The 138,586-nt window shown below is 32.5% G+C and overlaps 4 protein-coding genes and 1 long non-coding RNA gene across 7 annotated transcripts; 4 read left to right on the top strand and 1 right to left on the bottom strand.

The window, feature by feature from the left end:
• The first annotated feature begins 20,211 nt into the window (after positions 1 to 20,211).
• On the top strand, positions 20,212 to 26,719 carry LOC127713018 (uncharacterized). The gene is made up of 2 exons (XM_052219617.1): positions 20,212 to 20,259; positions 24,602 to 26,719. Exon 2 carries the CDS (start codon positions 25,280 to 25,282, stop codon positions 26,279 to 26,281), a length of 1,002 nt encoding a protein of 333 aa, XP_052075577.1. The 5' UTR covers positions 20,212 to 20,259; positions 24,602 to 25,279; the 3' UTR covers positions 26,282 to 26,719.
• A 5,265-nt stretch (positions 26,720 to 31,984) lies between these two features.
• LOC127713019 (uncharacterized) lies at positions 31,985 to 36,056 on the top strand. The gene is made up of 2 exons (XR_007987363.1): positions 31,985 to 32,025; positions 34,337 to 36,056. It is a non-coding gene; the product is annotated as an uncharacterized LOC127713019 (long non-coding RNA).
• Positions 36,057 to 40,018: 3,962 nt separating this feature from the next.
• On the top strand, positions 40,019 to 44,758 carry LOC127713016 (uncharacterized). Its single transcript, XM_052219615.1, has 2 exons — positions 40,019 to 40,079; positions 43,013 to 44,758. The coding sequence occupies exon 2, from the start codon at positions 43,016 to 43,018 to the stop codon at positions 44,669 to 44,671; it is 1,656 nt and encodes a 551-aa protein (XP_052075575.1). The 5' UTR covers positions 40,019 to 40,079; positions 43,013 to 43,015; the 3' UTR covers positions 44,672 to 44,758.
• Positions 44,759 to 51,704: 6,946 nt separating this feature from the next.
• On the top strand, positions 51,705 to 72,780 carry LOC127713017 (3 beta-hydroxysteroid dehydrogenase/Delta 5-->4-isomerase type 3-like). Its single transcript, XM_052219616.1, has 5 exons — positions 51,705 to 51,742; positions 58,938 to 59,116; positions 67,805 to 67,969; positions 68,698 to 68,913; positions 70,548 to 72,780. The coding sequence occupies exons 2-5, from the start codon at positions 58,981 to 58,983 to the stop codon at positions 71,084 to 71,086; spliced, it is 1,056 nt and encodes a 351-aa protein (XP_052075576.1). The 5' UTR covers positions 51,705 to 51,742; positions 58,938 to 58,980; the 3' UTR covers positions 71,087 to 72,780.
• Positions 72,781 to 81,400: 8,620 nt separating this feature from the next.
• LOC127710986 (protein unc-13 homolog D-like) lies at positions 81,401 to 121,541 on the bottom strand. Of its 3 annotated transcripts, none has more exons than XM_052216932.1 (27): positions 121,281 to 121,541; positions 100,832 to 100,939; positions 100,068 to 100,127; positions 98,813 to 98,882; positions 97,624 to 97,810; positions 95,682 to 95,798; positions 95,178 to 95,259; positions 93,538 to 93,645; positions 92,722 to 92,811; positions 92,069 to 92,172; positions 91,669 to 91,828; positions 91,294 to 91,415; positions 90,398 to 90,488; positions 89,789 to 89,998; positions 88,962 to 89,122; positions 88,399 to 88,525; positions 87,627 to 87,695; positions 87,254 to 87,328; positions 86,674 to 86,778; positions 85,899 to 86,180; positions 85,450 to 85,590; positions 84,847 to 84,879; positions 83,919 to 84,077; positions 83,579 to 83,666; positions 83,199 to 83,361; positions 82,728 to 82,944; positions 81,401 to 81,929 (listed from the first exon to the last, which is right to left on the bottom strand). In XM_052216932.1, exons 1-27 carry the CDS (start codon positions 121,518 to 121,520, stop codon positions 81,783 to 81,785), a joined length of 3,516 nt encoding a protein of 1,171 aa, XP_052072892.1. In that variant the 5' UTR covers positions 121,521 to 121,541; the 3' UTR covers positions 81,401 to 81,782. The 3 variants fall into 3 exon arrangements, with proteins under 3 accessions (XP_052072892.1, XP_052072891.1, XP_052072893.1); XM_052216931.1 differs by lacking the exon at positions 121,281 to 121,541 and adding an exon at positions 106,511 to 106,924; XM_052216933.1 differs by lacking the exon at positions 121,281 to 121,541 and adding an exon at positions 103,851 to 103,957.
• Positions 121,542 to 138,586: the final 17,045 nt, after the last annotated feature.

Below are 138,586 nucleotides of genomic sequence, written 5' to 3'. Positions count from 1 at the left end.
TCTATACCCCTAGTCATCTCTAGCTAGTTATAGCTTATATCGTTGCATTTAAATAAAGTCGATAAAAAAGTGTTTAATGATCTTCCGAATCGTCTTCTTTCTCCCATTACACATTTACTTTTACTGAGTTTAAACTGATGTCCGTTTGCAAGGGTAAATAGCATACACAAAAAAATATATTTGATATGAGTTTCTGTAGAAACTAATTTGCTGTGTGTCTGAATATCTCATATAGTGTTTCAACTAAAGTTTTATGGATTTTGAAATCCTCCCATAATATCCCCTTGTTTCCTCTTATAGTTGATGTGTTTCCCTCAGTTTTGGTTTCTGACCCGAATTTGTTTCAGACTTTATTTTCTAAAAATCATTGATTTTTGACGTATTCTCTCATATGTGGCAATATATGCAGGCTTCCGTTTAATGTTAATGATACTTTAAATAGTGCGACTGCTCTGTTTTTTGAAAAATGTCTTATTTCGTACATTGTGTCTGTTTTGATTCGACTCAACAAACTGGTCCAGAGTAACACATTCAATTTGTAAAGTTGTGAACAAAATTTACATCTATTAGAGCTGAAATAACCTTTCAAGATTAAGAATGCAATAATATGTATTCATAATGTAATAATTATCCTAACTGACATACTCGCTTTTTGACACACGTGAAGACACCTATAACTTGATCAGGGTCAAAGATATTTCAGACCTTCTTTTAAAAATGTTTTAATTTAGTCTTCATGCGTTATTGACCTCATGATTTTATCTGAACCAGTTTTTCACAATAAATTGCACATGAGTGTTCATATTGCTTGTTGCAATCGTGCTTAATAATACGTGTCATTTCATTATAAGAGATAAGGTCATGCTGAAACACACACAAGTCTTCATCAAGAGAAATGAAACTGAATTGTTTCTTCCGAACGGACAAAATACCATAGTTTTGCATTAATGTCATTTGAACTATTGGAGAAATGTTCCATAGTATTCTTTATATCTGTTGATAACTGACTGCTTATGAGATTCAAACGACCCTATATTGACAATTGATACATGAATGTCACTAATTTTATCCTTTCTTTTAAGCCTACTTGTTTAACCACTGTACTTTCTGGTGAAAACATGTCCTTTGTCGTAGAACTTTTTTTAAAGTAGCATACATCAAAATATAAAAAAGCTCTTATCATTATTGAATACAATGGAGTGGTCTTATTTTCATTTATTTATATCCATACTTTTACTCTTACTTTCTATTTTATACCACAAACGTTTTTTTTTAGTGTGACACGATAACCACTGTAGTTCCAACACAAACGCCTACTACGACAGATCTCTCTGCCTATATACGTAACCTGGAAGAATCGACTAGCACTCATCATACTCACATTTTCGACCCAGATATAACAAATAAGAACAATGGCTATCATCCATATTCAGAAGCGTTCATTATTCCAGTATTAAGCGAGGTTTATGTTTTCACATTAAGCATACGAGTGGATGGTCATAGTAACGATGCATACGAAATTGTTAAAAAATCTAAAGTAGTCGGCGTTGTTAATACTTGGCTGCATTTAGTATGTATCGGGTACGATCGTTATAACTGTCATTATAGCGGACGATGCCCATGTTACAACACATTCAACTACAGCGTACAAGAAAAGTTGTCAGCAATGCAAATGGAAATAAACTTTACTGGATGGATGATTTCATCGTAAAATAGGAAAAGTTTGGTTTACTGTTATAAAGATTGCCTGATTTCTTTCTCCCAAGCGATTACTAGTGGATGTAATGCTGCACAAAGCAGTATTTGTGTTAAGCTATACACAAATTCAGATATTAAAGTACATGTAACATAAAACAAATGGGAGTATCGAAATGGTATAGCTATTGATGAAAATATCAACAACCGAACTTATAATTTCATGCATATTTTTACAAATTTGAAAAACAATATATATATCGATAACTTCAACAACAAAAACGACAATCAAAACTATCTTAGATGTGTAGCGGAAACAATGTACACATCTTTATCCACTTAAACAGTACTGTTCACCTTTCAAGAGGGACAAAGTTCAAATTGAACTGACAAATATTAATTGAAACTGAATGAATACATCGACCGCAAGAATTCGAAATAGCCACAATACTTGAAGTAAAAGGTGAAATTGTTTCGTATATAGCCCTGATGAAAGAAATTAAAATAAGATAAAACGCTTAGAAAAGAATTCGAAATAAAAAGCGAGTAAGGTACCTGGCCAGTGGTTGTTTTACCAAAAATCTGAATGTTTTAGGCTTTTTTTTGGATTGTGCTTCGTTTTTCTTTTTCTTTTTTTTTTTTGTTATCATAAACTTTGATGTCAATTGAAGATATTTTCTGCTCAATTTAATCCAAAATTTCCTACGTCACACAACGACCTTGAGCTATACATTGAAGACTTCTTTCTGAAGCGTTTTTCTTGATAAACATACATGAGGTACACTCAAACCTAAACATTTGAAAGCTGGGATGTACAAATGTGTAGAAATGTTATGACCTATATGACAACACAAATGACAGAAAAGCATAATCAACTTCATCTAACGTCAACTTTGCCCGAGTGATTTGGACCTTATCTTCTTTTATAATTGCTTAATCTATCAACGGGGAATTAAAACAAAATGAACGTTATATATAATGTCAGTACAGAAAGCTGTTGATAATCTCGGGAACTATTAGTATCCACTTCGTGCTAGGATATGATATTTACACTTTATTAATTCCATGCGTCTGACACTTTTTTCTGAATTTACTTCATCGGGGAACGCTCAAACCAGATCATCTGAAAGCCAGGGATGTATAAATGCGTAGGAGCTATATGTCCAATATGACCTAAAAAGCATAAAAATCCATCAACATTGCACAAGAGAGTTCTCGGTCTCTAGGTGTCATTTTGGTAATTTTTGTAAGTGGGATGCTATCTCATTGACTTATGCTCCATCTGCAGATTTTATTTTCACAATGGTGTTGTTGACATAAACAGAAAGACAGAAAGTATAACGCTGTTTAGCCAATCAAACTTTCATGCAATGTTTAGCATCTATGACAATAGGCAAAAAAGATTGTCATTGTCAAAGCCTTAACCTACACTTAATAGACGTAATTATGTTCATTTGCATCACCACAAGCCAAATTCCACACGAAGACAGAGGTAAGGACGATAATGAAAACATATACAAGAAATGGTAAATGAGTAAATAATTTTCGAGACATATTCGTTTGAAAATGTTCTAAGAGTGCTGCACGAATTTGTATACATGTATTGCTGTTTGTTTAATTTAACAAATTCAACTATGAATTATTTTTACTTTAATGTATAGGAAATCAAATACATCTGAGCATGAAATAGCACTCGTTACGTCCAAACCAGATTTATTTATTGTTATAGAAAGATAATTGACAAAACAGTTCACTAGCGAATGCTATAAATAACTGATATTATAAAACAACCTTCTTTTCGGAAACGCCGGTTAACTCTTTTCCCGATTTACATTTTTCATTTGTTTACTATCTGCCCATACTAAATAAAGATAACTATAAGTATGTCGACATTTTCATTTGAGGGGAAGTTCATGACATATCTATCTATAAGCTTATCTTTCGCACTGTGACAAATTAAACTAACGAAGAATTTAAATATGACCGTTCCGATTCGTCTTAAATGTATTTTAGTATCTCTGTCGGGGATGCTTTTGTTTTCTAGCGCAACTTCACACATGCCAGTCACCAAAGAAAAGGAGTATTCTAGAATTGATAGAATTGAGGAATTGTTAACAAATCAAAATGAACGTATTCGGACTTTGGAGAACATTGTAATTAGCCAGAAAACAGAAATACAACATTTGCGAGATGAAGTGTCAAATCTGAAAAGCAATGATCGAGTTCATGAGCGAAAACTATTACGTCTTGTTGACATTTTGGCAAAATCTATCCCTAAAATGGCGGATACTACTGTTGAAACCAGTACGTCTATGAATGATTTGAAAATGTCGAAAATACTGAAGAAAGATATGTCATTCGACAAAGGTACGTGTAGTCGTATTTTTTTTACTTTAGTACACAAGGAAGCACATGCACAGAAATGCGGGACTATACGCCTCAAAAACAGCTACCAAAAGGAAAATGATATGTTGAGATCAACATTTAGGTTCTGAAAAAGTAAATAAACTCATCATAGATACCAGGATTGAACTTTTGTATTGCGCCAGACGCGCGTTTCGTCTACAAAAGACTCACCAGTGACGCTCGAATCAAAAAAGTTAAAAAGGCCAAATAAAGTACGAAGTTGAAGAGCATTGAGGACCAAACATTCCTAAAAGTTTTGCCAAATACAGCTAAGGTAATGTAGCCCTGAGGTAGAAAAGCCTTAGTATTTCAAAAATTCAAAGTTTTGTAAACAGTTAATTTATAATTATAACTATATCAATGATAATTCATGTCAACACAGAAGTGCTGCCTACTGGGCTGGTGATACCCTTGGGGAATAAAAACTCCACCAGCAGTGGCATCGACCCAGTGGTTGTAAATAAACTCATCATAGATACCAGGGTTGAAATTTTGTATTTGCGCCAGACGCGCGTTTCGTCTATAAAAGACTCATCAATGTCTATACATTATGGCAAGCTTTAAATCTTCCCGAGTTTAGGAAAATGAATTGTAACAGAGACTACTTTGGTTTTCTCAATTGAAATGTTTTACATTTGCATGGTTCTAAGGTCAGCTTTACATTTTCATGGTAAGGTATGTTTCTTAAATACTACAATAAAAGTAACTTCATGCGAATGATTTTATGGTGTACATGTCTGTGATACAGGGTTCATGTGAGTCTGACCTAATTTGCAAGGTCCATTGGTTGAAGTTATGTTTTTTTGGTTAGTTAAGGTCTGTTTCTCAGACACTATAAGCAATAGGTTAAATCTGTTAGGTGTACAAAATGAATATTATAAGTACCTGTCTGTCTGACAGTGTTCATCTAACCTTGACCTCATTTAGATGGATAATTGATAATGTAAATGGTATGTAACATTTGTAGCATACACTTTTTTTAAAGACTTTCAACGTTCAAGGCAGGCCATACATTTCAGCGTGTGCACTCTTGTTCAACGTTTTAGAATACAATGCATTCTGGGTAATAGTTTCAAAAGTGACAACACACTGTGACTGGGTAAAATATTTCTAAATTATTGATTCATTCAAATATGGCTTAAATCTATTTTCGTTTTCAAAGTACGAATGATGAAACTACCCACAATCCCTTAGATTGTGAAACGGCGAATTGACTTTCTTAGGAGAAACAATAATATACTTAGATATCTTGAAAGGCTAACTATATGAAAAATAGAAGGGGATAAGTAAAACGCATCCAAAAACCATAATTCGAAGAAAGACAGGCATCACTATGACTTAAGGAAATAAAGACGAACAGAATAACAACAGTACAGCAAACACTATATAATCAGCATTTTGAATAATTCGAATTTTATGCATGCATAAATTGTTGATCAATTTCGAATTGATTTTTTAAGGGAAGCGACTACTTGAAGGTACATTTTGTGTTATATAGTTCCCACTCCGGTTCCAACATAGAAATCTGTAACGGCTTTTTACGCTTATTTGAGCAAACATGAAGACAATCCTGGGACCCATCATACTCTTATCTTTGACACCGTGATAACAAACGAGAACAATGGATATCATCCATTTACGGGAACTTTTATAGCACCTGAAAATGGTATTTATGTCTTTACCTTCAGCATACATTTATCATGTCATAGTTATGGACCATACCAAATAGTGAAAAATACCGAAGTAGTAGGAGTGGTTTATTCGGACCTACGTGAAGTTTGCATCCAAGATCATATCACAGGAACCATTGTTATAACTGCAAATCAAGAAGACGAAATTTATGTCAGGACATATGCTTCCGTTCAGCACATTGGAAGTATTTACAGTGACGGCGGCGGAAGATCATCCTTCACCGGATGGCTGATTTCATACTAGAATAAAAAAAAATGTATATAAATGAATAAATATCGAATTTACAGTTTCATCTTATGCAAAATATTCTCCAATAATATAAAGCTTTCAGTTCTATTGAATAGCTCTAAGTAGGCAAATATTAGCACAACGATTAACATATGCGTGAATTAAGGCGAAGAATAAGACGATAACAAATAAACCATCCAATATAAGGGCCCCGAAGGGGTTTACAAAACAAGTATGATAGGATGTTTAAAAATAACATTAAAGTTTAAACGGAAAAATAAAGAATAAGTAAAAAATGGAAATTAAGGAATAAAGACCTCCCCCTTCCAAAATCTCAAATATCACTAATCGGGGATTTATAGATCATGTTCATGGTTAAACGGAATGAGAACAAACAACAGTCCGCAACCATTTAACAGAAACAAATAATTTAGCAACAGCAACCGTTATCCTGAGAAAATAAATTTAATCAAATGTGCACACAACGTCTTTTAATTGCATTAAACTATTCAGTGTTAAATTATGATCGAGGAAAGCAGAGCAAAATTGTGACAACTACTAATGAAACATAACCCCGTCTGTGAATTTTCCTAATCTAAACCAAATGTTGAGCATGAGAAAAACCTACAGTACTTCCAGGTTGCAAATCTAAACCAAATGTTGAGCATGCGAAAAACCAACAGTACTTCCAGGTTGCAATCATCCAGTATTGTTAGTATGAAAAAAGAAAGATGGGGTTGTTAATCTGAAACATAGGATTTTTAATTCCTGATTAAAAAAAGAAAAAACAAAAGTGTCTCGCAATAACAATTTTCGTCGGAGTTTTCGATATCTATTGCTCTTCAAATTCGTATCTGATTCGTTTTCCAATTGTTTTGATTTGAGCGCTACTCTCGAGGGTCTTATGGAGATGTTTCGTCCCCGAGGGTATCACCAGCCTAAGAAGTCAGCACTTTTGTGTTGGCATGAAATGTTATGATTTGTTAATTTTCTGTATATTTACTGTTTGTGAATTATTGAATTGTTTATATCCCTAGGTGGCAAATAATATCGAGATGTATTTAGCACAACTTTTGGGAATTTTCCGTCTTAAATGCTCTTTAAACTTGTATTTGCTTTTGCCTTCCAATCGTTTTGGTTTAAACGCCACTGATGAGTTTCGTGTTGACAAACTGAAAAATACCTGGTATCTTTGAACAAATTTAACATGTGGTGTGTTTTCCCGTAAAATACATTGATATATCCAACAATTGACTGGTAACAGTGTGAAGGTTCAAACTATGAAGATTCTTTAATACTTTAGTGTCGACGTACGATTGTCAGGACTAACAATTTGTTTGACACTACCACCACTCTGTTTCAACACCATTCGATAATTGAAAACAGAACCTGAAATTTAAAAGGACAACGATTGGTGGTGGGTGTTTGTCTTTCCACTATACTTTGTGCAAATGTTATAGAGAAACAGTTGTAAGACGCATTAAATGTATACGTGTTGTTTTCATTTTGTTTTGTAAGTCAACAACACAACTCAACAGATGTCTGAGAAGTATTCTTTTCTTAAAAAAAATATATGAATGTCACAGAAGAACGGAAACGAATTAAGATGTAAGGATGCATGACGTGTCATTAATAATCACTGACACCGTAATGAAAATTAATTAAAAAGTAAGTTTGATTTGCTCTTTTTTCGATTTATTTTTATTCTATTTCTATACTGAAACTACATCTTTTCTACCTACAATTAATGTGTTACACTTTAAAGTTCCGAACATGATACTTCCATTGACATTTAACGTTACGTTTGAGTGTAGATAAACAAGAAGGTATTAACATTTTGTTGAAGGGGTTTGGCTGTAAAAGGAGGGGATTTAATAAAAGCCAGTATTTGATCCTAGACATTTCAAAAATTATGAAATTACTCAAGTCTTTCAAATTAATGTTAATTTTATTGATAGAAGAACTGGTTAATATATTCTGGACATTTTGGTGCTGTAAAATAACTTGTGAGGTCACTGTGATTTCATAAACATATTGGAATTGACATGTTAGACCTAAAATGACCATTTTACATGTAGATTTTGGACAAAATAGTAATAAGCAGCAGCCTAATTCCAAAAGATATTTTACACACATTAACATCTTTGTTAAAACATCTTGTGTAAAGATGTTGCTGATTTCTAACTATAGATGACATATCTCAAATTGGGCCTATTATGGCAGTTTATGCAGTTTTCCACTAAGTTTGTAAAGGAACAGCACTTTTAATGCTGTATTTCACTTGGGTAACTGTTGGAAATAGGAAGGGCGGAATAACATAAATAAGAGTTATGCGCTATTTGATTGTACATGTTAGAGCTGAATTTTAAGTTGTCGCCATAAACCTACATTTTTACAAACATCCTTCTTTTATTGAAAAGTAATTCATCACTTTTGTTGTGCATTTTTTTTTATGTTGGTGCATTGGTTTTGGTTCAAATTTACTATGTTTTGTAGATATACATTGTCTTTCTTTTACTTCATATATATTATGTTTTGATCCAAGGGTTAGAGACATATTGCAAAACGTATCAAGTAATACATCCTGCATAATATTTTCGAAGGGACCTTCTGCGTTTTCATCAATATTACTGTCTGTCTTTCTTCAACTGTATGGTTTAAAATTGCCACTCTTGTGTATTCATTTCAGTTTTTTATTAATTTTTTTAGATAACAAACGACTGCTAGAAGGTGGCCTTTTAACCACACCAGTTCCAACAATAAAACCTACTACGACAGCGTTCTATGCCTACAAGAGTCAACATGAATTAACCCCTAGTGCTCATCATACTCTCATATTCGACACAGTAGTAACAAATGAAAACAATGGCTATCATCCTTTTTCGGGAATATTTATTGTTCCGGTAAACGGAATATATGTATTCACTTTTAGTATAGGGTGGATTGTCATAGTAACGGCCCGTATGAAATTGTTAAAAATGCTGATGTAGTGGGAGTGGTCAATTCTGACCTACAGCAGGTGTGCATTCAAGATCATCTAGCAGGAACTGTCGTTATAACTGCCAAAAAAGGGGACGATGTCTTTGTTAGAACGCATATAGGAACACGTCATGGAATGATTGTTAGTGATGCAAATGGAAGATCGTCCTTCGCAGGATGGATGATTTCATCTTAAAAGGAAGAACAGTTCAAATCATAATAAATGTTCTAAAGATTTGAATAACTTTATAGAATTGATTTGAAAGGTTTCCTTCCGTCATGTTGTGCAAACTACAATTACCTTTAAAAAATATTGGAATTGAACAATGTTATGTATTATGCTTGGTTTACATAATACATAAACATTATACTGGGAATTACCAACAAATATTGAAGAGTTAGCCAGACCACTCCTATACTCGACTTTTTATAAAGAATAAACGCAAAAAAACAACAATAAACAACATATGGTACAGGCACAACATGAGGAGAAATTAACCATTTTTACCATGTTTACATGTGCACGAAAAGAGCATGATATAATATAAGATTGTTGGATACATTTTTATCTTTTTTGAATATGTTATCCACCACATTACAGATTCTTTGCTTAGTAGAAATTAAATCAAATCATACAAAAATAATATTATTTCAATCAAAGTACCACATGTACAGGTGTCATTTACAAGTAAAAAATACAATTTATTACGTATACACAATACAAAAAAGACACAATGCGGATACAATGAGAGGTCAATGTAAAGAAAATGTCAACTTTTTGTACGAGGACTAGAAACTTGGTCAGGGCGAGGCTTTACACTGCAGTTAAAATTGGCTACAATAATAGTTGTTCAAATGTAAACGCAAAAAAAATCCCACCTTATTACCCATCCGTTCAGGAGCCTTAAATTATGAAACTATATTTGGTAAATAAAAACAACATTAAGTGTTCTACCTGCAGTTAAAATGCATTTACAGTTCAGGAAAACACAAAAATTATTGTATCATATTGCATACAGTTCAATAAATGAAAATGTATATCCATCCATCGATGCAACACATATGCTCAAATAACAGCATGATCATCATGACCCACTGTGATGAAAGGTGACTAAATACATGTGATAAAGCTTTCAACTGTATCACAAAACTTTGCAACTGCAATAGACAAAATCGTTGTGTAAAGTTATCCCTATGCACTTCACAGAAAACCGACTCGTTATTCTGTCGTTGGTTAAACCTTTGGCCGGGTCAAACGAAGACTTTAAGGTAAAGATTGGTATTTTCTGCTTTTCCGGTATGCACGGTGCAATAAAAAGTAAGAGCAAAGAATCGGCAGCTCCCAGTCAGAATAATGTGATAAGGTAGGGTGACATGTCTTCTTGTGGACCGTTACCTTTTGAACTGGTACGTTGGAAATCAGACTCAGCGTGTCGGTCTTGTACAAATCATGGTTTATATTCATATTGCAAACATGTTTTCGGCCTGAACACGACTAATTTGCCGCTAGACGATGGATAGTCATCCATCATCATCCTACCCAAAACATAATATTCAAAAAGCTTGATCGTGGAGTAAATATAAAGAGCTTCATGAAAAATTAAAGATTATTCAGTCAGTTTTCATGTTACGTAAAAGCTGCGAATAAATGTTTCCCTTCTAAGGAAATGTCAGTCATTCTTTTTCTTGATTTATCTTCTTCATTTGTTGCCTGTCTCTCGATACCAAATAACGATAATGAAATGTCAGTCGATATTTTTCCTTCGGTACAAATTGATGGCATAATTATAAGCTTATTATTCGTCTTTTGACATATTTTAAAAACAAACAAAGATTTGAAATATAGCCATTATGATTCGTTTTAAATGTTCTTTAGTGTGTCTGTCAACGATCTTTTTGTTTTCACGTTTAGCATTAGATCTGTCAATCACCAAAGAGATGGTGAATTCTAGATTGATGTAATGGGGTTATTGTCAACAAATCGAAATGAAGGTATTCTGACTTACAAGAAATTGTTACTAACCAGAAAACAGAAATACATAATTTACGTGGTAAGGTATTAAATTTAAAAGAACACATCGAATTCGCGTGGAAACTTTTACGTCTAAGAAAGCTCAAGACAAACAATGGCGTACACTAAGGATATAGCCGGTGATTGAACTAATGGTTTGAAATACAGAATGAAGTTATATCATTGGATAAAGGAAAGCGAAGTAAGACGTGTCATACTTAAGTTACGAAAAGATGTAAATAGGAAATGTATAGAAAATGCGCCATATAGACAACCTAACAGCAAAAAAAAAAAAAAAAAAAAAAAAAAAAATCAAAACAAGCGCCATCGGTAAGATATTTAGATTCTTCAAAAACTAATTTAGTGTACAATATTATGATACACTGGACTAAGGCATAATTTTCTACTTTGGTTTTGGAAATCATGTAAAAATAAATTAAAATCATAACAGATGCCCTAATAATAATTGAAGCCAAATTTGTTGGTGTAGTTCATAGATCATATTTCTCGTTTTGTAAATAGATTAGACCATTGGTTTTTCTGTTTGAATTTGTTTTACAAAGGCCATTTTGGGGCCATTTATAGCTTGCTGTTCGGTGTGAGCTAAGGCTACATGTTGAACACTTGGTCAGCACCTCATTAGGAAAATTCATGCCGTGTTTGGTTTCATTCCATTCAATGGTTCTCTAAATGAAAACATTTGTATGTATGTATTCCCCATAGGGACCTATGTTAAACTAAGTCCCCGCTGGCGGCCATCTTGGATGATGGATCGCCTAAAAAGTTACAACACTTGGTCAGCTTCTCATAAGGAACATTCATGTCATTTTTTATTTCATTCCATATAGTGGTTCTCTAAAAGAAGACATTTGTATATTTTTCCAATAGGGTCCCATGTTAAACTAAGTCCCTCTCTGGCGGCCATCTTAGATGATGGATCGGCTTCGAAGTAACAACACTTGGTCAGCACCTCATAGGAAACATTCATGGTTGGTTTCATCCCATTCAGTGGTTCTCTAAAAGAAGACATTTGTATGTTCTGTCCATAGGGTCCTATGTTAAACGAAGTGTTCCGCTGGCGGCCATCATGGATGATGGATCAGCTACAAAGTAACAACACTTGGTCAGCACCTCATAAGGAATATTCATGCAATGTTTAGTTTCATTCCATTCAGTAGTTCTCTGAAAGAAGACATTTGTATGTATTGTCCATAGGGTCCTATGTTAAACGAAGTCGCCCGCTGGCGGCTATCTTGGATTATTGATCGCCTACAAAGATACAACGCATGGTCAGCACCTAATATGGAACATTCATGTCATGTTTTATTTCATTCCTTTCAGTGGTTCTTTCAAAGAAGACATTTGTATGCATTTCCCATAGGGTCCTATGAAGAAGTTCAAAATATAAAAAGTTAACGGCGACGACGGACGACGACAACGACGGACGACGGACGCCAAGTGATGAGAAAAGCTCACTTGGCCTTCTAGGCCATGTGAGCTAAGAACCCAATTACTTTTTTTTTTGCATAAATCATAAAGTTGACTGCAAGATCGGAAATCAGTGGAAAGGCCGTTTAAATCACGTCCTTGACACTATACAGCCATTTTTTTTTCTCTCTGATTTTTTCGTTTCAAGAGATAAAAGCAGTATTAAGAGAATAGAAAACCTTGTAAGTTTTAAACAGGTGTCTCATTCATTGTCATTTGTACTTGTTTTGGCAATAAAAAATGTTTCCAGTTGTGTTATGCTGTTAGCATTTGCAACAGAAAATACTCAGCATACATTAGCTTACTGTAGATTCATTGTTATTCCTTGGAGTAAAGGTGAACCACAAATTTAAATGATCGGGGAAGTTAAATTTTCTATAGGCTTGTATGAAGACTTTTGTAAATCAACAAAATCAAATATCCATGAAAATTGGTACCCACAAAAAAAAATGAATCCACAGTAAATGAAGGTAGAATAAATTCCTGTATGATGATTTTTATACCTGGCCTAGAGTGAGTCTTTAAATGATTCAAATATAAGTTCCAAAAATCTTCTTTATTTAGTCCTTGGGCATGGGTAGCTATCAATTTCTGTACTGGTTCCCACAAGTATTTAAAGTTTAAGAAAAGGCAGTCTAGAAGACATCTAAGAGGAACCTGAAAGCAGTATGCAAAGATAAAATTACTTGCATTTGTATTTTGTTTTAATGATTCCATTATGTTTTCAAAATCATTAATAGTTTTTTAAGGCTAAAACAATTATCCAGTATTCAACTTTATCAACTTAATACAGTTCTAAAATGGCTGAAAATTTAAATCATCTATGTGAGACTGAACAATATGCAATCCATTTCAGTACATTAAAACTAGAATATCTTATATATCTGTGGATGTGGATGGGGTTTATAGAATAGAGAATATTGGGCAAAAAAATAAAGAGAAAAATGGGCAGAAAAAATTGAGAATAATGGGGTGCTAAAATATTAGAATAACTGCAACAAGAGGCTCCCAAGAGCCTGTGTCGCTCACCTGATTCTACTTTGGTTTTGGAAATCATGTAAAAATAGATTAAAATCATAACAGATTCCCTTATAATGATTGAGGCCAAATTTGGTTTAATATTGACCCCGTAATATTGTCCATAGGGTCTTATGTTAAACGAAGTCGCCCGCTGGCAGCTATCTTGGATGATTGATCGCCTACAAAGTTACAACTCATGGTCAGCACCTAATAAGGAACATTCATGCCATGTTTTATTTCATTCCATTCAGTGGTTCTCTAAAAGAATACATTTGTATGCATTTCCCATAGGGTCCTATGTTAAACTAAGTCCTCCTCTGGCGGCCACCTTGGATGATGGATCGGCTGCAAAGTAACAACACTTGGTCAGCACTTCATAAGGAACATTCATGCCATGTTTGGTTTTATACCATTTAGTAGTTCTTTAAAAGAAGACATTTGTATGTATTGTCCATAGGGTCCTATGTTAAACGAAGTCCCTCGCTGGCGGCCATCTTGGATGATGGATCAGCTACAAAGTAACAACACTAAGTCAGCACCTTATAAGGAACAGTCATGCCGTGTTTGGTTCATTCCATTCAGTGATTCTCTAGAAGAAGTTCAAAATGTAAAAAGTTAACGACGACGACGACGGACGCCAAGTGATGAGAAAAGCTCACTTGGCGCTTTTGGCCAGGTGAGCTAAAAAATACATCAATAATAGCAATACCATAACAACTGCATGGTACTGTTATCAGTCTTCCTTTTTCCTTTGTAACTATATCTACTGTCTGAACGAACTCTTTATATGGTAGCTGTTTTGTTGTCTACTTCTATAGCTATTCCCACTGTGCGCCGTCCATTTGAACATTTGCCAATGTTTTGCCTTTGTCTAATATAACAAATAAACCTAAACCATTCTTATTACCAAGGAACCATTTATTGTCTCATGTCACACCTATACCGACAAGGTGTGTATCAGGTACTTTGAATTTAACATCTAGCTGGAATTTTGTTGGAAGCGGTCTCTGTTGTTGCTTGAATTGTGCTTGCTGAATCTTAAACGGTTTGTATTTCATATCAAGGGAAGACTTTTTGCTTTCAATTGTACCAAATGTTTTCACCATAGATAACAAATTGGACTCTTTAAACGAAAGCGATACATCTATTTGGGACAACTAAAGTTTTTGAAAATCATTCGCATGACAGTTCAGTTCTTCTTCGATATTATTTATCATCATAAATATTTGACTCTCAGATCCATGTTTCGATACAGTTTCAAACTGTTCAGAAAGATCATGTAAGTTTCTTCGTCGATCACATACCTTTTCAATGTTGTCGTTTGCTTAATTTGAGAGGTCTGTATGAATTTTGTCTATTTTATACATTAAAGCTGCTTCAATTTCCTCAATACGTTTTTCCAATCATGTTTTTTACGTCCTGCTTAACTGCAAGCTGACTATCTTTTAGATTGGTCATAACCATTCTCGTTTGAACTTCCAGCTCGTTTACTGCTGAATTTAGTGTAGTGACATCTTTGACAATTTCTTCATACATGGTTGAACTTTTCACCCCCTTTGCTGATAATTCAATGGGAAGTAACTTGTCAAATGAGCGATGTGCGCTAACCATACAAGACTGACAGCACACTGTATCATGATCGGAGCAAAAATATTCTAAAACCATATCTGGATGAACTTTGCAAGATTTATTTACAACAAATGGTTTACCTTCAATGACTTTGACATCTATTATATTATGGGTATCAAAGTTTTAAAACTTCCATGAAAATATAAGCAGTCTGTTCATAGCCCTGTTAAACTGTTAAACCAATTGAATCAAAACATCAGTCATCATCATTGATATATCTTTAATTATATAAATTTATACCAAAATTAGAAGAAATATAAAATTTGACAGTCGTCTTTACAATTCAATATATTTACAATCTTTACATTCAATTACTCTTCAAATATATTGATTGTAGAGATAAGGTTTTTAGATGTCTTGTGTTATATAAATGTCAGAGTAGTACGGAAATCATTGGATTCATGTCATGAAATCACTTAATACAAAAAATGCAGTGAAAAATTAATAAACAACGCAACACTTTTGTAAAGTTGAGGGCGAAGATTAATAGTTTGTTATTGGAATCCTTTCTCCCATTGCAGTATCAGTGAATACGAATTATCGCCGAATTTATTTCTAATGAGCAACATGACAGTCAAAACCAGTGTAGCAGGATATATTCACCTTCTAAGTGAATCTGCGATAATCCCCCGTCTTTAGACTTATTCATGTTGCTCTAAATTTTGTTTTCTGTGTATTGTTTTGTTTGTCTTATCGTCGTTTCATATAGCAAAGAATGGTCGGCTCTGGGTCAGGATAATGTGTCCGGGTAGGGGGATGTCTTTTGTTGGCCTTGATGGTCGAGTAGTCTATGACGTTCATATATTGTACATATGAGTTCGACCCGGCACGTGGCAGGGGATAAAATGACGTCGAAAGAGAGGCGAAAGATACCAAAGGGACATTCAAACTCATAAGTCGAAAACGATTTAAACTGACATTGTAATAGCAAAAACAAAACGACCAGAGAACAAATAACAGTATGCAATATACATCATAGAAAACTAAAGTCTGACAAACACGAACCAAACTAAATACCGAAGGTTGAACTATAGGACACTTTATGGTTTCAACAATGATCAAAATTCATATCGCATAGCAGGCATAAGGGCTCCAAAATGACAATAAAACATTTCAAATGAGAAAACTAACGGCGTAATTTATGTACAAAACAATAAAAAAAATATGATACACATCAACAATTGACAACCCCTGAATTAGATGATCCGGACATGGAACGGGCACATACAGAATGTGTCGGGGTTAAACATGTTTGTTGGTGCCCAACCATCTTCCAGTCCTGAGACAGTGGCGTTACAGCACAACATAAGAAAAAACAATCAAAAGCAGTTGGAAAGAGTCATGCAAATCTGATCGTTTCCATTTCCAGGAATGACCCTCTCTCACAGGCAAATCGCATATTCAATTTCAAATACTAGCTTTCATGAGCGAAAATATACTTTTCAACATGTGGCAGATATTACTGTTGTTTGATTGTTTCTGTTAAATTTATTCACACATTTTATAGACTAGGAACTATATTCATATAATTATATCTATAATGTGTTTGTTATATTTTGTCATTGTGTTGCTGTTTCATTGCCATAGACCCTACATATCCTTTTATTCATATATAAATTCAAGCACGAATATAAATCACACGAACAAAAATAAAAAATGACAACAACACGTTATAAATTTAATGCGTCCGGAGCGCTTCTCTAGATTTACCTTCATCAGAATAGCTCAATTCCAAATACTTGAAAGCCAATTAAACAGACTCGCATGTGTTTGTTTCTAAATATAGCCATAAAAGCATAATATTTTACACATTCGGTAAGCATTGTGAAAATAAAAATGTAGCAACGTTTTTATTCCTATCAAAATATATGAATTTTATCATTTTAGAAGACTATAAAAGGCTCCGACATAAAAAAAAGTACAAGACATTGTGTGTTACAGCAATTGAAGCTTGGTGTTTTAGGCTTACATTACAAAACAATATCAAGTTGATTTCGCCATTTAATTTTGATACAAATTCCGTTTTAATACAATATGGACTACTGAAATATGCAAAGAAAAATATACCTTCTTGAATTACTTGTCGTTATATAATTGAATACAATTTGATTTTTGTCTATTCAAGGTTAACATTTCAATTATTTGTTGAAAACAAATAAAATTACTTCCACTACTTTAAGTTTCAGATATTATATTTTCATGCTGATAACGCATTTATCTAATATTTGATATAGATAAAATGAATAAGCGTTGATTCTTGTAAAAGAAACTATGATCCCGGCGAGCGAATGGTTTATTTTTCATGAATCAACGCTTATTCATTGTATCTATAACTTAAACTATTGTGGTAAAATCTCATCAAAATTAAAGCCTTTTCTTAATTATATGGTATTGTAAGTGAATTTAAATAACCATATTATCATGTTCAACGATGCATTAATGAATCTATGTTCACAATCAATTGTTTAGAGAAATACAAATATAACATAACACGTCTGTCTATACATTATCAGGCATCTGAATATCATCCGTAATTTACAAAATAAGACAAATTCGAACTTATTTCTAAGTACATATAATAAGTATGTTACTAAAAATTCTATCATAAAGCCTTATTCCAGACACATCACGATTTACCAGTATTTGTAAAGATATGTAGTAAAACAGATGAAAGTAAACTATTTTTATAAAACAAAAATGGACAAATTGAATGTAATCATTTTCTTTTCAATTATGTAAAATGGCCAATAATAATACAAAAATAAAGGGGAAAAGACGCTATTATTACCAAAATATCCATAGTAACATACGAAATAAGAAAAACTGAAAAACAAAGAGAATACAGGGATTCGAACCTATAACGACAAGGCTCTACCTTTAGCTTGATCGTTTAAATCATTCGTATTAACCATGTTTACCTCGCGGCTACCAGCTTATACTGTACGATGGTCTATTATATATACATAAGTACAAGCCCTGTGTGTCCGTTGTATGGATTTGTAACATATGTTCATTTAAATATATCAACTAGACATTTAAATTGCAACCCATTGGTAGACGAGAGGTTTCGTCGATGTGTTGATGTCAGTCACACATTGCAGATTTCAAGGAGGGGTTTTATTCCCAGTGAAGGTATATAACAACTACAAAAAATAAAGGTAAGTTTTTAAATTAATTCCATTAGTGAACTGAAATCAGTAAAATTCGCCAATTCAAACTTAATAAAATTAGTCACCCAAAGGAAACAATTGAATGTAATTTGGTGTGTCCATTTAAGCGACAGATTTAGGAAGCGTTGATTCTAGAAAGAATCCACGATAAATGAATAGGCTGACGTGACGACAATGGTTTAAGTTAAATCCCATCCTTTTTTCTATCAGGGGTGATCTCAGACGGATCATCCCTGCCAGATCACCCAAACTTGAGTTTCTTTGTTTTGCATGCTTTCTGTTGTTTTGAAACATTTTGGCGGGAATGCCTAATCCACAATAAAACTAAGAATTATTTATTGAGAAAAGACACACTTTCGAAATTTATGTAGAAAAAATCCATTGTCTATGCTGGGATTCGAACCCAAAACCTTTAGCAAATCAACCCTACACCAGGACGACTGGATACAAACTCTCGGTAATTTAACATATTTAAAGGAAGCAAGATATTTTCATAAGTAGGGCGAATTAGTAGACCTTTATTCAGTGGGATTTCAACCCTTTTCATAAATAAGGCGAGTTGTCAGACTGATTGTTCAATGAGGCTTAACCCTTTTTCATAAGTGGGTCGAGTTGGTAAACAAGAGTAGGGCGATTTTTTTAGAAAATGGCGATTAAGTGTGGGCCGATTGGCCAGTGGGGCGAGTTGAAATGGTTTAAACATCGTGTTCGGGGGTCATAAAGGGTATATATTATATAGTAATATATAAAGTATATTATAATGGCTGTGTGACGTTCTAAACTAGATTTTATGAATTGTAAATGGTTTTTCGTCTAATCTAAAACAAAGGCCATCGGGGTGATCTTACACTGACCACTGTGTCCTCGTGGGATAACTATTACAGAAGGCTCTACTGTCATTTAAACATACTTTGAATGAGATAATATCACCATCCTAAATTCATTATTCTAACATTTATTTCACAACAAAAAATCTTATAGATGACTCAATATTAGATCTGGTTTTGGAACAGAACTATACAAATCAGCAATGTATATTAATGAAGACCAAGCGTAAACCTCATTATGCCTTTGGTTTTATTTTATGTCGTTAGGGCTTGGAATAGTGTGTCCTTGAAGAAACTCCTAGCTGCACTTTTAGTCAAAACATTTTCAATAAAGTCTTATATGTTTGACACGCTGCTACATAATCCCTTATATTATAACATAATAGTGTGAACCGCAAGGCTCTAGTGTAGTTCGAATTTGACAGTATAACAAAATTAAAAATATGCATAAAGTATCTCTGAAATTCATGACATCCATGTCGGAAAAAAGTAGGCAGATTAATTGCCCTAAGTTTGATAGGTCATACAAAAGAATGGATATGGTTCGTAAATTTATGACAAAACAATCACTACAAGCTCTTTAAACAAATCAGTTACGGAAAGAAGTTGTTTATATCCCAAAGTAGCAATAATACCTCTGTTACGGAGCTAATATTCACCAACTGCAAGATCAATTATAAATTATATTTTTTTTTCACAAAAGATCTTTTGACTGAAAATTATCATAATTTAAAACTGAAATGTTAATGACTTATGAGGGTTTTTTACCAAAAGTTTTTTTTCCCTAAATTAATCCTTGTAATCGATTTAAGTAAGTGCATTATAACAAATATTATGCTTCTACGATTTAAAAATATTATAAAACATGGATGTGGACTTGAAGGCGATTTTCTTCCAATGTTATGACCGAATCATGTTGATTTGATTAGTCTGAATGTCTTATTACTGATTATAACAGCTATAAATAGACCAAAACACATGTATCTATGCGAATCTACACAAAGATACATAAAGTTAAGGTGAAGGTAGTAAATATTTACTAGTTATCTACCCTTTTCTCGCTCGACTGAATTCATGGTCGTACTGTAATGATATTGATAACGAAACTTATAAGGTAAGTTATATGTATATAACTAACTATTGAATTGTGAAATTGCAGTCTAGTAGTAGTTAAAGAAAACACGTAAATAATTCGAGGATATACTTCCTTGTACAATAATTTGAAGAAAAGGGCGGTTCAGTAGAAAGTTTTGGGGTATGTGTTTTAATTTGATTATTCTACAAACTACATATACTTACATGAAGCTTTATTAAAAGTCATCATGAATAAAGCAATTGAAAACATAATCTCTTGAGACCTTTTATTATCAACTAAACGAATGCAATTCAAACAATAAATACATAACAACACATGCAAGTTTGAATGGGGTTCCTTCATGTCTATATTCTTGACATTTGTCGGTCAGTTTTTTATAATCTATATTTTAGCCCAGTATTCTCTATTCTTTATATTTGAGCACCCCTTTATTTTGTTTTCTCTATTCTTTATATTTTCAACCCTTTATTCTGCACTGTTTGCCCATTATTCTCTATTCTGCAAACCTCATCCAGATCCTCATCCATGCGCAGATACGATTGAACATAGAAAGCCAGAGTTAATAATTTGCATGCATAGCTTAAACGTTTATTTTGAAGAATGCATTTGTGTGGGGAAAACAATTTAAAAGCAAAAGTAAAAGGGTTTGCAACATAAACAAACAGATAGACATTACATTAAATATCTGAGATAAGCAAACAGTAGCACGATAAGCTAACATAGAGTTGCCAGAATGAAAACAAAGCATAAAACAAAGAACATGACAGGATAAAAAGGAAATGCTGATTCTCTACTCAGCACTCCATGAGTCGACTCTGATAATGTGACCAAGTAGGATTGCAGACTGTTTATCTTTTTGCGAACTACGACATTCTGATCCAGGGCATCGTACTAGAAAGACAGAAATATTAATTATTTTATTATAAGTGAATTATTTCTCGTCCTGAATACAAATCAATTCATCGCTTTAAGTTTAACAGTGATAGAACAGTCGATGTTCCTTTGCTTTTTGTGTGTTTTCTTTTGTTTTTGCAATGCATGTATTGATTTTTGTCATGGATGGATATCCAATATCGTTGTTTTTCTATTATAGAAACATAGCTTTGGCAGTTAGATTTGTATATATACATTTATTTTATTAAGAGCAATTGATCATTTGTTGACTAAACAAACATTTCAAAATTGTACAAACCGAAGGATACACTTGGGTGTAGAAATATGGTCATCACTAGACATCTCCCATCAGATAATACATGCCATTCATTGGTCAAGATGGTCTTTCGTTTATTTGTATGGGATATATAAATACTCAGCCGCAACCGGTTGTAATGGACACGTTAATTAAATTGAAAACTTTGTAGATAGAAACTGTAAACAGCAACAATCGTTTTTCATTACAAGATCTACGAAAGTGCAATGCAATACGAATGCAACCATAAATTGATCAGTGTAGCATTTCTGTCTCTCACCTCTGAAACAGGTGAGCAATTCAAATCAGTAGCTACAAATGAAAACCCGTTAAAAGTCACACATTACCCAAAAAAAAGGTTATTCCCCTAGTGTTTTTTATTTGTGACTTTCAAAAAACACGTTTCTTCCAAGTACGCTCAAGCATTTTACATGAGTCACATAATATTCAATACGAACAAACAAATAAACAAACAAATATTAAATTTGCCAATCACGGCGACCAGAAAAAGCAAAATAATAACCAGCATAATTTTTAAACATAATATTTTAATAAAGAAAAAATGGATTTAACAAACAGTATGTCATGATTAGTTTTTACATGCACTATTAAAGTAAATGAAATAAATACATTTAGTTGGTAATATTAAAATATAGATGATATCACCAAACATGACACGGGTTATGTTCTTCTCATATATTTTATGACGGTATAATACTAAACCCCTAACAGGAGGGATTGTGCCTGATATTCATATGACGAAGACATAATCTTTCAATCAGTTTAATTGAGATCTGGACCTGGCATGTCAGTAACTGCTAGTAGTCTGTTGCTATTTATGTATTATTGTCATTTTGTTTATTTTTTTTTTGTTTCCTTTTCTGACATCGGACTCTGACTTCTCGTATACTGAGTTTTACTGTGCGTACTGTTGTGCGTCTGTTTTTTCTACCTTGGCTAGAGGTATAGGAGGAGGGTTGAGATCTCAAAAAACATGTTTAACCCCGCCGCATTTTTGCGCCTGTCCCAAGTCAGGAGCCTCTGGCCTTTGTTAGTCTTGTATCATTTTTAATTTTAGTTTCCTGTGTATAATTTGGAGTTACGTATGACGTCCATTATCATATACATATTTGTTTAGGGGCCAGCTGAAGGACGCCTCCGGGTGCGGGAGTTTCTCGCTGCACTGAAGACCTATATGTGGCCTTCAGCTGTTGTCACCTCTTTGGTCGGGTTGTTGTCTCTTTGACACATTCCCCATTTCCATTCTCAATTTTATTTGTTACTGTATACCTTTTACTAAGGATCACCTGAGATCACCCCCAGTTTTTGGTGGGGTTCGTGTTGCTTAGTCTTTTGTTTTCTATGTTGTGTCATCTGTACTATTATTTGTCTGTTTGTCTTTTTATTTTTGGCCATGGCGTTGTCAGTTTGTTTTCGATCTATGAGTTTGACTGTCCCTCTGGTATCTTTTTTCCCTCTTTTACTAGACATAAACAAAACTACTGGACAGCATACCTTTTTTATTATTAGTATTATAAATGTAAATGCAGTATATGCCTAACGTAGTAGAGATGAAACCTATGTGACATTTGAATAACACAGAGTGTAAATGATGTAGATTATATATTTGGTATTTAGTTCAATAACTGGAATCAAATCTCTAAACGATGTCCTCACTCACTCATCAGAAAGACAAACTACATATCAAGTTTAATAGTTTTATGTTTAATCAATACAGACTAAAATCAGCAAAGACCCATCGAAACAATATCTGATACAAAAATTTAATATCACTTTAGATATTTGGATGATATATTGGCTCTCAATATTGACGACTTCAATATGTACACTAAAGAGATTTATCCTCTTGAACATTTTGAACTTACTTTAAATAAAGCTAATACTAACAATGAACACTTCCCTTTACTAGATCTTGATATCTGTATCTTTAACGGGAAGCTTTATACTAAAATTTACGATAAAAGAGATGATTTTTCATCTCCTATTGTTATTTATACATTTTTAGATGGTGACCTTCCCTTGTTCGATTTTCTCGTGTATGTAGCTGCATATTTGATTTGAACGAAAGAAATATCTGTATTACTGGAAAAATATTACACCAGGGTTTTCAATATCACAATCTTGTCAAAATTTGATAAAATGTTATCATCGACTTAAGGACATCATTCGCAAACGTGCAGACATCTTAAACATTCAGGTATATCACATCCCATTTTTTAATTAAAATATTCTATACAAAGCACACAAATGTCGCCTTTAATTCACCTCAAAAGATCACCAAACCTTCAAACAGACTTATTCAGACGGGATATAGTTATGATACTGTTGTCAAGTTTATAAGATGGCTTTTAGAATTAACAGTGATTAACTCATAGAGTCGCAAATAGACACATTTATTCTAAAACCAGTTGATGGCATGATTCGGGTTATGCTCTTCACGTATAATTTGGGAAGGCATGATACTCAACCCCTAACGGGAGGGAGTGTTCTTGACTTTCATATTTAGATTAGTTTAATTGCGGTCTAGAGCTGTCATGTCAGTAACTGCTAGTAACTGCTAGTAGTCCTTTGTTAATTTATGTTGATCATTGTCATTTAGCTTAGTTTCTTCTGTTACCTATTCTAACATCGGACTCGGACTTCTTTTAAACTAAGTTTTACTGTGCGTATTGCTGTGTGTTTGTGTATTCCACATTGGCTAGATGTATAGGGAAAATCTCACAAATCATGTTTAACACCGCCGCATTTATGCCCTTGTCCAAGTCAGGAACCTCTAGCCTTTGTTAGTCTTGTGTGTTTTTTAATTGCTGTACTAGTATATATTATTGTTTAGGGTCAGCTGAAGTCCGCCTCCGGGTGCAGGATATTTAACGCTGCGTTGAAGACCCATTGGTGGTCTTTGGCTATTTTCAGCTCTTTGGAGGGGTTGGTGTCTCCATTCTCAATTCTAAGAAATGTGGACGAATTTTCAATTGATGGTAAATCTTATAACCATATGAAATATTTTAAATGCACTGCTTTTTTGCGTTCACTAACATTTATTTAATCGCACATTTATGTTATGTCAGTAATCACTGATTCGTGAAGGGTACATAATGCGCTCTTTAATTGGTAGCCATTTTAAAATTTGACATGTATTGTCTTTTCAAGGAAATGGCTTCAAAATCCTCAAACAAGTTTTGTGGAATCTGTTCTAGAAGAAGTATATCCAACAAAGCTGTAAAGTACTGTACACACTGCGAGGATGCTCTTTGTTCAGACTGTGAAGATTATCACGGAAATATTAAAACTTTTGATACACACCATATGATAGATATTGATATCATTGAGGGTAAACCATTTGTTGTCAGTACATCCTGCAAGGTTCACCCAGATATGGTTTTAGAATATTTTTGCTCCGACCATGATACGTTGTGCTGTCGGTCATGTATGGCTAGTGCTCATCGCTCATGTGAAAAGGTACTTCCAACTGAAGTATCTGCAAAAGGGGTCAAAAGTTCAGCCAGGTATGAAGAAATTGTCAAAGATGTCACTACATTAAATTCCGCAGTAAACGAACTGGAAGATAAAAAGAAAAAGTCAACTGTCAGTCTTAAAGATAGTAAGATGACTGTTCAACAAGACGTTAAAAACTTCAAAGCACGATTGCTAAAACGCATTGAAGACAATGAAGCAACTTTTATGTCTGAAATAAACAAAATCCATACAGATCTCTAAAACGAAGCAAACGACAATCTTGAAAAGATATGTGAACAAAGAAGAAAGATACAAAATATTGCTGAACAGTTTGAAACTATATCGAACCATGGATGTGAAAGTCAAATATTTATGCTGATAAATAAGATTAAAGACGAACTGAACTGCCATGCAAATGATTTTCAGGAACTGCTGTCGTCACAAAAAGATGTCTCTGTCTCTTTTAAACAGTCCGATTTGCAGTTCGTTATGAAATCACAAGGTTCGGTTGAAATCAAACAAGCTTCCATTGATGTCAAATACCAACTATGTAAGATTCAGCAAGCGCAATGTTTGCAACAACAGATAAAGCTTCCATCTAAATTTTTGCTAGATGTTAGATTTAGTGTACCTTATTCAAACCTTGTAGGCATAAGTGTGTCAAAAGACAATAGATTGTTCGTGTGTAATCATTTTAACTCCAGTTTATTTGTTATGTCAGACAAAGGCAAAACATTGGAAACAGTTCAAATGGACGGGAAACAGTGGGGAATAGCTATGGAGGAAGACAAGAATACAGTATGGGTCACACTACCACAAAAACAGTCCGTTCAGTCAGTAGATATGCTTACAATGAAGAAGCGTCGCCTGATTAAAGTACCATCGTGTGACTCTCACTTATATGTATATGGTATTGCTATTATTGACGAACAAATTGCTGTAGGTGGGTTCGGCAAAATACACATTATCAGCAAAACCGGTGACCTAAAGAAGTCACTTGAGGTTGGAAAAAGTCTAGTTTACTCCATTTCAGTTGGTCATACACATCAACTTTACTATGCTCAGGCTGATACAGGAAAATCTACATTAAAAAGCGTTAAACTAGATGGAACAATTGCGTCTATCTGTGCTGAAGGTATTGAAAACATGACTGATTTTAAAAGCGACAAATTAGGAAATGTTTACATTCTGGAATCAACATCATCAAATCTTAAGCTGTTTTCGTTTGAAAATAAATCTCTTAAAACTATACTGACATCAAAAGATGGACTTAAAGGACCATATGGTTTGGCTTTCAGTAAAGATTTTTCTAAACTGTTTATTTCAAATTGCACTGCCGGTGAGATATTGGTATTTTTGTGTAATCAGAAATAAAAAACAATGTAAGTTATATAGCAAACGAAAATTAAACCTCTGTATGTTATGTATGCCTATATGAGGTCGGGGAAAGTATACCAACTTATTATGGCCATAGAAAAATGTAGTAAAGAAGAAAAATTTTGATGAGTGCACAACAGTGATTGATTGGTACAGTTTGATAATTGTGAAAATTAATGATAGTTACATAATTTGATAAATACAACTGAGTTTTAATATTCCTTTAATAGTGACATGGAGAAGGGTGTATACAGGCAAAAGACATATGTCTAAAATACTAGAACGTAACAAATATTTCAGAATAATATTGCTGTTCATTATAATGTTAGTTTGTATTGGAAGGTGTTCCTTGATAATACACGATATATCTACATTTTTTTACTAGATAAAGTCAATATACGTATAAATTTAGTACACTGTCCTTTCGTCAATCGGACACGATTGAAATGTGTCTCAAACATGGAAACTGGAGTATTGGAACGTTTAACTCACATTGTCTGAAAAAAGATGGTTTATGCTTTTGTCGTATTTTTTCGAAATTTTTTTTTCGGATATCTCAAATGAAACTGAAAAACCAATTGAAACAAAACATCGGTAATCATCATTGTTACATCTTTATATAAAATTATACCAAGTGATACTAAATTATTTACAATTCAATATATTTAAGAACATGCTCTACAAATATATTGACTGTGGAGGTGAAGTCTTTGGTTGTCTTGCGCTTTTAATACGAACAAAATATAAATGTCAAAATGTTAAATCTTAAATGACGGATTACCAGTATTAATTTCTGCTGAAGGTCGTAGGTTCTCTCCGGGTACTCCGGCTTCCTCTACAAAAAAAATGCATGGCCACCAAAAATATTAGTTAGCCAATAAAGCTGAAAGTGTAAAAACACCAAAAATTAATAAATCCTTCAGAAAATTATTTTGTGAACTAGGATGTTACAAATATGACCCAATGTATCGATGAAGAGAAAAGCAGTGTTCAAAACATATCAAATTGACATAATTTCGTGCGGATGTTCATGTAATCTTTTCCACTGGAATATCCAAAATATCCAAAATATCTCCAAAAGATTCTGTTGAGCCTTGAAAAAATGTCTACTTGCACTATACGATTAGTTTGTTTTAACTAAAGCTCTCAATTCAGTTCAAAATTTCAGAATATAAGGATTGAAAAGCGTTTACCAAACATCGCTAAAATAAATGTATAAAGCTAATTTTAACGTTATAAAAAACAATGCTTTAAAATAACGAACAGCACGCTAAATAACATATTAAGAAAATAAAATATTGAAGCTTCGAACACGTGAGAGATTTTAATTGGGCAATTAAAACCATAAGTCATGATCCCAAGACCACAGCATTACCCCCCCCCCCCCCCCCATCTTCAAAAACAAAAAACAAACGAAAGGAATACTAAGGCCCGCAGAATTTATTATGAATAAATTTCATTTTGGCCATTAAACGTCAATTGTAAAGCGGATGTTTTTTTATTGTTCTCTTGGTGTCCTCTTTCCTTTTATTGATGCAGTAGGCAATACAAAATATCAATACTATGTTTCCATGTTAGATGAACAATTTTGTGTTTTATAATCTAAAGATTAATCAGTAGTCCGTCTATGTCGATATCAGTTTTCCACATAAGTGTCGATTTCAGATGGGAACATATCGATTATTAATTATCCAATAGTCTGTTATATGAAAATTATTATGTAATACAAGTTTACGCCATGGTTAAGTGAATAATATTTAGATTACCATAAAGGTAAACACTGAGGGGGATATAAAATATGTTTAGTGTTGAAGAAAATATTCAATGAATCGATTCATATAAGGTAGGGATTGTTTGTGTTCAGTAAAAGGTTACAAAAAGCGTTCAAAGCAGAGACGGTCGTGACCTAAAACAATTTCGTTAGCCACCTTCTTCTATATATATATGGATAGTTGACCTTCCCATGAATAGAAACAAGTGCCTGTGCAAACATTTGTTTCCGATGCATCAAATTCGCGTTTTTTAAGTTACTAAATTTGACGTCTTATATATTTATCTTCGTCGCAAAGAAAGCGCAAATACCAAAGGGACATTCAAACTCATAAGTCGGAAATAACTTAAAGTGTAAACATCACAGCATAAACAAAAAACGACCAAATGACAAACAACAGTATACAACACACAGCCAAAAAGACTAAAGATTCCAGTGTTTGGGAAGGTCTAGTGCCATGCACATATTGCACTTTTTGGACCAGAAATGGTGCATATAGCATGTAGAGTTACCAATGTCAGCGCCAGTGTGGCGCACACTTTTTCGCAGCGTATCTAAACGTTTAGATATCGTCAAATGTATTTCAGATCGTGTTTCGTGTCACCATATTAATGTACAAAACTTTTTTGTGTTCCCGCCAATGACAGGAGCACCACCCACAGTTCTTGGCTGTCTCGGGATTTTCAATTATGTAATTAAGGATATCAATGTGCGGAATATCTGATTACCTAAAAAACGTAATTAATCATCATCCATGATCTAAATTTTCAAAATAAACAACTTTAATTCTGTGAAAGTTGGCTAGTACGGACGAGAAATTTTCTCAAATTATAATCTTCAAAGTAATCTTGCTGTAATTTCTATTGAAAACCCAAGGTTTTTTTTTTAATATAGTATTTGTCTACAAGAGGTGCTTAACTGTCATTGTCAATTTTTATGGTCTGTAACATGGTTCGTTTATAAAGTTTGTAAACACACCTACAGCTAATATGTTTTGTCTTCTGACCCTTCTGTCTTTTTTTGGTTGCGATAAAATAATAATAATTATACAAGAAATGCATAGGAAATGCATACAACATCCTATAATACGGAACTTCGGGAAGAAAGTTTGGCAGTCCACGAAGACCCAAATTTAATGTCAAAAGAACATGAACTTGACCAAGGTGACAGTACCAGAATTAACATTGTAAATAAAGATATTTGTAAATATCGCCCAGTTTGCGAAAAGTTTTTGCCCTGGTTACTGTATGCTGGCATCAAAATGTATTGTGAATCTTGCCAAAAATCATTTCAACTAACTTAGAATTTAATTGTTCTACTTTTCTCATTAAGATTAATTTCTTCTTTCTTCAATCTTGTGCCACAAAATCTAGATCAGCTACTTTTAGTCTGCCATTGTAATAGTTCTAGTCACCCAGTTTATTATTTTTGCCCAATAATAATACAGAGTAACAATTATTATTTTCATCTTCTATTATGTTACTACTATGATTGTACATGGTGTATTGTACTGTATGATTTGATATTTATATAATATATTATACTTGTATGTTCAAGTGTCGTGTTCTCTCAAATGAATGAAATTTAATCAAATATCGTAGATTTTTCAATAATTAAAAGTACAGGTTTTAAACATCAGTCCAGATGAGATGTCTATTTTTGATTTCAGTATTTCTTTATGATTCTGTTGTGTTTTCTGTTCATATGTTGTTGTTTTATAGTTTTTATTATAAGTCTTAAAAAGTTTTATTTCTGAGTGATAACGTTACATTTCATTGACAAATACGATGTCATTCTTAGTTACATCAGAGAAATATATTTTTTGTATGTCTTTGGCCAAATAAATCACCATGAACTAAAATTACTTTTATTCACTGAAACTACAAAAGCACAGGAACAATATCCCTGATATCAATTAAACTCATAAAGGTTAGTACCTCTTTGTTGAAACATACACTTTTTTTAAATTTGTTGTTAAACGAATGACCCACTCATTTGACAACATTGCCCATTATTTCTAAAAATGAGCCATAGATTTATTTTTTTTGCGGGGGCGGGGGACCCTGGGTCCATAGATAAAAAATCTTTTCGGATTACTGGAGACTGACAAACAAAAACCCCACCAAAAACCGGGGTTATAAGTTAACAACTATCAAACAAAATACATATCACAAAGCAGGCTATAATAGTCTCCAAAAATTACAAATGAAACAATTCAAAAACGTACGGCCTGATTGATTTACAAAACAATAAACGAAAAACAAATATGATATACTTAAACTACCAATCAAACCCTGAATGACATGCTCTAAGTTATAAAAATCAGTTGGAATATGTTTAACTCAGTAAATAGTGTCCATTTCAAGGGTTGGCCATCCCTCACATTCATATCGCATATCCAATTTCAAATTCTAACAAATATAAGCAAAGATGCTTAACATGATGTGGCAGATATTTCGTTTGATTGTTTCCGTTAAATCTATTCACAACTTTCGTAGAATGTGGACTATTTACAGCTTGTTTTATTGTATAGACACTTGTTTTAGTTGAATACTGTATGTTGCGCTATAGAATGTGTTTTGTTATTTTTCGTCGTTTGGTGCAGTTTCATGGACGTATACCCAACTTTTTTTTTTGAGAAATATATTAATACTAATTCAAGCACGCATGCAAATTGCACACAGAAATATAACTTGCCCATTTAAACAGTTCGTATGTGTTTGTTCCTAAATATAGCCATAGAAGCCGGTCTTTTAACTTATCATGTTTCAATAATATTTAAAAATATTTAGACAGTCGGTAAGCTTTGTGATCATGTGAAAAATAAAAAAAAAATAAAATTATATTTACTTTATATAAAATATAGCCAATGAGACAAAAATAAGTTCAAATGAAGTGAATGTGAGCAATTATAGGCAAACGTACGTCCTTCAACAATGAAAAGAACCCATACTGTATAGTCGGATATAAAAAGCACGGACATAAAAAAGGTACAAAACATTGTATGTTTGATCAATTGAAGCTTTGCATTTAAGGCTTACAATACAAAAATTATTACATTAGTTTGGTTTCTCCACGAAATTTTGATACAAATTACCATAAATCAGTATGCACCATCGAAATATGGAAAGAAAATATCCCTTCCGGACTTACATGTACCTGTCAGCATAATTCAATTTGATTTTACTCTGTTTTAATGCAACAATTCAATAATTTGTCGAAAAAATACATAACTTTTTTCCAAAAAAAAAAAATATCTAATCCGGTTATTTTTAAAATGTTCCTTAGTTTATTATAAACTTTTAAGGTAATAAAAAAGTCGACGGAAAAATTAGATAAACGTGATAACAAATCATGATCATGCACTTATTGCCGACAGAAATCCACGAACAGCTTTTTTGAAAATAAATAAAGGTAGTAGTATATCGCTTTTAAATAGTAATAAATCGATCAAGCGAAAACTAATCCGGGTTAGAACTAAATCCGAGGGAAACACATCAACTATAAGAGGAAAACAACGGAACAACAGAAACACTGAACTGCACTTAAACAAAATCAAACGCCAACAATCATAGAAAGGGACTGTTTGATAACAACCGCCGTATTCCTAGATGGCTCAATATCAATGTTTTGGGAATATACGAATCAGTTATGTGTAATATCTAGTTTTAATGTCTTATAATTTAATTTTGGATGTAACATGTCTTCTCATTGGCTGATAGTTTTTGTCTATCAGCTCATAGACAAAATTTTGTCATGAAACCGTGACGTCATTACTGTTTTTTTCATGATTTACTCCTTATACATGGAATTTAGAATTAAAATATAAGGAACGACTGCAATATAGTTTCTCTTTACGAATTAACACGCGTGTTATTCAGTGTACACCACATTTTTTATATTATTTCTTCATAGACTGAAAAGACTGAATACATGGGCGTACTGTGATAACATTAATTACGAAACTGAGGTAAATTGACAGTAATTAATCAATTACATAAGTGTGTAATTGCAGTTTAGTCACAAATTACAATTTGTAAAATAAGTACAAGTAAGCAAACATTTAATAATCATGGAACAATACGTCAAAACAGGATAAACTTCCTGGTACAATAAGTTATTTCATTGTGTCTTCGTATCAGTTACTGAATTTGTACATCAACGTCTCCATATGCCGGTCTATATTTATTGCAATTGCTTCATTTACACTAGCTTGCAGATTGTTCCAATCGTTTATTACGCGTTGTGAAAACTGTTTCAAACGAAATGTTGTGTTACATATAGGCTCGATAGTATGTAATTAAGTCCACGGATATCAGAGGCGGGATGCCAGGTCATTTTACCGATTCCACTCCAAACTTTGTTTAGTGTGGTGGCCCTTGGCCCCTTGGCCCCTTTTCCATAATCCTGGATCCGCATCAGGGTATAAGTCCTAATCACAGTTATAACACTATTTTTTTCGTATCATATCAACACGACTCATTCTGTGAGTAAGAGAAGGGTATTTGAGTACTTTTGATCTTTAATAACATAACACACATATCAGGAATTAATTTAGGTTCTCTCATTTGCCCTTTTTCAACAGAAATGATATCTCTTCTTTAATGCTTGTTTCATTACGATGTTTCATATTCCAAACACGGTCGTGCAATACATAGTGCTAAAATGTAGATTGATCTTCAAAACTAAATGTCCTGTTAATCAAATCAAGAACAATATTGGCTTTATTGACTTTACTTGAAATATTCTGTGTAAATTTAAGATCCTTTAAAAATAAAATTTAAACAGAGAGAACAATATATATATTCATTTTTTTCTTCCTTGGTGTATGTCGTCGTAAAACTATTTTAATCTACTTCTTAACTACGAACCAATTTGAATAAAAGTTCACTTGATTTATCATTTAAGTAATATGAAACGAGTTTCTGGTGATAATAATGTGAAAGAACTTAAACAATGCATTTAAATGTTCTAAAAGAAGCCCCTCTTTAAACTGTTTTACATTCCTCACGATACAATAACGGCTAATCGACAAACAATATTTCATTCAGTAATTCTTAATAGAAAACAGAATTTAATAAAAGTGATGATAGTTCTAAATGCATGTTTTTAAATTTTGTCCATGCGTTTACCATTTGTTAGTTAAATGCAGGTATAATATCTTGAAAACCATATAAAACAGAAAATCAGACGAGGTGAATATTCCTATCCACTTACTTTAAAGAAGTTATTATCATCAAACGACAATGTTAAGTTAGTTTTAGCATTAAACCTTTGTATACAGACAGAAATTGTAAGCAATACGAAATGCTTAGTTAAGAAGGTCATTTGTTCACTGCCTCTTCAAAAGGTATTTGAGTGAGATGTATATGTTTAGATGTGATACATGAACTACCTTCTTAAAAAATATTTCGTGCTGTTACACCGTACTTTGAGGTTTCTCGTCTTACTTTGTCGATTTTCTATTCATTTCATAGTTGCTATTGGTTGGTACCTAGTATTGGGTTACGTAATCGGTGAACAGAGTGTCGACTGAAGTATTGGAATTTCCCGGGTCCTCGTCATGGATAGATTCAGGCGGCTTCTACTTCGTGTTGAGGTACAAGGGGAAAAATTGCTGCATTGCGTGCCTAGTTTGTGCAAAATACACTGAGTTTTATGAGAAAAAAACTTTTATGTGATGAATACTTTAAAGGATACTCTGGCAACATCCTGTACATCAACCACGTGGTTAATAAAGGAAATTATATGTTTTATGTGAATCTGATGTTAGGTGCAAACAGTCTTGAGTAGTGTGATAAATATCGAGTAGATGAGTTCTGACTTACCTGGTATGTAAAAGGGCGAAGACAAGTGAAAACACTTCTTCCCCGACCAGTATGTGTAAAGTGTACATCTGCATAAAGAGTGACGCACAAAAAATACAGATATCTAGCAATCTTTTGAAACATCACGATTCCCTTGAAAATAAATTGCTAGTTGACCTAGTAACAGTAGAGAAAAATTACTTCTTCATGCAATGTCCACATTACTCAAAAAGACACACTACATTTGGAGTTTGATAGGTATTTTTATCATTCAAGAATTATGGTCAATTTTTCAAATTTCAAACGATAACTCATAAACCCATATCAAAATTTTAACGCACGATTACGTTCTATCATAACATCTACGAATTGTGAATCTCTACATGATTTCAACACTAACTGATTTGTGGCGAAGTATTAAATGCATTCCTTCAGAAGCCATTTATACGTTTTTATTTATATTGTCTTTTCCAGGATATGGCGTCAAAATCCCCAAACATATTTTGTGGAACCTGTTCCAGACCAAGTAAATCCACCAAAGCTGTAAAGTTCTGTACAGACTGCATAGACGTGCTATGTTCAGATTGCGTAGATTTTCACGGAAGCATTAAAACTTTTGATACCCATCATATAATAGATATCAACGTCATTGAAGGTGAACCATTAGTTGTCAATGAATCTTGCAAAGTTCATCCCGATATGGTTTTAGAATATTTTCGCTCCGACCATGAATCGTTATGCTGTCGTTCATGTGTAAAGTTGGTTCCAATTGACATATTGGAAAAAGGGGTTAAAAGTTCAGCCATGTATGAAGAAATGGTCAAGGATGTCACTACATTAAGTTCCGCAGTAAACGAACTGGAAGATAAAAGCAAAAAGGTAATGATCAATCTTAAAGATAGTTAGCTGGCTGTTCAGCAAGATGTTAAAAACTTCAGAGCACGATTGGAAAAGCGCATTGAGAAAATTGAATCAGCTTTAATGTTTGAAATAGACAAAATGCATACAGACCTCTCAGATGAAGCAAACGACAACCTTGAAAATATCTGTGATCGAAGAAGAAAGATACAAAATATTTCTGAACAGTTTGAATATGTATCGAAAAATGGATCTGAGAGTCAAATATTTATGTTGATAAATAATATTAAAGAAGAACTGAACTTTCATACTAATGATTTTTTAAAAACTTCTGTGGTCCTAGAAAGATCTATCTGTTTCATTCGAAGAGTCCGATTTGTAGTCAGTTGCAAAATCATTTGGTTCAGTTGAAATCAAAGAGGCATTCCTTGTTTCCTTGATATCAAATAAAAACCATGTAAGGTTCAGCAAGCGCAATTCCTGCAACAGTAGAGAAAGCGTCCAACTTAACTTCAGCTAGATGTGAAATTAAAGGTGCCTGGTGAAAAAATCGTCGAGATAGGTGTGACAAAGGACAACAGATTATTCCTGTGTAATATGTATGGTTCGAGTTTATTTGTTATGGCGGACAAGGGCCATCAATTGGCAATAATTCAAATGGACGGGAAACAATAGATGTTAATACAGCATGGGTCACACTACCACTTTTAAGGTCCGTTTAGGTAGTAGATATGGCTACAATGAGGAAGGGTCGACTGGTTTAAGTACCAACGTATGAATCTTATGTATATGGTATTGCTGTTATTGACGACCAAATTGCTGTAAGTGGTTACGGCAAGATATCCATAATTAGTAAGATCGGTGGCTTAAGGAAGACACTTTATTTTAGGAAATATTCAGTTCACTCTTTATCAGTTTGACAAAACAATCAACTTTACTATGCTCATGCTTATATAGGAAAATCAACATTGAAAAGCGTAAGACTAGATTGAACAGTTGTCCCAATCTCTGCTGAAGATACTGACTACATGATCGCTGTTAAAAGCGACAAAAAAGGAAATGTATATTTTCTGGAATACAAAGCATCAAATCTTAAGCTGTTTTCATTTAAAGTTAAATCTTTTAAAACTATAAAACAACAAATGATGGACTAAATATACCCTATGGATTGGCTTTCAATAACGATTGTCTAAACTTTTCGTTTCAAATTACTCTGCCGGTGAGATATTGGTAATGTTGTGTAATAAGAAATTACAGACTTGTTAGTTTTATAGTGAAGAAAAGTTATATCTTTATACGTTAGTATTTTAGAAATAAAAAAAGTATTTCAATCTTTTTTTTGGCCATAGAAAATTAGTAATGAGAAAAGTATATAATAAAAAATCATAATAATAGTGTTTTTTTTACAATTTATAACCCTGACAGTTTATTGGAATGTGTTCCTTAATATTCAACGATACCACTACAATTTGTTATAGCTAAAAAGTCATTAGTGCTTTAGTCTTCACTTGGTATCCGTCGTCGTTGTCCGTCCGTCATCCGTCGTCGTAACTTTAAAAAGATGTATTTCTCCGAAACAACCATTTCATCCATCAACAAACATTGTTGCTCAAAATAAAATGTATGGGTAACAATCCCTTTTTCGTATATCTCAAACATTTCATTAGTTTACCGTCAGGGTAAATATTATCAACAGGTCAAATTTATCTCTTATGTAATCATCAAAAAAGTATGACAACCCATTTAGGATTTAATGCCCCTGAAATATAAATTGTTTGCAAATTTTAAAGTTTTTTTAGCGAATACTATAATACATAGAAAGAAATTGTGAAGTTAAAATGTTAAGAAAAATAAGATCTACTAATAGGTTAACAATGCAAAATTGTTATTTTAACCCTTACACGAGATATTGTCCTTGATGATTATTTTTACCAATCTTTGCGGAATCAATAAAAGATCGAGAGAAACTGTTAAGGACAAAAATGTTTAGCAAAAGACGATCTACAAATAAATCAACTAAAGCAGTCAATTGCCCCTAAATAGAAATTATTTTCAGCAGAGGGCACATTGAGTGTTACCCTTGTCCGTATGTCAGTCTGTCCGTCCGTCCGTCCGTACGTACGTATCAAATTTAGTTTCCATTTAGTTTGCCTCAAACAAATGTTATGAAACCTATACACAATCCACAATACACAGACAACGGGGTTGCGTCACCGTTCTTGAGTTATGTCCGTTTATGCTAACGAGGGCATCACCTGTGTCCCATGGACACAATTTCCATATATTTCTACAAAACATAAATACTAGCTACTATTATTACCAAAAATACTACAATTGTTAGCTGATACATGTATTACTTTTGCTTGATTGTTTCTGTTAAATTTATTCATTACTTTTATAGACTAGGGACTACTTAAACATATTATAGCTTTATATATTGTAAAGACACTTGTCTAAAATTAAAAACTGTATGTTGCAATCTGGAAGGTGTTTATTATCTTGAGTCATGAGGTTGCCATTTTATTAACGTATACCACACATCTAATCTTATACATATATAAATTCAACCTCGAATTCTATAGAAATGACGCAATCAAATATAACTTGTCCATTTCAAAGATTCTTATATGTGGTTTGTTCCTAAATATAGCAATGGAAGCTGGTCGTTTATTTTACCAGGGTTCAATAACATACGGAAAACATTCTGTAAGGTTTGTGAAAATGTGAAGAAGCGAAAAAAAAAATATAAAAAAAAACAAAAAGATATTAACTTTATGTAAATAAAGGATTTTTGTTCAGATACCAAATGTGGTACGATTGCCAATAAAACAACTATTCACCAGAGTTCAAATGAAGTTAATGTCAGCAATAATATGCAACCGTACGTCCTTCAACAATGAGGAAACCCCTTGCCGTATAGTAGGCTATAAAAACCCCGACATGACAAATGTACATTTATTTACATCATTAATTTGATCAATTGAATCTTGACGATTAAGGTTTACAACACAGAAACTATATCAAGTTGTATTATCCTTTTAATTTTGATACACTTTTTATTTCTATACAGTATGCAATATCAAAATATGCAAAGAAAAAACATATCTTCATGAGCTACTTGTCGGCATATTTAAATTTGATTTGAGCCTGTTTGAGGTAAACATTTCAATAATTTGTCGAACACAAACTTTAATACGAAAAGTGATATTGTATATGGTTTTTTTGTAATATGTTCTTAAGTTAATTCGAAACTTTTAAGACAATAACCAAGTGTACGGAAAGATAAATGTGTAGAAAAAATCATGCATATATCCCTGACAGAAATTCGCGGACCGCTTTTTGTCAATATAAATGCAAGTAGAAAAACATCCTTGCAATTATTACACATGTGATATTCATGAAATAGTACACAATCGATTGTAAAATAGAAATGGGGACCATGTGTTCTTTTTATTTTTTTATTTTTTTTTGGTAAAAGTAGACAACCTTATTGAAAAACACTTGACATAATTTGACAGTTTTTCAAAATTAAAAGTATATTTATCGAATGTACCTGAAATTCATGACATCGATGTCTTAAAAAGTAGGCATTCAAATTATATTAAAGTTTAACTTACTATACAAAACTTCAATGCAGAATAAAATAGACTAAATGGAAAAGAAGAGATTCGTAAATTCAAGACACAAAACCACTACACGCTCTTTACAAAAATTAGTTACGAAATGAAGTTTTTCATATCCCAAAGTAGCAGTGATACCTTCATTACGAAGCTAAAACTTGCGATTACGAATTATTATTAAACATGCATGTTGAATTAAAGGCGATTTTCTTACAATTTTATCTTCGAAGCATGCTGATTAATTTAATTCTATTGTCTTATAATTGAAATTACAAGTATATATAGACTATAACACATTTATATGCGAATCAACGTTTGCTTAACTAAAATATTTTAAAAAGGTGTAGTTTGACTGTACCTCTGGTATCTTTCGTCCCTCTTTTAAAGATCATATATATTACAACTTTAACAAAACATTAACAAAACATCGGTTTTTCATATATTTTTGGTTGAATTTAACCGGAAAATGTTACGGAATTATTTTTATCCGAAATTTAAAATAATCTCAAAATGAGTTTCAAAACAAAATAAGATTATTGAAAATAACATCAAAAATCGAAATGTTCACTGACTGTACCTCATTTCAGTAATTTATTCTATTAGTTGATAAGGTTTTGTATTTGTGTTACATGTAGATATCCAAATCTAAAACGATGCGCAACAACGAAGTTTTATGTATATAGTCTTCGAAAGCTGTTGTCTTCTAGTGCGAAGAACTGTATATCGTCTACCTGGTCGTTCTGCCTGTATATCATAAGAGCCGAAGTCAGTGTTCATGGCATGTTGTTTTAAGCAGATGGAAAAGTCAGTCGTATATCTCTTCCACGAAAAAGGGAGAATGCAAATTGTGTACATCACGACGTGAGCTGTAGGGCGTTTAACTGTTGGAACTGGCTTAGTGAATTGTGAGCTACAAGTATTCGTAAGCTGTGGACAATTAATGCAATTTGACTAAGAATTTGAACATACTATATCTTTGATAATAAGCAGCATTTAATACTTCTATATAAGCTTAATAACTCAAGCTTTTATAATTTTTGCAAGCTCTCAAAATATAAAATGTTATTTTTATTCAGGATCATAACATTGTAATCAATAATACTGTAAATTCAGAAATTATTGCGAGGTTTTTATTATAGCGAATAATGCGATAGGTGGGTATCGCAATAGTTAGAACTCGCATTCAGATATCTGGTACCTACATAAGTATGCAGATTTTCCTGAACTCGCAATAAATAGTCTTGCATTTTTGTCCATTCTTCAAAAATCGAAATAATAAATGCATGCGATAATTTCTGAATTTTCAGTACATTGTTATGGAAAACAGAGACAAAAATATAAAAACAAAGTAAAATTGAAATTTACACCACTGTGCTAGATTATATCGACTTTTAAAATCTTGGGAAACTGTTTTTTTTTTTAATATGAAAAACCAATAATTGTTAAAATGAATATGTTTAATATTTTACAATAAATCTTTTAACAATTCCCCTTTTAACAATATTTTAGTTGATAACTGAAACAGGTGAATTACATGTGAATATCGAGATGCCAGTCCTTACGTTGAAACCCTAATCACTAATGTTATTTTAGTCTAATTATCAAATGTTGTAGAATAGTGAACACACTGAATCAACACAGGGTTACGTACAGGTAGAAAGTATTTACTAGTTATCTACCCTTTTCTTGCTTGACTGTATACATGGGCGTACTGTGATAACATTAATTACGAAACTAAGGTAAATTGTCTGTCATTAACCTACTATATAAGTGTATAATTGCAGCCTAGTGTTTAAAATAAGCACAAGTAACTTAGTAAGCAAAAGTTTAGTAATCATAGGGAAATACGTTAAAGAAAGACGTAAATAAAACGAGACCGATATTCAGGATATACTTCCTGGTATAATTAGTTACTTGTGTCGTATCAGTCACTGAAATGGTGCATCACAATGTCGGTCTATATTTATTTTAATTGCTTCAAAAGTGTTAGAAGCAATTACATTAACTTGTAGATTATTTCAATCGTTTATTACGCGTCGCGAAAATTGTTTCAAACGAAATGTGTGTTACAGCCCTGCTTGATAATTTGCAATTAAGTCCACGGGTATCAGAGGAAGATTTAGATGGGAGAGGGGTGCGCAGACTTTTTACCTATTTCACTCCAAACTTTGTCCAGTTTGGTAGCCCCATGCCCCCTTTTCAAAATCCTGAATCCTCATCTGGTTAATAGTTTTAATAACATTAAAAAAATGTTTTATACGCTCTATCTTCAATTTAAAAGTTTGTTTCATATCATCACAAATACTTCTTTGAGTAGAGAGAAGGAGGTTTGAGTACTTTTAATCTTATATCATAACAAACATGTCTGGAATAATTTAGGTTCTGTAATTTCCCCTTTTTCAACAGAATTTATATTTGTTTTAAATGCGTCGTTCGTTAGTTTTTCTATATTCACAAGGCGATCGTACTTAAGCAATAAATACTTATAAAAATGTAAATTGAGCTTCTAACCTAAATGTCCGGTTAATCAAACCAAGAATACTATAAAATAAAAGGTTCCTCTGACATTAAATTAACACAGATATCTTACGGGTAACTTTTAAGTTACATACTAACCCCACAAATTATGAAATTAATCAACCAAAGTATATATCACATATGAAGAAATGGATTTTTAAAAATGTCTGCAAATAAATAAGTATAAGCACTGATAATACTTAGTTTTTGTCTGTCGTCTGTTAACGTATTTTAATCTACTCCTAAACTACGAACCATTTTAAATAAAAGCTCACTTGATTTATCATTAATGTCTAATGAAACGAGTTGCTGGCGATAATAATGCGAAAGAACTTATATACTTGAACAAATGCATTAATATGTTCTAAACAAAAGTCATAAGTGAACTTTTTTTCATTCGTTACGAATCCATTACGTATAATGATCGACAAACTATATTTCATTAAGTGATTTTTAATAGAAAACAGAATTTAATAAGTGAGATGATAGAACGATATGTATTTGTTTTCAAATATGGTTCACGGGTAACCATTTGTTAGTTAAATACAGGTATTTGTCTAATATCTTGAAAACCATATAAAACCAAAAACCAGATCTAGTAAATATTCATATCTACTTACTCTAAAGGAGTTCTTGTTCTTTAATGACAATGTTAAATCAATTTTAGCTTGAAAGCTTTGTATACAAACAGAAACTGTAAGCAGTACAAAATGGTTAGTAAAAAAGGTCATTCATAACAGTTCTCTGCATGTTACATATTTGTTTGTTTGTTTGCAATGTTAACTGCTTTACCCCTTTTTTGACATTTTTACCTATTATGTCTGTTTGTTTTGTTCACACATCGATGTCAATATAATGGAATTTTATGCGACTGTCATACAAATGAGAGGTTAAACAAGCTATAAAACCAGGTTTAATACACCATTTTCTACATAAGAAAACGCATGTACCAAGTCAGGAATATGACAGTTGTTATCCATTCGTTTGATGTGTTTGAGCTTTTGATTTTGCCATTTGATTACGGTTATGATTTCCGTTCTGAAATTTCCTCGAAGTTCGGTATTTTTGTTATTTTACTTTTTTTTCTTTTTGAAAAGGCGCCTGAGTTGATTGTAGACAATTGGGTGTGATACATGACTTATCTCTTGATACTGTTCAACGATACTTCGAGGTGGTTCTCCTTTCTCTGTCGATTTACTATTTGTTTCCTAGTTTCCTAGTGGTTTTAACCCAGTATTTGTTGATGTAATCGGTGAACAGAGTGTCGACTGATGAATCGGAATTTCCGGGGATCCTCGTCATGCATGAAACCATGCGGCTTCTACTTCAACCTGTGGTTCAAGGGATTATTGCTGCATTGCGTGTCTAGTTTTCGCAAAATACACTAAGTGTTATGAGAAAAAAAAACACAACTTTTTATAAATGAATCCTTTAATGGATGTTTTGACATCAACCATGTGCTCTATAAATAAAATAGTTTGGTATATGGAAACTTAAATTTGGTGCAAGCAGTCTTAAGTGGTGTTATAAACCTCGAGTAGATGAGTTCTGACGTCCAAAGATAAACGGCGAGGACTAGTGGAAAATTTTTCCATCCACCAGTTGGTGAAGAATGTACATCTGCTTAAAGAGTGAGAACAAAAATTACAAACAGTTACCAACCTTTTGAAATATCACGATTCCGTTGAAAATAAATTGATAATTGACCCAGTAACAGTAGAAAAAAGTTGAATGATATATCACAATTCCCACTATTCCGGGTATTTGTTTAAATTTCAAATAGTGTATATGAAAAATTATGTGTTATATGAAAATCATGGACTGTAAATGACGTAGTTTTTATTTGTCTTCACGCGGTTTAAATCATACAATACCATGTATCTTTTCTACATGCAATGTCCACATTACTCAACAACACACACTACATTTGGAGTTTGATGGGTATTTTAATCAGTAAAGAAAAACGGGAAATTTTTCAAATTTCAAACGATCACTCATAAACCCATATGAAATTTTAACGCATGATTATGTTCTTCAATAACATCTACGAATTGTTAATCTGTACATGATGTCAACACTAACTGATTTGTAGAGGGATATTTAATGCGCTCCTTTAAAAGCCAATTACATTTTTTATTTATTTTGTCTTTTCAAGGATATGTCGTCAAAATCTCCAAATATGTATTGTGGAACCTGTTCAAGAAGAAGTAGATCCAACAAAGCTGTAAAGTACTGTACAGACTGCGAGGATGGGCTTTGTGCAGACTGCGAAGATTTTCACGGAAGCATTAAAACTTTTGATACCCATCATATAATAGATATCAACGTCATTGAAGGTAAACCATTTGTTGTCAATAAATCTTGCAAAGTTCATCCCGATATGGTTTTAGAATATTTTTGCTCCGATCATGATACAATGTGCTGTCGGTCGTGTATGGCTAGCGCTCATCGCTCATGTGACAAGTTACTTCCAATTGAAGTATCCGCGAAAGGGGTCAAGAGTTCAACCATGTATGAAGACATTTTCAAAGATGTCACTACACTAAATTCCGCAATAAACGAGCTGGAAGATAAAAGGAAAGAGGTAATGATCAGTCTTAAAGATAGTAAGATGGCAGTTCAGCAAGACGTTAAACACTTCAAAGCACGATTCTTAAAACGCATTGAAGAAATTGAAGCATCTTTAATGTTTGAAATAGACACAATTCATACAGACCTCTCAAATGAAGCAAACGACAACCTTGAAAAGATATGTGATCGAAGACGAAAGATACAAAATATTTCTGAACAGATTAATTCTGTATCAACATATGGATCTGAAAGTCAAATATTTATGCTGATAAATAATATCAAAGAAGAACTGAACTGCCATGCAAATGATTTTCAAAAGCTGGTGTCGTCTCAAAAATATGTATCTCTTTCGTTGAAAGAGTCCGATTTGTTATCTGTTATAAAATCTTTTGGTACAGTTGAAATCAATGAGACTTTCCTTGATGTCAAATACAAACCGTTTAAGATTCAGCAAGCGCAACTATTGCAACAACAGATAAAGCTTCCATCTAAATTTCAGCTAGATGTTAAATTTAAAGTACCTGGTTCAAACCTTGTCGGGATAAGTGTGACAAAAGACAATAGATTGTTCCTGTGTAATTGGAACAGTTCAACTTTATTTGTTATGTCTGACAAAGGCAAAACATTGGCAACAATTCAAATGGATGGGAAACAGTGGGGGATTGCTATGGAAGAAGACAAAAATACAGCATGGGTCACACTACCAGAGATACAGTCCATTCAGACAGTAAATATTTCTACAATTAAGAAGGGACCACTGATAAAAGTACCATGCTACTGTTATGGTATTGCTATTATTGACGATCAAATTGCTGTTGGTGGGAACGGCAAGATATACATTATCAGTAAAAACGGTGACTTAAAGAAGACACTTGATGTTGGAGAAAGCAAAGTTCACTCCTTATCAGTTGGACAAAATCATCAGCTTTACTATGCTCAAGCTGATGTGCAAAAATCAAAACTGAACTGCATTGGATTAGATGGAACAGTTACGTCTATCTCTGCTAAAGATACTTACAACGTGATTGGTGTTAAAAGCGACAGAATAGGAAATGTCTATTTCCTGGAATACCAAGCATCAAATCTTAAGCTGTTTTCATTTGAAGATAAATCTCTTAAAACTACATTGACAACAAAAGATGGACTAAAATCACCCTATGGCCTGGCTTTCAGTAACGATAGGTCTAAACTTTTCGTTTCAAATCACTCTGCGGGTGAGATATTGGTATTTTTGTGTAATTAAGAATTACAGACTTGTTAGTTTTATAGTGAATAAAAGTTATGTCCGTGTACGTTAGTATTTTAGAAATAAAAAAGTATTTCAAACTTTTTTGGGCCATAGAAAATTAGTAAGGAGAAAAATATATAATAAAAAATCATAATAATAGTGTCTTTTCTTGCAATTCATAACCCTGACAGTTTATTGGAATGTGTTCCTTGATATTCAACGATACCACTACATTTTGTTATAGCTATAAACGGTCATTGGTGCTTTAGCCATCACTTGGCGTCTGTCGTTATTGTCCGTCCATCAACCGTCGTCGTAACTTTAAAAATATGTATTTGTCTGAAACAACCATTTCATCCATCATCAAAAATTGTTGCTCAAAATAAAATTTATGGGTAACATGCCCTTTTTCGTATATCTCAAACATTTCATTAGTTTTAGCAAAACCGCCAGGTAAAAAATTATCAACCGGTCCAGGTTCATCTATGTAATTATCAGAATAGTAGGACAACCCATTTAGGATTCAACGCTCCTGAAATATAAATTGTTTACAAATTTTAAAGTTATTTTAGCGAGTAATATAAAACAAAGAAAGAAATTGTGAATTTGAAATGTTAAGAAAATAAATTCCACAAATAGACAAACAAGACAAACTTCTTATTTTAACCCTTACATGAGTTGTTGTTCTTGATGATTATGTTTTACCTATCTTTACGGAATCAATAATACATGTAGATCGAGAGAAACTGTTAAAGGCAATAACTACAACAAAACTGTGAATTGCCCCGTAATAGGAGTTATTTTGATCGAAATATGATGTTGGTCTTTTTATGCCCCCGCCGCAGCAGAGTGGGCATTGAGTGTTACCCTTGTCCGTCTGTCCGTCTGACCCACCGTCCGTCCGTCCCAAAATTAGTTTCCGTTTGTTTTGCCATAACCAAATGTTATGAAATTTATAATCAATCCACAAAACACAGATCAAGTTCGAATTTGATATCAATTTGGGTTGCGTCACTAATACTTTTACCGTTCTTGAGTTATGTCCCTTTATGCAAACCGATGCATCAACTGTGTACCATAGATACATTCTCCGTTTCTTTGCATGTACCATAAAATAAAGAGTGAAACTGCAAAAAGCAAAAATGTTCAGAAAAATACGATCTACAAATAGGTTAACATGGCCCTCTCTTCGAAGTTATTGCCGTTGAAAGATGGTTTTTACCCATGTTATGCATTTGTTTGTGGAAATCAGTAAAGATAGAGAGAAATTGTATATATCAAAGATGTTCATCACAATAACATCTACAAAAAAGTCAACATTGCCAATAACTGACAAATGACTCCTTATACATGTTTGAGTTATTACCCCTTAGTAACAGTTTTTAGTCGAGGCATTTCAACTCGGTGAAGATTTACTAATCATGTACACGTTGAATTTACCCAGTGATACTCGAGTACTCTCTCGGAAAAAAATCTACAAAATGGAAACACAGAAGCAAACCCATTTTACGTGTTGGTTGAGGGTCGTTGTCTTATTGACGAAAAACCCTCAACACTATTACTTAGGACTAGATAATAGTCCAAGGAATTTTATACCATAAGTAATAGCTCATCTTCAACATGCACTAATTATGTTAACTGACAATAATCTAATCAATTAATTGATAAACATCTATAGAAAAAAAATTACTCAGAAAACAGTAACCGTAAAAAACCCATTTAATGATGATTAGAACTATACTTTAAACAATTCTCTGAGTGTCGACAGGTTGCAACGGATTTAATATTATCTTTTCGACTTTTTCTGGGACGAGTCGATTTCTTAACTTTGTTACGTAACTAACAGTCCTGCTGATGAGTATACTTGTTCTGTGGTACAGAAGTGGTGGAATGATTAATGTATTTTTTAACGATTTAAAACCCCAATTCAATGATTTTTTTCTGATAACCAAATGGAATATATTCTAAATCCAACTACAGTACTAGTCAGCAAGTGAAATATTTAGGCTCCTTTATTAAACAGTCTATGGAACTGAGCACAGGGGGCACTTTAAGTCATTTGTTGTGTTGTGTATTTAATATTTTTATTTTCATGTGAATATAAATATCGTCATTATATTGTTGTTCATACATGCAACTGTTATGCCTTAGACCCTCTTATAGATGTAATTTGTGCTTAGTAAAAAATGATAAAAAAAAAATTAATAGACGATATGCTAAAAGTGAAACCTTGGAAAGTTGCTTTTGTCCATAGCCTACATCTGTTCGAGGGAATTTTAAATGACAACTAAAAGCAAACATTTGAAAAGTATTTGATTTTTGATTAATTTTTATTAATATCTAATTTACCGGGAGGCGCTCTTTATAAAAATATGTTTTCTTTAAGTAAGAAGGCAACAACAGAAACTGATTAGTCGAGTATCATTTTGGTATTCGATACTCGGTACTACCAAGCGATACTCGAATACTCGATGACATCCCTAACTGTTTACCTATTTTACCATTTTTGTAGAATTATGATAGAAAGAATACGTCTTTTTACCGAATTTATTTTAGAAAACTACCAGCATAATTTATAACAAAACAATTTCCGGAAAATAAATATGACAAACATGAACCAACGACAACCACTGACATACAAACTAGGCGGTACTGGGTCAGAATAGTGTGCCCGGAAAGGTTGACATGCTTTTTGTGGAATGTTACCTTGTGAATTAATGAGAACGATACTTTATAAATTGCATTCGTCCGAAGCGCTTTTCTGGATTTGCCTTCATCATCAGGAACGACCGATGCCGAATATTGAAAACTAAGGATATATAAGTACTGAAACATTTGAAGAGCTATATGGCCCGAAAGGACCTAAAATAATAGTCTAATCCATCTAAGATCAATTTTACAATAGGGAGTTTATCCCTTAGTTTCTAGAAAAAATTATAAACGGACAATTTTAGAAAGATTTGTTATAAATCATGTCAGTACCGAACAATCTTATTAAAATTCATACCTGTATTAACTCGCGTGCTCGTACATATAAGGATAACGAAATCAGAGAACTGTATTTTAATTCAATTGAGTACCGAAGTACTGACTACTAAGCTGTTGATATCCTCGGGGACTTGTGAACTTACACGTTGAAATTCAGCTTAACTTTTCGGTCTGGTATAAGATAGGATTCGTATTCAATTCACAATTACATAATCTAGTTCTGGTATGTATGTAATATTTGTCACTGGATAATGATACAAACCCATCTGAATATTTGACTTGCCTTAATATAGTCTATCAACAATATCCAGCAACTTTTGTATAATGTAATCAATTTCAGAATGAAATGCATATTGGTTAAAAGTTTTCAAAGCGTTACCCAAACGTCATTAAAACGTTCTAGAGAAATGAATATGACCTTACGGTGAACTATAGTTTTTAATTTCTGTGTCATTTGTTCTCTTGTGAAGAGTTGTCTCATTGGCAATCATACTACATCTTCTTTTTTATATGCATCAACATTTAATTAATTTTTGTGTGCGAACACTGCAATTAATCCTTTGGATTATGTAATCATCGATTTGACCAACTTATAAGGAATATAAAATAAAATATCGATTCTTTGAGCTACCCAAACAGGGGAGAGAAATTAGTATGGCACTGAAAACTCATACGTTGAAGAAATACAGACCACACTATGTTTACGGTAAACGAAAAAGAAGAACAGAAAATAAGGAGGCCCACACTCTTGATTTTTGTAAACAGTTTTTGTTATTGATCAATTTCACATCTATTAATTTTGTTTTTAATGGAAGCAACTGCTTGAATTTAAAGTAATATAGTCACTACATCAGCTCCAACACAGATTGATTGATTTGTTGGAGTTAAACGCAACTTTCAGCACTATTGGCTATTTCGTGGTGGTCACGTTTTAATGTTAGAGGACTTATGAATGCCCGGGAAAACCACGGACCTTAGGCAGGAAAACTGGCAATCCAAGTCATATGAATTATTAATAATATTGAAGCCACTTACAGGGTTTCAACTCACTTCTTCAGTATTGAAAGGAATGCTGATACAATAATTACAAACTACGTAGACCACTCGGTCCCCTACAACATAGAAGACTGTAACTGAATGCAAATTTCATCAAGACAAAAAAATATGACAAACATCATACAAAAATGTTGATATTGATAACAAACGAAAACATTGACTATCAGTTTTCTTTTCAGGAATGTTTATAGCTTCTGAAAATGACAATCATGTGTTTACTTTGATAATACGTTTCACGACCATATAGTCCAAACGAAGTAGTTAGAATAAGATACTATTGTTGTCGAAGCACCTCAATATTCTCTTTTCTTTGTCTTTTGGGTCCATTTTCCTTTATTCTTTATATTTTTTGCCCATTATTCTCTATTCTGTAAACCCCAACCCACACCCTCTTTCTACCTGTAAAGTGAGCATATGCGGATTTGAAACCACATCTTCTTTTTTATACCAGCCAGCACGATGTGTTGAGTATCAGTTACATCAATGAAATGTTGCTGAATTTTGTGATTGTGATTAAAATAAATGTCAGCGTTTAACGAACGGGAATACCTTGATAAATATATAGGATACATGCATATTATTCTTATACCTCCGAGGTTGAGGTTCGGCTTAAATGTATTATTATTAAGTGTATAAGAAAACATACCTTTCTCCTCTTTTCACATTTACCAATTACTCACTCTCCGTTTAATATAAGAGTAAAAACTAAAAGTACAACGAACAACACGTGGTCTACACAGCCTCATTTGGTACAGGCAAACAATGTGTGGCTTCACGTGTGCACGAAAGAGCTTGTCATAAATTAAGAATGTGGGATACATTTTACCTATATTGTGCATGTTATACTACAAAAATCTTAAATGCATGCCCACGTTTCAATTCGGGATCTCAATACGAAACAAACATCAAAGATAAAAAAAAAGAGTAATACAAATGTATATATTACTGTTGGAACTTCCAAATAGATTTCATATCAACTTTATAAATAATACAATAAAAACATTATGTATCTTGTGCAATGGCAATATAACATGTATGCACACAATCTGAATATAAATAAAGAGAGATAAAAGCATTTAAAGTATTGTTATTGAGCTTTGCTCAGTGAATGTATACAAAATGTATGTATATGGTATTTGACCTTGGCAGTGAGTTTCTCGGACTATCATCATTATGAGCCGAAGGTCGTCTTGGTTCTCTCCGAGGGTACTCCGATGTCCTTAACTAATCAAAACTTATATAGCCATGGTTGTTTAGAGTTAAACCCAATAATAAAAAAAAGAATGACATATAGTTCCATGTTAAGGAGATGTGTTGTTTTTCAAGTCAAGAACAGTCACTGTGTGCTTGTCTACTTTTATCATATTATTTTCTGTATCTGATTTGGTCTTTGCATATCTTTGGTAATCAATACAAACTTTCATTGTTCCTTCAAATTAATTTCGATGTTTCGTTATTTTGCACCGTATAAGGTCTAAGCATGTTCCAACTGGAAATACAAGTCAGATATTGGTGATTGGTAACGTGTATTGTCCATTCCAGTATTTTTTTTATGATATTACTGTTATTTCTGGCTTTTTATGATTAATTATAAAATCATGGAAGGTGTGGAACGGCTCCTTTTTGTCCCTTATATTCGAAAATAAAAATGAGTACAAATATAGCCTATTGTATCCATGCAATGTTCACAAAACATATGTTTGTCAGATATTCGCATTCATGTCTTTATGTTTTGTCCTACTTAATTGTATTGCAGCTCCAAAGTTCTTGCGATTAATAGCGGGAAAACAGAAAAAAATCGTACAAAATAGTCTGTCTCAAATTTCTGTTACTTTGTTTCTGTCTGGTTGATGGAATCACCCACACCTCCTTTGAAACCTATGCTGAAATTTCTTATTCAAATTTAACCGGTACCTTTTTTCCAGTACCAAATGAGATGCGATATTTACATGTATTATGTATTTATTGTAAGTCGGTAAGTTGTATGTGTGTCCGCTATAAAATTGGTTAAACATTATTGGTACCCTAGCCCGCCATAGGAGGCAACTGCCAACATGCCTCCACATTATTTAAGGCCCGGATCTCCACAAAATTACAGTAAACAAACAAAAAGGTGACATGCAGTCTTGTTTTGAAATGATTTAATTAAATTACAAGTTGATTGGTTTATGATGAGACACACGACTCTGTCAATTACTTAGACACTAATTTTATCACTAAGCTAATCCAATTATCTAATTAAATAATATAGAAAACGTATCTGTAGTGTAAACCAGTGGCGGATCCAGAGGAGGGGGGGGGGGGGGTTCCAGGGGTTGGAACCCCCCTTTTTTTGACGATCAATGCATTTGAATGGGGACATATAGTTGGAACCCCCCTCCCTTATCCTTGGTTGAGAACCCCCCCCCCCCCTTTTTTATAAATGGCTGGATCCGCCCCTGGTGTAAACGATTATCTAATGATTGTTTAGTCCAGTACATATATATTAAAATAATATTTTGAACTGAGCAAAACAATAATTTTCTTTTTTTCAAATAATTTTTGTATCGACCATTTGGCATTTTAGATTGGGGCTGGGAACAGTATATCTAACAATATATATGTTCCTGATTGGGGGTATATATTTTGATCTACTTTAATCTAGATTAAAATCTGCTGATAAAAATAAGAAAATTTTAATCTTTACCTGGCTCTGCCTACTGTGACATTTTGTAAGTGAAATTGTAAGAAATATTTACTTAAGTGTCTCATTCATCCCCGGACTCCCCTACCTCTTTTTTTTTTATTATTGAATTCAAAACATTGGTAGAAACGGACATTAAGAAAAGATGTATAACGGACCGAAACGACCAAGGCCGAAGTAATGTATGGCCTAAACGACATATTGTCGAAAGGGTTTGTGGCCGAAACGCTCGAAAGCTTTATTCATGAGCCAGAAATATTTGCCGGGAAGCCAAGCCTATCCGTCTTTCGACTCATAAATTAGAATTTAATGACATTTCCGGTGAATGATTGTTCGCAGCTGTTTCAACAGAAAAAAAGGTTTTCCTTATAGAAAAAAATTTAAAATTGTTGATGCATTTCAGATGAAAAGAAGTATACTTCTCTTTTCTTGAAATACAATTTTTGCTGTAGATTTTTATGTCCTCTAACCGGGAAACCCTCAAAACTTTGAACACGTAACAGGTTGGACACTCATCCTTTAACATTAATAACAAATAGATATGACGTGTTAGAATAGTCGTTGGACAGGGGGTCCCTGACTCCCACTTCTATACCCTCTACTCAAAAGTCCCTCCTCATACTCCCACTTCCTACCCCTTAATACCAGATGAAAAATTCCCCCTAAAAAAGCCACTGAATCGAAAATCTACATTTATTTTGGAATGATAAATTTCAAGTTATAGAAAGAATTAACAATAACAACAATAATGATGTAAATGAGTGAAGAAACAATATTTGGAAGCTCTTTTGGTTGTTCTAGGGTATTCTTTTGTGTTCTGTTGTAAAAAGGCACTCCTTTAAGCAGGGTTTAAGCTAGGATTTTGAGGGCTTTAGTCACTTTTGCGCGAGATGAAAATCAACATTATTTTGGGTAACAGCAATGGACCAAGGATGTATTCATATTACTAGCTATACATCTTTGTCAGACTTTGAAGGAGTAGGGCATCAATTTACTAGGCAATAATTGCATGATTTGACTGATGTGTCACTAAAATATGAAGATTACAGTGGCGGATCCAGAAATTTTCATAAGTGGGGGCCCACTGACTGCCTAAGAGGGGGCTCGCTCCATTCATGTTTCAGTGATTCCCTATATAATCAACCAAATTTTTCCCATAAAAAGGGGGGGGGGCAGGTGTCATATGGTATTTTGAACCCCATGGTAAATTGACCCCGGGTTCACTTTTCAGGGGGTTCAAAATACCATATGACACCGGGCCCCCCCCCTAAATCCGCCTCTGGATTAGAATGTAAGATCTGAAAATCTAGTTCAAAATTATACTGCAATTAGTTTCAGGGGACATTCCTGATCAACAAAAGTTGGGTTCCTTTTTTTTGCTTAGTAAGAACTATATTTGGCACTAAATTTATTTCGTATTTTACGTTTTAGTGTCTATAGGAATACTTTCACGCATGCGCAGTATATCGTAAAAGAAGCATCTGTTTGACTCGTTGATGACGATGGAAGTTTTTAACGTGAAAACATTTCTGAACGTTTTGAATAAAGTTCTATCTTTTTAATCGAAATTGAACGTTTTATATCAAAAATGACGAATATACGATCATTTGACGAAACTACGACAAACGAATTGCAAATTATGATCGTTTTAGAAATATTGAAATTAAAAAGCGAACTGTCCGGGGGAAAACAATTTTGTTCAAATGACGAAACTACGACAAACAAACTGCAAATTGTGGTCGTTGGCCTTGAGAAATATTGAAATTAAAACGCAGACTGACTAACTTTACTGGGGAAAATAATTAACTGGATTATTGACCCATCCGATGCCGATAAGCGGATTAGCTGTAATCACAACTTTATAACACCTGTTGTAAATGTTAATAAGCTGAGGGTCATAAACTTGTCAGAAACATGTAGACAGGTAGAATTATAGCATTTTCATGCGAAAATATTTTTACAGTTTCCAAATTTAAGTGACGAAATTGATTTGAAATACTTTTGTCATTTTGAAAACAGTTTCGTAAATTACGAAAGTGATGAGAGCTAGCAAAATCACTGCTTAAGGTTAGCTTGTAGTCCGGTGTATCTTCTGCCAGCTTCTGCCAGATAATGGCCACAATCAACGAACTGATTATACTGCCATGGTATCCGCACACATAAGACTTATGAATCACTTTATTAAACTGATAAAACCAATAATTGGATAATATTGTGTGAACAAATTCATAACATACTTGTATTTCATAAAATCTTCTGTATCATTATGTATGGTTTCACCCTTAAGCATGTTCAGATTTTGTGTAATAAGTGTCCAAAATTAGGGAAACCCCTGTTTCCAGAGTTCTTCAAATTTCTGGTGATTTCGCGCATGCCTTCTAAAAGGTGTAATACATGTACCACCAAATCATAGTACGTCACATCCGGTTGCATACGAAAATAGGTCGAAAAAAAATATTCCCTTGAATTTGACAGTTGTAGGTAATTGATCCTACATTTCATTGCAGTAAATCATTTCTGGGTCATAAACATATATCTTGGGTATTTCAAAGCACCATTATTTTTTTATTTGGGGTTTCTATAGAATATTTTGGAAACTTGAGGTTACATGGTTACTAAAGCTTGTATACAGGTTAAAAAAGGGGGAAAATTTGATTGGTTAACTTCCAGCGATGGTTATTTTCTTATATGCAATGAAATGTTATGTGAAATTTTTTCTATAGTACTGGACAGGATAAAACTTTACTCATGCCAAGTATTTCTTTATTTGAAACAGGAACATATATATTTAGTTAGATATACTGTTCCCAGTTTGAAACAAAGATAAATTCTGCACAATTTTTTGAAAAGTGCAAATTTAACAAAGACTAATAGGGGAAAATCAATGGTGGTATTACACCTTATAATAACTTATTTTGAATAAAGGAAAGATTTTATACTACGAAATATTATTGTTGAATTAAGACCAAACAGACTGCCAACATGGCCAAGGATGCAGAGCAATATTTATTTCAATCTGATATAAATTTGACTTAAACATTGTTAAATGAAACAAATTTTATGTGATGATGTAAGTTTTTTTAATGGAAATTGGCTAAATATGGTTAATCATTGGATTGCAGTTATAAATTAACTCTTGAACATGTTGAACTGATCAATTTTAATCTTTTCTGTCCCTTTGGAAGACTAAAACAATTATAAGAACGATTCTATTTGTGTTACCTTGCGGATATGAAGAAATCTGGTAATGCGCGATATCACTGGCCATGCAGACACCAGGGACTCCACTGTATTTATATTTTACTTGCAAATAAAAATAGTTTTTTAAGACCATACAATTATTAGCTCACTTAGCCCTTTGGGCCAAGTGAGCTATTCTCATCACTTGGTGTCCGTCGTCGTCGTCGTCCTCGTTAACTTTTTACATTTTGAACATCTAGAGAACCACTGAATGGAATGGAACAAAACATGGCATGAATGTTCCTTATGAGGTGCTGACCAAGTGTTGTTACTTTGAAGCTGATCCACCATCCAAGATGGCCGCCAGCTGGGGACTTAGTTTAACATACATGTAGGACCCTAAGGGAAATACATACAAATGTCTTCTTTTAGAGAACCACTGAATGGAATGAAACCAAACATAGCATGAATGTTCCTTATGAGGTGCTGACCAAGTGTTGTTACTTTGAAGCCGATCCATCATCCAAGATGGCTGCCAGCGAGGGACTTCGTTTAACATAGGACCCTATGGACAATACATTCAAATGTCTTCTTTTAGAGACCCACTGAATGGAATGGAACCAAACATGACATGAATGTTCCTTATGAGGTGCTGACCAAGTGTTGTTACTTTGAAGACGCTCCATCATCCAAGATGGCTGCCATCGGGGGACTTCGTTTAACATAGGACCCTCAGGGAATTACATACAAGTGTCTTCTTTTAGAGAACCACTGAATGGAATGAAACCAAACATGGCAAAAATGTTCCTAATGAGGTGCTGATGAAGTGTTGCTACTTTGTTGCCGATTTACTGTTCAAGATGGCCACCAGGATATTTTATTAAATTACGGGGCCAATATTAAACCAAATTTGGCCTCAATCATTATTTTGGTATCTGTTATGATTTTTATCTATTTTTACATGATTTTCAAAACCAAAGTAGAGTCAGGTGAGCGATACAGGCTCTTGAGAGCCTCTAGTTTGGACTACCTAGGACTTTATAAATCCCTTTTGGGATTCTTTGTAATTTCATTTGAATTAAGGGGTTGTCATTTATCATTATGAAAGTTTTGCTGCAGTATATGTTTTTGGTTTATTGTTTTTAAACAGCTTTATAAGGCCAAGGCATGACAAAATGAGAAACAAATCAAATAAGGGAAGCCAGGGGTTTGCAAAATTTGCAACAAAATTTAAGACAACCACTGAAATAAAATCATCCTGGTTGTGGTGTTTAAATCTGTGTGTTAGCATTCTACCTCTCCCTATGCAATGTACATGGGGGATGTCACATAATTCACTCAGCTTCATTGTTTTCAATTAGTACAACCATTTTAAAATTTGGTCCATGGGTGAGTTTGGGTTTGTTGTTTTGGCAGTTCTTTCTTTTTTTTTCTTCTAAATTTAGTTTAAAAATTTTTGTGTACTGTTGTTTGTGTGTTGTTCTTTTTTTATTTTATGCCATTTCGTTATCAGTTTATTTGTGACTTATCAGTTTAAATGTCCCTTTGGTATCTTTTGCCTCTCTTTTATAATTGATTAGTTTTCTAGTAACAAAAACAAAATTAACACTACTGATTTTTATCAGATTGACACATAGCAGAAAAATCAAGTAAACATGGTAAATAACAGACAAAATACAGACATAATACTCCTAGTTATTGAAATCTTCTTAGAGCCCATTTATTACAACTCCATGTAACACAGAAATTATGTTTTCTCAGACATTTGGTATATCAATCAGTACTTACACAACAAAGGGATTTAGTGTAAATATGTCTTATTCATGTAAGCATGACGCTTGTATAATGCAAAACCATTTATTGACTGGATGAAGGGCTTTCAGACCATAATCTTGCCGGCGAAATGACGATTTAAGTCGCCAAAGAATTTTGAAAATCGCTAAATCTCGCCATCCGACTGACTTCATAGCGAAGTCAAATCGGTAAAAGGGAGACAACTTGTGATTGACAAGTCTCACAGGTAAAAAAATGGCGGCTGACAAGGAAAATCGAGATTTTCGAAACGATCCAGGACTAATACTGTCAACGATCAAATTAAATAAATACAACGGCGACTTTGAACATCCTCGGATATAACTTTCAAAACTGTTCAAACGGAAAACTGACCGTATGTTTAAGTTATCATTTTACGATGATTTTCATCTGAGGATGTTGCGTAATCACTCAGCTGATTTGTTTTATTTTTATTACTTACACGAGTCGATCAATTTTACTATTCGGTAGGTTAAAGGTGGGAATTAACGGTAGATTTATTATATTCATTGAATAAAAATTGAAATATAAAAGGTAGAAAGACAGCTAATGGATAATGTGATTGCAAACGTACGACACTCGACCAGATTGTGATCAGCAGTGGATTTTTTCTCATGACCACTTCGTTGATATGGATGATATTTCAAAAAAATGATAGAAATTAGCTCTTTATCGGATAATTAATATGCGATTGAAAGATATTTCCATTCATAGACTTACAATCTTTAACGATAATCTCAATTTACAACTAACACAATGTCCTGGACATTCAATAATGATTTACAAAATAATGACAAGTGGTGATGTAAATTAAATTCCCAGTCATGTAAAATTCATCAGGTAAACTGGGAATCATATTTTCCTGGAGTTTTAAAAATAAATTGAGGCAGATGCACATGAATTTAATGCATCAAAATCATGATAATATTACTAGGCTACTCCCTCATGTCCCAATCAACAAATTTTATTTAGAACAGTTCAACACAACGGTATCAATAAATAAATAACAACTATAAATTGTCTAAACCTTTTTATTAAGAACTTTCTATATATACATGGTGTACAATAACATATGAAAAAACTGCAAGTATATCTTTTATTGAAGTTAAAACAATTTCCTTAGTGATAATCATGAAAACACGATGCAACCGAAACGGTAATGGAATCTCACTTCTCCAAGAAATTGACCACTTCTCCCTTCTCTCTCATGGAAGGAGAAGTCACTTCTCCCTCTTCAAAATCCTAGATTAGGCCCTGGCTTTATCATGTTTATGTGCTCTTAACTCTATACCAATACATTTTCATTTGTGTAAATTTATGGCACTGTTATTAGAGTACACATACATGTGTATGTGAACTATGACAGTCATTATCATGATTTAAAAAGAATTTTTATCATTGGAAATTGATTACTGATTTCATAATATGAGCTGCATCAGATAGGAATCGACCTTTTGCAAGTGCATATGTGCATGTACATGTGTAAGACTTTGATTGATTTTAAAACATTCAAATACAAAATAAAAGATGAATTTGGTCTGTTTTGAAGGATTCTCAATCAACTCAACTTTCAAACAGTAGCAGACTTAGCATAGAAATTTTTTAAACTCGAAAAAGATTAACATATGTATTGATATGCATTTGCATAAGGTTGACTTTTATCTGACAGCTCATATAATACCCATAAATAAGGAAAATACACTTTTTTAATGATCCTCACAAACCAGTGAGACTCTGCACATAGCTCAAAGTAGCTACAATGTATATAGATTAAAAAGTTACAAGCAAATCACAATTATCTCCCTTTGCAAATAAAAAAACCCATTATTTTTCTTTCTACAGCAATACATTAAACAAAGTTCAATTTAAAACTTCACAGGCTTGTTCCATTAAAACATACTTCTGGTGGAGTGTTGTCTCATTGGAAATCATTCCACATCTTCCTATTTTTATATACATGTATGATACAAGGGAAGGCACTTAGGAAAACCAAATTTTAGTAACCATAAATAGACATTTTAGAAACTCACTTACAACAAGGTCTTGGTATCTTACGATGAAATTTTTTAGAAAAAGGATGACACTTTCAACGAGATGTGTTTGAGCTTTTAATGTTGCCATTTGCTTAGGGACTTTCCATTAAGAATTTTCATGGAGTTCAGTATTTTTGATATTCTTACTTTTACATTTTCACAATACAGTACATTAAAATTATTTGACACCAAACCAGTCATAATAATACTGTAAAGTCAGAAATTGTTGCAAATAATGAGACCGGGTGTATATATCGCAATATTTAATAAAAACTCTCATTCTAATATCTAATACACTTACCATGTTTACATGTAGCTGTTCGCATACTTTCCTGAAATAGCAATAATTTATCTTGCATTGTTGTCCATTCTTTAAAAATTGTAAAAGTAAGTGCAAACATGTACAATAAAATATGAATTTACAGTAGTTAAGATTTGGATGTTCCTTCCCAGTACCCATGTATATTTTCATGGAACAGTGCCTGTATCGTAAAGAAAACTCATTCAAAATTTTATTCTCTATTTTCAGAAATATAATTAACATGGCTTGAAGAACAGACTGATGCTATATTATGGGTTCATTGGTTGTCTTGGTAACAGGAGGAAGTGGATTTCTGGGACAACATGTGATCAAACATCTTCAGTTATACGGTGACTGTGTGAAAGAGATCAGAATTTTAGATTGTTTACCATTCAAGAAAAAATTAGGTAAACATAAATTATATGAGCTGTATTTGACAAAAACCTTTTGGAATTTTGGGTCCTCAATGCTCAATGATGCCCTTCAAATTTGTACTTTATTTGGCCATGTTAACTTTTTTGATTTGAGCATCAATGATGAGTCTTTTTGTAGATGAAACGTTGGATGCACATAGTTTTAATCCTGGTATCTATTATGAGTTTATTGTGATAACAAAAATCATATGAGAAGGATATAGACCAGGGCTTCTAAAAAATATTTGAGCCAGCCAGACATTTTTTTTGGGTCTTTTCCCGATTTTAATCCCTTAAGACTTCGTAACAAAAGGCATCATATAAATTATGATTGACACAAAAAAGGCTATTTGACTTGATTTTTAATATAAATGTAAATTTGATGTTCTGGTTTTAACTGTTAAATTGACAGTGCACTATTTGAAATGTGCATAATCAGCGTACTAATATCTGCCTAAGGCTCTTTAATTGTGCAAAATAATGCTGTTAATAACTTCGCTTTCGTGTTTAAAAAGTACTTTCCTTATTACTGGATGTTGACATGACAATGGTAAAACACGGACCAGACATGGATACGTAAAATCAGTGTGTTTTCAAAGCATGATTGAGTTTAAGTAGCTCTTGACGTGTTATTTCTACAGGAAAAGACTCGAAATGAAAGTTAGATAAAGGTGTCATTGATATTTTTAGCATTTTTGAAAATTCGGATGCATACCAGGGGTACTTTAATCACACACATACGCACGAGTGTACTAGTTCAAACAACTTGGTTCTGACGATTTTTTAGTTTTCAATAATAGACAGCTATTTATACAATAAATGTCAAGTTCTACATGAGTAACACAACGGGTGCCACATGTGGAGCAGTATCTGCTTATCCTTCCTAAACATGCTAAAGCACTTGAGATCACACCCAGTTTTTGGTGAGGTAAGTGTTGCTCAGTCTTTACTTTTCTATGTTGTTTTTTTTGTATACTTTTTTAATCAGATTTTCGTAGGAAATATCGGTTATTAAAATGGTGATGTACGGCGGGCAGCTGGGCGGATCTACGGGCGGCTGCCAAACAGTGTCAGCACAATAACATGAAAACACTTTAACAAATTTTTTTCAAATTTAAATATGTTGTTTCCTGGGACTTAATGAAGGTCTAGTTCAATTTTCAAGATATTATTATATCTCCTTTGTGAGTTATCGTCATTTTTAATATCCAAAAGTGGAATTTTTAAATATTTTACTCTTGTTATCTTTTTTAGGACAAGCATAATGTCTTATCTCACAATAAAAATTGGAGTGACAGATTTATTTGAAAATTATCTATTTCCTAAGTGGTAGTGATTATAAGCTATATTAGTAGACATTTTGAAGTTAATTACATTATTAATTATTAATTAGATCTGGGTTATATCTTAGCATATAATATCATTGGAGTGATTTATTTGAAAATTTTCTGTTTTCTGAAAAGATCTGTAGGACTGTTTATATAAAGTTGGAAATTTACTAATAGGACTGTATAAATGAAATTTAAAATTTACTGTTCATTATTAGACATTTTGTAGATAATTAAGTCTCCCTAAACCATATATATTCTTACCCCCACCCCCTTTCAATTTGAGAATGTGCTTTTATCTTGTAAACGGTTGATATCCCCACCCCTAAACCACATATATTTTTGTATGGGACAATAAAACAAATCAAATGAAATATTTGGGGAGTCCCCGGGTTCACCTCCACCCCCCTACTTTTTGAAAACTTGTAAACGGTCAAGATCCTAACCCTGAAACCATATATATTCTTGTATGTGACAACAAATCAAATCAAATGAAATAAAAGGCCAGTCCCCTGGGGGTGACCCCCACCCCCTCCTGTTTGAGAACTTGTAAACGGTTGAGATCCCCACCCCTAAACCATATATATTCTTGTAAGGGACTAACACCAATCAAATGAAATATAGGGGAAGTCCATGGGGGTCACCCCCACCCCCCTTCTTTTTGAAAACTTGTAAACGGTCAAGATCCCCACTGCGAAAACCTATATATTTTTGTATGGGACAATAAAACAAATCTAATGAAATAAAAGGCGAGTCCCCAGGGGTCACCCCAACCCATCCTGTTTAAGAACTTGTAAACCATTGAGATCCCCACCCCTAAACCATATATATTCTTGAATGGGACAATAAAACAAATCAAATGAATTACAAGGCGAGTACCCTGGGGTCACCCCCACCCCCTCCTGTTTAAGAACTTGTAAACGGTAGAGATCCCCACCCCTAAACCATATATATTCTTGTATGGGACAATAAAACAAATCAAATGATATATAGGGGAAGTCCATGGGGGTCACCCGCACCCCCCTTCTTTTTGATAACTTGTAAACAGTCGAGATCCCCACCCCTAAACCATATATATTCTTGAATGGGACAATAAAAAAAATCAAATGAAATTGAGGGGGAGTCCCCTTGGGTCACCCCCACCCCCCTTTTTTTTGAAAATCTCCACCCCGAAACCATATACATTCTTGTATGGGACAATAAAACAAATCAAATGAATTACAAGGCCAGTACCCTGGGGTCACCCCCACCCCCTCCTGTTTAAGGTGGTACCCAACACCTTGACTAATATTAATTTGGCTCGTTTAATTTTCATAAATTTTGACAAAATGTTTACTTTGACCCTTTGACAAAAATATAAAAATTTCAAAAAATTTGAACCAACCACTTTATCAGAAAAATTTCATTGGTTATATAGCAGTTTGACAAACACTAATTTTGATCATTGAGAAGCTTAATATTTTCTTTACAATACAACGTTATTAAAACGTTTAGCTGATTTTTACAGAGTTATCTCCCTGTACCACCTTAAGAACTTGTAAACGGTAGAGATCCCCACCCTAAACCATATATATTCTTGTATGGGACAATAACACAAATCAAATGAATTATAGATGGGGGTCACCCCCACCCCCTTTCTTTTTGAAAACTTGTAAACGGTTGAGATCCCCACCCCTTAACCATATATATTCTTGTATGCAATAAAACAAATCAGATGAAATATAGGGGAAGTCCATTGGGGTCACCCCCACCTCCCTTCTTTTTGATAACTTGTAAACGGTCTAGATCCCCACCCCTAATTATATATAAACCATATATATTCTTGAATGGGACAATGAAACAAATCAAATGAAATTAAGGGGAAATCCCCTGGGGTAGCCCCCACCCCCCTTCTTTTTGAAAACTTGTAAACGGTCAAGATCCCCATGCGGAAACCATATATATTCTTGTATGGGACCATAAAAAAAATCAAATGAAATATAAGGCGAGTCCCCTGGGGTCACCCCACCCCCTCCTGTTTAAGAACTTGTAAACGGTCAAGATCCCTACCCCTAAACCATATATATTCTTGTACAGGACAAAAAAACAAATCATATGAAATAAAGGAAGAGTCTCCTGGGGATCACACCCCTTTTGAGAACTTGTAAACGGTTGAGATCTCCACCCCTAAACCATATAAATTCCTGTTCGTAATTTCAAGAAGATTTGAATGACATACAGGGTCGATCCATAGGCGTCACTAATGCATATCATAAACCAATTAGTACTGGACATTGCCCAATGTCAAGCTACAATGGGAATGACGAATTATTGGAGCTTTGTTTGGGAGTCTTCGTAACAGCATTCTGTTACAATTATTTCTTGTTACTGATAAGTTTTATAGATTTTGAAATGACATTGTATTAATGATAAATAAAATTTTGGATTTTTTTCTTCTTTTCTTTGGTAAATTGTTTGTAGACTTTTGTGGCAAGTTTGTTTGTTATTCTGTAAAAACTAATTTTCTGAATGCTATACATATATTTTTTTTTTGATGAAGTAAACTCCTTTAAAAACTAAGCTTATATTGTCTATTAATAAACATATATTTAGATTTCTGATTTTGGGCCCAGTTTTCAAGTTGGTCCAAATTGGGGTCCAAAATTAAACTGTGTTTGATTTCAGCATAAATTGAATATATACAGGGTTCTTTGAAATGCTTAATCTAAACCTGTATTTCTTTTCATTATTAATAAGATAATACCACATTGAGGTCCAAAGGGTCCTAAATTACACTTTTGATTAATTTCATCAAAAATTGAATTCTTGGGTTCTTTGATATGCTGATTCTAGCAATGTTTGAGTGTTAAATCATATCTAATTTTAGAGAACTTAGTCATCACTGGTTGTTGTTATTATATTATTGATTATAATTTGAAAAATTGCATCATATCTTATTTTAGAGAACTATTTATCCAGTTTGGGTTATTTCCCTTTGCACAGAAAATATTATGGATAAAATTAACCTGTGTTTCATTTCAACATAAATTAAATATATATAGGGTTCTTTCAAATGCTGAATCTAAACCTGTATTTAAATATTAGATTTTTGGGCCCAGTTTTCAAGTTGGTCCAAATCAGGGAACAAAATTAAACTTTGTTTGATTCAACAAAAAAATTATTTATGGGGTTCTTTGAAATGCTGAATCTAACCATGTATTGAGAGATTTTGGATTGTGGGCTCCATTATCAAATTGGTCAACATTGAGGTCCAAAGGGTCTTAAATTAAACTTTTGTCTGATTTCATCAAAAATTGAATTCATGGGGTTCTTTGATATGCTGATTCTAATATGTACTTTTTATACGACCGCAAAAAAATTTTGTGGTCGTATATTGGTATGACGTTGGCGTCGTCGTCGTCTTCGTCCGAAGACACATTGGTTTTCGCACTCTAACTTTAGTTTAAGTGAATGGATCTTTTTGAAATTTGACCATAAGGTTAAATACCACAAAAGGAAGGTTGGGATTGATTTTGGGGGTTATGGTACCAACAGTTAAGGAATTAGGGGCCAAAAAGGGGCAAAAAATAAGCATTTTCTAGTTTCCAGACAATAACTGTGGAACGGTGTATGGATCTCTCTGAAATTATACTACAAGTTTCCATACCACAAAGGGATGGTTAGGATTTGCTTTGGGGGGTTATGGCTCAAACCGTTTAGGAATTAGGGGCAAAAAAGGGGGAAAAACAAGGTTGTCCTGGTTAATGGACAAATACTTTAGTACAAAACATAATTTAAAGCAGTGTAAGGGAGATAAATCAAATACATCATTGAAATTATCTCCCTTACACTGCTTTTAAATTATGTATATAGTAATGGGTAATGAACAATAAAGATAATTTAAAACAGTGTAAGGGAGGTAATCCAAATACAACGTTTTGGTTACTTCCCTTACACTGCTTTTAAATTATGTTTAAAGAAATACATATTTATAAAGGAAGACCAGTGAAAATATCTGCAAATGTTGCATCTTTTTTTTTTACAAAAAAATCCATATGAAAGATTTGACACTATATTTTTAATTCTATTATAAAATAGATTAAGTTAGCACTATGGTAAATTTAAATGGGTAATTATGGTTGCCAACTCCATTGGAAATTTGAATTGAGATTATGACCATATCTTGAGGGAAAGAATTTTTTTGGGGAAAAAAGGGGGGGGGGGGAGATAAAAAGAAATTGTGGGGGGTCAACTTTTTCTCATTTCAGATTTCAGAAATTAAAAAGAATTATTCTTCAAATATTATTTTTTTTTCAAATTTCAAATATTGAAAAATTTCAAGAAGTAATCTTTAATTGCACAGTATGGCGCATTAGATTTGTAAAATCTTTGATCACATTTATTTATTTGTTATGCCGAATCTAATAGTGTATTTAGATTTTTAATTTTGGGTCCAGTTTTCAAATTGGTCTACATTAAGGTCCAAAGGGTCCAAAATTAAACTTTGTTTGATTTTAGCAAAAATTGAATATATGAGGTTCTTTGATATGCTGAATCTAAACATGTATTTAGATTTTTGATTTTTGGCCCAGTTTTCAAGTTGGTCCAAATTGGGGTCCAAAATTAAACTTTGTTTGATTTCAACAAAAATTGAATATATGGGGTTCTTTGATATGCTGAATCTAACCATGTATTTAGATTTTTTATTTGTGGACCCCGTTATCAAATTGGTTCATATTGAGGTCAAAAGGGTCCAAAATTAAACTTTGTTTGATTTCATCTAAAATTGAATTATTGGGGTTCTTTGATATTCCAAATCTAACCGTGTATTTAGATTTTTAATTTTGGGTCCTGTTTTTTAAATTGGTCTACATTAAGGTCCAAAGGGTCCAAAATAAAACTTAGTTTGATTTTAACAAAAATTGAATTCTTGGGGTTCTTTGATATGCTGAATCTAAACATGTGTTTAGATTTTTGATTATGGGCCCAGTTTTCAAGTTGGTCCAAGATAGGGTCCAGTATTTAAACTTTGTTTGATTTCAACAAAAATTGAATATATGGGGTTCTTTGATATGCTGAATCTAAACATGTATTTAGATTATTGATTATGGGCCCAGTTTTCAAGTTGGTCCAAATTGGGGTCCAAAATTAAACTTTGTTTGATTTCAACAAAAATTGAATATATGAGGTTCTTTGATATGCTGAATCTAACCATGTATTTAGATTTTTTATTTGTGGGCCCCGCTATCAAATTGGTTTATATTGAGGTCAAAAGGGTCTAAAATTAAACTTTTTTTGATTTCATCAAAAATTGAATTATTGGGGTTCTTTGATATGCCAAATCTAACCGTGTTTTTAGATTTTTAATTTGGGTCCCATTTTTTAAAATTGGTCTTCATTGAGGTCCAAAGGGTCCAAAATTTAACTTAGTTTGATTTTAACAAAAATTGAATTCTTGGGGTTCTTTGATATGCTAAATCTAAACATGTGTTTAGATTTTTGATTATGGGCCCAGTTTTCAAGTTGGTCCAAGATAGGGTCCAGTATTTAAACTTTGTTTGATTTAAAAAAAATTGAATATATGGGGTTCTTTGATATGCTGAATCTAAACATGTATTTAGATTTTTGATTATGGGCCCAGTTTTCAAGTTGGTCCAAATTGGGGTCCAAAATTAAACTTTGTTTGATTTCAACAAAAATTGAATATATGAGGTTCTTTGATATGCTGAATCTAACCATGTATTTAGATTTTTTATTTGTGGGCCCCGCTATCAAATTGGTTCATATTGAGGTCAAAAGGGTCTAAAATTAAACTTTGTTTGATTTCATCAAAAATTGAATTATTGGGGTTCTTTGATATGCCAAATCTAACCGTGTTTTTAGATTTTTAATTTGGGTCCCATTTTTTAAAATTGGTCTTCATTGAGGTCCAAAGGGTCCAAAATTAAACTTAGTTTGATTTTAACAAAAATCGAATTCTTAGGGTTCTTTGATATGCTAAATCTAAACATGTGTTTAGATTTTTGATTATGGGCCCAGTTTTCAAGTTGGTCCAAGTTGGGGTCCAAAATTAAACTTTTTTTGATTTCAACAAAAATTGAATATATGGGGTTCTTTGATATGCTGAATCTAACCATGAATTTAGATTTTTTATTTGTGGGCCCCGCTATCAAGTTGGTTCATATTGAGGTCAAAAGGGTCCAAAATTAAACTTTGTTTGATTTCATCAAAAATTGAATTATTGGGGTTCTTTGATATTCCAAATCTAACTGTGTATTTAGATTTTTAATTTTAAGTCCCGTTTTTTAAATTGGTCTACATTAAGGTCCAAAGGGTCCAAAATTAAACATAGTTTGATTTTAGCAAAAATTGAATTATTGGGGTTCTTTGATATGCTGAATCTAAACATGTGTTTAGATTTTTGATTATGGGCCCAGTTTTCAAGTTTGTCCAAGTTGGGGTCCAAAATTAAACTTTGTTCGATTTCAACAAAAATTGAAAATATGGGGTTCTTTGATATGCTGAATCTAACCATGTATTTTGATTTTGGACATTGGACCATAATAGGTAAATTAAAAAAATTCAAGTTCTTAGACCACATTCTTTCTGTGTCAGAAACCTATGCTGTGTCAAATATTTAATAACAATCCAAATTCAGAGCTGTATCAAGCTTGAATGTTGTGTCCATACTTGCACCAACTGTTCAGGGTTCGACCTCTGCGGTCGTATCAAGCTGCGCCCCAGCGAAGCATTTTATTTGATATTGGACCATAATAGGTACTTAAATGTCCAATTTCAAGTATTTCAGCTCTTAAACCACATTCATTTTGTGTCACAAACCTATGCTGTGTCAAATATTCAATCACAATCCAAATTCAGAGCTGTTTTAAGCTAAAATGTAGTGTCAATACTTGCTCAACTGTTCAGGGTTCGACCTCTGCAGGAAAATCTGGTTTGCTGTCACTCTGACAGCCTCTTGTCTTATTTTGCCATGGGGTTGTCAGTTTGTTTTTCAATTTGTGGATTTGAGTGTCCCTTTGGTGTCTTTCACTTATCTAAATGCCTCTGAATACAAACAAAAATTGAGATGAAAAAAATGATTTTGTGCAATGTCCAAAACAAAACTTAAACCTTAAGATAATGTCAATGCAGTAGTGTAAATCTTGCTTCAAACTATAAGTTAGCAATTGAGGATTATCATTAAAACAACACTGGTGTATATTTTCCATTGGTATACATGATTACAGTAAATAATCCACATTATCAGAATAAAATGTAAGAATGTACTATTATTATACACCATGTAGACATCAAGAGATAAAAAAATGACTTTTCACACACACATACAAATGTTAACAAGACCATGTATTTTCAGACTATGCTGATTCCAAACCTGTCACCTCCTTCACAGGCAATATAACAGATGAAGAAATAGTCAGTGAAGCATGTAATGGTGTGGATGCTGTCCTGCACATCGCCTCTGTAATCGATTCAACCATGTTCCCAAACAAACAACGTCTTCATGAAGTTAATGTTAAAGGTAAATTGATCCATTGTTGAATTAATAATCAATGTAAATTGTGCGTAGTATTATAAATATTTTAAAAGCCATGAAGAAGACAGGGAAATAAATAAAAGATAGCACTAAAAGAGAACTTTTAGGAATTTATTTTAGTAAAAAGTGGTCAAAATGCTTATAAGATGAAATAATATAATATAACTTTTCATTTAAATGAAAGGATAAGGTGATAAGTGCCTTATTTAGCAGTATTTTTAAAATTTTAATTTTCAATTTGAGGGTTGACCTAATGCAAATTAATCTATTAACATTTACATTTTATCAAAATAAATGCAGTAAGAATGTCATAAAAACCACTTCTATTTTCAAATTGTTTTATGTACCTATGAAATTATTTACCACAATGAGATTAATACTTCTCATGTGTATATTTTTTTGTATTTGGTACTGTCATGCTCTCAATACTTCTCTCATTTGAATATTTTCATGTATTGGTAGTTTCATGCTCTCAATACTTCCCAATCACAAAATGTTTAAAAAAAACCTTATCATATAAATTTATATGCCAGATGCTTATTAAGACTCATTAGTATAGCTTGATTAAAAAGTTAAAGGGCCAAATAAAGTACAAAGTTGAGGACCCAAAATTCCAGAAAGTTTTGTCAAATACAGCTAAGGTAATCGAACTTGTGCATTTTTGGCTTTCTTAGTTGAAAATAATTATAAAAGTAAACTTTATTTATTTGTAGGAACCGAAACAATGCTCACTGCATGTAAGAAGCATAATATTGGGATCTTTATCTACTGCAGTTCAATAGCTGTACTACAAGGTTATGAAGATGTCCAGGCTGGCACAGAAACAACGGTTTCTGTCCCCTCAACACTCATGTTCCCAAGTTATGGTTCAACAAAATATTTAGCACAGAATACAGTACTTAATGATAATGGTTTCCAGTTAAAAAATGGTATGTTATTATACCCCACAGAGCACAGTTCCGTAGCTAGGATATAATGTTTTTGACCTGTCGGTTCGTCAGTCAGTCCGTCAGTCGTGCTCTTCTCATCACGACTCCTCTGAAACCACATAACAGAATTTCCTGAAACTTTGTAGATAATAAGAATAACTGTGAAGATGTGCATATCGACAGGAAATTATGATTCTGTTTTTTAGTCATGCCACTTTGAACATAGAATTTTGGCCTAAATATACTTCTGCAACAGTTTGCCATCGCAACTTCTCTGAAACCACACTGCAGAGTTTACTGAAACTTTTTAGATGATAAGGACATACTATGTAGATGTGCATATCAAATGGAAATTTTTCTTTTTTTTTTCGAAATTATGCCCCTTTGAACTCAGAATTTTGGCATAAATATACTTCTGCAACAGTTTGTCATTGCATCTCATCTGAAATCACACAACAGAATTTCATAAAACTTTGTAGATCATAAGGATATAATATGTAGATGTGCATATCCACAAAAATTATTATCAGTTGACTTTCATAGGAGTTATGCCACTTTGAACTTAAAATGTGGGCTTAAATATACTACTGCAACAGTTTGTCATTGCAACTCCCTGTAGATCTGGAACCACACAACAGAATTTCCTGAATATTTGTAGATAATAAGGACAGAATATGTAGATGTGCATATCCACAAGAAATTATTATCAGTTGACATTTGGAGGAGTTATGATTCTTTGAACTTAGGAATCTAGTGAGATTTTGTTTGCCCACTGACAATGTGGGGGCGTTAGGTATGTGCCCATGCTAAAAAAGGTTCTTTAATTAAAGCATTAAATGAAAGATCAGAATTATAAAGTGTTTACATACACAGACTATATAGTATGGGTTTTTGTCATAGTTGAAGGCCATACAGTGACCTATAAATGATTTCATCCACATATTTTAATTAGTATAGTTGTCTCATTGACAATCATACCACATCTTGTTTTTATACTAACACAAATGTTACACTAAGATAGTCTTTAGGTAACATTCAAAAGAGAAAATATATAGATAAAGAAGAGAGAATGTATTATTTTTATTTACCAAACATAAAGAACATCTTTTTTAAAATCACAAATAACTTTTTATGATTAAATAGTTGTAAAGAATTCTGGGTTGATGATAATTAAATAATATTGAATTTTTGTTTAAGGCTTTGGCCTGTTGTTTATTATGATGTTTATTTGTATACAATGCTCTCAGTGACTTGTGTATTAATATTTTCTTTTAGTTTATACAGTATTTAGATCATAATAATTCACATTTCTCTCAAATAATAAAGGAATTAAATAATGCACAGAAAGAGAGGTAGAAGTTTGAGTTGACATAGAGACACTCACCATTTTGACTTTTTTAATTTAAGAGAATTATTATTTAAAACTCATTTTAGAATTAGACAGAGTGAGTTATCTTTCTTGATCAGCAGGCAGAAAATTAAAATATGTAGTCCTGTATAAAATTGTTTTCATCTTTTGGCAGAATTTTTCTTGATGAGACTGTAAATGACATGATAGAGAGTCTAATGTTTCTTTTATCACTTGACCAATTATAGAGTAAATTCCTTGTAAAAAAATTTGAAATATTTTTCAGGTGAAAAGATGAAGACACTAGCAATCCTTCCATTAACAATGTATGGTGAACTTGACAGCAATTTAACACCCTTGATGAAGTCCATGAAAAACAAGACATTTCCACGTATTGGACCAATGAAAGCCTATGCCCAGTTTGCATATGTGGGTAACGTAGCCATGATGTTTGTAAGAGCACTAGAAAGTTTGGTAAAAAATCCTGAATTGGGCGGGCAATATTTTTTTGGTGCAGACGACACTCCAGCCAATCCAGTGACAGGATTTCTACAGCCTTTTCTAGGATGTCTTAATTCTAAAATATCATCATGGTATTTGCCATATTGGTTAATGTACATATGCTTGACACTTCTTTATTTGATCTTGTTGGTAATTAGACCTATCAGAAAGTTAAATGTTCCCATGACAACCAATTCTTTGGCTTTCAACAACACAACATTTTATGTGACCTATGATAAAGCTAAAACCTTACTTGGGTATAAACCTTTGTACGATTATGAAAACTCTCTGGAAAATGCAATTAAATTTTATGCAAATGTATAAGAATTGTCACTCAAATCAGAAATGAGGGTCTGGATGATAAACAACCAACAATCAATCAATTACTGGACTTAAAACACTAACAGTTGTTATGCCTTCCTTTGTATTTTACAGTATTCCATATGTCAATAAAGTATCATCTTGAACAAGATGTCTTTGCTCTAGAACAAATATAAGAATGGAAAGACTGGTAGAGAAAAACATTTTTTTTTTATTTCTAATATCGTTTCATTTTGTAATTATTATTACTTCTCAAAACAATTCCAACAAAACTGAGTTTAAGGAGTAGAGAATTATTGGGGTGGAGAATAGAAAATATTATGGTGGTATAAAATATAAATTAGAGAATATTTGGAAAAAAAAGTAGGAAAGAAGGCATAAATAATTAAAGAATACAGATATGAAGATGCCTCTGGAAACCCTCAATTATTTTTCTAAATGACAACTTTTTAATGGTCATAAACTCCATTGTATGCATAAATTTTAAGCTTGCAAAAAGTGACATGAAACTAGCATAGATGTCTTTAAAGATCTGTTTAATGTTATGCTATGTTAGCAATTCAATGTTTTTAGTTTTTAACAAATTAAAGTTCAACATGTTTACAGACTAAATGACAATTGCTTGTTTTTTGTTTATTGAACAAAAACATGACACTTTGAAAAAGAACATGATATGCCTCAATTAAAATTCTCACTCAAGTTATAAATTTTTTTAGTGTGTTTTTTATGCAAAGAGATTAAAACTGTTGTTAATTTTTATTTATTTTCTTTTTAATGTTTTTTTATAGATATTTTATGAATGTGTTATTGTTCTGAGATTACAATTTTTTGTTGGATTCATGATTCTTTATAGATCTCCAACCAAATTTTGGTCAGAAAAAATTATATTTAACATTAAGTCTGAATCTGCTTATCTTAAAACCATGTTGCCACTGTATGTTACGCAACCAACCATCAATCAATCTCAAAACCACTTATTTAAAAACCCATTAACCAATATGTTTTCACAAGCCGAAACAATAATACTCCCAAAGTGATAAACTTCCACAGTATTTTTTTTCTATTATGATATTAATTGATATATATTTGTTATAATAACAATGAGTTTATCTTTTTCTTGTCCCTAAATCTTTATCTTGTCCCTGATATTACCTTCACTTTATGTCTGTTATCATCTATCTTATATTTGTCTTCTTTTAATATACCGGTATGTCTGCAATGGTTTATAATAGGACCATGAATCAAAGAATTGTCATTCAAATAATGAGATTTAAGTGCTGATCAAACCCCCAAACTCTTAATTTGGATCTTTTATAAGAACTATCTGCACATAACTTCTTTCTGCAAAAATCTCTAGACTGCTTATAATTTGTCTATATGATTGATTCAAACCTTTTTGTTTAGGTCATTTGTTTCAACAAAAAAGATAAACATAATGAGAATGAAAAAATGTTATTTGGAAATCACAGCAAAAATGTTCATGTCTAACATTGATCAAAAGTCTAAGGCCTAAAAAAATATATGTCTGTTTAAGGTTACATCATAAAAAAAAATAGGGTAGGTCGGTTGCTATTTTCATTTTATTATTTTTTGCAACATGATTTTGAGTCATGAGGTCCTGGTTGCCCATGGGAGGAGTTTACTGTGTATTTTTAATGATTGGAATATTTCCCTTTTGGTTATTGGTTGGTTGGGGGGGGGGGAATGGCGGCAAAGTGTTTATTTCATCACACGAGGTGCATGTTTCCTTAAAACAGCTGTCATATTCACCATTGTGAACATTGATCAACATTGGGATGTATCAGGCAATTGATTAAATTTATTGGCAACTCTTACTTCACTTTTGACACAAATTCGGTTACTTTTTCACTTAACTCTGGAAATGAAATGACTTAGAGTCAGTGCTCATATGAGGGTCAGTCGGGTAACTGTAAACAGACATAAATTTTTTTTTGGCCTAAATGAAAATTTTAGTACAGTACAACTCAATCTTTTGCTTTTGTTTGTTTATTTATCTTTCTCTATTGTTTGTTTATTTATCTGTTGCTGGGGTTTATTTTTCTTTCTTTTACTTCTATTTGTTTTTTATATGGAAATTTCAACATTTAAGGAAAAACAATTTATCAGACAAAAATCAGGAGCCTCAGGTTCATTACCCATTCTGAATACTCATTAATAGAAAAATAAAACTTTTGCTCATACATGTATGATTGATTTTACTTTTATTTGATTGAAATATTTTTAAATACAATACCTCTAACTAACAATTACAATACCTCTAAAATTACATTTGACCTTTTAACTTTTTGGATTTGAGTATTACTGTTGAATCTTTTATAGATGAAATGCGAGTCTGGCTTACAAAATAATAAGCCTAGTATCTTTGATGATTTTATTACATTGTTAATAATTATAGAATAACTAATCGAAGAATTCAAATAGAGAAAAATATTCAACGAGTGACCGAACAACACATTAATTCACGAATGCGCATAGCGCATGAGTTAATTATCAGTGTTGTTCGGTCATGAGTTGAATATTTTTCGATATTTGAATTCTTGGATTAGTTATTCTTTTTATTACATTGGCAAATGGCTTTTTTTAATGAAATTAATGTAGAAAATGTAAGGAACTATATCTTTTTCCTACGCATTCACAATTTGTTTTGATCCGACGTTATCGACGTCTTGACAACGCCTATTGTTGTATGACGTCAGAGAGTGAAATAACCATGTTTATTTCACATGTGAAATTATCGGTTTTTATTTGACTGGGAAATCAATGTAATTCATTGCTACCAATGTAATAATATTTGATATAAAACTCTAAATAAAAATATTTATTTTATATGTAGTATTTAACCTACTAAAAGGATATTTCAACATTTGATTTTTACCATTTGAAAAAAATATATTTCAACTATAACATATATTGCATTTAGAGAACATTTAGCAAAAAGCGATCTTATTACTTTTGAGTATTGTTTGTTTATTATTATTTGTCGTATATTTTTGTGCAAAAATGCTTTGGCTTAATAATGCTTTAAGGGAACTATAAATTATGTAGAAAAAGGTACCCCAGTCTAAAAAAATCAGTATATCTTTTTAATGCAACCTGTACTGATAATTTAGAGATAAGACAGCATGGTCAATGAACTGAGTTTAAACTGTTACTGACTGTGACTTACACTACAAACCAGTAAAAGTCTGAAATGGCCTATATTTGTACTCGACTGTACTGATTTTTACTCGACCAGTCTGAATTGGTCTGAAATTTACTTGATAATACTCGACTGTAGTCTGAACCATACTTAACAGTCTGAACTTGTACTTGACCAGTACTTAACCATTTTATTTTCGTCTGAACCATGCTCGACCTAGTCTGAACCATGCTCGACCTAGTCTGAACCATACTCGACCTAGTCTGAACCATACTCGACTAAGTCTTAACCAACCTAGACCTAATTTTTGTATCTATCTATTGTATTTCAACAATTTATAAGGAACTGTTTTTAACAGCTATTTCCCCTGGCTAGAAATTTGAACAACAATTTGAAATTTAAAATGTATTCAATATGGCATTGAAACCAAAATTTCTCAATAAACATAGTATAAATTCAACACCATATTTATCCTCACTTACATATATATATCACCTTTAAAATAAAAATAAAACAAGCTGATCAAATAATCTCAAAACTGAATTGTGACTAATGTTTTCAATGTTATTCAATTTTTTTTGAATGTTTCAGATATATTTTATGGTTACAGGACAATTTTCATCATTAACTTAAGCCTCGTATAGATTTATGGTGTCAGTTGAGTTTAGTTAATAATGCAGTTAACATTTTTTTTCTTAAAATATATTTAAAATAGTATATAAAGCAACTTATTAAATTTAAAAAATCACACTTTTGTTTTGTAAAACCAAGAATTTAATATAATCATGATAATAGAACTTCCATAGCAATCCTTGATAACCATTTAAAAAAGGAAATGTGTTCCAAAGTTGCAGAAAAAAATTATTTCAATTAAATTTGAATAACTTTTGTCAAAATTAAAGACATGGCATACAAGAAGCACTTTAATAAGGTTTATTTACCTCAGTACATGTGTGTTTTACAGGTAAAAAGAAAGCCCTTTTTTTCTTAAACTCGTGTATTACTTATCTAGTGAATTCAAAAGGCCTTGCGATTTAAGATTCACAGGATGTTTCATTTTTTAATGAATGTTAATTAGAAATTAATACTCTCTGACCAGGTGTGATCTTTTTAATGAGTTTGCCCCAAGCATGAGGTATTACTTTATACTTTACCACTAATCAGAAGAAAAATTTTATCTATTTCTTTAATTTTTTTATCCCTTTTTGGTATATATTATATATAATATATCCCAAATTATAATAAGAATAGATATATTTCTAATATAAGGTTAAACAATTTCAGTGATTTTTTGTCTGTTGTTACCTCATTAAAAAGATAATTATATAACTATTGTATGTAACCATGAAACCTATATAGTTTTTCTTAAGGAATTTAGGAAAATTAAGTTTAAAAAAAAAAAAAACACATGCCAAACAAGAAGCACCTTAATAAGGTTTTATTACCCTCAGTAAAGGGGTGGTTTTTAGTTAAAAGAAAATCTTTTTTTTAACAAAACTCTAAAACTTTAAAATTAATATAATTAAATTATTATATAAGATAATTTAATTTAACTATCTCTATTTGATAAATCTGAGAATCATGTAAGGATGTAAAAATATGTTTTTATATATATGTTTATTTTATTGTGGCTGTTGTCATGTCAGAAAAAAAAGAAATTAATTTTAACAGCTAAATAAAAAAAAGTATAGGTTTTTTGGTCAAGTATGGTTTAGACTGGTCGAGTATTGTTCAGACCTTTGGTCGAGTATGGTTTAGACTGAAAAAATTGGTCGAGTACAGGTCGAGAATGGGTTAAGACTGTTTCAGACTGGTCGAGTAATAGTTCAGACTATTTTCAATGGCAAAGATAAGGGTAAAGTACAAATCAGTACGGTCGAGTATGGTTAAGACTGGGGTCGAGTAATGTCGAGTAAAATTCAGACCAATTCAGACTGGTCGAGTAAAAATCAGTACAGTCGAGTACAGATATAGGCCATTTCAGACTTTTACTGGTTTGTAGTGTTAGGTACTAAGAATTGTATATTGTTGTATGCGATATATTGAAATAACTGCTGTATATATATATATATTACTCACATGGCCAGTAGAAATTGAACACTTCATATCAACTGCTGATTATACAATGTTTTATTATTGTTAAATGTTCATTGATATTGTTTTTATAAGTTGAAAGGATTTTAAGCAAATCTAAAGTATTGTGTTGATTGGTAAAGTAGTGTATACTATTTTACCAGAAGTAAAAGTGATTTATTGTCATTTAATTATGCAGGTCTATAAATGGTTTTGGATTGTTGTATGATATCATATTTAAACATCCTAAGAAAGAAGATGTTTAGTTTTTTTTAGTTTTTACTAATTATTTGTAGTTGTAAATTATATTGATTTCACTTGTGAGGAAAAGTTCATTTTTAATTCTTTGTTAAAGTATATATTATGATAACTTTTTTCAGAGAGATAATTGAAAGTAGCATGTTGTTAAGATTCTTATGAGATTGTTTTAAATATTTTGCATCATAACATAAACAAAATAGAATATTTATGTCTGAAATGGTTCATCTGACTTTAGTCTCATATGCATTGGTTCAATGATCAACAGTAAGATTGTGATCGATCCACTTTTTAACTTGTCATTTTAAGTCTATGAGAACTAAAATTTCTTGAAAAATATCACTAAGTTCAGATGTTCATATGGTAGGGATAAACTGACCATTTTCTTTGATCATTATAAATGATTAATTCAATTTAAAGGACAAGGTATGATGAGGGCCTTATTTGGTCGAATATTTCCAGAAATTTCAACTTTTTATTTTTAAGGTTTTTATAGAAAAACATGTTACATCAGCACAAAGCTAGTAATTTATATGCACCAAATACAAGTGCTGTAACTTCATCTGTTTTAATTTCATATTTATTCAGGTACCTGGATTTTATTAGCTGATCACCCATTCATTTACCCACCTGAATACTTTACATTTCACTGGGTCATATGTTGAAGCGACATGAATATATGGTCTTCGTAATTAAGTTGGGATCTGTCCTCATATTCAAGTGATTATATCAGTTTTAAACATGATCAATTATAAATGAACACAGATGTATATTACAAAGGATATTGCATAATTTGTTGATGTTATTGATATATATATATATATTTAATTTCTAGTTGGGATTTCTGTTTTTATAAATAGAGAATTCGTTGTGGATGAATTGATAGGCTCAGATATATTTTTTTTGAGCTAATTATATTTTTGATCTGGTAAAAATCCTCATAAACTTTCATATGATCTTCTTAATTGTTGACTCATCCCCATAAAAACCTTTATGTATAAAATATGGCCCTTCCGAATTGTGCATTTATGTTGCATTGTCCTCTAAATGTTTAAACCTTGTTTTGCCCTGTATTTGAATACTAATATTACTAACAACAAGATGCTACGCTAAAGTAATGTTACCTAAAAAGAAAGAAAAAAAACAACATTAAGGCACATTTTGTAAAGTTAAACCTTTGCACTATGAGATACCAACAAAAATACAAATCGAAACTTGAAAGAGAGAGGTATTTTAATATTATTTTAAGAAGAGACTTTTGATTGAAAAATGCACAGTATTAGTTGGTTTATGGGGATTCTTTCCAATTATAAAAGCAATTTGTTTTCCTCAGATCTTATTTAACATCCATATCACTCTCTAACAGGTTTTTACTAAGAAATTTCATTGAATGTTTAGATAGGTTATTAAGGATTGTATTTTATATTTTGTATATAGTACTAGTTATAGATAGTTTTTAAATTTTATCAATTATGATTTAATCATAATGTATTCTTCAAGTGATCATTTAAAAAAAAATTATATTTGTTTTTACTTATCAGATAAAGAATACAAATGGTTATTTTTAAATGAGATTTGCATAGTGGAATATTTGTACATGTTGTTATTGTTTGTGTGATACACATTTTATTCACCATATTGGAAAATGTCTAATGCATAGTTAGATCTGATGAGATTGTTTCTTCTTTATAACAAATTATAAAAAAAAACCAATTTTAAATTGATATGATATGTCTTTCTGATTTTGTTTTTTTTTTTCGGTTTGTTGTCTCTTTGATGTTTACCCCATATTTCCTTTTACTCATATGCAAATGTTTAATCTGTTTTAATATGTTTAATTTTCTTTTTTTTTAATATTATCACAACAGAGATTGTTAACTTTTGATACAAGGGAAAATAAGTAGCAAGTTCTGCTGATAATGTTCTAGACAGTGCTAAAGCTATATAGCACTATTTCTTATCTGTTTGTTAGGTATTTGTTAAAAAATAATGATTTGTGTTAATTTGTTTTTTCATATACATATGTGACTTTTGTTAAGTCCTTAGAAGAACAACGTTTCAGATTACAAAAACCATGAAGACATATGTTTTTCTATCAATTGGGTATTTGAAAAATAGTGATTATACTTTCTGTTTGTTTTTGCATTTATTTGACTTATTTTTGCCATGAAAAATTACTTTCTCAGGTTGTAGAAGAGACTCAGAAAGTCCTGCAGCATTTCAACTAGTCTATTTATATGTTGGGTAAGAAATTTCTTTTCCTGGACTTCTCAGAAATAATTTCTACAAATATCATTTAAATCGACGTTATTTGGGACTAGATCATGATAAAATAAAAATAAAAATTATTAATAAGTTAATTTTTTCGATCTATTATGGTGTTGCAGAATTAACTGTTTTATACATAAACAAAGTTGAGGGATCAAACATTTGCGGAACATAATATTATATTCTATATTCTATATTTTGTTGATTATTTATTGATTGAATACTCCATAGTGCCTTTAGTTGATCTGTTCTTGAATATATTGAAGTGTATTTTTTTTAATTTTATTTCATAAATAATTGTACTAAAACCATAATATATATTTCAACAGTTATTTCTGTACTCACTTTTTTCAGTATCTTATTATCAGTTTTTATACCAATGATTGTCGTCTCGGTAAATGTAAAAACGCAGCAGTTACATGAACTTATACAATAATAATCTAGTAACAATGTAAACATTTTCATTCAACTGTACATTTTCACTCAAATGTCATTTTTTTTGCCACTGGAGTTAAGCAACAGAAAAAATCAATCAAACCAACTGTTTTGACTGTTATCTTAATGTAACCTACCTAAAGTATAGGGCTAGTTTTTGTATAGAGAACCATAAAAAGAGATATACAACTCAAAAACAGAATTGTCCAAAAAGGATGTTGTTTTGAATATTTAACAGTATATAAATGTTGTCAGGAAATTATGCACAGTATTTTGACAACATTTTGTTTTTGATTTACTTAAGTACTATACTCTATCCTATTATACTCAGTATTCTTTATGCATAATTGTTGTTGTAATTATAAACTCATATTTTGAAAATAAACAAGTGTAGACATAATTTTTTCATGAAAATTTGTGTGCCCTGATCAAAAGTCAATGAACCATTGCATGTGTCCATCTTGATTTAGTGAAAGAACACTTTATTATTATTATACATCTATATTTTCAACAAAGGTCATACGGAAAAAGTTCTACTGAAAGATTGAAAATAGTAATTAGTTAACCTTGAACAAATAATTAGATTTGTAATTAGTTAATTCCACTACTGGAGGGTTGTCACTACTTGTGGACTATTATACTGAATTATAAGCCTGGTATCTTTGATCCGTTTTACTTGGTCAATACCACTGATGGTGGATATCTCATCCCCGAGAATATCACCAACCCAGTAGTCAGAAGTCTAGTGCTGGGATAAAATATCGTTGATACTGCTTTTATCTGCAAATTTACTGTTTTTCATGAAGTTGAATTATTCGAAACAATTAGGTTCTTATATCCCAAAGCAAAGATGACCTAAGCCTGTTTTGACACAAATTTTGAAACTTTGGGTTTTCTATGCCCTTTTACTAATTATTGGATTTGGCCTTCTAACTGTTTTGATATCGATCGCCACTGATGAGTATAATGTAGAAAAAGCCCGTTTGGCGTACCAAGTTATAAGCCTGGTATTTCTGATGAGTTTATATTGCATATACTCATACACCATTACGATAGTTTCTGGCATGATAGAAAGGATTTATTGTATTTTTTTTTAAATTTCCAGTTTATAATCTGTGTAATTGTACTATACTAATAACATAGGGGTTCAGTTCTCAAAGACGAATTTTACATAAGATGAATTTGACTGTCTTGATAAGACCAGTTGATACCCTCCACAAACCAGTTTCTAGGTGGCCTATGTGAAACCCTAATCCGTGTGTTTGTTAATGTACCTTGTAAAGGCTTGCAAACAACTAGATGGATATGACACTTTATCCTGTTTGTCGAAAACTATGAGGATGTCAATAAAGGAATATGAGCACCTGGGTAAGGAAGCCAATTTTGAAAACAACTAAATGTAGAAATGTTTTTAGCTCTCCTTAAATATCTTATTCAATTCTCTACAAATCTTCTAAAGAATTTGTCAAAATGATTTTTATTGATCGATTTTAGTTAATCAGTTTATTAACTGTGTAAATGACTAATACTATAGGGTGTCATTTCTTCAAGCCGTATTTCACCTTAGATGAATGAGATGACCTTGTTAATGGTCTTGTGAAGACCTTATAAAACCTCCTAGAACAAAGTTTTAGGTCGCACATATGAGTTACTTTATCTGCCCATAGATCCATATAAGCGCTCAAAAACGGCTAGATGGATATGACACTTTACACACTAGTCATGTCTAAAATTACCTATTGATATGAATGAAGGAATATAAGTAGCTGCGTAAGTGGCCCCTTGGTATCTTCTATTTTTTTGTACATCCAAATTATAAAAAAAATCTAGTAAGCAAGGCGCACTTGTCATGAAATTCCTCTGTACATGCTAAACAAAATGAGGGGACAAGGACACACAAGGCAAAAGTAATGCGAGAAGATACTATTATATTAAATTTCTTAAAATTGGAAATGTTGCAAAAGCAATTGTTTTTCTATAGTTTTTTTTATTCTTTTGCAAAAAAACATGCGCTGTTTTGCCTTAATATAGTGCTCATAATCATTAACACATATAAACCAAACAGTATTGTCACTTTAAATGTAACACAGTATTATCCCAAAATGTGTAAATGAAAACAAAAATTTGCACCATAACAACTTTATTCATAAATGTAATAAACATGATATAGTAGATATTAAGGGGACAAACTAACACATTTTTAAATGCATAACTTGAATGAATATATTTTACAAATGCAATAGGATGATACACTTGGTTTTTGTTTTCCAAGACTGGGACTAGAAGTACACTTGTGTTAGTAGTTTGACCATAATTCGAATTTTAAATTTCCCTCGGTAATACACATAAGCATTTTGTAACTTCAAGAAATCTTCATATCCCTACAGTTCTTTCATTTAAATGCAGATGCATAATGGGAAAGAAGTCTCGATCACATGATCATCTATTCATATGTCAAACAGCATATGGGAATGCTGATAAATTCAATAAACTCATAGTTTTGTTTCAGGTCTTATCCCCTGTTAGAAAAGAGAAGAAATTCGTTAATTTCGATGGTCTATCAGTCCGTGGACGATGATGTTCTAAATATCTTTTTCTGTCTGCAAGAAATGTTTTTGCTGTTTTGTCCCATGACTTTCGTTCCACAAGAACCTGAAATGATAAAAATGAAAAGTGTTATTTTATTGCATTTTGAATTAACAAAATATGACAAGAATTATAAGAGCGTGTTGCTTGTAGGCTTCCTCCTGAAATTTCTTTACAATACTCAAATTACTTACTAGTATTACCTTTTTTTAAATTTAACTTTTTCATTTACTCTGGTTTTCTTGCATGAAAAAAAATCACTCTCCCCAAAAGAATTCAATAATATTATGAATTAAATGAGCAATACATTTTCACCTTACGTTTGAGACTGCCTGTCATTCATTTATACGTTAAGAACGTCATAGCGGTCGAATATCCTCATTTAAAATCTGATACGGCCTTCCATGCACTCTCTTTTCTTATTTTTAAAAGACAATTAAACGGTAAATCACTGTTTTATATTACCTTCCAATTATAATCATGCTTTAGAAATGTGTAAAATAGTTGTTTTGCTAATCCTTTGTTCATCACAGAGGTATTTTATCTTTGTACATCTACAGTGTTATCACTTACGAACGCCTTTCGTTGTGACATATTGATATTAAAAAAAGGGGATGTGATATGATTGCAAATGAGACAACTATCATCCGAGATCAAATGACGAACTTTGGCTTTTGCTTGCATGAAATATCATCTTACTCTAATTTTAAATGCAGTTGGTGACGACGATGATATAGTCGAATATAGTTTAGATATATAACATTTCTGTCCAAAAAAATTCGTATTCTTCTGAAATTAAAAAAAAATCCATATGTTTATGTTTGAAACAAAATCTGAAAAAAATAAATAAATAAATAAGCGTACCTGAAATGGTCCTTCTAAACTTGCAGATGGTCGTTGTAGAGCCATCATCACAACAGATGTGGAGTCTACAGTTTGTGACATTGATATTTTAGGAATAGAGGAGAGACGAATCACAACCTCTCCAGCGAAGTCATCATTCCCAATCTTGTCATAATCAAATACACTTAACAATACCACAGCTCCTTCAATATCAATGTAGTCTCTTGGAATATTTGGACTGTAAATAAAAAATATTTTTTGTTGAACAATATTTGTTATATCTAAATAGAGATTTTTGTGATCAATTTAATGTTTCGAATTTAATGAAGCCGAATTATTTTAACATATGTAGTTTTTATGCAATAACGTCATAACGTGGCAACGGAAACATTTAAAATTTCTTAAACTCGAAACTTCAATAGTATATCAGAGCATTTATAATATACAAATGATAACAACTAAGCTAGATATATTCATGAAAAGAAAACTTACAACTGAAATGATGTATTAAAGACTGGATTCAAAGTTTGTTCTACAATTCTGGTTTTCTGAGGCTTTACATGACCGAACATTGTCGACGGATGTAGACTAAGTATTACATAAGGATCACTTAGGCCAGTAACATCTAAGCCTGGTAAGTCACAACCTCGTATAACTGTAAAATATTACAATAAGAAAATTAAAAAAACATGCTATATTTGAAATGAACACAGTGCCAAAATATCAAAATGCTTCTGAAATATGTACATTTATGTTTCAATTCTATAAGTATGTTTTCATGAAATGATGGTAAAATTCATAAGGTATTTGCTGTTCATATATATTCATGAAATGATTTGTCATTTATTTTCAAAACTTGGTCTAATACCTACCCTTTACATATACTGTAATATTGCCTCTTGTCTCCTCAATGTAAGCAAATTTCAATGCAAGATGCCCAAAGTAATCCAGTGGTGTACCCTAAAAAGACACAAAACGATTCGATTTGTAAGAAATCATTAGAAACATTTCAGTTTGCTAGGGTTTGTAGTGATGCATACATTAGACATGTAAAAAGGCCTAACATGTATATATCACATGCAATTAACAATTTTGAAACAAATCAACATTAATTTACTTTCAACTAGTTCAAAAATATACCCAGTATTTCCTTTTATAAACATTCTGACTCACTTTTTATATATTTATTTCATTGTCATATATAATGCATACCATATTGTCAGCTATTTTATCGTAGTAAGCCAGTAACAGATCTTCAGTCGACAAGGTATTGTAGTCTAGACGTGTTTTCAGAGCTTCAAAAACGGAGTTGTTCACCTGTCTTTCCTGAAGCCCACCTCGTACAAAATAAGATATCAAAGCTTTGACATGCTGAAAGATAAATTTAATTGCAATTACCAGTTATCTGAAATTTGTATTCAATGCTGATTAAAGAAATAAATACAAATATTATCTGAACATACTGACCAGTATTTTAATTATATTAACTATGACAATAACTCTTATTTATAATGAATTATCGTTTTCAATTTATTAACAGAAAACAAAATATCCCTTTATTCATATGGTCAACAAAATTTCTGATGTTTCAACATTCGGGCAGTCAAAACACTTCTAAAATAACAAATATTTTTAACTAATACTGACAGAGAATTGAGTTGGAAGGTTTGAAAAATTGAATAAAATTATGGTTTAGCCTAAAACTTCATTGTATCTCAATTAAGACTTGAGTCCAAAATTCAAACTCGATGAGTTATCTCGACTATATATGACAACAGTTATTACATCAACACAATTCCACTGTGATACGCACCTGTTTCGGTTATACTTTAATACTTTTCAAATAATATATACTATCAGAATCGTTATTTGATTCATGCCAATACCGATTTACTAGCTGATGGACAGATTGTACCCTCGGTTACTGACAATAAATCAGCAACCACACTGATGACGTTTGAACGACATGTGTTTCAAGAAAAATGTTATGAAGTACGTTGTGGACCAGAAGTTTGAGGAATTGTTTAAGACATTTAAAACCTAACAATACCATCAAATGATCATCAAAATTGCCCAGTAAACTATTTTAAAAACGATGGTCGATAATTACTTATACATGACTAAACAATGAAATACTTACTTGTTTCATCTGATAATAGTACTCGGGTCTTTCCTACAAAAGAAAAAAAACGAATTGTTTGTATATTAGATAAAAAACAAAAAGTGAACAATAATTTTGTTTCTGTTTGTACCAAGTCAGGAATATGACAGATGTTTTCCATTCGTTTGATGTGTTTGAGCTTTTGATTTTGCCATTTGATTAGGGACTTTCCGTTTTGAATTTTCCTCGGAGTTCGTCAATTTTGTGATTTGTATACCAGAATTCTACTTATAAGGTTCAAATGCGTATTAATTCTTCTTGGTATAGTTACAACAAAGTTAAGAGACATCATGAGACAAATTTGTCTTTGCTTTTAATTGCAAGATCATTCCAGTTACACGCGATATGTTAAAAAAAATAGTGATTCATTACGCCTTCTTGCTTGTTGTGTAATCCAAGGCATGCACTAACTGTACGTACTCAAAAAAAAGGCGGAACAATACCAAGAGGACATTTCATAAAGTTTAGAGGAACTAAACACTGAAAGGAATAGATGGTTAAATGGTTTAAGAAAGATATTCTCGTTTTTTTTTATTATCATGACTGTTTACAATTAACGATACACAGATTAAAAAGACATACCCCTGACAGCATTTTTTGGTCTAAAAGAGTAACCATTGTTGGCCACAGATGTTCTATCATCCTGTAATATATCGGTGTCATCATTTTGTCATGCAGTGTCTTCAAATTAACTGACATGTATCCAATAAGTTTATCAACGGACTGAAGAAAACAAATATAACTGTTACAATAAAAGGTTGGCAATAGCAAAGTTTGTGTTATACAATTTTTTTCAAAGAAAATCTTATCAGTATGTCAACTAAATATGTATCATTACCATGAGCAGTCTTATGGCCTCCAATTATCATAACTGCAGAATAAGAAATCAAAAGATGTGTTTCTTAGTATGATTTGTATGAAACATCTTGCTTAGTTTCAACACAAAAAATAAAGGTAAACTATATGTATTTATTATATCAGCAAAATTACATAAAGTAACTTCTTTTCAAATGAATGATTTATATACTTACCGATGCCTTTTCTGGTCTTTTTCTTGTAAATATGTCCATATAAGCGGCAATATCTACTTTCATTTTCTCTGTAATTTGGGTCAGCAACAAGGAACTTTTCATAATTATCTCCTTGTTTGTGGTATTTAGAAGTCGTGTGAGAGTCGAATGAGCTTGTGTTCCTATGCGGTCATTCTCATGTGTTGACGAGATTCTTGAAACTACAGTTTCCCACTCCAATAATTGTGGAAGTTCATTTAAGTATTGACGAACGTGTTCTATATTGTTGAGTGTGATACAGAGCTGTAACAGAGAACTTAATGAATGAAACATTACCATGTTTATCATTTAGTCTTGTAATTGTTATAAAAGTTCTTGAAAATTTGACCAAGGAAACATCATATAAACGGACCTTGAAACACTTAGCTAACACAAAAGCAAAATATTCTGAAAGAAATAGACAATACATGATTTACAAGAAATCATGCCTTAAATTATCGCCATTGTGTAATGAAATGCTGTTGAAAAAGTAATATACGTGAAAGACTAACTTTCTCAATATGGTGAAAAATACTCATCAAAGAACCAGGCTTATAATTTTGTAAGCCAGACGCGCGTTTCATCTACAAAAGACTCACCAGGGACGCTCGAATCAAAAAGATTAAAGGCCTAAATAAAGAGGAACATCGAGGACCGAAGTTTCCGAAAGGTCTTACAAAAAAGATCTTATTTTCTATATTTGTTTGAATGTGCATAAAACAAAATTTACATTGCTACTTCATCTGTTAGAACTTACCCTATCAGTAACATTAAATGTTTTTTCTTCATCGTCATAATAACAATTCCTCTCCAAAATGTTTTGTATCTTCTGAACATACAGTCGTGCACCATCACAAATTAACTGAAAATACAAGTTTATATCATTCTTTCATTCGTAGTTGTCAGTTGTTTTAAAGATTTTTCTGCTCAAATACAGCTATATTCGTGTCTATTTCAAATATCGACAAGTTCAACTTTAAAAAAAACCTTCTCTTTCTGTATGATTTGCAGTGAAAGATAATAGAAGATTTGTATATGTCATGAAAACATGTAAAATTTATCAAAATACCACACGGGCGTTTCGTCTACACAAGAATCATCAGTGACGCTCGAATCAAAGCAGTTGCAAAAGCATCTGTCATTGATATTGACTTAACCTGTCATGAAAAAATAATTAAAATAACGGATTACCGAGCTCCAATGTATATTCAAACAGGAGGAAGTTCATGAAAAGTGACAAAACCTAACGATCGACTATATCAACCGACTGGAAAACAACTATCAACTTCCTGAGTACAAGCATTTTCCGAAGAAAAATAGATAGTAACATAACTTACATCAGTTATTTTTGTGACACCCATTAGAGATGAGTCAGGATCATGGAAATCTATAGCCTTCCATTCTTCTGTTATCTGGAAATACATTGATTACTAATGTGAAGCGTAGTTCGAGATACATGTATTATTTACAGTTAACAAAGCTTATTTTCACCATTCCTTTACTTGTATGACATAATGTACCATTGAGGAATAGTAGTAACAGAGTATTTGAGATAAAAATCTCAAAAATGTATACTTGTACATAAGTTAAATATTGCAAACTTGTTGACTTTATAAAAATACCTTTGAATATCCACTTTATCTTTTTTGCATTTATTAACAATGAAAATTGTTTATCAGCTGATAACAATATCTTGGTCCACAATCTTACCTTTGCAAAACAGGCAAGAACATCCACAGAAGAATTTGAAAATTTACACCGTGATGTTACAAGAACAACCTATCAACAGAAATAAATCATTAGATGAAGGAATGTTTTGAATCGATTTATAATTTAAGTAATTTGACATTAAAGTAGAATAAATTTAAAATTTGAAGACAAATGATAAATTACAAGAACGTGTTGCTTATATACAATTGAAGTATCACTATATATAAGCCATAACAGAAAATGTCTGATAATGAATTCCATCATCCAGGAAAAGTTAAATTGTTTATCTGTAGGCTATATATAGTAGTAAATATTGGAAATACTTGTTTAAGTCGCTTTTCGGAATTGTAACTGAAATTACCAACTAAGTAACTAATACATGAATATACTTTTAGAGGAAATTGTAGTGTTTTAATGTACTGTTAATTCAGAAATTGTTGCGAGGTTTTTATTAATGCGAATGATGCGACTGTATGAGTATAGCAATAATAAGAACTCGCATTTTGATACCTGAAACATACATCTTTATGGAGATTTTCCTGAAATCCCAATAACTAGTCTCGCATTTTTGTCCATTCTTAAAATATCGCATTAATAAATGCACGCAATAAGTTCTGAATTTGCAGCAGTTTGTTCTTATTTCATGTAAGAGCAAGCAATAGATCACAATGTGCCTAAAAGAATTACTAGTTACCAAATATGGCTAATTTATGAGTTCATTCTACACTATTTGAGCTTAATAGAGAACAAAATAGTTTGAATATAATCTTACATCCTTATCTATCTCCAAAGCCTTTTCTATCCGAGTCATACACTCTGTGCGAAATGTCTGAATCCAGAAAACAAGGGTCTCTTGAAACCATTGTTGATAGTTTGATATTGCTAGTCTGAAAACATCTCTGAAATCAAATTAAGATACAACATAAAAAGAGATAGAAATTTCGAATTGAAACCATGCGGAAATGAAGGAAGAATTTTTGAATTATCAAGCATTAGATAAAAACAAGAAAACCCTATCCACGATATTTCAAAGAAATTACTCATACAACGTACAACTGATGTTATTCAAATCGAAATACCAGTGTATTACCCAACAACATTTTAAAATTGATGAAACAATTACAATAATTTCGGACCTTACATTAATTTCAGTTTTTATGGAAGTTCATATTAATAAAATTCTAGAAATCTGTAGTATTTACTCTATACTTGTCCGAATTGCTTTAGAATAATTGTCTGAAGACACCAACGTTTTTTTATATTTTTTTGTATCTGTATTTGACAAAGTTGTCTACGTAAGGTATTAAATTTTATAAAATATAAATATATGTATACCTTCTGCTGATATTATCCCGTGTTATGTTATAAAACTTTCTAACAAGGAAGTAAATTCTTAAAGCCAGCTTGCTGCTTTCGGTTATGTTTACTGAAAACTTGTGATATCGGTTTTGGTATTTGTCCAACTCCATCATGAGTTCCCTGGTTTTTGTACTTATCTGTAAAATGTAAAAAATACATATATAACAAATTTTATATTTATTTTTGCTAACAGAAACCTATGGTTTTATAAATAGATAACGTGGTGAAATATATTTCATTTATCTGTAATATATTTAAATGAATTAGAAGCAGCAATAGTGTAACGATGAATATTGAAGTCTCTAGACCAGAAGGGATCATATGAACACTAAAAGAAGCAAATCTGGGTGCATCCTGTCTTTGATTATGCATACATCACCCATCATGTGAATGGACATTCAGTCAAAATGTTACAATAAAAAATGTGACTTCGTCGATAAATTTACAAATAAGACAACAAAATGAACAGGTATCGTCAATTTTCTTTTGACATTGTAAATTTATACAATGGATAAAGCACAGCAAGAGTTCTAAGAAGTGTTATATATTTTGTTATATGCTGAGGGATATTTATTGATAACATATAATATATAGAAGGGACAACAGGAGTGGACAATACACCACACAGCACAACAAATCACATAAACCACCATGCTACAAAGTCCTCCAAAGCAATTCCACAAACATTAAAATAAAGAAAGACAACACATGGTCCAAATTAATATGTTACGAGCATATACACAGTTATGTAGATCTGTTACAGAAATAAACTTGTATACACAAATATGTTTGAATTAACTCACGTTTTTCTCTGCTGATAAGGAGACAATTCGATAATAGTTGATGCCTATCGAGTTGTAAAAGGTTCGAACTACTCCCATCGGATAGCAATGCGACGACAAAATATCAACAATTTCTCCGAGAATATTTAATTCTGGTATTACCGGGTCCTTTACCAAATCATGCATAGATATGGTTTCTACTTTGTTGTGGGTGTAAGTGTCAACATCACTCTAGAAAATTAAAATTGTTAATTGTTCTATTACTTTGTCTAGTAAACATGTTATCAGAGTATTCTTATTTTGATCTACAATCATCTTTTTGGTAATGATGGAAAATCTTTGAAGTTTATACCTTTGTACAATTAGAATACACAATAAATCTCGTAAATACACATTACAGGAATATGTTTTAAATTGTAAACGAACAACTTAGGATAGTTTCAACCCTGGAAATATCAGGGACACTTTGTACTGAATTTTTTTCAAATAGTGCATATTAGTAAAATATTAATAAATGTATTTTAGATAACCCTGCATAAAAAAGATCAACAAAAATATTTAATCATTCAAGTCTTCACAAATGTTCACAAAGAAAAATATGTTTCATTATGACAATATTATGGTCATTACCTGAAGTTTATGAAGTAGTAAATGTGCTAGATCTTTATGTGGAGAACTCTTTGATTCCCATAAATCCAATTCTAACAGTTGTACTGTCACACTAAAATAAATACGTTAGTTATTAAATTTGTACACCTACAAACTGAGTAAGGATTTAATTTTCATCATCGGATTTACATTCAGAAATATGATGCAAGTCATTAAGTAATAAATATAGAGTGTTTTGAGTTTTGATAACATGTACCTCAGAACCCCAATAGGTTGGAGATGTAGAATATCCATATTGACGTAATGTCTTTACTTACCTCCAAACATTTATTTCAAGACATTATGTAATAAATGTAGTGTGTTGTGGTGTTTTGATAACATGTATCACATAACAACGATAGGTTTAAGATGTAAGATACCCTAATGTTTTCAAGAAATCATTCATTGTCTCTATTTTTATTTGTGTTTTGTCTCTGTCTTGTTCGACTTCATCATCAGTTACTGCCTTTACTGCGCTTGATATACATGTATAGAAGACGTGGCATAATAACATATGAGTCAAGTGTCAACTACAGACCAAATGAAGTGGATGTAAGCCTTTTATTAGTTGTACATTCTTCTTTAAAACCGTATTTTTACTTGTAAAATCTTTTTCCAAGCGATGCTTTTGGATGCATGCATGTTTTATGTTCTATGAATATAATTATGTATGTATGCATGGTAAAGTTTCATTTCTAAATTCAACGAAAAGTTATTTTTCTTTTTCTCTCGAAATCAAAATAAGGATAGTCTAGCTCTTGTATCAGTGTCATTTGGTTTTACATATAATAACAAAACACTTGATAATTTCAAAGAATCCCAACATTTTAGTAGTATCGTTTAATGAAATACATACATCTTTTTTGTGTTTTACTTACCCCAACTTTGCTTTAAGTAGGTTGACATTGTCAACAGAAGGTGGAAAGAGTTCCGGTAGTTCTTCTAAATGATCACTGATACACTTTATGTAACCCGCTGCTGCTTTTCTATACCAACCTATCTGTAGATACAAATAATTTATACAACTAGTGTTAATGTACACAATTTCTAAACACCATTGTGTATGTCAAAATGATAGGATAAAGAAAAAAATTCACAAGAAGCATGTAATCAAAACAAAAACAAATAACTCAACATTTTTACATTTATTCATTATAATTTTTAAATCCTATCAATTTTTTTTATCATAAATCAAAAGAATAACAACTGTTTTTAAACCAGGAAAGGTTAAATAAATAAAATTTTAACTGTACCTCAGCATCTGTTAATGGCATTTTTTGTGCTGCTGTTGATATGTTGAACTGCTTCGTGACCCAGGTCATCTGTAAATCTTGTATATGTTTCACAAGAGCATGTTGTGTATGACTTAAGTTGTCATTTTCAGTTGTCCATTCCAACAAAATTATCACATGACTGAAAGAAACAACACAAATCTTCGAATGGGTGTTTGGCAAAAATAGTATTTTTTTTAGAAATATTTAAACTTAAATTTGAACTATATCAGGAATAAATATACTAAAATAATTTTGCTTATTGTTGAAAGCCGAACAGAGGCCAATAGTTGTTCACTTCTAAGTCATTTGGTCTCTAGTGGAGAGTTGTCTCATAGGCAATCATACCACATCATTCTTATTTTTATAAAGAAAAACTTACATTATAGCTTGTGACAGATCTGATATCTGATGAGATGAGGCAAATATATTTAGTACTCTTCTATCCTGTGGTTGTATCTTTGCTTCCATTGGCATATCATCTTGCTACAAATACAAAGAGTTACAAAAATAATTAAATCAGTACGCAGAATAAACTCATCAAAGATTCATTGCTTATGATTTGATACACAAAACTCATTGATGGGCTCAAATCAAAACAGTTAGAAGTCTAAATCAAGTACGTCGTCGGAAAGGATTGAAAACTAAATCTATATTCCAAAAGTTGTGCAAAATATGACTAAGAGGCTATCCATGCAATGACCCGAGATTAACATACAAGTAATCAGATTAATGTAGTTGTTTATATTTGCTTAAGAAGAAGATTGATGGTAATTGGTTTATCAAAGTGGTATTATGATTACAATAGCATATTCATACTGAGGCAAGAATTACTCAAAATGTTGTTCGAGTTGTAAATTGCTTACGAATACATGAATAAATAGAAAGGGATAATAATCAAGGTTTTTGTTATTTAAAATTCATACATATCGTGTTTGAAACCTTTAACATTTGATTTAAGATGCATAGCAACTTTATAAAAATCCAATGATATAATCAAACATTTTAAAGAAAACAGTTATTATAGATTCTTACCAAACACCTTTTTGCAGCGTAACTGTAGACTTGTTGAGCAGCTTGGTAGTAATCGTCGATAGAAAAATATTCTTCGCTCATAATATCATCCTAAAAAAATAATGTCAGTTTGTTAGTGTCTTCAATGTGTTAAAAGGGGCCTCGGTGGCCGAGTGGTCTAAGTAGTTACTACTGTAATCACTTAAGCCAGTCAACACTGAGGTTGTGAGTTCGAACCCCGCTCGTGCGGGTGCACTCGACTCCAATCTTAATTGACTAGGATTGTCAGTTTTCCTATCGAAGGTCGGTGGTTTTCTCCGGGCACTCCAGCTTCCTCCACCAATAAAAACTGGCCGCCACGAAATAGCCCAAAAGCGGTGCTTAAAAGTGGCGTTAAAACACCAAAAATCAAATCAATCAAATCAATGTGTTAAAATTTCCATAGAGCTATCAATAGAAGCGAATGCAAAACTTAGTAGTTGGCATCGAAGTAAGAGTAGTTTACTTATGTTCAAAGTCGTACCCGGAGATACTAAATTCTTTTTGTCGTGTATTTTTTAGGCCATGGCGTTGTCAGTTTGTTTTCGATCTATGAATTTGACTGTCCCTCTTGTATCTTTCGTCCCTCTTTTTTAGCCATGGTGGATTCTGTTTTTATTGAACTACGTTTTTGATTTCCAATTGATATCTTCCAAAACTTAAAATTTCCAATGTTAATTATCATACGCACAAATTACCATTGATCGTCTTAAACGTTTTAAAGTTTTAATTAATTGGAATGTAAAAACAAACGTATTTTCAAGATTAAGTTTCCTATCATAAGTAAAAACTACTTACCTGTCTATGACAAAGATTGATCTTAATACGACATTTGGCAACAACAACATTTTTATTTCCACATTCTGTCACGTCAAACCATTTATCAACTCCTTGTGCAATCACATCCTGAAAATGCAGAAATACTTCCAATATCATTTTAATGCGAAACCTAACATAAAAGTATGACACTAATACCATAGTGCATATCATCTGTTTCTGGTACTTGTATAACAAAATTAACATTCATCAGGAACACTCTATATATATTTTTTTTGTTCTTTTGGGTTTTTTATACTAATGCACATGGGCCTACAACATGTGCAGATATTGCTAACTTATACCTTTTTCCTTGGCGTTTTTGTTAGATTTATTTGCATGTTTGTGTTAATGTTTTTGTCAGTTGTGATGTACGTTTACACAATTTTGGCTGCTGATCACATTAACCTATTATGTCTGTTTGAGTTGCTCACCCAATGTTGTCAATATAACGGAACTATAAACAACTGTCATACAAGTGTGAGGTTTAGTTTAGCTAGCTATAACCAGGTTTAACCCACCATTATCTTCGATAAATGCCTGAACCAAGTCAGGAATATGACAGTTGTTTTTCACTCGTTCCGTTGATTGATAACGTTTCATTCTGTCACTTTTTATGGACTTCCCCTTTTTGAATTTACCATGGAGTTCGGTAGTTTTGTTACACTTTTTTTCAATTATATTAATAGTGTGATATGTGAATATTGACGTTGGATCTATCAAAGGATATAATTGCTACATCACTAGAATATAGAAGAGTAATTTACTCGTTACATTACTGTCAGGCTATCAGGATAATGTGTTGTTTGTTATGATTTTGTTTGTACGTCTCGTGTTTATTTGAGTCTGGTGTTGATGTAATGTCCAGTATTTTTTGTGGTTCCTGCTATCCTTTTTATGAACGGTTTCATAAAGACATCTATGGATACCATTCCTAAGCATCCCAAATATATGACCTTACCTTGATATTGATGGATACCATTCCAAAGCATCCCCAATGTATATGACCTTACCTTGACTTTTATGGATACCATTCCAAAGCATCCCTAATGTATATGACCTTACCTTGACATTTATAAATACCATTCCAAAGCATCCCAAATATATGACCTTACCTTGACATTGATCGATACCATTCCAAAGCATCCCGAATTTATGACCTTACCTTGACATTGATGGATACCAATTCAAAGCATCCCAAATATATGACCTTACCTTGATATTTATGGATACCATTCCAAAGCATCCCAAAAAATATATGACCTTACCTTGACATTGATGGATACCATTTCAAAACATCCCAAATATATGACCTTACCTTGACATTTATGGATACCATTTCAAAGCAACCCAAAAAAATATATGACCTTACCTTGACATTGATGGATACCATTTCAAAACATCCCAAATATATGACCTTACCTTGACATTGATGGATACCATTCCGATGCATCCCAAATATATGACCTAATCTTGACATTTATGGATACCATTCCAAAGCATCCCAAATGTATGACCTAATCATGACATTTATTGATACCATTTCAAAGCATCCCGAATATCTGACCTTACCTTGACATTGATGAATACCACTTCAAAGAATCCCAAATATATGACCTTACCTTGACATTTATGGATACCATTCCAAAGCAACCACATTTCGATTTGTCATGTTCACTAGAATGCCATATCATACGAAGCAAACTGAAAAATAAGGTCACGGAATATTACAGAAAGAATAACACGGAACTATTTCACTTAATTTACAGTACCAACACTCTCGGGGTGGGGGGGGGGGGGGGCAGTTAATAGATCAATAAGCACATACAAAGAAATTCAGTTTTAATTATTTAATAACATTCTCTACGACTCTTTCATTTAAATACTCAGTTTAATCTACAACGATTTGAGAATACTCAATAGAACCAGATTGACTGCAGAGGAGTTCGTATCATTACTTTATTACCAGCAATCAATAAAATATTTTAAAAATCTTGAAATCTTTATATTCAGCTGTTTCAGATAGTGTTCAGATTTCCGTTTCGGTACAATGGAACTCAACCTTAACGCGGAAGATTCATATTATGACTGACCATTTGTATTTTGGAGAGGCAGCGTAAAGTTACCTTTTAAATTTATGTTCATGATGATGTCTATCAACATGATGTCCTAAAGCTTCTTGTTCCACAGTTTGGTCACGGATATAAATTTTAATCTCATCAGTAAAGAAATTATCTACATTTCTGAAAAAAAGTAAGTTTAGAGTAATTTTTAAATAAATTAGAAAGAAAACAATGTTGAATTATTTGTATAAAACTACATTATCCACCATTTAGTACATAAGGAAATGCCTGTACCAAGTAAGGAATATGACAGTTGTTTCCCACTCGTTTGATGTGTTTGAGCCTTTGATTTTGCCATTTGATAAGGGACTTTCCATTTTGAATTGTCCTTGGAGTTCGATATTTTTGTTATGTTACTTTTTACAAATGTTAGTAGAAAACTTGTTGGATAAATAAGTGACCTATTTATGCATATAATTATGTTAAGATTTAAAAAAAAATAGTTTTTACAGATATTAATTCTTGATTGTATTTAATAGGTTTAGCTCAACATTTTCTGCGGAAAATTCCTGTACCAAGTCAGGAATATGATAGTTGTTTTCCATTCGTTTGATATGTTTGAGCTTTTGATTTTGCCATTTGATAAGAGACTTTCCGATTTGAAGTTTCCTTGGAGTTCGGTATATTTGTTATTTTACTTTTTACTTCAATTCCGCATAGGGCACAACAAAATTCCATCTAAATGGCAGGAAAGGAACGTAAAACAAATGTTTGGAAATTATGAAAAATTGCCGTATTATCTGCAGATAATTGAAACAGCTGTTGCTTTCTGAACATGTATTACGTTTGTAGGGAACTCTCTCTAACGTTAAAAAAATATTCTTCTAAAACTTTCAGTTCATGGCGTACCGGATGACAGTCTTTCGTGAAACATGCGTCATGAACATCGAAATATGTATGAAACGGATGTTTGACTTTTAACGTTGCCATAGTTTATTTTCAAGTGCCAAATATTATGTCATTTAGCATTATTTTTATATGTTTCATTTTGATCTGATATACTTGGAAATACCGACATATCACGAAAACGCGTTTTTAGTATTGTACCTTCATGAATTGCAGAGAACGCTAACCCTGTCGACGCATCAGGTCTTGCTCCTTTTGGAGTTATGCGATTCTCTTAGATTTTGTTTGTTGACTTGATTGTCTCTTTTTAATTAATTTACGAGATTTAAACATCGGTAAAGAGTAAAATTACAAAAATACTGAACTCCGAGGAAAATTCAAAACGGAAAGTCCCTAATCAAATGGCAAAATAAAATGATAAACCACATCAAACGAATGGACAACAACTGTCATATTCCTGACTTGGTACAGGCATTTTCAAATGTAGAAAATGGTGGATTGAACCTGGTTTTATAGCGCTAAATCTCTCACTTGTATGACAGTCGCATCAAATTCCATTATATTTACAACGACGCGTGAACAAAACAGGCATAATAGGTAACATTGTCAAAATATGGGTACAGCAATCATCACTGTGTCACAATCTCAAAACAAACAAACATTTAACAAAGAATCACAAAAAGCATCTATCAAATTTAACAACCACATTCATTGCTTACTTATATATGTATTATAAATCAACCCATAAAGGATTGAAATATTTAAAGTCCTGTGACTGCATTCACATCTACTCTTAGTTAAAGTCGCGTGTTTGACGCCAGAAAATGTAAACGTCACACAGGAAGAAATATAAAATAATTTTGTAGTTCAAAGTATTTAAACTACTGTTGCGTTAATCTATCTTCAAATATATTGGCCTCGACTGAAGAGACATTAATTGTCGAAATGCTCATCTGGTGGAATAACATTAGTACCGTGTATGATAGATCAACAAATTCAGACAGTAAAGTCACTTTAGAGTCGATCGGTCTTTTTAAATATATATGTGTGAAATTATTTCATAGGAAACAAAACAAATAAACAATTTTGAATCACTTACAGGCTGAATTCTTCATTCCACTGGGGATTCGAACAATTCTTTACAGTCAATGTTTTAGATATATCTGCTTCATCAAATGAACCAGATGAATGAGTCATCCTAGGTGATAACTTTGGAGAAATTTTTGGCAATGCTTTTGGTGATTTCTTTCCATGATGAACTATTCTTGCCAGACAGTAAAAGTCTCCTGTAAAATATATGGTTTTTCACTAACATTTCAGGGTGAAATTTTTATGCCCCACCTTGGAGCATTATGTTTTTCGGTCTGTGTGTCCGTTCGTCCGCCGTCCGTCCGTCCGTCCGTTCGTCCGTTAGTTCGTCCGTCTGTCCCGCTTCAGGTAAAAGTTTTTGGTCAAGGTAGTTTTTGATGAAGTTGAAGTACAATCAACTTGTAACTTAGTACACATGTTCCCTGTGATATGATCTTTCTAATTTTAATGCCAAATTAGATTTTACATCCCAATTTCACGGTCCACTGAACATAGAAAATGATAGTGCGAGTGGGGCATCCGTGTACTATGGACACATTCTTGTTATTGATTTCGCTTTATACCAATTTTAATTCATGGCACAGTGATATAGACGAAACTTTCGCATAAGCGTGCTTAAATATAAGCCTGTGATCTTTGATATTAGTCTTTGCGCACCTAGAATAGACCCAACTGTTCTATCTGTGCTGTCAAACGTCTATATTCTTGGCTTTCCAAATTTTTGGTCACTGAATAGGGTTATTTCTGAAACACAAGTTTTGCAAAGAGAGCTCATATCATTTGTTTTTGTTAATGTAATCAGTATAGTGGAATCAAAGTCTCAACGTTTATCAAATTATTTAATAAATGAAAAAATGTGCTTGGCGAAAATATATAGATATAGGAAGATGTGGTATGAGTGCCAATGAGACAACTCTCCATCCAAGTAACAATTTATAAAAGTACATGTAAACCATTACATTGTACTGTAAACCAACTTATTTTCACGATCACTTTATTTCGCGTTTAGACCATTCTAGTCCACTTCGCGACGATTTAATTTTTGCGAATTATCCAAATAATTGATGTAGTTAAAAAAGGAAAGATCCTAGTTTTACATATTCGCAGCGACTTATATTCGCGTTCTTTTTCTACTCGCGAAAATAAATCGCTTGCGAAAATAAGATGGTTTACAATATACAAAAAGATGCATCGTTTACCTTTCTTTTCACCTGACCACGCCAGGCCTTGTCCTTCAATGATAGACACTTTTACTTGAACGTGCTTTGGCTGTAAAAAAATAATAACAATTATTCCTTATATAAACGATATAGGTATGTTCGCCGTTTCTTATTAAAGTCTTAGCATACAAATTGTGCTCTTATATAGTTATCAAAACATACAATGAAATAAATAGATATAAGAAGATGTGGTATGAGTGCCAATGAGACCACTATCCATCCAAGTCACAATTTGTAAAAGTAAACCATTATAGGTCAAAGTACGGTCTTCAACACGGAGCCTTGGCTCACAACGAACATCAAGCTATAAAGGGCCCCAAAAATGACTAGTGTAAAACCATCCAAAGTCTTTATAAATTTCGTGCATCCGAAGCGCTCTTCTGGAATTACCTTCAGCAGGGATGCTTACATCTAAACATGTGAAAGTCATGGATATGTACATACGCTGCAACGTTAGGAGCTATATATCATAAATCGATTATACCAAGTATTTAAAAAATATGAATCTTTACCTTAAAATATCACATATACTAGTATATATACCGGAAGTTATTACAGTGAAAAAAATATAAGTATACAGAGAAAACATGGAGATGAAACAGATATAGTTCATTATTTTGTACATAAATTAGGCCGTTAGTTTTCTCGTTTGAATTGTTTTACATTTGTCATTTCGGGTCCTTTTATAGCTGACTATGCGGTATGGGCTTTGCTCATTGTTGAAGACCGTACGGTGACCTATAGTTGTTAATTTCTGTGTTATTTGGTCTCTCTTGTGGAGAGTTGTCTCATTGGCAATTATACCACATCTTCATTTTTTTTTTATATAGGTTTTCTTATGATGATTTTCGAGAAGCAACTCGCATACAATTAGCTTTGGAAAAAATCAGACTAATTTATAAACAAACATAAAATTAAGAATGGAAATGGGGAATATGTCAAAGAGACAACAACCCGACCAAAGAGCAGATAGTTCATTTTAACGAGTTTTTTTGAGATTATTTCTTTTTTGGGGAAGATCAAAAATAAAATAAACAAGTTTTTTTATCTACATGTATGCATTAGAAAAAAATAATGTTTTTTGATTATATGTATGCAGTATAAAATAAATGATTTTTTTGTAATTTACATACATATGTATGCAGTATATTTTCGTTTTTTTTATCTACATGTAAGCAATATAGAATAAATGATTTGGTTTTTTTAAATACACATGTATGCAGTATTAACGTACCCTGTGCACAAGTTCCTCTCTAATGAAATATTCGTGTTCATCTCTGTCTACTTCAAATATCTAAATATATCAAATATATATAAATAAAACATAAACGAAATCAGTCAAAATAATGAATAGGCTCTTTCCTGTTTTGATTAATATTTCATTTAAAACAATATAAGGGTGAAGCGAGGAATAATCAAAGTTTTAAGTTGTCTGTTTTGAGGGTCTGAATGGAGTTTACAGAATAGAGAATAAAGGGGGAAAGTGCAGAATAATGGGCAAATATATATAGAATAGAGAAAAATGACATAAAAAATATCTAAAAATACAGAAATGAGGTATCCCCCATCTAGACCATCCTTTTTTCGCAAATTTGTATCACTGTGTAACATACCTGAATTTTTTTGTCATAAAAAAACAAATTTAATAAGCAGTTAATGCTATTTAATACTATTTAAAAATATAACAAATAAGTAGAGAATTTATTAAATTATAACTAAATATCTAAACTAAAATATATTTTGTAATCGTTTCTGCCCTACACAAGGTCAGGTTATATGTGATATTGACCTCATCAAGGTTTTCTGGATAACATTCCATATGATGATATAATAATATACTCCTTAGCCATAAATTTATCTTTGAACAAACATTCGGAAGTCATTTAAATCTAAGGAAACATTTAACGAAACATCGCCCATTTAATTCAAACACATTTGTGACGTTTACGTGTTATTATTAGATAAAATCTACGTCATAAGAATGTTTAACATATCTACCTCTCTTAAATGATCGATTAAATCACCAGGTCGTAGTCCTGGGCTTTTGTCTGGTATGCCAAGTGGATGTAGCAGTCCTCGCAATAAGCCTCTGTAAATATTTTCATTCTGAAAGAAACATGAAATTTATCAACTTCTTACATGTAATACGTAAAGTGGGACATTTCCTTGATTACAGATGATGTATTTTTTCCTTTTACGTTTATGTAGAGTTTTACTATAATACTGACGTTTAGTGACGTCCGTCCTTGAAAGAACAGTCTTCACACTGATCAAATGCCTATCCTAAATTTGTTGACTCTAAGTTGCTTCCGAGGCGAGAAATTACGTGAAATACTTTCCCAGACACTGTTAGAGATCGATCTCTGACTCCAATTCTCTAGACGGAAAATCATCAAGATATCTTTAAAGAAAGGGACTGACGAGTCTCTTGATTTTGGACAGGTTTCTAGACACGTGTCCTAATTCAACTAATTAACCCCCTTTTTATCTTGATACAAAAATAACAAGAGTTAATGTCAAAAGACCGTAAAATAAATATATGTATTCAGGCAAAGCACTTTACTTTAAGGTTAGGGAGCTACCATTTGATTTTTATGGGGGGCCTATTTATTTTTCCCTCTATTCGGTCCTGCCTTTTTTTTTTAGTTTATCCTGACTTTTTTTACATAAATTGTCATCCTGCCTTTTTTTTTTGGCAATTAATCTCATCCTGCCTTTTTTTTTACTCCAAACTCCTGTCCTGCCTATTTTTTTCAAATTTCATCCCAACCCCCCCAACCCCATAAAAATCAAATGGTAGCTCCCTTATACTAGATAGTATCGTATACATAGTACCTCTTTTCATGATCAAAATAACTTTCAATCTCCTGCGACAATTTTATATGCATTCCGTTCATTATTTTGTAAACCTGCAGGATTTGATTTTATTAAGATATGATATGTTGACCTTCATATGTCTATAGTTTTTATGAAGATAGGTTGCTGTCTTAATTGACGAAGAATGAAAGAAAGCTCAAAGTCTTGAATTTAGAATAAATAGGAAAATTACCGAAGTAAAGCCAAAGTCGGACAAGAATCAGAGCTAGTACAAGGGAGAAACAGTACTAGATTTAACATTTTTAAATGATTTTCCAAGTTCAATAGATGTTCTACGAACTCATCACCAACATATGTCAAATGTATCACAGAAGATTGTTCAAGCTGACCATAAAATATGTGTAGAGCTGCAGCAAGATCGAAAAAAATTTCAATTGCATTTTTAAACTCGGTCTGATACATTTCTTTTTCTTATATCGAAAACAAAACCCATAAACCTATCAATTTTTAACATAAATGTACCATGAATGTGTGAATCCAAATTAAATCCAGATAATATACTTTCATTGTATCATATAAATGATTGCTTGAAAATAAATATTTACCAGTTTCATGACTACTATAAGTATACAAGAACGATGTATGGTAGTGAAAGTCTGATAAGTACAACACGTTAATTTCATATTCCACCCTTAATATAGCTATGAAAAAATTTGTCATTAAGTTGCTTATATTTGACAACTGACGCCCCGGAAATTATAGAGTGGGTAGATTTGTGGGTTAACTGTTTGATCCTGATTGATTATTAAACGTTGTACATGAGATAAGTCAATGAAATGATTTAAGAAGTAACTACCAACAAGATAGTAACCCAACATCACAGGATAGTAAACAATTAACACTAGTATTATGTATTACCAATTACAGACGGCAGCATTACCTTCACAATTTTATTTTGCTACAAAGTATATAAAAGTGTTGGTGTGAAAAACATATATTGTGGGTTACGACTATTGTTCATATTTAATATGACCAAATTCCATTTGTAAAAGGGCAGTTTTTTAGTTAAACCATGTCAAATATGATATGTTTATGATCTCACATTAAAACTATACTATTTCAGAATTTCAGAGCTAAAGTCACAATACAACATCAATTTACCAGTAACTGCTATCAATGCAAATAACCCAGTATTCTATTTCAGATGACAACTATTATGTCTTTCATTGATCTGATAAATAAAATGATTGATCGTTCTTTGCTTAACGTCCATGTGCAAAGATTTCATGCATATTCAGGGCGGAATCAAAGAGGTAGGTTCTGCCAAGTGGATCGAGCGATAAAGGATGGGGAATTCATAGTGCAAACGAGGTTAATGGGGAACTCCCCTTACCTGAATCATTGGATTTGACGTCCAAATTCGTACCTGACGTTGGTCTGTATTTATATGTATTACTCTTGTATACATCTGTATATACCATACTAGTAGCTTTTGTATAGAAAAGGGTCTGGATAGAGTTTACAGAATAGAGATAATGGCAAAATGAATAATGAATAGAGAAAAATAAGCAAATGGTATAAGTATAGAGAAAACCTGGATGCAAAAGTACAACGAAAAACTGTGGAAAATAAAACAATTATGCAATACAATTGTGGTTACAGAAATGAACGAATTACAAAATAAAGAAATCATTTAATAATAGAAATAAAGTAAATTTCATGAGAATTTCACAGTATAAACATTATTTTTAAAGATAAAGAAATGTATCTAGTTAGCAATTTAAAGAATCCAGAAATAAAGGGCCCCATCAATATCCTCATATATAGAAGCATGCATGGGTACATTCCGTTTGGCAAATAAGACACAAGTTTAGTGACGTTGGTTTTGCTGTACATGTACAAGGCGAAATCACGTCCTATCAGATTGGTCTTTTAAATGTTAAATCGAAGACACGCGACTGAAGAGCACTACTCCTTAAAGAAATAAAGTCAAGTGGTTTTTTAAAAGGGTTGCGTCATTTTGAGCTTGTGTCCGTGATAAATTGCTTGTAGTCCCTAGGATGCCATTCAAATGCTCACTTCTGATCACAGTGACTTCGAATTGTTGATTTTTTTAAGGGCTTTTTGAAATTAAGTCAAAATTGATTGATTTACTATATGAATTTGTTAAGTAAATAATAAGTATACATTAAAGTCTTACCATTCGATGATTTTTGATATATTGTTTACCATGGTATCTCCTATGTACATGTATTTTGAAGATTTTCTTAGAGTGTAAATTCATTTTGTGGGTAATACTAAAGTAAATAAAGGAAGTGATTTGTTTGTGTTTTAAGTAGAAATATAACAATCAAAAGATTTCAAAATATTTCAGTTGACAGTCTAGGACGGTGTCAAAGGGGAGTCTGCGTCTTTTTAATTCGAAAAGATACGTACTACATCTTGAACTTGACAGCTTTCTGTCTCGTTCTCATTTGAAATCGTATATGATACCTTAAATATTGTGCCAGTAGCGTTACAGAATCTTATTGTGAATTTTATTTTATCTATAATATTTTTGATACGTTATGACCATCCGTTTGTTTTCTACATACGGGTATTTTATCACCCTTATCTTTACAATCGTGTACTAATAATAATACTATCAACAATCAAGGTAATATATCTTTTGAAATTCTAAATTAACTTCGTAAATGGATGTGTCTCAGGTAGACGTATCCATGACATCTATGATCATTTTCTTGTATGGATGTCTTATATCACATTCTGGAAGAATGAAGCTTAAATGAATTAATAATTACATGTATACAAAAGATAATTTAACACCAAAAAGGTGTATTTCAAAATTCATCCCTGGTGTTTTCATAGGACAGGAAGCTCTTGATTTATGTACATGATCTGTTATGTTATGATTTTATATTTTACTGTATGCCTAAATTGTATTATTTTTGTAATATAAAATTGTCACAATCTAATTTTGTTTAATGACAATAAAGATTTGAATTTGAAATTTAAAAGTTTACAGTCGAAATTGAGAATATTAGCTTCGTTACAATGTTACAAATAGTAAGAATTGTGAACCGACCATCAAAATATTCACGTGGTTGGTTTTTCTGAAACTTAATAGTAAAAACTATCCTCGTAGTTGTAAAAGGGTTATATAAAACTTAATTTAGTGTTTTCTGTATACTTCGAGAGCATTAATTTAAAGATTTTTTTATATATTCAACAATATCTATCGCCTGAATATGTATCATAAAAATACATATTATTTTTCAAGGTGATAACATTTCCGGAGCGTAGATTGTAAAATCCGATATTCAATACAGGTCAAAATTAAAGCGCTAGTTGTTAGGAAATTTCATATCATTATGTAAAACATGCACATATTTTTATTTGCCAAGGTCAATTTAAGTACTCACAAAATAGTCTCTTAAGGTTAAGAATAAGAGACAAACAAATCAAGAAATGTCTTAATCATAAACATTGATTATCCGCAGATACATGGCGAAAATATTGTCAAAAAATGTTTTTCAAAAAAGAAGAAAAAAAGAAATATAACAAAAATCGTGTCGGCATATCCTATGCGAGAGTCTGAATGGGGTTTACAGAATAGAAAATTAGTGGAAAAAAGAGCAGAATAAAGGACAAAAAAAATAAATAATAGAGAAAAATTGGCAAAAATAATAAAGAATAGATAATGCATGACGGGCAACATAAATAATGAATAAAGAAAAAATGTCTAGAAAAATTAAGAAAATAGAAATAAAAGACCCCTCCAGACCCTAATCTATACACGTGCGGATATTCATTGACATTATTACAGAGGATGTAATTTTTGGAAGAAATGAAGATGGATTGATTGTTGTTGCATAATGTCCAGTAAGAAATATTTGATGCATATTCAGGACAAGTACAGAATATAACTTATATATCCGATAGGTATTGTATATTTTGCAAAGAGGTTCTCGACAGTGATGAACGACAGGAATTAAGACTCAGTTGCGGATTCAAGGGGGGGGTTCGGTGGTTGGAACCCCCACCCCCCCTTTTTTGACGATCAATGCTTATGAATGGGAACATGCTGGATCCGCCCCTGAGACTGGCATTAGAAAAGGGGTATGCTGCAGACATTTTGCATTGCAACAAACAACGTACGGACTTTTCACAGAAACTTTCCCTACATACATCTAATTCCACTTTCTAATTTCCATCAGACGTGGCTGGGTATTTATATATCCTGCACAGGCCAAACAGACGGCCCTCTTTAGCATGTGTATTACTACTGGGTGGGATTAAAAGTCTAGTTAACCATATTCTTATATCACAATCAACTCTAGACTTTGGTTAAGGTTTGAATGGGAAAAAGGTCCATTTTGGTTGCGAAGTAATAAATAAAAGTACCACTATCTGAAAAACACGAAAAATCTCGACAGAGGTGCAAATCATATGGACGCAAGCAGAATTTGATAATATATTTTGATATATATTATGTCCTAATCTTGCGCCGTGTTTAAAAAATACATCATGGAAAGTGCACTTTTTTATTTAACTTTCAATTTTTGGCTGATCTTTCTCATTGTAAAAATAAACGACAGAACCTAACACCTCTTTGTCGAGCCCCTTATTAAAGCAATACATATATATTTTACTGGTTAGTCAATCTTCGTCTGTATTTATCTAAATGAATGACCCCCTAAAGTTCAGAAGTTTTGAAAATAATTATTACATTATAAAACAACGCTGTTATATAAGTAATTACATACATGTATCTATGGTGGGTTTATCATAAACACACCATGGATCAAATCTTATCATTGCTATCGCCACGCGGGTTTAAGATGAAATGTTCAAAAATACCTTGAATTCCTTCAGCAGACTATCCCTGGATGAATTACTTAACCTCCTTGCAACATCATTATTAAATAAAACGCCCAAGAAATAATCCTCTGATCCTTTTCTGTCCCTCCGATTTTTATTCTTTTTCCTTGAGGATAGTCTCCTTTTAAGTTTAGTAAAAAATCCACTGTCGGGTAAACTTTCAGCACTCCCCGGAGACGGCGAAGATTCGGCATAATGTTCATCGAGATCATCTAAAGAGGAACAAGGTTTTAGGTATTGTCCATACCGGCTGGTTCTTAGAGATCCAGTACACGGTAAACTTCCAGTTCTCTGCATAGCTTTACCGGGCACATGAGTTGTTGATGGGAGGCTCAACGATCTCGGTGGAGATGCCATAGTTGCACTTATATTCCAATATCAAAATCTTGAATTTTTTATTTTATATAAAAAACGGTGTATTTATAATATCACGGTCCAAAGATCACGAAAAAAGCACATACAAATCGTTTCGTAATTAAAGTTTTTTAATTCAAATTATTATTTTGTGTTCACTATTAAAAGTTATTTTTTCACACGCAACTAATTTAAAATACAGTACTGTAACGTCACTATACTCAGTTAATATTGTTGTGGATACTTCACGAATAAAGGACTGGAACTATTTGATCAATGTGTTAGTAGCAATAAAAACTCGATCAAAGATAAAATATTTAAATCGGAAAAATTATTTGAACGCACCTATATTACTTAGCTAAAATTTATGAAATATTACAAGATTTATACCGCGTTATGAACAGATAATATCCATATACAAACAAATGGTGTCCTTAAAGAGGGTCGTTGAGGGATAGATCTATGAGCAAAGGTCAAGATTGCCAAAGGATTTAAGATACAAGACCATGACAATGCAAATCTGAATAAATTAGGGGGGAAATGTTGTAAAATAATAACAGTTGAAAAAAAACAAAAAAAAACATGATTATTTATCTATCCCATTCTGTATCAGGTTTCTCTCACTCTCAAAAATTAAATCAAATTGATATACATCTCACCAGAACTAATTTCATAGGACAAAAAAAATTAAAATAACATTGTCTTTCGGATTTCCGCATAATAATGGTTTAAGAAGGTTTAAACAATCATTTATGTTTTCTTGGTAAACTCTGATGTTAAATGTTAATAAAAGCTCATCACAAATAACTGTCAGCTATTTTGCAGCAAAAAGTAAGATAAATGTAGTAGTAGTAGTATACAGTGGTACAACAAAATGGAAAATCTGTTATAGCAGTAATTTGCAATCGTCCTAATTTATTTATTGACGATCGACATCGCAAGTGCTGAACTATTTCAATTTTAAAGTAAAATCTAGTATAAATCTTGTTCCCTTTGTGTACCCCAAAATAACTGATAAATGACAAGAGCTCTCGAACACTTTATATAGATTCTTTACTATTTAAGACGTTATTATCAGAAGGAATTTTTACCTACCACCTGATAAAGAAATCCAACTGTCATTTTAATATATTATACGTGATTTATCTCAATTAATACTCGATTTATTCTAAAATTAAATATTTGTACTGTATTTACATACTGAAAATATCCCGTCGACAGGCAGAGGTCGCTGTCTTAAACACGAAAATCAGTGTAAAATAACTATTTGGTGTTTTTGTCCAGACAATATGGTCATGAAAGACGTATGTTGGCGGTATCTTTTTCTATTTATAAGCTAAGTTGTCTGGGGACAAAAAAATAACCGAACATGAAAGTAAATACTGTTTACTATCATAACGAAGATGTTACACCATCGTGGAATTATGCTGCTTTTATTTTAAAATCTTAAAAAATAAAATGTTTGTTTATTCTTTCAGAATCCAGAAAGTCTGAAAAACTGATGGATGTCAATCTCCAAAAACGTGAATGTTCTTTCCATCTGTCTGGTTTGTTATTCTTTCCATCATTCGGAACTTCTCTATATTGCATCCTGGTTCAACGTACGCCTAATGTCTATCTTTTTCATTCTAGACACTTAGTTTTTATTACACATGCAAATTAGCGCATATTATCTTTATCTCCTTTGTTCCTAGGCATCAATGATACTTTTTTCAATAGAATTGTATCGTTTTCATCTTCTCACACATAAGAAATATTCTCTTCTTTGTTTTAAACCTTCAGGATTCTGAGTATTGTCATATATCAATGGATTGATTGATTGTTTAACGCTGCTTTCAGTTCTCTTTGCTATTTCATGGCGGTAAGTTTTTATTGGAGGATGAGGTCAGAGTGCCCGGAGAGAACCACCTACTAGTACCTTCGACACGGACGTAAATTTATAGGTAGTGATGCAGTGGCTCAAATCACTGTTTATCGGGATTTTCGCGATATGTTGAAGACCCATTGGTGGCCTTGGGCTGTTTTCTGCTCTTTGGTCGGGTTGTTATCTCTTTGACACATCCCCCATTTCCATTCTCAATTTTATTCTATGCTATTGTTTGTCCCACCTTTGGTTTAATGGATATTATTGTCAGATCTTTTCTTGACAGACCGCCGTTGTGTTCTCTTCTCTCATATACACACACAAACATCGGACGACACAGTGTCGCTCTGATCGGATCCAGAGTCTGTCCTCTTTCTGTCCTCTTTCCTCCATGCCACATGTTGCTCAATATTTTCATTAAATATATTACCTAGTCGTTCAAAGTCAAACCTTGGAACGAAGCAAATAAAACAATATACAGTTTTCTCTTTAATGTTTCGCATTCCTCATACATGACGTTTAGCATTATATTTTTACAAAACTGGTGCATAATGTCTATTGGTCTCGCTTTATATATCATCACAGGCTATACATGTTGTATATAGGTAATTGAAAATATTAACTCAATGTTTTAGCTTTATAGTTTATTTATTGCTAGTTATATCGAATCAAATTATTCATACTTCAACTAATATAAAATTAAATTGTAAAAAAGTGTATACACGGAAAATAGGTAAGAAAAAATTTCATTTTAGTCCACCAATCGTCAAACCTGGATCGGAGCTTTACATGAAAGTACGGAATCAGGCGAGGTATGTCAATCGATGTGGTTGCTGAGCATTATTTAAATCACATTCTACAAATATTAGTATAAACGGTATGTCCCTAATGTACTTTTTTCATCATATATAACAATTATTTGTGACATTAAAAATCACATTATTATTTTTTTAGTATTTTAACGTCAGAGTGGTTATTATATGAAATAAAGAGTTGTGGTATGCATGCTAGTGTGACAAATCAAATTCCGAAACAGTGGTAACGTCGTCTTTGCTACTCTACGCTGACTGAAAGTTTAGCAAATCAACGTCATTGCTGTTTCGGAGTTTGGGAAATTTAATTAAATGACACAGATTTAAGCAACTATAGGTCACTGTACAGCTTTCAACAATGAGCAAAACACATACCGTATAGTCAACTATGAAAGAACTCGACGAAAATATGAAACAATTCAAACGAAAACTATGCAGACTGGGACACCTGTTAGTGAATAAATTAGAAAAATGGAAGAATAGATAAACAGTTTTACCACAACCATCCACAAGCAAGGCCACATTATTCATATGTTTGTATTAAAATGCAGATCATCATCTTAAGGAAAAACAGTAATAGTTCCTGTCCCTTAGGACTACAACGTATATTTTATATGTGCATAATCTAGCTTTTATCGATTTGCATACATATATATAAGTATATAAGCTGTGTTCTTATATTCTGGATTTCATATCGATATGAATAATTTAAAGATATCGGGAGACGAATTTATAAAAGTTTTTCCAAACTTGTTTCCGAATCCCATATTTGAATTTCATGTCACATTGTACTATTTCATTGTTAAAATTTTTCATTAATATATACTGTTTAAAGTAAAGATAACGGGTTTTTAAATGAGTATGGTTAACTATGTTTTAAAAAGACGACATGATAAAACTACGGAGCCCTGTTGGTCTCACACATATTATAAATTGTCTTTTAAAGTCCTGCGCTGAAGATGTGTAAAGTCTAGCGCTGGAGATGTAAAGTCTAGCGCTAGAGATGTAAAGTCTAGCGCTGGAGATGTAAAGTCCAGCGCTGAAGATGTAAAGTCTAGCGCTGGAGATGTAAAGTCCAGCGCTGGAGATCTAAAGTCTAGCGCTGGAGATGTAAAATCAAGCGCTGAAGATGTAAAGTCTAGCGCTGGAGATGTAAAGTCCAGCGCTGAAGATGTAAAGTCCAGCGCGGGAGATGTAAAGTCAAGCGCTGGAGATGTAAAGTCTAGCGCTGGAGATGTAAAATCAATCGAATTATACGAATTCCAAACAAAAAGAAATTAGAAAATTCAGCAAAGAGTCAGAAACTCACTAAAATAAGTAAGAAAATACCAAAACGAGAATAAAAAAATTTATAGACGGAAGAAGAAATGAAGCACACTATGACCAGCAAACAACCATTAGATAACTGATAGTGGGGGCATAAAGAACCCTCAGATAGCTGATAGTGAGCATAAAGAACCCTCAGATAGCTGATTGTGGGCATAAAGAACCCTCAGATAGCTGATAGTGGACATAGCGAACCCCTAGATAGCTAATATTGGGCATAAGGAACCCTTAGCTAGCTGAAAATGGGCATAAAGAACCCTTAGATAGCTGATAGTGGACATAAAAATCCCATAGATAGCTGATAGTGGGCATAACGAACCATTAGATAGCTGATAGTGGGCATAAAGAACCCTTAGATAGTTGATAGTGGGCATTACGCAGCAAAGATCAAAACACCCTCAGATAGCTGATAGTGGGCAAAGCGAACCCTCAGATAACTGATAGTGGGCATATCAAACTCTTAGATAGCTGATAGTGGTCATAACGAACCCTCAGATAGATGATAGTGGGCATAACGAACCCTTAGATAGCTGATAATGTGCATAACGAACCCTTAGAAAGCTGATAGTGGGCATAACGAACCCTTAGATAGCTGATAGTGGGCATAACGAACCCTTAGATAGCTGATAGTGGGCATAAAGAACCCTTAGATAGCTGGTAGTGGGCAAAACGAACCCTCAGATAGCTGATAGTGGGCATAACGAACCCTTAGATAGCTGATAGTTGGCATAACGAACCTTTAGAAAGCTGCATTCTGGTACAGGATTGTGTGAATGTTCGCCAACGTCGCCAACGTCGCCAACATTTACAAAATCATTACTGTTCGCCAACGTCGACAACGTCGCCAACATTTACGAAATCATTACTGTTCGCCAACGTCGCCAACGTCGCCAACCTTAATGAAATCAATACTGTTCGCCAACGTCGCCAACGTCGCCAACCTTTATTCTATTCTATTCACTATCAGCTATCTAATGGTTCGTTATGCCCACTATCAGCTATCTATGGGTTTTTTATGTCCACTATCAGCTATCTAAGAGTTCTTTATGCCCATTTTTAGCTAGCTAAGGGTTCCTTATGCCCAATATTAGCTATCTAGGGGTTCGCTATGCCCACTATCAGCTATCTGAGGGTTCGTTATGCCCACTTTTAGCTATCTAGGGGTTCGTTATTCCCACTATCAGTTATCTGAGGGTTCTTTATGCCCACTATCAGCTATCTGAGGGTATTTATGCCCACTATCAGCTATCTGAGGGTTCTTTATGCTCACTATCAGCTATCTGAGGGTTCTTTATGCCCCCACTATCAGCTATCTAATGGTTGTTTGCTGGTCATAGTGTGCTTCATTTCTTCTTCCGTCTATAAATTTTGTTATTCTCGTTTTGGTATTTTCTTACTTATTTTAGTGAGTTTCTGACTCTTTGCTGAATTTTCTAATTTCTTTTTGTTTGGAATTCGTATAATTCGATTGATTTTACATCTCCAGCGCTAGACTTTACATCTCCAGCGCTTGACTTTACATCTCCAGCGCTGGACTTTACATTTCCAGCGCTTGACTTTACATCTCCAGCGCTAGACTTTACATCTTCAGCGCTTGACTTTATATCTTCAGCGCTTGACTTTACATCTCCAGCGCTTGATTTTACATCTTCAGCGCTAGACTTTACATCTCCAGCGCTTGATTTTACATCTCCAGCGCTTGACTTTACATCTCCAGCGCTAGACTTTGCATATCTCCAGCGCTAGATTTTACACATCTCCAGCGCTAGACTTTACATCCCCAGCGCTAGACTTTACATCTTCAGCGCTTGACTTTACATCTCCAGCGCTAGACTTTTGATCTCCAGCGCTTGACTTTACATCTCCAGCGCTAGACTTTACATCTTCAGCGCTGGACTTTACATCTCCAGCGCTAGACTTTACATCTCTAGCGCTAGACTTTACATCTCCAGCGCTAGACTTTACACATCTTCAGCGCAGGACTTTAAAAGACACTTTATAATCTGTGTGAGACCAACAGGGCTCCGTATAAAACAAATACGCAGAAAACTACTTTATAAGTAGTAAATACCACGCTCAAAATCGTGCATGAATTAAATTGCTCAGTTTTTCCTCCACTACAGTGACGCCCGTCGTGTGACTCGTGTTATGGTCAAATGATATGTCAGATTCGCACTTGTATCCTGTCTAAGTTAAGACAATATCTAAATTTTAAACCATCGACAATAATTTTGCAACAAAAAATTTCTATTATTCTGTAACTAGTTGTGTTTATTTCCTAAATATAGTAACATAGCTATATTAATTTTGTGCAATGTCAATTTCATCATGGATCACTTTTTCCACAATCAGGGGTTCATTTAGGGATGAAGATAAGTTTGAAATTTGCGCTACAATTTAAATAGCTATCAATGTATTAATTTAAGTCGAGTCGCAGTATAAAAACAATATTAGCTCAATGTCAGAAAAATATATACTTTTTTGTATTCGGCACAAAACTGGGGAGGGACTCGGTAAAACCTCACCCTTATCCAGTTTCTCAGCCTCATACAAAAAAGTTTATATTTTTCTGACATTAACCTAAATTAAATATTGTATATATGTGCCACGAATCACGAAAGAAAGAAATATATACAAGCGTCCTATATCAAGGTAACATGCTAACCAATCAAAATAAAGAATACTCGGAATAAGTTCTTTCAAACAAAATGTAAACAGTGATCCACTTAATTATCAATTTTTTTTAAATCTCAGAATCTTCACCACTAAAAAACGGTTCTGAATGCAAGTGCCCCAAAAGGGTAAGCAATTTCTCCTCCACTAGTGACGCCCGCCCTGTGACTCGTATTATGGTCAAATGATATCAGATTCGCATATGTCTCCTGTTTACGTTTCGACATCGCTAACAGTATAAAGCATTGACAAATTTAACTCAACTAGATTTTTTCATTAGACAACCACCCACCAAAGACCAATGATAAGGATACAGCCGTCAACGAAACCCATACCTTATTGAACTATAAAAGGATATGATATATCAATTCTAAACAAAAAACTGTCAACATCTATTCAAGTTATTAAGGAAACGATGTTCATTTCAAAACAGATTTCGATTTTTTTTTTTTAAATTTAATTTTTTTTGGTTGGGTTGGGTTGGGTTGGGTTGGGTTGGGGGGAGGTTGGGGGTCCTTTTACACCTGCTATTAGGCAGGCTCATTTTGTTTACGTAAAAATCATTGCTAATTTTGCAAACAAGAATATCCTTCATTTTGTGTGGCAGAATTCATGTTCAGTCTTGTCTTATACAAGAGTATTTATTTCCAGTTCTAACCAGGCCAGTATATTAATTATTCAAACATCCTCCTGCCTATCTTCCCCCCTCCCCCTTTACCCATATGGATTCAAATGGTTGTCTGGTAACTAAAATAACATGGTAGACGCAACCAAAAACAACCCCTGACTGTACAGCAAAGTTAACAAGAGTGCACACGCTGAAATGTCTCGCCTTCTTTACTAACCATTGATTTTATGTTGATAGTCCTAAATATAAAGCTTTACTACAAGTAACACATACACTTAACATGAGCCAAGAAAATGAGGTCAAGGTCAGTTAAACCAAACGAGAAAAACATGTACACCTTACAATCATTCAATAAACCAAACATAGTTGACCTATTGCTTTATAGTTTCTAAGAAACAAACTAAACCATGAAAACTTAACATTGACCAATGAACCATGGAAATGAGGTCAAGGTCAGATGATACCTGCCAGACAGACATATACACCTAAAATCCATCCATACAACAAATATAGTTGATCTTTTGCTTATAGTTGAAGAAAAACAAACCAAAACAAAAAAACTTACCACTGAGAAATGAACCGTGAAAATGAGGTCATGGTCAAATAAAATCTGCGAGACTGACATGTACATCATAAAATATTTCCATACACCAAAAATAGTTGACCTATTGCATATAATATTAGAAAAAAAGACCAAAACTCAAAAACTTAACTTTGACCACTGAACCATGAAAATGAGGTCAAGGTAAGATGACACCTACCAGTTGAACATGTACACCTTACAATTATTCCATATACCAAATAAAGTAGACCTACTGCTTATAGTATTTGATATATGGACTTGACCACGAAAACTTAACCTTGTTCACTGATCCATGAAATGAGGTCGAGGTCTGACGGGCATGAGGACCTTGCAAGGTACGCACATACTAAATATAGTTATCCTATTACTCATAATAAGAAAGAAATTAACATTACAAAAAATGTTGACTTTTTTTTCAAGTAGTCACTGAACCATGAAAATGAGGTCAAAGACAATGGACATATGACAGACGGAAACTTCGTAACATAAGGCATCTATATACAAAGTATGAAGCATCCAGGTCTTCTAGCATCTAAAATATAAAGCTTTTAAGAAGTTAGCTAACGCCGCCGCCGCCGCCGGATCACTATCCCTATGTTGAGCTTTCTGCGACAAAAGTCGCAGGCTCGACAAAAATGAAAATAGTTTTCAAGTAAAGACCATGCCAAATAGAAAATTGACCTGAAATCATAGATATTTCTCCTTCTGGCTATTTAAAATAACTCCGATTACGTCAATAGTTTATTTAATTCCACAGCTGGATTTACAAGGATGAATTATTAATATTTTAATACATATTTTCGAATTCATTTTATTGTAATCTATTACGAATATGATACATATGACTTTATTTACTAATGCAAATGTTAATTTCACATTGCCAAGCTCTGCTATGATATTTTATTGAAAAGAAAATGTTTATTATATTCTTAAAATGTGTATTTTTATTATGTTTTATATTTTATGTGGATATGTATAAAAATTGTATTGTGTCTCATAACTCTTTTTAGAGTGGCTCTTGTTTTATGTGTGAATTTATAATTTGTAAATGTTTTGTAAGAATTGAGAATTAAACAAAATATGTTCTATAAAAATATTATCAAGGACTTGACAGGTAGTTGAAATTAATGTACAGCGTCCAATTTTCTCAATTAGTTGATCTTTATTTTCAATTCTTTTTCTGAGCTTGTTATATTTGATTTAAAGGACTATATTTTTATAAAAAGTTCTATAGGTATATTTTGTATTTTAATAGACATATTAAAATAACGTTGAAAAATTAATCATATTAGTTTGAAGTCGCAGACACAGTACATATGTTGATGGTACAGAATATGTTATTCTAAAACCATTTCTAGGAGTAACTTCATTATTATACAACAATTCGAAAAACTGATAAAATATAATTTTTGAATTTTTGAATTGAAATAGTCGCTTAGTTTAGAAACAATTGCGCATAAGAAACTAATAATCATTATGTATAATAAGAGAGGCAAAATTAACCTGTATATTTAATTAATAAAATTGAGAATGGAAATGGGGAATATGTCAAAGAGACAACAACCCGACCATAGAGTTAATTAAGTACATTTCACACAAAAAAAAATGATAACGTACCATCTTTCTATGTTGTGATGTTACACTATTGTTTCAGAAAAAGGGTGAAGGTTTGGTACCATTAAAACGTTTAAACCCGCTGCATTTGTTTGCACCTGTCCTAAGTCAGGAATCTGATGTTCAATAGTTGTCGTTTGTTGATGTGGTTCATAAGTGTTTCTCGTTTCTCGTTTTTTATATAGATTAGACCGTTGGTTTTTCCCGTTTGAATGGTTTTACACTAGTAATTTTTGGGGCCCTTTATAGCTTACTGTTCAGTGTGAGCCAAGGCTCCGTGTTGAAGACCGTACTGTGACCTATAATGGTTTACTTTTATAAATTTTGACTTGGATGGAGAGTTGTCTCATTGGCACTCATACCACATCTTCTTATATCTAATAAATGTCTTCCTAAAATCTAGCATTCAAATAACAGGAGTTGCCATTCAACAGGATATAGCAGTTAAATAAAGCTTAATTTGATAAGGTATAGACAGTCCTTATATAGATATTATCTAGCTAAATTAAAATATATTGGCTTTGAAAACACACGAAGGAAAAATAACAGGCAATATCAAGCAAAAACATATACAGAACCATCTATAAGAGTACAATATCACAAAGAAAAAAATCATATCGAAGTAAACACATACCGAAAGAAAGCACAATACAAACAAAAACGAAACACCAAATTTAAATAAATAATTATAAAACCTCTCCTATTCTACATCTGAGGTCGACATTTTGAAATAAATTTGTCAAGACTCGGGTCTTGTATTCTCGATTTCTTTGAAAGTGTTATTGTTATTTGCTTGATGTCTCATTAAGGTACATATGTACCACCTATCATCCATAGAATTTTTTCTTGGATACAACATTATCTAAGGGAGCTACCATTTGATTTCTATTAGGGGTGGAGGGGGGGGGGGTAGGATGAAAAATTTTGTCCTGCATTTTATTTTAGTTGTAATCTCTGTCATGCCTTTTTATTTTTCACTCTATTCGGTCCTGCCTTTTTTTCATTATTTTATCCTGATTTTTTTTTACATAAATTGTCATCCTGTTTTCGTTTTACTAAAAACTCCTGTCTTGCCTTTTTTTCAAATTTCATCCTAGCCCCCCCATAAAAATCAAATGGTAGCTCCCTAACCAATGACAGGTCAGTTTGAAGAGAAATCGATACTTAATATTTTCAGAGTTTTGTTCTTTTTAAACCAACGTCAATAAAAAAGTATGATAGAATTTACAACATCCGCAGTTGTATTACTAAAGATAACATTGATTGTGTGATTGTTGGTTGCTTAACGTCCAGTGGCAAATATTTCATGCATGTTCAGGATAGGAACAACTAAATTAAATGATAACCTTCAACTATAAAGAGATGCATACAACATATAGTTACACGACGTTTGAAAATGCCATAGAAAATTAATTATACTTCAGACCAACACGTCATTCTACTTTTTGTCAGTATTTCCATACTAGTTTCTATTTCTAAAATTTATGGCAATTGTTATATGAAAGTGTTCAATTGAGCTTGAAGTCACGTCACTTTTAATAGAACACCTGCTAATCTAATAGATTCAATACAAAGTCGTTCATTTCACCGTGAGAAAGCTTAAAACATGAACATTTTAGTAAAGCTGATTTTTTAATCAGATAAAGTTTTTATATGAATATTTTATATACAGTCAACATGTTGCCCAAAGCATTCCATAAATAGCAAGCTGTGATTCTAAGCATGATGTTTTCGATTGCTGGTCGTCAAAGTAGTTTTTCCGTAGTAGTAGTTAATCAATTAGATTGTTTGTTGGCTGTTATTTCAAAAAAAAAAATAAACACATTTTTTATACAGAAATTTGCATATGCATTTTTCTTTGCAACGTGCGTCAATATTGAGTATGATTGTGATTATAACGGAATCATGGATACTAATTAAGATTACCAAGGATGCTGCAGCTCGTCAAACATAATTAGATATTTACCAACATATAACACTTATCCCGTTTAAGGAAAACCAAAAACTAGCACATGGACGAAACCATTTTATAAAAGAACATTTCTTTAGAAATTATTGAAAAATAATCCGACTACGTTGAGTTTGAACATACCTTGCTTTTTCTGTCAATTTGTTAATAAAATAAAAACTATGTGCTTTAATACCTGAACTGAACTGAATAGAAAGTTCGAATACGAAGGAAACACATATATACTGTGTAACATGTAAACAGTATTGATTAATTGTTGGTTTGTTTAACGTTCAGTGCAAATATTCCATGCATGGTCAGGACGACATTGACACAGGAAGATATATCTTTCAGATCAAAGGACAAAGAGATAAACAACTACATGGCATCGTAAGACGTTAAAAAATGTCCAAATCATACTGCATTATAAACTATGAATGATTGAGGACAGGTCATTAAGCAATGGTGAAATCCGTCTAGGTTATTTTTGCCAGAAGAAATTATACCTTTTTGGCAAAAATTACAAAGCGAACAAAGTGAATATCAATCAAACTGTAAATTATATCCTGAAACCTTGAGTACATGCGGATTATCTACCCAGGGAGCATCAGCGTACAAACAAAATGGCTTAAGGTATGTATAAGTGCATTACGTTTACGTCATGTGATCTAAATAGTCAAATTGTTTGTGAAGACGTAAAACAAATTTAACGCAAGCTCTTTACGTGCCTAAACCAATCCAAGTCTTTGTTTGTATGTCTATTTTCTCGGAGGAGTTGGGTTTCTATGGTTGGTCTGGTCTGTTGTAATGTCTTATATTTTTGATAATTACTGTTATTATTTTTTAAGTTTTTCAAAACAGTGTATTTAGTTCGGTAAACTTCGGATGATGGCGGGAAAAACTCAGAGGGAGCAGTTAATTCTTATTTTGTTTAGAATGTCTAATATAGCTACATTTTGTAAAAGAACCAGGATAAAGACAGTGATATCAATTCGGAAGGAGCAGTTGGAATACAATGAGTATATATGCACCTGAAATGACATATTACATTGATATCCAACATTCTAGATGTTCTTAAGCATATTTTAAAACGAGACAAAGGTATATTAATTTAAACTCCTAACTTCCTGGTCAATGTGTAAATAAGTATCTATATGTCTCCACATGATTGTGTTCTTTTTAAATTTTAAAACAAAACAGACCAAAACACAATTGAATCATTTGTTACGTGTAAGTTAAATTGAAATGATACTCTTTGAATATGGAGGTGCACCTAATATTATAATGTTATTTACAAAACAAAACAATACAATGAACATGCGTATATTGACGCTATATTAATTTCTATTATTGAAATTCGGCTATGGTGTCTATATTAATATCATTTTAAGTGCATTTAGAGTAAATACTTCATAAGAAATGTCTTTATTGCTTCGAATCCATTCAGGAAGTCCCTTTTAGCGATCTTTTCTCAAATTTAAATCAGAAATCTAATAGCTCAACAACAAACAGCATTATATGAAACACGTTATTAGTCCATCCTACCGCCCGTTATTCCAACATGATTGTTGTTTGCTCAACGTTCAATGACGAATATTTCATGCATATTCTGGTTCAGAATTTATTAAGCCCAATAGGTAGGTTCTCCAAAGTCTGTCGACCGGGATTGGGTCGGGGGAATTAGATTGCCACTTGTTATGAGGGTACTATGTTAATAAGTTAGGGACAGAGGGTTTGCCTAAACAGGCCTTCAACGGGTATCTCAAATAGTTGTTGTAAAATTTGAAGGAGGCGTTCATGCACTCTTAACTTTCCACACGAAGCATCGGATTAAACATAATTTGTTATAAGAAAGGGAGAGAAAACTTAAAATCCATGGAATAAACTGTGTGGTAACGCAGGATATTGAATACACTTCCTTTATACTGAAAACCACACTTTCAAAATTTCAGGAATACTTGACTTCTAATGGCCCGAGAACACAGTTATTTCATTGTGCATTTCTTTAAGACAATAAATTCAAATTAAAAAAATCGCACCTGCTCTATCTCAAAAAGATTTTTACAGTGTAGTGTACTACTATTGATACAAATAATATCAAAATTATAGAAACTTTTACCAGCTCTAACTCAAAATATTGACAATTCTGTGTTAAGGGGGGCTAAAATTCAGTTTGACAGCTTCAGACATTCTAATTTTTTACCTTTTTTAACTGGACCAAATCACTACTTAACATAAAGATTCAGCACCCAAATTTTTTAACATGTAATTTCATCCCCTTACTTAATATTTCATGCATAAAATATCAAGAAATAAATTGGGAAAGTGTATAAAAAAATGCAAGTTATGCACTGTTCACACTAGGGACTATATTCGAGACAACGAAAACCAAAGGACGATAACTGTGTCCTTGGACCTGATAATGACAATTTCGATCTCTTTTCCGATTGTGCAAAAGAGGAGTTTATCTTCAGCATTTCAGGCACGAAATATAACCCTTTGCGCTTATAAGACATACAGTAAAGATCATCGATCAATTGAAATAACATACAACCATTCAATCAATCAATCAGTTTAACAAACAAAGAACCAATCAATCAGCCATCCACATCTTTGGAAAATAATAATGAAGCCTCTTTACGTTGTATATATTAGAAGCATGCGTACGTTTGATATTTTAACGAGAAAACAATCGCATGGTGTTTTAAATTCATATTCTGTTTTCCAATAAAACTCAGCACTCATGTGTAGGAATATTTAAATGAAAAGCTTTAATATGCTCGAATTTTTTTTTAACTACATTTATAGTAGTAATATGGAATGATTCCTTTCTGTAGTTAATCAATGATAGGACTGGTTTGTGAAATCATTTTTCGAATTAGTTAAGCTCTAACATACCTATAAAACTACAAATAAAAGCAAAAACTACCTGAGTGGAGACACTTACCTGTCTCTTGCCTGTGAAATTTTCACTGCGATATGCCGGATTAGATCGACGTAGGAGGCGATGTGGATTTAACACTGACGTATCTTTTGTTGTGTTTGCTGTCCTCCAGTGAGGATCATTTCGATTTAGAAAGTGGACGACAGATCCGTCAGTACTGTTTCGTCTATCCCTTTTACAGTCTTTTTCACATAATTTTTGAACAGTATCTATACTATATTTCCTATCATGACGCCGGTTCATTTTTTCTAGCAATTTATTGTAATATTTTAATAATATAAATCCGGAAATTACCAAAAAAATATTATCTACCTTTTAAAACAAATTACAATTTATATGAAAAGTTTAACCAATAGAATGCAACCTCTATGTTATTGAACAATTAAACCCTATCGAATTAAAACCTATTTAATTCTATTATAATGCCGCCTGATAAAGATACCTTATTGTTCACCATTTACATGCATTGTCAACCCTTTTTTCTGGTATTTCGATTGATTTATGGTGTAACCGATAAGTATACAATTTGTTTCGAATTATATAAAACGCGTGTTTTATAATATTTATTTATTAAAGCTAATGTTTACACGATAATTCACATTTGAACACCAAACGTTTACCAAAGATAATTAATGTTGATAAAGAGAATATAAAGAACCTGCTGTCCTCGTAAATCGAAACTTCTCAGAAGAGGGGAAAACCCTATCGATTTGACAAAAAGGACATCACTCTTACTGTTAAAAGAGACAGAAGAGGGTAAAACCCTATCGATTTGACAAAAAGGACATCACACTTACTGTTAAAAGAGACAGAAGAGGGGAAAACCCTATCGATTTGACAAAAAGGACATCACACTTACTGTTAAAAGAGACAGAAGAGGGGAAAACCCTATCGATTTGACAAAAAGGACATCACTCTTACTGTTAAAAGAGACAGAAGAGGGGAAAACCCTATAGATTTGACAAAAAGGACATCACTCTTACTGTTAAAAGAGACAGAAGAGGGTAAAACCCTATCGATTTGACAAAAAGGACATCACTCTTACTGTTAAAAGAGACAGAAGAGGGTAAAACCCTATCGATTTGACAAAAAGGACATCACTCTTACTGTTAAAAGAGACAGAAGAGGATAAAACCCTATCGATTTGACAAAAAGGACATCACTCTTACTGTTAAAAGAGACAGAAGAGGGTAAAACCCTATCGATTTGACAAAAAGGACATCACTCTTACTGTTAAAAGAGACAGAAGAGGGTAAAACCCTATCGATTTGACAAAAAAGACATCACTCTTACTGTTAAAAGAGACAGAAGAGGGTAAAACCCTATCGATTTGACAAAAAGGACATCACTCTTACTGTTAAAAGAGACAGAAGAGGATAAAACCCTATCGATTTGACAAAAAGGACATCACTCTTACTGTTAAAAGAGACAGAAGAGGGTAAAACCCTATCGATTTGACAAAAAGGACATCACACTTACTGTTAAAAGAGACAGAAGAGGGTAAAACCCTATCGATTTGACAAAAAGGACATCACACTTACTGTTAAAAGAGATAGAAAAAATAAAAACAGAAATAAACCATCCACAAATCACAATTCCACTTATTTAATGCCGATTGTTTTACGAAAATCTGCAAAAAGTAGGTGTCTCTTCGCATTTTCATGTAAATAGAAACGTATTTTCTAAACAGAAGATTATTCGATACTCGAAGCTCGGTATTCCGCTGCGTTAAAAAGAGGGCCTCATTTTTCAGGTTGAATATAACAGTAAGTTTTAATGTCATTGTTGACATATAATAACTATATGGAAAAGCGCATGAAAAGATTGGCAGAGCTTTGCTAATGAGCAGACATGTTACGCAAATTTGCGTTTTTTCTGAGTCCGCTTACCGGTAAAAAGTAAAATAACAAAAATACCGAATTCCGAGGAAAATTCAAAACGGAAAATCCCTAATAAAATGGCAAAATCAAAAGCTCAAAAAAACACATCAAACGAATGTATTTTGATGGTCTATGGTAATGAAAAATATGACAAGATCCGTCAAAACATGTCAATGTCAGGTCACATATAAGTATGAATTAAAATAGTAATTCATGTATGAACTTTGGCTCGGTTGAGTGTAGTTTTTCTAAATTGTGTAAATTACTTTTAACATTTAACATTTAAGATTCTATTTCTGAAACCAAGTGATATGATTAGTTTAATTCAAGATAATGACATCTGTATTAAATTTATTTTTCTAAACTATGGATTGTAAAGCTGAAATGTCAGGACCGAACATGGTCAAGCTGAAATGACAGGACCGAACATGGTTAGGCTGGAATGTCAGGACCGAACATGATAATGCTAAAATGTCAGGACCGAACATGTTAATGCTGATATGTCAGGACCGAACATCACTAACGTATTATGATAACTTTTACGTCATGTAACATGTCCAACATGGAGATTTACCTGGGCCTCGATTAAGCATCTAATTCAAGTAAAACTTTCACTATTTGTATGATAAAAGTTATAATTGTTGACATGATACATTGCTTTAGGAAAAAATATATAAATGTTGACTTCAATATCATCATTAGAGGAATGCAAAGGTTTATACAGTTCCTAACACCTCGTGTTGCTTTTAATTTGCATGAATATAAATGCAGACTTCAAATAAAACAAAAAAGAGATGTGGTATGATTGCCAATGAGAACTATCCACCAGATCTAGAGTTAAATGAATTAGCAGTATACTTGTTATACTTTTTACTGAATATATATGTTGTGTACAAATTGCAAAGATTATAATTTGTACAGATTTTTTTTGTACAAGTTATCAGTGTTTTATAAACCGCTTAATACAAATGGATGATGCAAGCACACAGTCTTTTGTTTCGCATATTTCTGTCATATTTCCACAACTACATGATAGAGTTTAATACTGAGCATTAATACAAAAACTTTATAAGAACACAAAAAGACTTTTTATGGATATGATTTTGGTATAAGGAGAAAAATAAAATTAGAAATTAAACCATTCAGGTATCCATATTTCGTGTTTGAAGACAAAGAGAATAGCACTAAATGTTAGGTTGAAGAATATAAATTTGAATTTAAGACATTAAACTGATACATTTTAGAAGATAAACTTTTATCACCTGGTGCAAGAAGGCATGTGTCAAAAAACTTATAACTTGTACAAAAATCCTGTACAAATTATAATTTGTACAAACTTACATCTTGTACACAACATATATACAATAAGGGTACATTGTTACTATATATATATAAAAATATTAATTTTCGCGAACCATTTAGGTCACGGAAATTCCATTTTTTGCCATCAGTAAGGAGAGTTGTACAAATAATGTGAATACACAGAACCCCGATCCAATTCATCTTTTGCTAAAAATATTTATCATTTTCTGTTTTATATCTCCTAACATCATTCCATTTATCTCTAATTTCGATTAAAATATGCCAAAACCTGCAGTAAAAATAGATGTATGCCCGAAATAAACATTCCCCGATTGGTTGAACTACTATGGCGTCAATGTTAGCCTCGATGTAAAGCAACGCAAGCCTCGATGTAAAGCACACGCTTCCCAAGAGTAAGGAGAGTTGTACAAATAATGTGAATTCACAGACCACCGATCCAATTTATCTTTTGCTAAAAGTGTTCATCATTTTCTGTTTTGTATTTACCAACAACATTCCATTTTCTATAATCCCGATTTAAACATATCAAAACCTGCAGTAAAAATAGATGTATGCCCTAGGTAAACATTCCCCGATTGGTTGAAAAGCTGTAGCCTCGATGTAAAGCAACGCAAGCACACGCAGGTTGATATGTTGAACTTCGACCCCGGGCCTATTCACAAGGAGACTTTCTTGCGCTCAAATGTAATTCTAAGTGAAGTATACTGGGAAAGTAAAATTATATTCTTTTACAGAAATATTAACACATTTTATCATTAATGTATTGTCATGCTACTGCATATTTACGCTTAGCTTTAGTAAAATATAATTATATGCAAATTTTGTTACGTCAAGCATTAAGAGTAAGAATATATTTCGCGCCAAAACAAGAAAATAATCTGTGTCACCAAATAAGTTTATCAGCATCTTTCTGAAATTTTCCAACAGAAAATAGCGTTAATTATAGAGAAATTTTGGTGAGTATTACATTATTAATGTTAAGGTTCTCCAGAGGTGGTTCTCTACACCTTCTTGGCGGTCAATTTAATCCCATTTATCAATTATCCCCGATGGCGATGACACCCAGTCAATTTGTGTCATGAGTGAAAATCTTATCTAAATATCTATTTGATGAAATAACTTCTTCATTAACTGTACATGCAATAATTTTGTAGTTTTTGATAACCGTGCACATTCCCATTGCATGTCCGCAAGATAAATGGGTTATGCATTTGTGAATTGTGTGCAAGTACAGTAATATTGATTATTGTGTAATACGAATAATGGCGGAGGATAAAAATTTGTGACGGTCAGTGCGTGATCACGTGACATTATTATTTGTAAACAAACGGGCTCCCCATGTAACACGTGTCGTCGGAACTATCCATACAAGGTGCAATCAATCTTATATTTCACTATTTGATGATATTTCTGTGTCTGTTTGTAGGTTTTGAAGATCAGATGTCATAGTGTAGTTTCATAGACAAAAAAGTACCATGATTGTTCCTGTTCAGTAGTTGTGATTTTTTTTATAGAATTAGAAGGTAAGTCTACATTAGTCATTATTTAAATTAAGTCTGAAAAAAATGACTCAACGCTCTGTGTAATTTTTCCCCAATTTTTGAAACATGCATAATTTAAAGAGCATTTGCTTCCCTTGAACCCTCCCCCCTACAAATTGCCTAAAACTCATACTCATAGGCCGAGATTACTCTGATGTCCAACATCTGTTTTTGCGATTCCTGCATTTTAACTCTTTTATTTTCAAATTGAACACACTCGGCCATTCAGCTTATTTGCATCATAAATGAACGAGGTGTTAGATTATGTTTTCCTATTGAATAAGGGTCATTTTCATAAATCATCTCTCATAATGCATTGAAAATTACTTTTTCTGTTGGTCATGTCCAGGGAAAAAACTTAACGGTCGCCCATGGCGACCAGAAATTGACCTGGGCGATCTTTTTATTCAGTTGTGGTAGCCCAGGTGGCGAATTGAAAACAAAGTACCTGACAGACGGAAATCCGCTGTTTACCGTGGCTCCAAGTGCCGGCTACTTCACTGACAAAAATATAAATTCTAAAAGAAAAAAAATCTTTTTAAAATGTATACAGGCAAGTGTAGAGAGTCGTATTGTCGCAAAGTCGCGGTTGCGATAAACAAGGATGTAAAATCAGAGTTTACCTTTGACTAAATATAGTTCACGTTAATTCAGGTCACTGATTGGTCGTCTATTTAAAGTCCGGAAAGTATTGTATGTTTGCAAGGATAACAAGAGAGACGTTCCGATGGTCATTTACAATATGAAGCGATCAAATACCCTGTTCGGTTTTGGCTTCAAGAAAGCGAAGAAATTCAGAGAAGATGACAATATCATGTTATGAAATAATATCAGTTAAATAAAAGAACGTATAATATATAATGTTATATTATATATAAGAATCTGGAAAACAGTACCTTTTGTAGTTCCCTTTTCAAAGCCCACGTGGTGTCCAGAGAATGAAGGTCAAAAACGAAAGAAGAATATTGTCGACCACAAATAAATAACATTAGTTCAAAATGATTTTAGTTTCCTACTTACTGAACAGTTTACAAAAAAGAGAAAATCAGAGGAGATATCAATTTTATGACAATGCTTTTGAAATACGTGTACAAGTCTTTTGAGAAAAAATGGGGGTCATTTGTTTACAAATGTACGTAGTTACGCAAAATAAATCGATCAAGATATTTAATAAATTAGATTATTAAAGAAATAAAATTAAATATTTCATCGATCATCTACATGTATTTAAGGACAGAGAATTCTTTAGTTGTCTTAAAAAGATATTAAAAAAAAAACTGGTACACAGGGTATGAAGATTCCCATTTTGTAAATGATTTTTTTTTTTATTAAATTTGATTGAAGTCAACAACAAAAATAAGACAAAATTTACATTTTCCCAAGCATCTAAATCACCTCCAGGTATGCTCAGAATGCAGGGTTTTGAGTCTAAAATTTCAAAATTTTCTTGGGGGGGGGGGGCATGCCCCCAAACCCCCCTAGCAAGTTCAGCCCGCATGCGGGCTTCACCATTGATACTCATAGTGAAATAAATTGGGCTACTAACTTTTTGTCTGGGCTAACTGATTTTCAAGTCTAATAACCCAGCCGGCTACTGGCCTTACAAAGTTAAGTTTCATCCCTGATGTCACAATCTTTTTAAGTTAAAGTAAAAATACCAGTATTGATGTGTCAATGTGAAAACTGTGCAAATGTGAGAAAATAGCGGGTGGCAGGTCGATTAAACTTATTTAAATGAAGAGAAAAATGAACTAATTGAGGCTTGATTTATATGGATTGTTTTCCTATTGGATAAGGGTCAATTGCATAAATCAGTTCCCATAATGTTGGTCATGTGACATTCTTATATAGTGAAAGTTAAAATGAGGGTGGTAATGGGGGTACCTTCATGACGAATAAAGGTAAAAAATCTTGCCAAATGACTTTAACGGTAATTTTTGGTGCATGACGATAAAATGAAGACTTTCTTCAAGACGATAAAAAAACTGACAGATTTTGACGAATCACGTTAATTTTTTGCCAAAAATAACGGTAACGATTATTATTTGAGACCTCTCATGAATCATGATAAGGATATGTTGACGAATCACGGTAAAATGTTAACATATTTGACGCTAACGGTAGCCGAAAATGACCGTTAGACGCCTGACGGTAAAGGGCATTCATACCCTCTAAAATGTCAGTATTGATGGCAGAGGTGGATTTAGGGGGGCCAGGGGGCCCAGGCCCCCCTTTTGTGGGATAAATCTGGTTGATTATATAGGGAATCACTGAAGCATGACTGGAGCAGGCCCCCTCTTAGGCAGTCAGTGGGCCCCCTCTTATGAAAATTTCTGGATCCGCCACTGGATGGGTCAATGTGAAAACTGTCCAAATATGAGAAGATAACAGGTGGCAGGTTGATCAAACTTGCTTAAATGAAGAGAAAAATGAATAAATTGAGGCTTGATTTATATGGATCCAGTCGTCTCCAGAAGCAACGAAGCAGCACATCCACTTTGGACGGGCAAATATCATCTATCTGATATGGGACCAGCTGAAGTCCCACTGCCCTAGCTGGTGTCGCAAAACAGTCGTTGGAGGTTAGAGTAATCTCTGACTACAAAACTCAATTCCAATGACAAAAATGCCCTAATCTTAAATTAAAAGCATTGGAAAAGTAAACTGTAAATTATAATTTTGACAATGACCACAATTTGTTTTAGTTCAATGTACATGTAACAATATGTGGGATAATACATGAACTTAATACTGCTTCAAGGTTATACAGGTTTGTCAATGTAAAAATAAAATAATTTGTCTGCTAACTTAAGGGAGCTACCATTTGATTTTTAGGGGGAGTCTAGGATGAAATTTGAAAAAAAGGCAGGATGAGACTATGAAAAAAAAGGCAGGATGACAATTTATGTAAAAACAAGTCTGGATAAACTAATAGAAAAAAAGGCAGGACAAAAAAGAGTGAAAAATAAAAGGCAGGACAGATAACATCTCGAACTAAAAAAAAATTGCAGGACAAAAATTTTCATCCTAGCCCCCCCCCCCTTTTCCCCCCATAAAAATGGAAAGGAAGCTCCCTTATAGTGTTTCCTTCAGAGGGTGTTGGCCTGGAATGGTACCCTGCAGTTTTCATACGTCTGTTCATGAGAAATATTATAGTATGCCTTTGTCCGTCTGTCTGCCCTGATCTGTCTGTTTCTAGCATGTTGTTCACTAACTCACCAATTTGCATGAAACTCTGGTGAATTGATTATATCTACTGACGTGAGCTCCCTTTTAGATTTTTAGGAATTTTATAATATACATTTTCAAAATGTGAGTTTTTATTCATTAGAAAAGGGGGATTTTCATGTTAACGCCCATTAACTCTAAAAATGCTTTGTTCACAAACTCTTCAACGCTTTCACCAATTTGCATGAAACTGTTGTGAATTGATTATTTTATAAATTTTAGGTTTCCCGTTTCAGAGTTATATGGGATTATACTCATGTATTGATGTGAGCTCCCTTTAGATTGTTTTGGAATTTTAGAATTTACATTATCCAGTTACAATGTAAGGGGTTTTATTCATTCAAAAAGGGGGATTTCCATGTTTTACTTTTTGGACATTAACTCGAAAATGCTTAAGCAGTTGCCATTTGTCATGAAACTTTGGTTAATTGTTTATATATATCTATTGATGCAAGCTCCCTTTCAATTTAATAAATTGTGGAATTTTATTCATAAAAAAGGATGGCTTTCCCAGTTTGCAGATCAAATTCTAAAGTTTGTACATGCACTTCTCTGGCATGTTTCAGTAAATGTGTAAATTATAACTGACATAACTAACTTTGACAATTACCACATATTTTTAAGTTCAATGTACATGAAATATACAAGGTAATGCATGTAGACTCGATACTGCTGCAAGGTTATACAGGGTTGTCAATGAAAAAAAAAAATTGTTTGCCATCTTTGTGTTTCCTTCAGAAGGTTTTGGTGTGGTATGACACCCTGTCATTTTTATACGCCCGTTTGCGGGACGTACTATGGTATACCGTTGTCCGTCGTCAACATGTCGGACATTAACTCAAAACCGCTTTAACTAATTTGCATAAAACTTTGGTGAATTGTTTATATCTATTTACATGAGCTCCCTTTCGTTTTTTAAAATTTTTAGATTTTACGTTTCTGAGTTGTGGGGTTTTATTCATTAAAAAAAGGGGGATTTTCCAGTTTTCGGACAATAAAAGCTTTCACCAACTTGCAAGAAATTGTGGTGAATTGTTTATATCTATTGACATTAGTTCCCTTTTGGTTTTTATATATTTTACATTTTACATTTCTGAGTTACAGGGTTTTATTCATGAAAAAAGGGGGGATTTTCCAGTTATGGACAAAAATCAGAAATGCTTTCAGCAGTTTGTATGAAACTTTGGTGAATTGTTTATATCTATATTGATGTAAGCTCCGTTTAGAATTTTATAAATTTTACATTTTACATTTCTGAGTGATGGGGTTTTATTCATTAAAAAAGGGGTGATTTTCCAGTTTTCGGACAATAGCTCAAAAATGCTGTCAGCAATTCTCATGAAACTTAAGTGAATTGTTTACAACTATTGATGCAAGCTCCCTTTACATTTTCACAAATTTCTAATATGACTGGGAATTAATTGAACTTTATTTGTTTATAGTCTGACGACAGATTTACCAAGTATTGCGCAACAGCACAGTGTATTGCACAACAGCAAGAAATCTTTAATTTCATCACGTTCTAATGAAGTAACAAGCTTATTTTGCCGAAAGTTAGAATGATTTGATCTACGCTTGAGTAACATGTACCAGAAGTGATAAAAAAGTTAAATAACATGCAACCAACTTTAAAATCAATGCTTTAACCTCCTAAAGAAAATAAATCGCTTATGTCTTTGAATTTCTTTACTTTCAGATGAAAAATTTCTGTTTCATCGACTTGGTAAATGTTGAATATTGCCGATGACGAAAGCGACTGAATTTGAGTATCGTATACAACAGGGCGACTACATTTCGCTTTTGAAGGTCGGTCAAAGCGAAGTGGCGACCGGGAAAGCGACTTTGTCGCCCCAGTAGCATGGTAACGTGAGCCCTGCACAATGCTTATTACTTTAAAACACAGTCCTGTAATATTTTTTATTCTACTTTGAATATTGCCTGCTTATTTCAGCAACTATTCTTACAAAACAATCCTATATTTATCCTAGGTGTTGCACTCAGTATTGTTGATTATATTTATATGTATATGTAGTAAAGTGAATGCAACCCCCTTTTTGAAGGTAAGTAACAGTTAACAAACTTTATCAGTACAGGGGTTTTTCTGGGTATTTTGGGAAAAAGGACCCTGGCCAGTTTTGGGAATTTTTTCATGTGCTTTTCAATGAAATTGGGAAAACAGCAAATATACCAGATTTGAGTTTTAGTGTGTTTAGTTCATTAAAAGTTATCTTTTATTGTGAAAATAAAGTAAGAAACTTCCAGAATTTTACTGGCATTTCAAAATTGAGAAGAAATTACCTGTTGGAATTGTAGTTATATGTTTACACTATAAAAACATCTACATGTAATATCAACATTTATTAATGATTAGGAAAATTACTGTCACATTTATATGATTTAATTGGATTTTGACATGAAAATTTGTGAACTAAAAGTAATTTTGAGTTTCTGTTTAAAATATTTCCTGATTTTTCTCTTTTTTTTCCATATATCTTTTGGTTTTCAATTCTAGTGTTTATATTTCATCATCAACATGTATTTTGTCACTGGCCTGGAATTATTATTTTTTTATTGTATTTGATCAGCAAACCCGGAATTACCCTAATCCGCCCCCGGAATCTGACCCCGTTTTGTTATTGTCTTCATTTCCGGTTTATGACATCCATTGTTTTTCAATGTTGTTTTTGTCAATCAGGTAGGATTTTACTCGGATTTACACATTATTTGTTGGCGATTTTCGGCATAAAGCTAGCGGTTGGCTGTCATGAATAATAAAGATGAAAATAAATTTTGAGATCGTTTGGGAATTTTGCTCCCAAAATTGGGAAAATGTAGGGTATTTGCCATTGGGAGTGGGTCCGAATATTGGACCTGTGGAATGCTAGAAAAATCCATGCAGTAGTTTAGAATGGTTTTAAAAAAGATCTAATAGATGTTACATGCATTATGCCTTCCTCTCAAAAAGTTTGCATGTGTTTTAAAGTGGTTATTTAGCAATGTAATTTTTTCCCTCAGTATTAACATTAATTTTGAAGTAAGTTAAAGGATTTCAGTTAACCAAAATTATTTCACGCCTAATTTATATAAACAAATCCCACGTCGATATATAACATGTACAACAATCAAACATCAACCCACCCCAAACTGGATGTAATTGAAAGACATCTAGAGGTCAATATACAGTCTCGAACAAAAGACAAAATACATTGTGTAAGGAAAAATATAGCAAATTTTTTAGAAGAATTATTATTACATGTATATTTGCAATATTTAAAATGCATAGTTTAAAATCTTTCGAGTTTTAGGTTCCACCTACCATTTTAGAAAACTGGGATTTCATTGCAGCTAGTCTATTAGATAACATTTTATAGTTTTGAATGTTTCTTCATCAGTTTACTAAAATTAGGTGGAGGTATGTTCTTATTTCTGACAGAGGGGTACTCAACCTATATCAATTTGTGCATGAAGCGATTGATAGTTGCTAGATACTGAATAATTTTACCACAAATTTGTGAAAGTTTTAACCGGTGTATATACTCTAAATATGTTAATAAAGTTCATGTCTTTTTCAGGACTTCTGATCCAACCATGTAGTATGGCATGTTTGTGAGATATGGTTTTGGCCAGTAGGATGTTCATGGAAGTTTCTTACTTTATTTTCACAAAGTATATCACTGGATTGAGCTCATTGTCTAAGTGTATTATTAAAGTGCTTTGCTTTGAGCTCAGTTCATTGTTATGCAATTCATTCTTTGTGAAATAAAGATTTGACAGACAACTCTCATGTACAAGGAATTGTCAAAGTAGTATCCATTCTATGTACAATGTAAGTAACAGGGAGATAAAAGCATTTTATTTAGATTTGAACCAAACATTTTTTGTCAATTAGCCAAATTAAAAAAATAAAGCACAAATTCACCAAACAATGCTACTGGCGCTACTAGCAATATGATGCTAGGTTCTTTTGTTACACTTTATTTTTATGCCCCCGCCGTAGCGGAGGGGGCATTAAGTTTTACCCTTGTCCGACTGTACGAACGTACGTACATACGTCCTAAAATTGGTTTCCATTCTCTAACTTTAGATTGCCTCAACCAAATGTTATGAAACTTATACACAATGCTTATTACCACAACACACAGATCAAGTTTGAATTTTGGTAGCGTCACTTTTACCGTTCTAGAGTTATGCCCCTTTAAAAATAGAAAAATTGTTCAATTTTTCGTTTCGGTTCTCTAATTTTAGTATGCCTCAACCAAATGTTATGAAACTTATACCCAATGCTTATTACCACAAAACACAGATCAAGTTTGAATTTTGGTGAACCGTTCTTGAGTTGTGCCCCTTTATAAATGGAAAAATTGCTAAATTTTTATTTTCTTCTAAATATCAAGTAATTTTAAAATTGGAGTTATCTTCCTTTGTCCATGATTATAGTTGAATCAACTACAATCAATGCTTTATACAATGCAATGTTTAATTTTGACTTCCACTGATAAAATACAGATCAAGTTGAATTTGGGTAGGGTCACTTTAACCATTATTGAGTTATGCCCCTTTATAAATCGAAAGATTGCTAAATTTTTAGTTTCCATTCTGTTACTTAAGTTTGCCCCAACCAAACATTATGAAACCTATACACAATATTCATTACCACAAAACTCAGTAAGGATCAAGTACAATTTTTTTGTTTCCGTTTTCTAACTTTAGTTTGCGTCAACCAAATGTTATGAAACTTATACACAATGCTTATTACTACATAATACAGATTAAGTACGAAATTAGGTGGCAACACTTTTACCATTCTAGAGTTATGTCCCTTTATAAACATAAAAATTGCTGAATTTTTCGTTTCCGTTCTCTAACTTTAGTTTGTTTCAACCAAATGTTATAAAACTTATACACAACCGTTTTAGAGTTATGTGTGTTTACAAATAGAAAAATTGCTGAATTTTGAGTTTCTGTTCTCTACTTAAATTAACCTCAACCTAATGTTATGAGACTTACACACAATGCTTATTACCACAAAACTCAGATCAAGTTCAAATTTGGGTAGCGTCACTTTTAACGTTCTTCAGTTATGTCCCTTTATAACTATATGATATGCAAGCGGGGGCATCATCTGTGTCCACATGTGGACACTATCCACATTTTTTATGCCCCCGCCGTAGCGGAGGAGGCATTAAGTTTTACCCTTGTCTGTCTGTACGTCCGTCCGTACGTCCCGAAATTGGTTTTCCGTTCTCTAACTTGAGTTTGCCTCAACCAAATGTTATGAAACTTATACACAATGCTTATTACCACAAAACACAGATCAAGTTTGAATTTTGGTGGCGTCACTTTAACCGATCTAGAGTTATGCCCCTTTATAAAAGGAAATATTGCAAAATTTTTAGTTTCCGTTCTCTAACTTAAGTTTGCCTCAACCAAATGTTATGAAACTTATACACAATGCTTATTACCACAAAACACAGATCAAGTTTGAATTTTGGTGGTGTCACTTTAACCAATCTAGAGTTGTGCCCCTTTATAAAAGGAAAAATTGCAAAATTTTTATTTTCTTCTAAATATCAAGTTTATATAATATATTTTTAAAATTGGAGTTATCTTCCTTTGACCATGATTTTAGTTGAATCAACTACAATCATTGCTTTATACAATGCAATGTTTAATTTTGACTTCCACTGATAAAACACAGATCAAGTTGAATTTGGGTAGTGTCACTTTAACCATTATTGAGTTATGCCCCTTTATAAATAAAAAGATTGCCAAATTTTTTTAGTTTCCATTCTGTAACTGAAGTTTTCCCCAGCCAAATATTATGAAACCTATACACAATATTCATTACCACAAAACTCAGTAAGGATCAAGTACAATTTTTTTGTTTCAGTTCTCTAACTTGAGTTTGCGTCAACCAAATGTTATGAAACTTATACACAATGCTTATTACTACATAATACAGATTAAGTACGAAATTAGGTGGCAACACTTTTACCATTCTAGAGTTATGTCCCTTTATAAACATAAAAATTGCTGAATTTTTTAGTTTGTCTCAACCAAATGTTGTAAAACTTATACACAACCGTTCTAGAGTTATGTGTGTTTACAAATAGAAAAATTGCTGAATTTTTAGTTTCTGTTCTCTACTTAAGTTAGCCTCAACCAAATGTTATGAGACTTACACACAATGCTTATTACCACAAAACTCAGATCAAGTTCAAATTTGGGTAGCGTCACTTTTACCGTTCTTCAGTTATGTCCCTTTATAACTATATGATATGCAAGCGGGGGCATCATCTGTGTCCACATGTGGACACTATCCACATTTATTTACATCTGTACTGCCTACTGGCGACTTAGTCCTGAGTGTAAATGGTCATTCAGTATGTTAAGAAAAAGACCAAAATTTATAAGGCCTATCTGGCCTAATTGATTTCTAAAATATATTTCATTGTACATGTTCAACATTTATCATTCATTTGTTTATTTCTTAATTTGCGTGAATTAACAGTAAATGTTTATTAATACACTTTCATACCATAACAAAACTGCCTTACTGTATTGGTATCACTTATAATTTGTATCCATATAACAAAAAAAAAGAGAATACTTTTGCAATAGCTTTTTCATATTGAATACTAAAACTTTTTAGATATTTAGACATATAAGTAGATGTTCATAATATCCACTTGACATTTTATCATATGACTTCTGTAGTTAGTTATGAGTCTTTGAAGCATGCTCACAAAGGTTCTTTTGTTAATATCATTTTCATACTAGTCAAAACTTTTTTTTGCTTTGACCAGCTTTGGAGGAGATATTTTCAAAGAATTAATAAAAAAATAACACAGAAATTCACGTTCTAGCTCATCTAGCCCCAATCATCATGTCAGGCATTGTCATTACTAAAAAACATTAAATGTCTTCTAAACTGAGGAACAATTTCCACATCTAACCGAAATCTTTTACTTATGATACTGACAATCCCCCACAAAGTAATATAAATAGAACTATACAAATAGTAAGCAAATACATGTTCTCAGATACCATCTCCCATATAAAAAAATCACATTAAGAAAAAAATGAACCTATTATGTGTTCCTCTTCTAGCTACAAAATGTATCCAAAATCAAAGATGTGGAACCTATATATTCTATCATAATCATTTGGTAATTAATGCAATTAGTATCTCTTCCATGCCCGTGTTGAACATAAAAAACTAAATATTACATAAACAACACCCCTAATGCTCATGTTGGTTGTCATTGTGCAACACAGTTAATACATAGAAAACATAAAACATAGAACTCCTTTTGTCATATAAAACACTGTCAAACATCCAATCATACTATCCACACTGATCTGTGTCCACACTTGTATTAATATATAAAAAAAATATTTGCACGAGGTTATGAAACTGTAGGAAAAGAAGGGTAAATTGAATTGATTTTAATTTTCTCTTTAGTTATTTTATAAATTAACGAGGGTGGTAATGGGTTGATTTCGTGCAACGTGTTTTGCCATTTTTATTTCACGTGCAGTCGTGAAAAAAGTTCGTTATTCACCGTGTTTCGTGAAATCGGTAAAAAGATCAACGTGCAAGAAATTTTTAATTGTTCGTTCATCGTGAAATGGCAATTTTATTTCTCGTTCTTCCGTGCAGATCCCCTCCCCCCTTTTACGCCCTCATTAACATAGACATATGACCTAAAAAAGTAGAGGAACCCAAAATTAACTGTGATGTATTCAAGAACCAGGAGAATTTATTTGTTCATTACAAAGATATGGCAAAGTTGATTTGTCTGCCTGTTATTTGCAAAATGTGCGACTGATTGCAAGCTAAATATTATAGTGATGTTCGATTTTAAATATCGTTAATAAGTTCTATACAGATTCTCCGACAACATGCTGCATTGTGCCACCACTTCCAAATTTTTAAAAGTATTTTAAGAATGATTTTCCTATTCTCTTTCATTTGGTACATTCATCTTCAACACACATCACAGCCGCTTGAGGGCTTGTATATCTTTTTCATGTTTCTTTTTTTGATATTTTTGTAAATGTTCTTTAATATTTCAAATTATATTCACATATTTAATGTGTTGTTTCTCTTATCCTTACAATCTTACAATTACTGTTACACATACATGTAGTAGTTTATAAATGATGTCCCTCTATTCTTATTTTCCAGCAGAGAACTACTGTTATTGTAAGATCGAAGGGATATGAACAAGGCCACATTTAATTAAAATCAGTGAAAATAAGTTCAAATAAGTCATTGAAAGAAATTTAAATTTACTTAAATATTTTAACACCGAAAACTAAAAGGGGTATGACCCAAGCGCCTGTGACACAAATATTAAGTTAACTATCATAAGCCATATATCTTTGAGCATTACATGAAAGAAAAATAAGAAGATGACAGGAACAAATTCAAAAAATCAAATGGCGAAAGGGATCATACAGCATCATAACCATACGAATACACAAAGCAGACATTACTTTGTAAACTTTTTAGGAAACCCCTAATCTGCATAAAACCTACTACGGCATGATGAATTAGTTTATTTTGCATACAAAAGTACTGGATATAAGCTCTTAACTGTGTCAGATTTATAGTAGCATGTCCTTTTATGGAAAAACGGCTGAATCTATTTTTGTTCCAATTACTTTATGAATCCCACATATTAAATTTGATTTTTCTTTTAACTGGACCTTGTTTAAAAATCCGAAACACGGTTTTGTAGCTCTTTGTGATTAAACAGAAAATCATTTCGTATTTCTTATGTGATAACACTAGAAAAAGAATGGTGTATTCGTTTTTTCCATTTTCTGTGGTTTTACCAACTCTTTTGTGAAAACCTTCTGGCAATCTCTCCATTTAAAATATGGTACTTCATTTGTCTTGGTCTTGAAATAAATGAAAATGACTAAGTTATAGCCATTAAAAAGTACAACCCTAAAACTTCACGAATTAGACTGGTGTGCTGCTTTTTAATAGGACTATTAGTGTCAAGAATTTAAATTAAATTTAATGTTGGTATTCTAAACATGATAACGATTAATGATGTTGACCTTCGCTTCAACCAGGAGTTACTATTATTATGATGGTATTTTGTTCAAGTGCTGAATGATGTTTACATATAGTTATTGGACGTATTTTGTCCAAATTATGTTTCTATTTTTCTCAACAATATTACGTGCGTGAGATGCTTTTAAAACATACAAATGACGCATAAAACGTGATGACTTTTCGGAACTGATATGACTTGTGTCGATTTATTGATAAAAACAAGCATGTTGATCATTGTCATTTTGCTTAGTTTCTTCTGTTACC

This window comes from Mytilus californianus, unplaced genomic scaffold (genome assembly GCF_021869535.1).
Source record: "Mytilus californianus isolate M0D057914Y unplaced genomic scaffold, xbMytCali1.0.p SCAF_8, whole genome shotgun sequence".
NCBI lineage: Eukaryota > Metazoa > Mollusca > Bivalvia > Mytilida > Mytilidae > Mytilus > Mytilus californianus.
Note: the sequence above shows the minus strand (reverse complement) of the source record. Positions and strands in the feature narration are given on the sequence as shown.

Coding starts and splice junctions, on each gene's coding strand:
- LOC127713018 (XM_052219617.1), top strand. CDS start 25,280: ATGCTGATAAATAAGATTAAAGACGAACTGAACTGCCATGCAAATGAT.
- LOC127710986 (XM_052216931.1), bottom strand. CDS start 106,888: ATGGCATCTCCACCGAGATCGTTGAGCCTCCCATCAACAACTCATGTG. Junction 100,128..100,831: donor TAATCGATCATTTAAGAGAG/GTAGATATGTTA, acceptor TGATATATTTAG/ATATTTGAAGTAGACAGAGA. Junction 84,880..85,449: donor ACCAAAAAATGCTGTCAGGG/GTATGTCTTTTT, acceptor TTTCTTTTGTAG/GAAAGACCCGAGTACTATTA.
- LOC127713016 (XM_052219615.1), top strand. CDS start 43,016: ATGTCGTCAAAATCTCCAAATATGTATTGTGGAACCTGTTCAAGAAGA.
- LOC127713017 (XM_052219616.1), top strand. CDS start 58,981: ATGGGTTCATTGGTTGTCTTGGTAACAGGAGGAAGTGGATTTCTGGGA. Junction 59,117..67,804: donor ACCATTCAAGAAAAAATTAG/GTAAACATAAAT, acceptor ATGTATTTTCAG/ACTATGCTGATTCCAAACCT. Junction 67,970..68,697: donor TCATGAAGTTAATGTTAAAG/GTAAATTGATCC, acceptor ATTTATTTGTAG/GAACCGAAACAATGCTCACT.